General features: G+C 36.2%; 1 protein-coding gene and 1 pseudogene across 1 annotated transcript; one reads left to right on the forward strand and one right to left on the reverse strand.

Annotated features, from left to right (window-relative positions):
• Positions 1-1,058: 1,058 nt before the first annotated feature.
• On the reverse strand, positions 1,059-61,685 carry LOC118350447 (butyrophilin subfamily 1 member A1-like). The gene is made up of 10 exons (XM_049092599.1): positions 61,631-61,685; positions 56,798-56,830; positions 15,620-15,637; positions 12,040-12,060; positions 11,875-11,895; positions 11,712-11,732; positions 3,615-3,641; positions 3,115-3,141; positions 2,540-2,566; positions 1,059-2,364 (listed from the first exon to the last, which is right to left on the reverse strand). The coding sequence occupies exons 1-10, from the start codon at positions 61,683-61,685 to the stop codon at positions 1,841-1,843; spliced, it is 774 nt and encodes a 257-aa protein (XP_048948556.1). The 3' UTR covers positions 1,059-1,840.
• A 6,843-nt stretch (positions 61,686-68,528) lies between these two features.
• On the forward strand, positions 68,529-94,268 carry LOC112641844 (putative high mobility group protein B1-like 1; annotated as a pseudogene).
• Positions 94,269-113,608: the final 19,340 nt, after the last annotated feature.

The following is a 113,608-nucleotide window of genomic DNA, read 5'->3' on the forward strand; positions in this document are numbered from 1 at the left end:
CTATCATTTTATATTTCTTATCACTGATTCTCTTTTCTGCTTCATTTATTATAGCAGTTAGAGCCTCCATTTTTTATTGTAACACAGTAATACCTTTTTTTATTTCTCCAGACTCGATTTTAGTTCTATTATTTCTCCAGAAAGGGATTCTCTTCTATGCTTTTTTCAAGCCTAGCTAGTATCTTTATAATCATTACTCTGAATTCTAGCTCCAACATCTTATTTTTATCCATATTTATTAAGTCTCTGGCAGTTAGTATTGCCTCTTGTTCTCTTTTCTGGGGTGAGTTTTCCTGTCCTCTCATTTTTTCCATAGAAGAATAGATGAATCAGAGAATAAAATACAAAAATATCAACCACGACTCCACAAAACATACACTAGACAAATCAGAAGAGATTATGAAACCAAGAAAGAAAAAAGAGGGAAAAAAGAGAATATAATCAAACAAGTGGCTAGAACAGAGTGATATATTAGGTCCTGGTTGTATTTTTTTCTGTATGTTAGAAGAAACTAGATCCCAAAATTGTAAAGAAAGAAAAACATATGTATATATATATTCTTCTTCTTTTCTTTTTCTTCCTTCTTTCTTCTTCATTCAAAGAGCGAATACAGTCATACACTGAGAATAAGGGGACAGTAGAATTGGAAATTTAAAGAAAATATAATTTTTTTTTAAGTTGGCTCCATGCCATGCATGGAGCCCCACACAGGACTTGAATTCATGACTCTGAGATCAATACCTGAGCTGAGATCAAGAGTCAGACATTTAACTGGCTCAGCCACAAGGGTGCTCCAAAGAAGGTGGGATTATTAATTAAACTGAATGCAAAAGTAAGGAAATGCAAGAGTGTAAGTAGCCAAGTAATCAACCACTGAACTTCACATCTCCTGTTCCACCTAAATATTCAGTTGTGGATGTCATCTGCTGTCATATATATATATATATATATATATATATATATATATATATATATATATATAAATTTTTTTTTTGCTGTCATATTTAAATGGAGAGTGCATCAGTCAGGGATAGATTCAATCACAAATGACAAATATCCAATATATAAATGTCTTAAAGATATAAAAGTTTATTTTACACAGAAAAGAATTCTGAAGTTACATAATGGAGTAGGTCCATAAAGAAGCCCAAAACCCAAGTCTATTCTAATTTCTCTGCCATTCATGTCATATTACATAGTCACAAATGTTCTTTCAGTTCCATTCATCATAACACATTCCAGTTAGAAGAAAATGTAAAGAAGAAAAGAAGAATACAATTTTCTTTTAAGGATACATTCCAGGAATCATACAGAATAATTAGTTTATAACACACCAGCCATCAATTAGTCACATGCAGCAAGTGAAGGTAAAAAAATCTAATGTTCATATGGGGATGTCATAGGTCAAGGTAATTGTATGAAAACATCTATAACTGGAAGAAGGGAGAATTGATATGAGGGGCAATCACAGTCTGTGTCTCAGACAATCATAACAATGGATCAGTAAGATGAAGGAAAATATCAATTAGCATCTCCTTGGGTATAATCATTTGCAATTCAAATTATTTCTAATTCTTTGCCTTTAACAAACTTTAATTTAGCTATTAATTGGTAGGACTTTCCAAAATAGCTTTAAAAATCTATCGTCTTGGATTTTATCATTTACTTCAGAAGGTCAAAGTAGTAAGTTATGAGCTTTAACTAAAATCTTTCTATTTCCAGTAATTTACAATTAAGCATCAATTAGCATCTCCTTGGGAGAGAATTATAATCATCACTGGGGCCAAAAATAATCGTTTCTCATATATTTCTCATATAATTCTCATAAATGAATTAAACATTACCTCCATGGACAGATGGTTAGGGAACCTGAGTCGGGAGACCAAAGCCTGAAAAGTGGTCTTATAGCACGACTGAATGTTATCTGGGTAAAGGAGAAAATGTGGGATCCATCTGTCATATTATAGTAGGATACATCTCCAGCATCATAATCCAGGAATATCCCCACACTGAGGGGCTTTTCTCTTATAGTAAGACAGGTTTCTGGGGAGGTGAGGGCCCAGTACTCTCCCTTATAGAGCCTGATGGCCCAGAAACCATTCTGTGGGGACACTGTGATGCTCCCCTTCCTTGTTACATTATCTATACAAATTCCCAGGTCCCAGGAAAGTGCACCCTCGACCTTAACTTCCCAGTGGGCTCTCCCAGAGCTGATGTGCAGTTGACCCAGCACACAGGGATAGGAGTGGAATCTCTGGGTGGAGCTAGGTAGATCTTGATGTTCTTCTTGCCAGGTTACTTGTCTCCTGTCTTCAGACAGGAGGAGGGAAGGATGGGCAGTGGCTGCATCCAGGGTCACATTTACTGCAGACAAGTGGACTATTATTATTCTGGGAAGGATCTCAGTAGGCCTGAGCCAGAGGTTTCCCCCTCTGTGAGGGTTTCTTTTGCCCTTAGTAGATGTAACTCCCCTCTACCCATCTTTTCCTGAGACTGGCCCATAAGGAGCAGGATCCCTCCTGCATCATCATAGACTTACCAGCCTGGAACAATTCTTTCCTCCAATCTATAAGGAACAAATGTATATGAGATCTCATCCTCTGAAACATAGCTGCTTGTCTCACCAGAATACAATGAGTATAAATGCCCTAGGATTAATTTAGGAATAAGAGCAACCGAAGGAAACCATAACCTTAAATATCTACTTACCTTTTGCTAAATTGTGTTTGACTTGAAGATCTGATACATCTCTATGTTCTCTTTATATAATGTTCCCTCAGGATAAATAGCAATTAAATATTTAGGTTGTTGAAAGGAAATAGGGAATATGGCAAATCTGATCAAATAACTTATTTTTTGTTTTAGTTTTCTCAGATTTTTAGCAGACAATACCACTCTACCTATGCTCAACCTGTGCTCAAAAATAACAAAACTGCTAAAATTTAATATTTTGAACACATTGTTATCTACTAAAACATTGAGTAATCTACTGAGATCATGGATGCATGCTTTGGAGTTGCTTTGATTTTTAGCACATTGCTTTGCACACAGTAGGTATTGATTTAAAATATCTTCGATAGTAGGATTTTCTGTATCAGAGTTCATATCACTTACCAGCATATAATTGTGCCTTCCTCCAGTCTGGGGCGGGGGAGAGAAAGAAGGAAACTTTTTACTTTTTTTCCTTCCCTGTTTTCTCTTATTGTCTTTTCCATTTCTCCCTTTGTCCCATTTCTTCTTCTAAAATCCTTGGGCTTCCTCTTTTAATTCTGTATTATTTTCATATTTCATTTTTTTTCAAATATCATAGTAAAAAAGATCATGTGTAGGCCAAGTAGCAATATAGAAGCAAGACAAGGGAGCAGGAGCAGGAAAGAGAGAGCCTAAAATCAAGATGAAGGATGGAGGAAAGGAGGAAGAAATACTGAATCAATTGAAGTTTGCACTTCTGAGAGAATTTACTAAAACTCTTTAAATTTAGAAAGCTAATGCTACAGATGCTTCTTTGGCAACCATAGACATTTTTGTTGTGTTTCTGCATACTATTTTGCTACTTTCAGGAAGGACCCAAGAGATGGAAGAATAGAGCTTTCCAAGAAATAAGCATTACTCACCGAACTTGTATTGAGCCTTCCTCCTAGCTGAGAGAAAAGACATAAACACACATGTATGTTATAGATGTTAACATCTTAAGGAAGACACAGTTAAATGTTTGTGTCTGCATATTGGCCAAGCAAAATTCATTTCAAAATCAATTAAAGGAATCTCTAAAGTACATTCCATGTAAAAACTTCACTACAATTTGCAAAATACAATCTGTATACTATACAGTGTAGGACATGAAGATTTAAATAATTCTTCTTATGTGATCAGTGTAGGAATATCTTAGAAAATTGCCTTAGACTCTAGTGATATGTCATCAATGAATTTTGAGTGAAAAAAGTGGATGAAGGAAGAGCAATTTATTGAATTAATAATTAAATGAATTCAAGTAAAAATGAAAGAGGAGTAATAACTATGACTGGAAAGGGACAGTAAGCAGGCAAAGCATCCAAAAATACTTACATACCTTGGACCACTTGAAATATGGTCAAGAGAAGGAGACTCTCATGTGTCAAGGTTTCACTTGATGTCAGTAATATGCAAAGTGTGTAAAAGGCCACCAAAAGGAGGAACTTCTCACACTTGGCAACTTTGGAGTCTGAACCCATCCATTAAGAACTGGGGCAATATTATATACAAAATGATGGGAACTTTGTCTCAGAACACATGTTGGGGGACTCAATTTAAAGGGCAGTTTTCTATTAAATGGAGAAAACCACTTCTTCTTAGCCTAATCACCTCATCTCACCAAACTTATAATGAAATTATGACAATCATCTGGAAGATAGAAGCCTAAGAATAAATCAAAGGAACGAAAGGAAGCAAAGAAAAAAAAATATTCTTAGGGAAGACATCAGTAAAAAGAATGCCAGAAGAAAGTTACCAAGCTCCTGCCGAAGTCCTTCTCAAAAAGAAAAAAACTCATGTAAATGTCAGTAAATGTCAAGGAAAACTAACAAAGAAAATGAAAATGAGTTGAAAATTTTCAGTGCACACCATATTGGTAACATAAATGCAATCAGAAACAAACAAACCCAAAACCAAGAAACAGAACATGAAAAAAATAGCAATTAAGTACATTTTTATCTTAGAAAAGTGAGAACAATTTTTCGACAATTAACTGAATAAGAGAAGAATGATGAAGATGTGGAAAGAGGAATTACTAGAATTTCATCTAACATATTTGTCTTCTAGACAGTTTTATGTATATAAATAATTCAAGTTTAGACCAAAATATATATTTAATAACATAATTTCCTAAGAAATGTTAACTTGTTAGTAGCTTATTGAAGTAGATTATTAATTTTGAAAATTCTTTTTTTTGTCAGGCTAAATAAGATGCCTTTAAGTGAAAACATTATTTGTATAATTAGTGGTAAACTATGTATAAATCCTAAAATGTTTTTTTTTTTTTTTAGATTTTATTTATTTATTCAAGAGACAGAGTAACAGAGAGAGGCAGGGGAGAGAGAGCAGGAGAAGCAGGGTCCCCTCATGAGCAGAGACCCTGAAGTGGGGCTCAATCTCAGAACTCTGGGATCATGATCCGAGCTGAAGGCAGACGCTTAACCAACTGAGCCACCCAGGTGCCCCTGAAAAGGTCTTTTTAGAAAATGTCACTGACTGAGACTGGGTATAATCATTTGCAATTCAAATTATTTCTAATTCTTTGCCTTTAACAAACTTTAATTTAGCTGTTAATTGGTAGGACTTTCCAAAATAGCTTTAAAAATCTATCGTCTTGGATTTTATCATTTACTTCAGAAGGTCAAAGTAGTAAGTTATGAGCTTTAACTAAAATCTTTCTATTTCCAGTAATTTACAATTAAGCAGAGAATTTCTCAGCACATAAATCTTTTAAAAACAAACAGAAAATATAATGTATGTTGATTACTGACTCATATATTTGGAAGAAATGAAATTTTTAAGATGAGTTATAGAGGAAAATGAATGCTGATTGTATAAGCAAAATGTTAGAAGAGTGTGTTTTAAGCACTCATTTTATTTTTTCCCTAAAATGTGGCTTTATGCTTTATTGACATCCCTTAGGAAACTTCCGTGGAAATTTCAAAAGATTAGCTCACTTATTAAATTGACATTTTGTAAAAAGCAGTAATTGAAAGGATACAATCATATCCTTATACAATTTATACGATTCCAAGATTTTGTGTATGTAGGACTTTTAATTGTCCTACATTCTCTTTTTTAAGAGTTTATTTAAATTCAAATTAGTTAATATATAGTGTAATATTAGTTTTAGGTGTATGCTTAGTGATTCAGCACTTCCATACAACACCAGCTATTCGTCACAAGTGCACTCCTTAATCCTTGTCATCTAGTTAGCCCATCTCCATGAGTTACCCTCTGGTAACCAAAAATTTGTTATGTATGCTTAATAGTCTGTTTCTTGATCACCTCTCTCTGGCTTTTTTATCCCCCATGTTCATTTGTTCTCTTTCTTAAATTCCACATATGGGAAATCATATTCATCTTTCTCTGAGTGACTTACTTTGCTTAGCATAATACTCTCTAGCTACATCCTCATCATTGCAAATGGCAAGATTTCATTCCTTTTTATAGCTAAGTAATATTTCATTTGATATATATATGTATATATCTCACATCTTCTTTATCCATTCATCAGTTGATGGACACATGGCTATTTCCATAGTTTGACTATTGTAGATAATGTTGTAAAAATTAGGGTGCATGTATCTCTTAGAATTCATACTTTTGTATTATTTGGGTGAATATCTAGTGGTGTAGTTGCTAGATCATAAGATAGCTCTATTTTTAACTTTTTGAGGGACCTCTATGCTGTTTTGTAGAGTGCCTGCATCAGTTTGCATTCCCACTAACGATGCATGTGGGTTCCCCTTTCTCCACATCCCTGCCAGCACCTGTTGTTACTTAGATTTTAGCCACTTGACAGGTGTGAGGTGGGATCCCATTATAGTTTTGATTTGTATTTCCCTTATGATGAGTGATGTTGAGCATCTTTTCATGTGTTTGTTGGCCATCTGTTTGTCTTCTTCATCTATTCATGTCTTCTGACAAATTTTTTAATTGAGTTATTTATTTTTTTGGTGTTGAGTCATATAAATTCTTTATACATTTGGGACACTACTCCTTTATCAGATATGTCATTTGCAAATATCTTCTTCCTTTTCACTTTTTGTTTGTTTGTTTCTTTCAATGTGCAGACGCCTTTCTTTTGATGAAGTCCCAGTATTTTTGCTTTTGTTTCCATTGCCTCAGATACACATTTAGAAAGAAGTTTTGGCTGATGTCAAAGAGGTTGCTGACTTGGTTCCCCTCACCAATTTTAATGGTTTCCTATTTCATATTTCGGTCTTTTGTCCATTTTCAATTTCAATTAATTTTTATGTATGATGTAAGAAAGTGGTCCAGTTTCATTCTTCTTCATGTTGCCATCCAGTTTTTACAACAGAATTTGTTGAAGAGACTGTCTTTTTTCTTTTGGATATTCTTTTTGTTTGTAAAAGATTAATTGACCATATAATTGTGGGATCATTTCTGGGCTTTCTATTCTGTTCCATTGATCTATGTATCTATTTTTGCACCAGCATCATACTGTTTTGTTCAGTTTTGTAATATAACTTGAAGCTCAGAATCATGTTTCCAATTTGCTTTTCTTTTTTCAAGTTTGCTTCGGTATCTGGGGTGTTTTGTCTTATATTCTTTTTTTTTAAAGACTTATTTATTTATCTACTTATTTATTTATTTATTCGTGATAGACATAGAGAGAGAGAGAGGCAGAGACACAGGGAGAGAGAGAAGCAGGCTCCATTCAGGGAGCCCGATGTGGGACTCGATCACACCCTGGGTGGAAGGCGGCGGTAAACCACTGGGCTACTGGGGCTGCCCTTGCCTTATATTCTTGGAGGAAATCTCTTTGGCATGTATATCCACTGTGTAGTCCTTTTTCCATCTTCTTTGTATTTGATAGTCTAAAACATCTATTAATACTCATCTCTGTCTCCCACATTGTAACTTTTCTAAATTTAGATGCCTGTTAGTACAATTTTCTTCACAGAAAAAAGAAAATAATGTCATCTCATACCCATCTTGTGAGAAAAATCTCATCATTTCTAAATTACATAGTAGGAAAGGAAGAGGAAGCAATGAAGAGGGTTCTAAATCAAGTGAATCCTTCTTGGATAAAACTAACACATTAGAACTTTAAAAATATTTCAGCTTTATACACATCTTATTAATGAATTCATTTGTCAGAAAGATGATGCCTCCTTGATTGAAACAAGACAAATGAAAGAGGCAATAATGGAAATATTGATAGGAAGAGACGATGATTTGGAAAGGTAAGATACTGAGACAAATCATAAAATGATGTATACATTTGAATTGAGATAGATGATCATTATGACAAAGGCAAGGGTACAAAAAATATATGAGAAAACGACAAGGTACACAATGGAATACATTACTGGTATTTGTTTTATTTTCATTCTCCTCTAAAATAAAAGGAAGAAAAAACAGTTTATTCCAATGAAAACACAATGTCAGGAAAGGAGGAGATCAAAAATTGGAACTTGTTTCCTAATTTACTCTGTGGTCCAAGTGGACTCGTATTTGTTGAAATTGGAACCTTGAGGTTCCAGACGATATTTCACCAATCAGTGGCAATGTTTTACATCCTTCTACCCCTTCCTTCAAAAGGAACTAAATTAGTAAATAAACTATGAGAGCAGGGAGGACATGTCTTCATCTGGAATTCACAATATCAATCATTCCTCCTTCACTGGAATATCACCTATTTTAGATAAAATGAAAATATGTATATGTATGTATATATATATGAAAGGTACTTAACTGTGATGAAAAAAAAATACAGTAAAGGCACCCATCTGTCCAAACCTGTACATTGTAGGTAGTCACATGACACCTAGAATGTACATTAAAAAGATATTTTCCTAAATCCCATTCCCGAAATATCAACAATATAATTAAAATTGTCATTATAAAGAGAGAATATTAAAATTAGAATGATTATATTAGGCTTTTTTCAGAAACCTCCTAGGTCAATTATTTCTTTTGTCCACATAAAATAATTCATAATTAAGATGTTACTTTGAAATATTCTTAAGACATTTAGTCCTTCTGCCAATATTTATTTATTTATTTTTATTATTTATTTTAATGTTTCAAGTTTTTATTTAAATTCCAACTAATTAACATATAGTCCAATATTAGTTTCAGGAATAGAATTTAGTGATTCGTCACTTACATATAACACTTACTGCTCATCACAACAAATACACTACTTAAAACCCATCACCCATTTAGCCCAATGCCATGTCGACCTCTTCTCAAGCAACCCCCATTTTTCCCTTAAGAGTCCCTTTTATGCTGTGCCTCTCTTCTTTGTTTTCATTTCTTTACGTTCATCTGCTTTCTTTCTTAGATTCCACATATCAGTGAAATCAGGTACATCTTTTATCCATTCATCAATTGATGGATGCTTGGGCTTTTTCCATAATTTGGCTCTTGATGATAATGTGCTATAAAACACTGGGGTACATGTGCCCCTTAAAATCAGTATTTTTTTTTTTTAGTATTTTTGTATCCTTTGGGTAAATAACTACTAGTGTAATTACTAGGTTACAGCATAGTTCTATTTTTAACTTTTTGAGGAACACCCATCTATTTTTTTAAATTTTTATTTATTTATGATAGTCACACAGAGAGAGAAAGAGAGAGGCAGAGACACAGGCAGAGGGAGAAGCAGGCTCCATGCACCGGGAGCCCGACGTGGGATTCCATCCCAGGTCTCCAGGATCGCGCCCTGGGCCAAAGGCAGGCACCAAACCGCTGCACCACCCAGGGATCCCGAGGAACACCCATCTAGACTGTCTGCAACAGTTTTTATTCCCATGAACAGCATAAGAGAGTTCTCTTTTCCCTGCATTCTTGTGAAATTTGATATTTCCTGTATTGTTAATTATAGACATTCTGACAATGTGAGGTGGTATCTCACCATAGTTTTGATTTGTATTTCCCTGATGATAATTAATGTTTAGCATCTTTTCACGTGTCTTTTTGCCATGTGTCACCTGCATGTTGGCAGAGGAATAGTATACATCAAGGAGAGGGGTGGTACTGGAGGGCATACAGATTAAAATGCAGGAAATGTTACAGACACCCAAGAAACCTATCATTTTGAAGGAGATCAAAAGTAATGGAATATCAAAAATTAATATTTTTCCCTGTAGTCATAGTGAAAAAACAAAAGTACAAATGGAAAGATCAATGTAAAAATGGTGGGAGATAACCACAAAGAAAATTTGAATTGGCTGAAAAATTTATTTTAAATTAACCCTATAAGATTTCAGGTGAACACTCAGAGAGGCATACAACAGGGGTGCAGAGATCACTGCTTTCTAGAGATATTCACTGGTAAATAAAGGATAGGAGAATAGAGTTAATTTAATGAATTGACAAAAATTTTAGGAGTTTAGTTCTGGTTGTTTAATTTATAAAAATATTCTTCTTCCTTTTCACAGTGTTTAGGTTCCTATTTATCCAGTTTGTTAGCTTTAGAGTGGCCATTAGCTGCTTTAAATATATTTGTTAAATCTCAGTATTGCAGTAGCTACATCATATAAAGTTCCCACAAATACTGTAAAAGGGGATACTGAAATATTGTTCACATAAATAATGTGAGGTCATGTTTTGGGGTGCCTCTATTCACATTTTTGTCCACTGATTAATTCACAGCCTTATTTTATTTGACTATGTTAACCCATGGCTGAATGAAGATCATCTTAACTAAATAACATGGTTGCAAAATCCAGGAAGCCAAATGAACAGGGTTCTCAGAAAGATTCTGTTTCTCACCAGAGTTATACTATGCCTTCCTCCTATGTGAGAGAAACCATATAGACACATATATATGAGAAAGGTTTTCTAAACATTAGAAATGAGATATGATTAAAGCCCTATATCTGCTAATGATTGTTTTTGCAAAATGGCCAAGTCATGTCCATTCCCTATTTAAGGAATCACATGAAATCCATTCCATTGAATAAATATCATTGAATACCATGTGATATGTAGGGACATGAAGATTTAAATAATTCTTGTGGTGAGATACTGAAATTGGTGTAGAAATATCTTAGAACATAACCTTAGACTTCAGAGATATAGTATCAATGAGATTAATTGGATGAAAAATGCTTGTATGGGGCACATGGGTAGCTCAGTCAATTAAGCATCTAGTTCTTGATTTTGGAGGTCATGATATTAGGGTCCTGGGATTGAGCCCCACATCAGAATCCACGCTCAGTGTGGGGTCTGTTTGAGGATTCTCTCTCTCGCTCTTCCTCTTCCCCTCTCTCCTCTCTCTCTGATAAATAATTTTTAAAAATGTATGTATAAAGATCCCCAAAAACAATTTATTGAATTACTAATTGAACAGATAAAAGTGCAAGTGAAAGAAGAGTAATAAGTATGGTTGAGTGAGAAAATACCCAGTTATAGTCATGTAAAAATATTTATATAGGTCTGATCACTTGATAATATGGTCAAGGGGAGTTCAATAGCAAGTCTCAGGGTTATACATGAATACAGTATGTTCAGAGTGTTTAAAAGGCCAATGGAAGAAAAAAAAACTTAACTCAGAAACTTTGGAATCTGATCCTTTCAGATTTAGGATATTTTCATATTCACAGTACAGGGCACTCCAATTCAAATAACATGTGGGAAAATCAAAGTGAAATGGTGTTTTCTAGAATATATCTTGTATGAAAACAAGCACATTCTTCTTAACCTAGTCCTTTGCATCTCACAAACCTTAAAATGAAATTATAATAAGTATCTGGAAGATAGAAGACGAAGAATATATGGCAAATAAAGGAAAGGAAAGGAAACTGGTGGAGAGAGAGAATGAGTAGGGACATTAATATTGGAGAATTTCAGGAAGCACAAATAAAGTGGAGAATAATTGAAAATTCAAGAAAATGAAGAGCAAAGATGGGGTGGGTAATGAGTTAAAGAATTAGAAAATGCCAAGAAAAAAATCATTTCTATACAATACATTACCAAAGGAATGTGAGTCTGAAAAAATTTACCAATTTTTCCATGAAGTTCCCCTGAAAGAGAAATGGAGAAAACTTTTAAATGTAAAGGCAAATAAACATGGAAAAGTCAGATGATTGGAAAACTGCCAATGCAGTGCAACAATCATTGCAATAAAATGGACCACCAAAGGAATAAGAATCTGAAAATAATTACCAATTTCTTCCAGAAGTGCTCCTGAAAAATAAAATGGAGAAAATTTTGTAAATTTGAAAGAGAATAAATACGGAAAAGTCAGATGATTGGAAAACTTCCAATGCAGTGCAACAATCATTGCAATAAAATGGACCACCAAAGGAATATGAGTCTGAAAATAATTACCAATTTCTTCCAGAAGTGCTCCTGAAAAATAAAATGGAGAAAATTTTGTAAATGTGAAAGGGAATAAATATGGAAAAGTAAGATGAGTTGAAAATTGCCAATGCAACATAAATTTTTAGGATGAACATAATGAGAAAAAAGTAAACGAAAAGCACACAAAAAACCTGAAAAATTTGCAAGAGAGCACATGCTTATCCTCATAAAGGAGGAAAATGAGTGAATTTTCTGAAATAAGTAAGTACTATACAAATGTTGAAGTGTCAGGCCACCTAGAATATTATCCCACACTTATGTCCTTATAGATGTTTTTAGGTTTTTAGGGAATTCAAGGTTTGGACCAAAATATGTATTTAATAAAATAAGATAATTTTATAAAATATTTTACTGGTAGTGGTCTTTTAAAATTAATTTTATAATTTTGTCAATTACTTTGACAAGTATACATAAGCAAGTTGTCATTAAGTGAAAACAAAACTTGTATAAATAGTAATCAACCTATAAATCCTGGAAAAGTCTTTTTTGTGGATATTAAAATCATTGAGAAATGAATGGCTGTAATGTGTGGACACAGATTTTTCTGTAAGTCTTATGGTTTCTAATTCTTTGAGTTTAACAAGTGTGCTATAACTTAATTGTCAATACATAGAACTTTTAAAACAAGCTTTGGTAAACACTGAATTTTTAGTGTTGAACTCAGAAGAAATGGAAAGAATTGAGTGACATTGCTTTGCTCTAACCCATTTTCTCCCCCATTCTAACATATATTGCTAAGCACCAATTGCTTAGCACCTGTATCTCTTATAAACAAAGGAGAAATAAGTGGACTAAAATTGATGCTGAAATTGATTTGAGGGAAATAAAATATGTGTTAATGGTAATATAAGAATTCTATAAATATCCTGAGTGCTATAGAAATACCTTCATGTATTTTTAAGTTGAGCATAGTGTATATAAAATAAAATAAAACAGTGAGTGTTGAGAAAAGCTCTCTCGTGTACAAAATCCTTCAACCTCTACTGTTTTTGGTGTTAATTCCTCTGCCTGACTCTTTTCCCATCTTTCTTGCATTGTTTGGATCCTCACTTCACCTATAAATCCTTATCTCTATCTCCCAGTTTTAGATATTCTTAAATTATATACCTCCTGGTCTAATTTTCCTCATAAGAAAAACAGGGTTGTTATCACCTCTATCCATTGGTGGAAAGAAAATCTAACTATTTCTAAACTAAATAACTTAAAAAGAAGGAAAATAAAGCATTACGTGATGAGAATTCAGTTCAAAACTAATGACCTAACCTTACGTTGGGGTGATATATATCTGACAAACAAAAGTACTATCATTTACACATGCCTTATAAATAAAACTTACCTAGCAGAAGTGATTTGCCTACATAAATCAAAGGGTAAAAACATATGGAAGTAATAATGAGGGAAGTTGAAGTATAAAACAAAACTGCAAACTTTAGCTGGAAAGATAAAATAATGAAGGAAGATCAAGAAAAATATGTGTATCTTGGAGTTGATCAAGATGATGATGGAGAGTTGAAGACAAAGGTACAAGAATTAGATAAAACAAAGACATACACAGAATAATAAGTTAATTAAATTTGCTTTTTACCTACTTATCTAAACACAGAAGATGAACCAATTCATGCAAAAAGAAAGACTAATATTAGGAAGGGAGGAGGGAAAAACTTGAAACACTTCTATGGTTTCCTTCTGGTGCAAACTGACTGACATTTTTGAGAACTGGAAACATTAAGCTCCAAAGGCATTTTCGCCAACAATAGGTAATTTTAGTTTATCATTCTCACTCCTTTAAAAAGTACATTTAGCACTTATTTTAAGAAAATTTGACCCAGGGATCCCTGGGTGGTTTAGCAGTTTAGCGCCTGCCTTCAGCCCAGGGCGTGATCCTGGAGTCCCGGGATCCAGTCCCACATTGGGCTCCCTGTATGGAGCCTGCTTCTCCATCTGCTTCTTTCTCTCTTTGATTTATGTAGGTAAATCACTTCTGTGAGGTAAATTTTTTTAGTAATGCATGTGTGAATGATAGTATTTTTGTTTGGCAGATATATATTACCCCAACGTAAGGTTAGGCCATTAGTTTTGAACTCTCATGAATAAATAAATAAAATCTTAAAAAAAAAAAAAAAGGAAAGAAGACCCAGTGAAATGGTACATAAGACTTTCTCTGGGATAGCCAGTGCCAAATTATTCATTTTGCATTGGCCTTCTACCATTTTGAATATAAAGCACAACATATATATGTGAGATAGGTTTTCCAAAAGTGTTAAGTAAGCATGCAATAATGACACTTAGCCACCAATAATTGTATCTTTAGGATTATTCATAACATCTTTGCTATATAAATTCAGATGATATCTTACATTCTAATCCTTGTGAAAACATAAATAAAATGGGAAAAATATATAGGTAAGAAGAGATATTAAACTTTATGACTATTTTAGGGTCTTATTAGAGAATTTGGTAGGAACATTGGATAGTAGATTCTCATGTCACTCACATTAAAAAAAATCAGATTTAGAAATATCAATGAAATTTCCTTGAGAAACAAAACTCCTGTACAAAGATTCAAAAGGATGGCGCTTGCAGAATTAATCCCTGGGTAAATTAAAATGTAAAGAAAAAGTGTAATTATAATGGCTGGAAAGAAAAAAACCAGGCAAAATTATCTAAAAGTACTATGCTGAGTGAAGTAAGTCAGTCGGAGAAGGACAAACATTATATGTTCTCATTCATTTGGGGAATATAAATAATAGTGAAAGGGAAAATAAGGGAAGGGAGAAGAAATGTGTGGGAAATATCAGAAAGGGAGACAGAACGTAAAGACTGCTAACTCTGGGAAACGAACTAGGGGTGGTAGAAGGGGAGGAGGGCGGGGGGTGGGAGTGAATGGGTGACGGGCACTGGGTGTTATTCTGTATGTTAGTAAATTGAACACCAATAAAAAAAATAAGTAAATAAAAAAAATAAAAAATAAAAGTACTTACACACATGAGAACACTTGACTAATGATTAATGGCAATAAAAGAGTTGACTAATGATTAATGGCAATAAAAGAGTGAGCCTCAGTCTCACACTTGACAGTGAATAACGTCAGAATTTACAGAAGGAAAAGGGATCAACGATTTAACTCAGTAACTTTGGAGTGCTCGTCCATCTCTTAAAGATGGAGGAAGTATCATTTGTATAGTAATGAGCACCCCTCTCTGGAATACATGATAAAGGACTTAAGTAAAGTATTGTCAATAAATGTAATTGAACGAAAACCATGTGGTTGTTGGATAAATTCCTTTATTTCACCAACTTCATAATTTTTACACACTGACAAGGCATAGAATGAAAAAAAGAGAGATATAGGAAAAGATGGAAAAGACAGGAAAACAGAAGCAAAGGAAACCTAATATGGGAAAAGTGCAGAAACCAAACAATGGGGAGGGAAAGCAGACATTCAAGAGAAGGGGAAGCAAAGGGATGGCATGCAAGTGAAAAGGCAAGAAATGCCAGTGATGAGAGGCATCATAGTGCAGGACTAAAGGGTTGTCAGAATATTTACCATTACTTTTCTCAAGTTCTGAAAAACAAAACAAAAAATTAATGTTTTATTAACATAAATATCAAAGTAAACATAAATGAAGAAAATTAAAATTTGTTAAAAATTAAGAATGTAAAGTAAAAACTAACAGGATGCTGCACACAGGCACACACGCACACAGACACACAGTCATCTCCTTGCTAGCAGGAGAACTCATTTTGACTTACATAATGTTCTCCAGAAACTAAAAAAAGGCAGAGGAAAGAGTGATGATTTTAGTGAATTATACAGTTAATGAGGAATGTTATTTCTAGTGGTTACATTTTATGGATATTTTTTTATAATGTTATTATTCTTTCTTACTCTAACATGTTCTTTAACTCTATATATACCTTTCTGTATTTGTAGATAACACATGCACACACATATATATAAACATATGTTCTTTCTCTATATATGTGTATCCATACAAATGTAATCTCACCAATTACATGTCTATTCATATGAACATATGTTGTACATATATACATATATATGTACATATATATACAGCTACATAGTAACAAGTAGTACTCTTTTGTCAACTCTTGGTGTATGATTTTGTAATTCATCGCAAGAAATTAGAAAGAAGGGACACCTGGGTGACTACAGTTGGTTAAGCGTCTGCCTCAGGCTCAGGTCAGGATCCCAGGGTTCTGGGATCAATCCCTGTGTCAGGTGCTCTGCTCAACAGGGACCTTGTTTCTCCTTCTCCTCCCCACTTGGGGGCTGTCTAGCTATTTCTGACTCTCTCTCAAATCAATCAATCTTTAAAAAAATAAGTTAGAAAGTGAATAATTCCAATGAATACATACAAATCTTTTTTCAGCTCTGGTCACTTTCACTTTTTTACTTCAGAAAATATTGTAAGAGTATCCAATTGAATTATCAGTTAATCCTCACAAATAATTATTTGATACAAATAATCACTAAAGAAATTTGAGTATTTAACCAGAAAAAATGTTAAAGGTAAATGGTATTGTCATAATTTTATTCTTCCTTCCTCCCTCACTTCATCCTTCTGTTCTTCCCTTTCTACTTTCTTTTCAATTACTTATTCTCAATTATTTCTGTGTCTCCAAGCTTTACTTTCCCCATGTCATGATGGTGACCATTATCATATTGAAGTAAACTAATGAAAAGAGAAAATAAAATTAAAATAAAATAAAATAAAAAATTTAAAAAAATAAAAAAATAAAAAAATAAAAAGAGAAAATAAGAGAGAAAATTGATAGGAAAGGAATGAGAGTGAAGAAAGAAAAAGAAGGGAGAAAATTAATTGAAGAAGCAGAAATAGGGCAGCCCAGGTGACTCAGAGGTTTAGCACCTGCCTTCAGCCCAGGGTGTGATCCTGGAGACCCGGGAGACCTGGGATCGAGTCCCATGTCAGGTTCCCTGCATGGAGCATGCTTCTCCCTCTGCCTGTGTCTCTGCCTCTCTCTCTCTCTCTCTCTCTCTCTCTCTCGCTGTGTGTGTCTCATGAATAAATAAAGTAAATCTTAAAAAAAAAGCAGAAATATTTGTAAAACAGCTGTGTTATTTTCACTTTGGAAGAAACCATCCACATTATGGAGATTTAAAAAATCTAAGGAGAAATAAACAAGAATGATACAGATGTCAGTGCTCTCTTTCATCAATGGATACATCATCTAGATGTAAAATCAACAAAGAAACATTGGGCTTTAGCTACACTTTATATCAAACAGACTTAAGAGACATATATAGATCATCCCATTCAATAGTACCAAATGCACATCCTTCTCCAGTGCACAAGAGACATTCTTCAGGATAGATCATATGTTAGGTTATAAAACAAGTCTTGACAAATTTATGAAAATTGATAGCATATCAAGTATATTTTTTATCACAATGATATGAAACTACAGATCAATAACTGGAGGAAAGTTAACAAATTCACAAATACAAAGAGATTAGGCAACGTGTCCTGAAAACTCAATTGGTCAAAGAGGACTAAAGAAAACTCACAGAATTTCTTGAGATATTCTCAAAAATGGTGAGAAAAGGGAATCACAGCATATGGAAACATAAGGGAAATAGCAAAAGCCAGTCCTAAGAGGAAAATTTAGTGATCAGTGCCTACATTAAGAAAGAAGAAAGATCTTAAATAAACAACTTAACTTGAAACTTCAAGGAAATGCAATAATAAACTAAACCCGAAGTTAGTAAAGGAAGGAAATAATAAAAAATCATACCAGATATAAATGTAATAAAAGCAAGAAAAACAACAGAAAATATCAATGAAACTAAGAGTTGGTTTTTTTGGAAAGATAAGCAAAATTGACAGATGTTACACTATCTTAAAAAAATGGGAGACTTAAATGAATAAAATTGTAAATGAAAGAGAAGACTTCACAACTGATACAACAGAAATGCAAAAGATCATGAGATCACTATGAAAAACAAATTGGATAACTTAGAAGAAATGAATAAATTCCTACAAACATACATATGAAGACTGAAAAATGAAGAAATAGAAAGTCTGAACTGACCAATAATGAGTAAAGAGATTGCATCACTATTCAAAGCCCTCTCATAAAGAACAGCCCAAGACCTAATAATTTTACAGATGAACTTTACCAAATGTTAAGCTAAAAATTAATGTCAATCCTTCTCAACTCCTCTAAAAAATTGAGGAAGTGAGGACAATTGCAATCTTATTTTTCAAAGCCAGCATTATCTTCATATAAAGGCAGAAAAGGACACTATAAGAAAATTCTAGGTCGATATCCCTAATGAACATAAATACAAAAATCCTCAACAAAACTAGCAAACTGAACTCAACAACATATAATAAAAGTCAGAAACCATGATCAAATGGGTTTTACCCTGGGATGAAGGTAGATCAGCATATGCAACTCAATAAGCATAATATACCACGTTAACAAAAATAAGTATAAAAATTATGTAATCATCTCAATAGATGCAAAGAAAAATACATGACAAAATCCAACACCTCTTCATGATAAAAACTCTCAACAAGTTAGGTACATAAAAATGTACCTCGGTTTTATAAGGGCCATAAATGAGAAACACACAGCTAAACTCATACTCACAGGTGAAAAGCTAAGAGCTTTTCCTATGAGATCAGGAACAACAGAAGGATGCCTTTAGTCACCACTTCTTTTGAATATAATACGGGAAGTCCCAGCTAGGCAAGAAAAAAAAGTCATCAAAACCTGAAAGGAAAAAATAAAATATTCTGTTTGCAGATGGCTTGATATGATATGTAGAAAAACTCAAAGACCAACTAAAAATGTTTAGAACTAGTAAATTCAATAAATTTGCAGGATGTAAAGTAAACATATAAAAATCTGTCGTGTTTCTATACACTAACAGTGAACTATTTAAATAAGAAATTAAGAAAACTAATGTCTTTACAGTAGTATCAAAAAGAATAAAATATCTAAGAGTAAATTTCACTAAGGAAGTTATAGATGTTTTACTGAAAACCATAAGAAATTGTTGAAAAGATTTAAGTAGACACAAATGAGAAAATATCATGTTCATGGATTGGAAAATTTAATATTATTAAAAAGTACATATTACTTAAAGCAATCTATGGATATGATGCAATCCCTATCAAAATTCCAATTTCTTTTCTATTTCTATGAAAAAAATCCTAAAATTCATATGGAACAACAAAAAAACTGATTAGCTAAAGATATGTTGAGCAAAACCAAAAATGAAAACAAAACAAAGAGAAAACCTAACAAGAGGCATCACACAACATGAGTACAAAATATACTGCAAAAGTATAGTAATGAGTGGCCTGCTTTCCCGCCACGGTGGATGCAGTGGCCGCAGCCCAGGAGCAGCTGGCTTCCCGCGCGGTGGCGAGGACGCTGGCGGCGCCTGGGAGAGGAGTTGACGATAACTTTCAAATCATCCTGAAAACCTACGAATTCAGCCTGAGATTTAAAGAGAGACCAGCTGGAATGTTACAGTGAGAAGAGTTCGCGCTTCTATCAAGGAGGGAAGACAGAAAAAAATAAAGAAGTAAAAAAGGGGAGGGGCCCTGCGAGGAGCAGGGCTAAGGCCGGCGGTGAGAGCCTCCAGGACAGGGGAGCCCCGGGAGGGAAAGCCGCTGGGGCTCCCAGGAGGGCGGGGATGCCCTCAGGCTCCCAGGGGCACTAACAGAGCACCTGCGCCCCAGGGAGAGCGCGCCACACCCCACGGCCGAGCTCCCTAAAGGGCTGGAGAGCGCGCCCGGTGGGGCCCCGGGAGCAGCTCAGGCAGCGGCTCAGGCGGCGGCTGCGTGCGGAGCAGGCTGCGCGGCCCCGGGAGCGGGATTCCAGCGGCGCCGGCGCCCGTCGGGGACCGCAGGGCACCGGGGGACACAGCCCAAGATCCAGCGCTGCCCCCGGGACGGGCGGAGGCCGAGAGGACACAAGGCAGCAAGGACGCTCCTGCTGCAGGGGGCCGGAGCTGTGCAGATCACCGCCACCACCCCACCCCGCCCCCGCCCCGGAGCATCCAAGCCCCTGCGGACTGGGAGCTGGTGTAGTTACTAAGGGAGCTGACTCCAGAGTTGGAGAGCTGGCCGCCGACACTGTTGTTCCTCCTGGTGTCACCTTGTACCTGGGACTGAGCAGAGGCCTCATAGGGATAAAGAGCTCCAACTGAGCCGTGCACCTGGCAGGGGGCTGGGAAGCTCCCCCAGGTGCACAACCTGAGAATCTGCACAGCAGGCCCCTCCCCCAGAAGAGCAGCTGGAAGGACAGGGGAAAAGCAAGTTATTGACCAAGCAGCACTAGAAAGTTCCAGGGGAAGTCGAGGGATTTACAGTATATAGAATCAGAGGATACTCCCCCTTGTTTTTGCTTTCTGTTCCCCCCCTCAACCCCCTTTTATTTTCTTTCTCTCTTTTTCTCCTTTTTCCAGTACAACTTATTTTTGGCCACTCTGCCCTGAGCAAAATGACTAGAAGGAAAAACTCACCACAAAAGAAAGAATCAGAAACAGTACTCTCTCCCACAGAGTTACACAGTTTGGATTACAATTCAATGTCAGAAAGCCAATTCAGAAGCACAATTATAAAGCTACTGGTGGCTCTAGAAAAAAGCATAAAGGATTCAAGAGACTTCATGACTGCAGAATTTAGATCTAATAAGGCTGAAATCAAAAATCAATTAAATGAGATGAAATCCAAACTGGAGGTCCTAATGAGGAGAGTTAACGAGGTAGAAGAACCGTGAGTGACAGAAGACAAGTTGATGGCAAGGAAGGAAGCTGAGGAAAAAAGAGAAAAAAGATCATGAGGATAGGTTAAGGGAAAGGGACAGCCTCAGAAGGAAAAATCTACATTTAATTGGGGTTCCAGAGGGTGCCGAAAGAGACAGAGGTCCAGAAACTGTATTTGAACAAATCATAGCTGAGAACTTCCCTAACTTGGGAAGGGAAACAGGGATTCAGATTCAGGAGATAGAGAGATCACCCCTAAAATCAATAAAAACCGATCAACACCTCGACATATATATATTTTTTATTTTTTTATTGGAGTTCAATTTGACAACATATAGCATAACACTCAGTGCTCATCACGCCAAGTGCCCCCCTTAGTGCCCATCACCCAGTAACACCTCGACATTTAATAGTGAAACTTGCAAATTCCAAAGATAAAGAAAAGATCCTTAAAGCGGGAAGAGACAAGAGATCCCTAACCTTTATGGGGAGAAGTATTAGATTAACAGCAGACCTCTCCACAGAGACCTGGCAGGCCAGAAAGGGCTGGCAGGATATATTCAGGATCCTAAATGAGAAGAACCTGCAGCCAATAATACTTTATCCAGCAAGGCTCTCATTCAGAATAGAAGGAGAGATAAACAGCTTCCAAGAAAGGCAGAAACTGAAAGAATATGTGACCACCAAACCAGCTCTGCAAGAAATATTAAGGGGGACTCTGTAAAAAGAGGAAGTCCAAGGAAGCAATCCACAAAAACAGGGACTGAATAGGTATCATGATGACAATAAATTCATATCTTTCAATAGTTACTCTGAACGTGAATGGGCTTAATGACCCCATCAAAAGACGCAGGGTTTCAGACTGGATAAAAAAGCAAGACCCATCTATTTGCTGTCTACAAGAGACGCATTTTAGATGTAAGGACACCTACAGCCTGAAAATAAAAGGTTGGAGAACCATTTGCCATTCAAATGGTCCTCAAAAGAAAGCAGAGGTAGCCATCCTTACTTACATCAGATAAGTTAAAGTTTATCCCAAAGACTGTAGTAAGTGATGAAGAGAGACACTATATCATACTTAAAGGATTTATCCAACAAGAGGACCTAACAATCATGAATATTTATGCCCCGAATATGGGAGCTGCCAAGTATATCAATCAATTACTAACCAAAGTTAAGACATACTTAGATAATAATACACTTATAGTTGCTGACTTAAACACAATACTTTCTACAATCAACAGATATTCTAAGCACAACATCCTCAAGGAAACAAGAGCTTTAAATGATACGTTGGACCAGATGGATTTCACAGATATTTACAGACCTTTACATCGAAACACAACTGAATACACATTCTTCTCAGGTGCACATGGAACTTTCTCCAGAATAGACCACATACTGGGTCATAAATCAGGTCTTAACTGATACCAAAATATTGGGATCATCCCCTGCATATTTTCAGACCATAATGCTTTGAAACTAGAACTAAACCACAAGAAGAAGTTTGGAAGGATTTCAAACACATGGAGGTTAAGGACCATCCTGCTAAAAGATGAAAGGGTCAACCAGGAAATTAAGGAAGAATTAAAAAGATTCATGGAAACTAATGAGAATGAAGATACAACCATTCAAAATTGTTGGGATACAACAAAAGCAGTCCTGAGGGGAAAATACATCGCAATACAAGCATCCATCCAAAAACTGGAAAGAACTCAAATACAAAAGCTAACCTTGCACCTAAAGGAGCTAGAGAAAAAACAGCAAATAGATCCTACACCCAGCAGAAGAAGAGAGTTAATAAAGATTCTAGTAGAACTCAACGAAATCAAGACCAGAAGAACTGTGGAACAAATCAACAAAACCAGGAGTTGGTTCTTTGAAAGAATTAATAAGATAGATAAACCATTAGCCAGCCTAAAAAGAAGAGAGAGAAGACTCAAATTAATAAAATCATGAATGAGAAAGAAGAGATCACCACCAATACCAAGGAAATACAAACGATTTTAAAAGCTTACTATGAGCAGCTATATGCCGATAAATTAGGCAATCTAGAAGAAATGGATGCATTTCTGGAAAATCACAAACTACCAAAACTGGAACAGGAAGAAATAGAAAACCTGAACAGGCTGATAACCAGGGAAGAAATTGAAGCAATCATCAATAACCTCCCAAGACACCGAAGTCCAGGGCCTGATGGCTTCCCAGGGGAATTCTATCAAACGTTTAAAGAAGAAACCAGAATTATTCTACTAAAGCTGTTTGGAAAGATAGAAAGAGATGGAGTACTTCCAAACTCATTTTATGAGGCCAGCATCACCTTAATTCCAAAACCAGACAAAGCCCCCACCAAAAAGGAGAATTATAGACCAATATCCCTGATGAACACAGATGCAAAAATTCTCAACAAGATACTAGCTAATAGAATCCTACAGTACATTAAGAAGATTATTCACCATGACCAAGTGGGATTTATCCCCGGGATACAGGGCTGGTTCAACACTCGTAAAGCCAACAATGTGTTTGATCATATCACCAAGAGAAAAAACAAGAACCATAGGATCCTCTCCATAGATGCAAAGAAAACATTTGACAAAATACAGCATCCATTCCTGAGCAACACTCTTCAGAGTGTAGGGATAGAGGGAACATTCCTCAGCATCTTAAAAGCCATCTACGAAAAGCCCACAGCAAATATCATTCTCAATGGGGGAAGCACTGGGAGCCTTTCCCCTAAGATCAGGAATAAGATACGGATGTCCCCTCTCACCACTGCTATTTTACATAGTACTAGAAGTCCTAGCCTCGGCAATCAGGCAACAAAAAGCAATAAAAGGCATTCATATTGACAAAAGGAAGCTAAACTCTCCCTCTTCGCAGATGACATGATACTGTACATAGAAAACCCTCAAGACTCCACCCCACGATTGCTAGAACTCATAGAGTAATTCGGCAGTGTGGCAGGATACAAAATCAGTGCCCAGAAATCAGTGGAATTTCTATACACTAACAATGATACTGAAGAAAGAGAAATTAAGGAGTCAATCCCATTTACATTTGCACCCCAATGCATAAGATACTTAGGAATAAACCTAACCAAAGAGGTTAAGGATCTATACCCTGAAAACTACAGAACACTTCTGAAAGAAATTGAGGAAGACACAAAGAGATGGAAAAATATTCCATGCTCATGCATTGGAAGAATTAATGTTGTGAAAATGTCAATGTTACCCAGGGCAATTTACACATTTAATGCAATCCCTATCAAAATGCCATGGACTTTCTTCAGAGAGTTGGAACAAATCATCTTAAGATTTGTGTGGAATCAGAAAAGACCCCGAATAGCCAGGGGAATATTGAAAAAGAAAACCATAGCTGGGGGCACCACAATGCCAAATTTCAGGTTGTACTACAAAGCTGTGGTCAAGACATTGTGGTACTGGCACAAAAACCGACACATAGATCAATGGAACAGAATAGAGAATCCAGAAGTGGACCCTCAAGTTTATGGTCAACTAATATTCGACAAAGCAGGAAAGACTATCCACTGGAAAAAGAACAGTCTCTTCAATAAATGATGCTGGGAAAATTGGACAGCCACGTGCAGAAGAATGAAACTGGACCATTCTCTTACACCATACACAAAGATAAACTCAAAATGGATGAACGATCTAAATGTGAGACAAGATTCCATCAAAATCCTAGAGACAACACAGGCAACACCCTTTCTGAACTTGGCCACAGCAATTTCTTGCAAGATACATCCAGAAGTCAAGGGAAACAAAAACAAAAGTGAACTATTGAGACTTCATCAAGATAAAAAGCTTCTGCACAGCAAAGGAAACAGTCCACAAAAGAAAAAAAAAGAGAGAAAAAAAAGAAACAGTCCCCAAAACTAAAAGACAACGTACAGAAAGGGAGAAGATATTTGCAAATGACCTATCAGATCCAAGATCTATAAAGAACTTATGAAACTCAACAGCAAAGAAACAAACAATCCAATCATGAAAAGGGCAAAAAACATGAACAGAAATTTTACAGAGGAAGACATAGACATGGCCAACAAGCACATGATAAAATGCTCTGCATCACTTGCCATCAGGGAAATACAAATCAAAACACAATGAGATACCATCTCACACCAGTGAGAATGGCAAAAATTAACAAGACGGGAAACAACCAATGTTGGAGAGGATGTGGAGAAAGGGGAACCCTCTTGCACTGTTGGTGGGAATGTGAACTGGTGCAGCCACTCTGGAAAACTGTGTGGCGGTTCCTCAAATAGTTAAAAATAGATCTGCCCTACGACCCAGCAGTTGCACTGCTGGGGATTTACCCTAAAGATACAGATGCAGTGAAACGCCGGGACACCTGCACCCCGATGTTTCTAGCAGCAATGTCCACAATAGCCAAACTGTGGTGGGAGCCTTGGTGTCCATCAAAAGATGAATGGATAAAGAAGATGTGGTCTATGTGTACAATGGAATATTACTCAGCCATTAGAAACGACGAATGAATACCCATCATTTGCTTCAACGTGGATGGAACTGGAAGGGTATTATGCTGAGTGAAGTAAGTCAATCGGAGAAGGACAAGCAGTGTATGTTCTCATTCATTTGGGGAATATAAATAATAATGAAAGGGAATATAAGGGAAGGGAGAAGAAATGTGTGGGAAATATCAGAAAGGGAGACAGAACATAAAGACTCCTAACTCTGGGAAACGAACTAGGGGTGGTGGAAGGGGAAGAGGGCGGGGGATGGGGGTGAATGGGTGATGGGCACTGAGGGGGACACTTGACGGGATGAGCACTGGGTGTTATTCTGTATGTTGGTAAATTGAACGCCAATAAAAATTAATTTATTAAAAAAAAAATACGACAAATACCCACCATTTGCTTCGACATGGATTGACCTGGAGGGTATTATGCTGAGTGAAATAAGTCAATCAGAAAAAGACAAACATTATATGGTCTCATTCATTTGGGGAATATAAAAATTAGTGAAAGGAAATAAAGGGAAAAGAGAGAAAATGAGTGAAAATATCAGTGAGGGTGACAAAACATGTGAGACACCAAACATGGGAAATGAACAAGGATAGTAGAAGGGGATGTGGGCGGGGCGTTGGAGTGATTGGGTGATGGGCACTGAGGGGGGCACTTAGCGGGATGAGCACTGGTATTATGCTATATGTTGGCAAATTGAACTCCAATAAAAAAAATTTTTTTTAAGTATAGTAATGAAAACTGCATGGTACTAACATAAAACAGATATAGACCAATGGAACAGAATGGAAAGCCCCAAAATAAATCCACACTTTTACAATAAATTGACTTTGAAGAAAAATGTGTCAAAACATACAATGGGGAAGGATAGTGCCTTTTGTGTTGCAAAAACTCTATATCTTCATGCAGAAAATAAACTTCAACCTTTTCTTGTACCATAGAAACCAACTTGAAGTAGAATAAAGACTTAAACAGAAGACCTGAAACTGTAAAGCTACCATAAGAAAATGTAGGGGAAACTCTTCTTGGCATTGGTATCAGCAACGAGTTTTTGGATATGACCTCCAAAGCACAGACAAAGTAACAAACATAGACAAGTGGCATTGTACCAACTAAAAAGCTTTTTCATAGTAAAGCAAACAATCAATAGACTAAAAATTAACAATTTATCCACATTCTTACCAACAGTTGTTACCTTATGTTGGTGGGATTATAAGCTGGTACAGCCATAAAAAAAAGAGTATAGAAGATCCTCAAAAATTTAAATTAAGAGATAAGGAAGATGACATAGTAGGTGGACCCTGAGCTTACCTCATCCGATGACATACCCAGGTAACATCTACATGTATGCAACTCTGAGAATGACCTGGGAACTGGCTGAACAGATCATGGAGACAAAGCCACATCCAGAAAAGTTAAAAAGGTTGAAAGATCTGGCTAGGAACCAAATCCCCAGCCTGACTAACCGTAAACTAAAGGAACATCAGAAGGCACAGAAAACTGAGATTACACCTCACACTGGGTACCCATGGTCCTGGGGACCCATACTGGGAAGATGAGTCCCTATAACATCTGGGTTTGAAAACCAGCAAGGTTTAACTCTTGGAACTTTAAAAATCAGCAGGCTGAACCTTAGGAGAGCTGGAGTCCAATAGGAAACCAAGTTCCTGCCATCAAAGAGCAAGCATACTAAATAATTAAGCAAGAGACATAGCATAGATACAGCAGTTAGAAGGATATCTGGGATATACCTGAAGGAGATTTATTGACTAAACTTATAATGTGTCCTGCAGGGGCAGGAATCTACAGAAGATTTCTCAGGGAGCAAAAGAACCTGTGGGTATTATTTTTTCTCCTCTTTCCCCAACCTAGACAGTCAGATACTTGTGGTAGCTCCTACTAATACTCTCTCCCTTTTTAGCACCATAAGCCTCACCCTGGCATGCCATGCATGCCTACCACATGTTTTTATAAGCCATGTACCTGCAAGTCTGAAGTATTTTAAGTCCAGGCCATCGCCAGGATCATTCCTAGTGGGCTTAGTGATGCTCCTGTTGGGAAGGAGGGCAGAATACGAGACCTCTTGGGTCACAGGGCAAAAAATGATTCTAATTATTGAGATGCAATTATTGGAGTGGTGGCATGGCCTCTCAGGGGACAAATGGTTGGCAGGTGTCAAGATGCTGCCCTGGTCACTAGTATAAAAACAGAGATCCTGTGTGGGCAGTAAATCTAAGAGTCAGCCGTCTGCTATTCTTTGCTATAGACTCTGAACCACTGTGTACTCACTGGAGTGCTTTTCTGGGGCAAACCAGCACCCACCACAGTGCAGCAAGACCCTCCCCTGGGGGATTAGTGCAGGTCCATGTTGCACCAGGTCCCTAAAATTTGGAGTTTTGAAACCCAGCTGCACTATTGAGATAAAGCATAAGAGTACCGCTACCTGCTAAGTAAACTGGACACAGACAGGGTGAAGGTGGGGATCTGAAGGAACCTAATGACACAAAGAGGGGAGCTGATCTGCCATTTGGTGAGGGATTTCTGAAGAGTGGCAGGTGTGAAGTCCCTGTTTGGGGACAGGAGACTGTGGTAATGCCATTTCCCCCCAGCCCATCAGCACTATCATCAGAACAACTTCAGTGAGCAACATAGCATCCCCAGTGGAGTCTGGAGCTGCTTACACCATGCCTTGCCCCCCTTGCACCCTGCAGGTGCATCTCCCCTAGGGCAAGTCTGCCTGAGATTCAGCACAGCAAGCTCTCCCACAGAAGACCGGCACAAACCCCTCACATGCACCAAGTCTACTGACCTTTGGCTGCTGCAATCTTCAGGAAACAGAATCTAGCCTCTTTTAACAAGCAGACCAAAAATATCCAGTTAAAACCTGCCACACAGAGGAAAATGTCCAAACAACCCCCACAGCAGGCAAGAAGAGACTCTGCAGCAGTCTGAGCTGAGAGAAACAGCAGCCAAAACACAATAGCAGAGTGCACACTCTGAAACACCTCCTGAAGCACCAGGCTCAAAACAGTGTAGGACCTCTCAATATAGCCATTACTCTCAGGAGCAGGAATATAACAGGCTTTTATAAAATCACATAAAAAAGTGACCTAGACAAAATGACAAGATGGAGGAATTCATGCCAAAAGAAAGAATAGGAAGAAATCATAGCCAGGGATTTAATCAAAATTGATATAAGATGCCTGAACCAGAATTTAAAACAACAATCATAAGGATACTATGTGGGTTTGAAAAGTATAGAAGACACTGAAGAATCCCTTACTGCACTGCAGAGATAAAAGAGCTAAAAACTAGTCAAGCCAAAATTAAAAAAAAAAAATTCTTTACCTGAGATGCAAAACTGACTAGATGCAGTAGATAGATGCAATGACAAGGATGGGTGACACAAGGGAACAAATCAGAGATATAGATGATCAAAATATGGAGAATAATGAGGCTGTAAAGAAGAGGGAAAGAAACACTTGAATCATAAATGTATACTAAGGAAACTTAGTGACACCTTAAGGTATAAGAACAGTCATATCTTATGTGTCCCAGAAGAAGAAGAGTGGGAAAGGGGGCCAGTATTTAATTTGAGAAGATTATAACTGAAAACTTCTCTAATCTGGAGAAGGAAATAGACATTAAATCTGAAAGACAGAGAACTCCCATCAAATTCAACAAATACTGGCCTATACCAAGTCATATAGATAAAATTCCACACATACAAGAAAACAATCCTGAAAAAAGCAAGGAGGAAAAAGCTTTTAATCCACAGCGGGAGATAAATCATGTTTGCAGTAGGTCTGTCCACAGAAACTTGGCAGGCCAGAAGAAAGTAGCATAATATATTCAACGTGCAGAATGGGAAAAATAAGCAACAAAGAATTCTTTATCCATCAAGGTTGTCATTCATAATAAAAGGAGAGATAAAGAGTTTCCCAGACAAGCACAAACTAAAGTTCTTGACCATGAAGCAGCCCTGCAAGAGACATTAAAGAAGGCCCTTTGAGTGGGGAAAAAATAAAGAAGACCAAAAGCAAAAAAGACTGGAAAGGAACAGAGAACATCACCAAAAACACCAACTGTATAGCTAATACAGTGGCACTAAATTCATATCTATCAATAATCACTCTGAAGGTAAATGGACTCAATGCTCCAATCAAAAGGCATAGAGCATCTTAATGGATAAACACACACACACACACACACACACACACACACACACACACAAGACTTATCTATATGCTGTCTACAAGAAACTTACATTTTAGACCAAAAGACACCTGCAGATTGAAGGTGAGAGGACAGAAAACCATTGATCATGCTAATGGATGTTAAAAGAAAGTTGGAGTAGTCATACTTATATCAGACAAACTAGATTTTGAAACAAAGACTGTAACAAGATGAAGAAGGGGTCTATCAATCAGGAAGATGTAACAGTTATAAATCTTTATGTCCCCAAATTGGAAGCACCCAAATATAAAAATGGATCAATAAACATAAATAAATACATTGATAATAATACAATAATAGTAGAGGACTTTAACACCCTACTTACAGCAATGGACAGATTATCTCAGCAGAAAATCAACAAGGAAACAATGGCTTTGAGTGACACACTAGACCAGGTGGACTAAAGAGCTATATTCAGAACATTTCATCCTAAAGCAGCAGAATACATATTCTTTTCGAGTGCACATGGAACCTTCTCCAGAACAGATCATATACTGGGTCACAAATCAGATCTTAACTGCTGCAAAAAGATTGAGATCATTCCATGTATATTTTCAGACCACAACACTATACCACAAATATACCACAACACAGTGGTATATTTCAGACCACTGTGATGATAACCACAAGAAAAAATTTGGAATAACCACAAATACATGGAGGTTAAACAACATGTCGGTAAACAGTGAATGAGTCAACAGGAGATCAAGGAATAAATTTAAAAGTATATACAAATAAAACTGAAAAAATGATCATCCAAAAACTTTGGGTTACAACAAAAGGTGTCCCAACAGGGAAGTATGCAATGCAGGCTTACCTCAAGAAGCAAGAAAAGTCTCAAATACATAACCTAACTTCACACCTACAGGAGCTAGAAAAACAATAGCAAGTAAAACCTAAAGCCAGGAGAAGAAGGGAAATAATAATGATTAGAGCAAAAAATAAATGATATAGAAACAAAAAAAATGGTAGAACAGATAAACGAAACTAAGAGCTGATTTTTTGAGAGAATCATAAGCCAATATCCTGATGAACATGGATGCAAAATTCTTGACAAGATGGTAGGAAGTTGAGTCCAACAGTACATTTAAAATGGTTCACCACGACCAAGTGAAATTTATTTCTGGCCTCTATGCAGGATTCAATATTTGCAAATCAATTCATAACATATACCACATTTATAAAGCTGGTGGTGTCATAATACCGGACTTCGATTTATATTACAAAACTGTAGTCATCAAGACAGTATAATACTGTCACAAAAACAGGCACATAGAAATGGAACAGAGTAGGAAACTCAAAAATGAAACCACAACTATATGGTCAACTTATCTTTGACAAAAGCAGAAAAAATATCCAATGGGAAAAAAGTCTCTACAACAAATGATGTTACACAAACTCCGTAGCAGTGTGCAGAATAATGAAACTGAGCCATGTTCTTATACCATACACAAATATAAATTCAAAATAGATGAAAGACCTAAGTATGAGAGAAGAAATCATCAAAATATTAAAGGAGAACACAGACATCAACCACTTTGATTAACATGATTAAATTCTTACAAGACACATCTCTGGAGGCAAGGGAAACAAAAGCAAAAATGAACTATGATAAAATGAACTCAAGATAAAAAGCTTTTGTGCAGTAAAGGAAAATCTTGTTAAGATTACAATAATACCCACTATATTCCACAAAACTAAAAGGCAGCCTATGGAATGGGAGAAGATATTTGCAAATGACATATCTGATAAAGGGTTTGTATGCAAAACATATAAAGAATTTATCATACTCAACAACACACACACACACACACACACACACACACACACACACACACAGACTAATCCAGTTAAGAAATAGGCAGATGACAAGAATAGACATTTTCCCAAAGAAGGCCCTCAAATGGCTAACAGACACATAAAAAATGCTCAACATCACTCATCATCAGGGAAATACAAATCAAAACTACGATGAGATAACACCTCACACCTCTATGAATGGCTAAATTAACAACACAAGAAACAACAGGCATTGGTGAGGATGCAGAAAAAGGGAACCCTCTTGCACTGTTGGTGGGAATGCAAACTGGTATAGCCACTTTGGAGAACAGTATGGAAGTTTCTCAAAAAGTTAAATATAGAGCTACCCTATGACCTGTCAATTGCAGTACCAAGTATTTATCCAAAGGACAAAAGCAGTAATTTGAAGGGGCATATGAACTCCACTGTTTCTATCAGTAATGCCCACAATAGCCAAAATATGGAAAGCACCCAGATGTCCATCAATAGATGATGGATAAAGAAGTGGCATATATATATCCAATGCAATACTACTCAGGCATCAAGAAGAATGAAATCTTACCCTTTGCAATGACATGGATGGAACTAGAGGGTATTATGCTAAGGGAAATAAGTCAGAGAACAATTATGATATGATTTCATTCATATGTGGAATTTAAGAAACAAAGTAGATGAACATAGGAAAGGGAGGGAAAAATAAGATGAAATCAGAGAGGAATACAAACCATAAGAGACTCTAAACTATAGGAAAGAAACTGAGGGTTGCTATAGGGAAGGAGGGTGGGAGTGTGGGGTAACTGGTTGATGAGCATTAGGGAGGGCACGTGATGTAATGAGCACTGGGTGTTATATATGTTCTATGCAACTGATGAATCACTAAACTCTACCTCTGAAACTGTTAGTACATTATAGTTAATAATTGATTTTAAATATAAAAATAATTAAAAATTAAAATAAAAAATTTTTTCATCATTCAGTTTGTAAATGTTCAACTAATATCCCAGTATTTAGTATGGAAACAAGAATCACCTTATGCATCATGATCTCTGTGCCACTTCTGCAGAGAAGACACATCTAATGGACTAAAGGAGGTAAACTGCCTGCTATATGGGCTAGAAAAAGAGATTTAGTATCTAATTGATAATTGTTAACCAATCATACTATTATAAATGCCTCTGCTCTCCCAATAATGATACAAAAGACCGACAAGGCATTCCAAGAAAAGAAAACTACAGACCAATATCCATTATGAATATTGGTGCAAATTCCTCAACAAAGTACTAAAACAAACCAAAATCAGCAACATACTAAAAGGATTATTCTGGATGATACAGTGGGAAGAACTCCCACTGGATTATAAGGATGGTTCAATATACAAAAGTTAGTGTAATACACAATATTAATAGAATGGAAGGGAAGAAAATAAACCCATGAACATCTCAGTTGATGCAGAAAAAGTAATTAAGAAAAAAATTCAAAAAAAATTCAACACGTTTTCACGATACTCAATAATCTAGGAATGAGGGTGACTTCCTTAACACAATTAAAGATATCTGTAAAAAATCTACTACTAACATTATACTCAGTGGTGAAAGACTGCAAGGTTTTTTCTAAATTCCTGAATGAGACAAGGATGGCTGGTTTTGCCATTTATATTCAATATACTGAAAGTTCTAGCCAGAACATTAGATAAGAAAAGGGAATATAAGGCATCCGTATTGGAAAGAAAGAATAAATTATTTATTTTCACAGATGATATGTTCTTATAATAATAAACACTTGCAGGGGGGGAAAAACAAATTCAGCAAAGTTGCAGGATATAAAGTCAACATGCAGAATTAGTTTCACTAATATATTAACAATGAGAAATTTAAAAGGAGATAAAGAAAACAATCCCATTTACAATAGCATCAAAAAGAATAAAATATTTTTTAAAAGATTGTATTTATTTGACAGAAAGAGAGAGAGAAAGAGAAAGCACACAAGCAGTCGGAACAGCAGGCAGAGGGAAAGGGAGAAGCAAGCTCCCGCCTAACAGAGCCCAATGTGGGACTCGATCTCAGGACTCTGGGATCATGACCTGAGCCAAAAACAAGATGCTTAACAGACTGAGCCACTCGGGCACCCCAAGAATAAAATAAATAAAACTTAACAAAAGACCTGTACACTGAAAACTTCAAAATATTGTTGAAAAATCAAAGACATAAATAAATAGACATCCCAAGTTTACCAACTGGAAGGCTTAATATTTGTTAAGATTACAATAATACCCACTATATTCCACAAAGTCAATGCAATCCATACAATATTTAGGTGTTCTGTTTTGTTTTGTTTTGTTTTGTAAAGCAGAAAAGCATCCTAAAATTCATATGGCATCTCAAAATAACCAAAACAAAGAAGATCAAAACAGAAAAATTCATACTTCCTGTTCTCAAAATTTACTACAAAGTTACAGCAATCAAAACAGTGTGATATTGCCAAAAGGACAGATGTATGGACCAAGATATACGACAAATATATGAAACAAGAAAAGGAGTTCAGAAATCAATCAATCTTTATATATATGGTCAATTGATTGTTGACAAGGTAACATGGCCATTCACAGGGAAAAGGACAACCTTCTCAAGAATGATGCTAAGGGGGATCCCTGGGTGGCGCAGCGGTTTGGCGCCTTCTTTTTAGCGCGGGGCGCGATCCTGGAGACCCGGAATCGAATCCCACGTCAGGCTCCCGGTGAATGGAGCCTGCTTCCCCTCTGCCTGTGTCTTTGCCTTTCTCTCTCTCTCTCTCTCTCTCTGACTATCATAAATAAATAAAAATTAAAAAAAATTTAAAAAAAGAATGATGCTAAGAAAACTGGATATTTACATGCAAAAGAGTGAAACTGAACCTTTGTCTTCTACCATACACAAAATTAACTCAAAATAGAGCAAGACATAATAATAAGAGCTAATACCATATAACTTTTAGAAGAAAACATAGAGAAAGTCTTTGCAACATTGTTTTGATAATAAATTATTGGACATGACAACAAAAACACAAACAACAAAATGAAAAAAATAGATGAATTTGACTATATCAAAATTAAAAGCTTTTGTGCATTTAAAGGAAACTATCAAAATTAAGTGAATGCTCTTTTGGGTAAGAATGTTATTATAGGCATAAAATTATTTTTGCAAGTACTTTTTAAAAACTAAAATGACCAAAAAATAATAATATAAATAAATAAATAAATAAATAAATAAATAAATAAATAAAATGACCAGTATAGTCAATGACAACCAGAAACACAAGAAATCAAGACCACATGAAAGAAGTGCAGTCACTTTGGACGTTTGATAGCACCTTAAAACAGTAAACATATAACTACCATTTGATCCAGGAATTCTGTTCCTAGAAATATGCCCCAAATAAATGAAAACATAAGTCCACATAAAAACTTGTGTACAAATATTCATACTAATGTTGTCAGAATATCCAAAAAGTGAAAACAATTGAAATGTTCATAAACTGATGTCATATATCCATACAAGGAATATTATTTACCAATAAAAATAAATGAACATGGATAAAACTTGAAAGCGAAAGAAGCCCATCACAAACAACTGCATATTATATTGTTCCATTTATATGAAATATCCAGAGTAGGCAAATCCATAGAGACAAAGAGTAGATTAATGGTTGCCAAAAACTGGAAGAAGAGGAAAGTGGAAAGTGGCTACTCATAATTATGTTTTTTTCTTTTTGTAATGCTAAAAATATTCTAAAAGTAAATGTGCACCCACAATTAATATGTAACAACTTTAAATCCCCTATGTAAAACCCCTTTGCATGGAAATCTGGAGTTTCTTTTAATATTTCTGAAAGAAAATTGAGATAGACATTTCTTGTAATTCCAAATAACATAAAAGAGCAGTGATTAGATAAATAATACTATGGGCCCACAGTTTCTGACCCAGAAGAAGTAATTGTATTTGAAGGGGCCTCCCTTAATAATAGTGTTTCTTGCATGTTTTCCTTACCCGTTAAAGTGCAGGAAAACTCTTTTGAAGGCAGCTGCATAATTAAATGAGCCACATCATTCTTAGGGCCAAGAACTATCAGATAATTAAAGAATCACAGCAATATTAAAAGTCTTAAAGAAGAGTGGGTAACATTTATTTATATCCAGCTTTGAATTTGATTAGAGAAGAATGAGAGGGTAGAAATCACTTGATCATAATTTGTTTATCATAAAATGTGCATTTCATCCTAATAACTCTGAGAAGAATTAATAACTAAAAGGAGAGGCATCACTCCGGTAGATTTTAAAACAGCTATAATTACAGAAGCAGAAAAGAATGAAGAGTAATACTTCTCTCCATATACCAAATAAATTATAATGATAAGTATAAAAAAGTGAAGCCATGAGAAAAACCTTAAAGTGAATACAGGTGAATATATTTCTAACACTTACGCTTCCTAAAAATAATATCCAATAAACATTATAGCCAAAATTAGCCAAAATTAACATACTTGACCAAACAGGAATATTTTGCAATTCAAAAGCCATCATAAAGAAAATGAAAAAGCAAATGACAAGAATGGACAAAGCATATTTTTAAAAGATTTTAAAAATTATTTATTCATGAAAGACCCACAGAGAGAGGCAGGGACAGATGCAGAGGGAGAAGGAGGGCTCCCCAGTAGGGAGCCTGATGCAGGACTCCAGCCCAGAACCCCAGGATCATGACCTGAGCCAAAGGCAGACACTCTATCACTGAGCCACCCAAGTGCCCCTGGACAAAACATTTTGAAATATAAGAAAAACTAAACTCTAACTTCCTTCCAATGTTAATATTTGATTATGTTTAAGGTATCTAAAAATTAGTCACTGAATCAGATATCTGAGTACAAATTCAGCAAAAATAAATCTACCATTTACTGAATACATACTATATTTTAAATATTAGGCATTGTGGTTTTTTTCTCATAATCATCCTTAATCCTCACAGCAGCCCTGGGATATAGGTGTTATTTATTCCCACTTTATAACTATAATTCAAAGGACTTATGTGACTTTCATTTAATTCATAAATATCTGGATATACTTAGAAATAAGGTTTATAATCTATCACTTAGGTACACTGACTCAGATAAATAATGAGTTAAGAAGTATAAGAGGGTCATAATCACACACAAACATGCAGACAGCAACTGTTTATATTTATGAAAGTACAATAAAGCAGGTTGCACTATGAAATATCATTTGTATGTCTACAATTATATTCATATCTACATCTATACTATATATATACTATATATATTGTATCTTCAGGGAAGATTCAGGGAAACATTTTAGCCACCATTGATGGAACTTTTCAAGACAGAAAAACAGCAAACTCAATATAAACATGTATAGACTTTAACCTAAAAATTCCATATGTATGACTGTATACTAAAAATTATATGGTTTTATGGATAAGCTTTATGCACAAAATTGTTCCTCAGTACATTACTTTCAAATAATAATTTGGTAACAATCTAAATGTAATTTTACATATTACATGTACATGCAAAGACATGTTCATTTATACATAATATACACATAAATATGTAAATAAAAGTACACCAGAAGTATGTCTGTTTATATGTAAATATGTATAGTTATTTTTGTGCCATATTATTTCCTTTTTGTCTATTTTGCATTTTTTAGTCATTAACTTTTTTCTTTTTTTTTTTAAGATTTTATTTATTTATTCATGAGAGACACACACAGAGAGAGAGGCACAGGCAGAGGGAGAAGCAGGCTCCATGCAGGGAGCCCTTGGGTCTCCAGGATCACAGCCTGGGCCAAAAGCGGTGCTAAACCGCTGAGCCACCAGAACTGCCCTCATTTGCTTCTTCTTTAAAACATAAGATAGAATGAACTTTGTGTGAGATTTTTAAATTTCTGAATAATAAAAAGTCCCCAGATTAAGATGTGGTAGAGAGGCAGGGCCACATTATCAAGAATTTATGGAAGAATATTGCCTATTTTCTTAGTCTAGCTAAAGATTTGTCAAATTTATATTTACAAAAAATAGCTTGTAGTTTCATTGATGTTTTCTGTTGTGTCTCTGGTTTCTGTATCAGCCCAACATATTATCTATCCTGGAGAATTTTCCTTGAGACTTGAGCATAATGTGTATTCTACTACTGCTAGATGGACTCCTCTTTATTTGTCTGCTAGGATAATTTATTCTACAGTCTTGTCAAATTTGCTGTCTCCTTATGATTTCCTATGTGGATGATCTATCCATTCAAAAAAGTGGGGCACTGATGTTCCATACAATTATTGTATTGCCATATATTTCTCTCTTTAGTTAATACATGCTTTGTATATTTAGGGGCTTTAACGTTGGAGCATGTATTTTTTTAAAGTGCTATATTTTATTGGTAAATTGACCCTTTTTATCATAATAAATGACCTTCTTTGACAGTTTTGACTTAAAGTCTATTTTGACAGTTTTGACTTAAAGTTGATTTTGTATGGTATTTAGTCAGGCCTGTTCCGTTTTGCTTACAATTCTTATGGAATATATTCTCCCATTCCGTCACATTGAGCCTGTGTATAAAGTGAGTCTCCGCTAACTCTGGGAAACAAACTAGGGGTGGTAGAAGGGGAGGAGGGCGGGGGGTGGGAGTGAATGGGTGACGGGCACTGGGGGTTATTCTGTATGTTAGTAAATTGAACACCAATAAAAAATAAATTAAAAAAAAATAAAGTGAGTCTCCTGTAAGGAGCAGATAATTGAGTCTTACTATTTAAAAACTCCACTAGCCAATTTAATTTAGAGCCTTTTGATGCAAAATTTAATCTATTTACACTTAAAGTAATTATATATAGGTGAGAATTTATTTTTGCCACTTTGTTAATTGTTTTCAATTTCTTTTTTTCTTCTCTTTTTGTTTTCCTTCATAATACTGTGATTTTTTTTGTAGTGGTATGCTTTCATTCCTTTCTCTAATTTTATAGTTTGTGTATCTACTACAAGTTTTTTATTTGTGTTTACATAAATATGAGGCTGGCATAAAGCATCTTATGGATATAACAGTCTATTTTAAACTGTGAGCAACTTTTGATTGCTTTGGACAGCATTACACTTTTCCTCCTCCCCACACTATGTATTATTGATGTCACAGCTTACATCTTTTTATATCGTGTATCCATTAATAAATTATTATAGTTATTATTTCTAAAATACTTTTATCTTTTAAATTTCATACTAGAGTTGAAATTGATTATGTACCACAATACAGTATTAGAATATATTGTATTTAATTATACTTTTACCAGGGAGTTTTATACTTTCATGTGCTTTCATGCTGCTGATTAGTTTCCTTTCATTTCAGCTTGAAGAATTAGACATATAAGGCATCACTAGTGATGAAGAACCCCTTTATATGAGAATGTTTGTCTCTCCTTTATTTTTGAAGTACAGATTTTCTGGGCATAATATTCTTGTTTGGCACTTTTTCAGTGTTTTGAACATATCTTACTCTCTCTAGACCTGTAAGATTTCTGCTGAGAAATCCACTCACACTCTTAATGGGGGCTTCTTTTTTTCATGGATCATTTTTCCTACACTTTAAAAATTCTCTGTTTGTCTTTGACTTTTGATAATTTAATTATAATGCATACATTAAACTTATTTATATTCTTGGGGCTTCATGAACCTGGATGTCTATTTCCTTGTCTTTGTAAATATATCTTTAAATAGACTTTCTGCACTCTGTTTCTTTCTCTTCTTGTGGGAGTCTCATAATGCACATATGGATTCACTTGATTGATTCCCATAGCCCATTAGACTCTCTTCTCTCTTTTTCTCTTTTTGTTCCCGTGAGAGCATAATTTCAAATGACCTTTGTTTTTATTGGTTGTACATTCTGCTCATTCAAGTCTGTTTTCGAAAACCTCTAGTGAATTTTTCAATTTAGTTTTCATACTCTTCAGCTACAGTATTTCTATTTGTTTCTTTAAAAAAATTTCTTACTGTTGAACTTCCATTTTATTCATGTATTCTTTACCTGCTTTTGTTGAGTTGTCCATTTGTGTTCCACTGTAACTCACTGAGCTTCTTTAAGATTATTATTTTCTTTTTTTTTTTAATTTTTATTTATTTATGATAGTCACAGAGAGAGAGAGAGAGAGAGAGAGAGGCAGAGACACAGGCAGAGGGAGAAGCAGGCTCCATGCACCGGGAGCCCGATGTGGGATTCGATCCCGGGTCTCCAGGATCGCGCCCTGGGCCAAAGGCAGGCGCCAAACCGCTGCGCCACCCAGGGATCCCAAGATTATTATTTTCGATTCTTTGTCAGACAATTTACAGATCTCCATTCTTTAGGGTTAGTTACCGGAGATTTGCCTTCTTCCTTTGATTGTGCCATGTTTTCTTGATTCTTCGTGTTCCTCGAATGTTTGCTTTGTTGTCTGCATGTTTGAAAATGAAGCTACCTCTCCCAGTCTTTATGGACTGGTTTTGACTGAGAGATAATTTCACTGGTCTGCAGTGTTTGAGGCTGACCTTTTGGGGAGTGCACTCTACAACTATGGCCAATGACACCCTCCCTTCCTTCCTTTTTTGAAAACAAAATCAAAAAAAAAAAAAAAAAACCCCTCAGTCTTCCTCATCTCAATCAAACCAAACAGTGCCAGCTGTGGAAGAAAACTTTACTTTGTTGCTGCTGTCAGGCACTCAAAATGAGGCCAGATGGAAACCAAGTCCATGTAAAGTGGTCTGTGTTACTGGGGGTAAGTCCTCTTTCACTTCTCTCCTTGATGGAGGAAAAACCCAAGTTCTGCCTTTTTTCCCAATCCTACAAAGCAGTTCTTGCTGTAGGAGCATAGCCTCCCTTTTCCTTTGTTAGTAGTTGTGTGAAGTCACCAGACACTGCAGGTAATTTGGTGCTCCATGAGGCAAGATAGAAATAAACTCCATAGGGGGCACATCTAAATGCTTACTTTCCTATGCTCATATTTTGTTGAGGATTCTTGCTGATATCAGTATTCAAACGTCTTTGTTTTGCTTTGGTATCAGAATAATGGTGTTCTCATAGAATGAGTTAGGAAACATTTGATCTTCAACGTTGAAGATTTTGTGAACTATTGGTTTTAGTTCTTTGTTAAATGTTGGATTGAGCTTGCCATTGAAACTATCTGGTTCCGGGAAGATTCGTGGAGAGATGTTTAATGGTTTTATTTGTGGGGAGATTTTTAATTACCAATGCAATCTCCTCAGTAGTTATGGGTCTGTTTAGATTTTCTGTATCTCCATCATTCAGTCTTAGTATGTTGTGTGTTTCTAGGAATTTTGCATTTCATATAGGTTATCCAATTTGTGTACAATTGCTTATAGTACTTTCTTATGATACTTTAAACCTCTATAAAATAATTATAAGATCACACTTCCTTTCTGATTTTAGTTATTTGTGTCTTCCCCCCTTTTTAAAGTCAATTAAGTGAGAGACTCGTCAATTTTATTAATTATTTTAGAGAATCAGTATTTGGGTTGATTGATTTTCCTTATTCTGTATTTTTTTTAAATCACTCTTGTCTTTATTATTTCCTTTGTTCTGCTAGCTTTGGGTTTAGTTTGTTACTTTACCTAGTTCCTAAGGCATAAAATGAGGTTGTTAATTGGAATTCTTTCTTATTTTTTAGGTTCGGCATTTAAGGCTATAAATATTCCTATTAGCACTGCCTTTGCAGCCTCTGATACATCTTGCATGCCATATTTTCCTTCTCATTTGTCCATAGGTATATTCTAATTTATCTTGGAATTTATTCTTTGACAGATTGGTTGTTTAAGAGCATGTTGTTTAATTCCCACATATTTGGGGATAATCTAATTTTTCCTTCTGCTCTTGATTTCCAGATTCAGTCCATTGTGATAAAAAAAAAACTTTGTATAATTTCAGTCCGTTAAAACTTATTAAGAATTGGAGTTTTTTGTCTAACATATAATCTATCCTGAAGCATGTTTGATACACAATAAAAATGTGTATTCTCCTTTTGTTGAGTGCAATGTTGTGTATATGTTTGTTAGATTCAATTGTATTTCAGTGCTGTTCAAGACTTCTAGTTCTTAGCGATAATCTGTCTAGTTCTATCCATTGTTGGTAGTTGGGTACTGAGATCTCCAACTATTATTGAAGAGCTATTTAATTCCTCTTTAAATGCTGCCAATATTTGCTTCATGTATTTTGAAGTACTGGTGTTGGGTGTATATGTTTATGATTGCTATATGTTCTTGGCGAATTGACTCTTTTGTCATTTCACAACATCATTCTTTATCTCTTGTAATAGTTTTTTATTTAAATTCTACTTTGATATTAGTATAGGCACCCCAGTTCTCTTTTGGTTGTTATTTACATGAAATACATTTTTTATTCTTTCACTTTCAATCTATTTGTGGCAGATGAGCTAGTGAGTCCTTTTTGGACAATGTAAAATTGGATTATTTTTCTCTTATTAATCTCTCAATCTATGATTTAATTGGGGATTTTAACCTACTTATACTTAACGTAATTACTGATAAGCAATGGATACATTAATCACTTGGTAATTTGTTCTCTGTATGTCTGAAGCATTTTTGTCCCTTTTTTCCTCACTAATGCCTGCTTTTGTGTTTTGTAGATTTTTTTGTGATGTAATTTAATTTTCTTCTCATTTCTTTTTGTGCTTTGCATATTGTGTGTGTATATATGCATTATAAAGTATATATTTTATTATATATAAATATTATAAATATATTTTATTATAAGTAAAGCATATGTATTTATTAATCATATTATAGATATATATTTTGGGAGGGATTACATCTTTCAAAAAGATTACATATAATATTCTGAAGTTATAATAATATAATTTTGAATTGATACCAACTTAACTTCAACTGAATCCAAAAATTCTTGGTGTTCAATTTACTAACATACAGAATAACCCCCAGTGCCCGTCACCCATTCACTCCCACCCCCCGCCCTTCTCCCCTTCCACCACCCCTAGTTCGTTTCCCAGAGTTAGCAGTCTTTACGTTCTGTCTCCCTTTCTGATATTTCCCACACATTTCTTCTCCCTTCCCTTATATTCCCTTTCACTATTATTTATATTCCCCAAATGAATGAGAACATATAATGTTTGTCCTTCACCGACTGGCTTACTTCACTCAGCATAATACCCTCCAGTTCCATCCACGTTGAAGCAAATGGTGGGTATTTGTCATTTCTAATGGCTGAGTAATATTCCATTGTATACATAAACCACATCTTCTTTATCCATTCATCTTTCATTGGACACCGAGGCTCCTTCCACAGTTTGGCTATCGTGGCCATTGCTGCTATAAACATCGGGGTGCAGGTGTCCCGGCGTTTCAGTGCATCTGTATCTTTGGGGTAAATCCCCAGCAGTGCAATTGCTGGGTCGTAGGGCAGGTCTATTTTTAACTGTCTGAGGAACCTCCACACAGTTTTCCAGAGTGGCTGCACCAGTTCACATTCCCACCAACAGTGTAAGAGGGTTCCCTTTTCTCCGCATCCTCTCCAACATTTGTTGTTTCCTGCCTTGTTAATTTTCCCCATTCTCACTGGTGTGAGGTGGTATCTTATTGTGGTTTTGATTTGTATTTCCCTGATGGCAAGTGATGCAGAGCATTTTCTCATATGCATGTTGGCCATGTCTATGTCTTCCTCTGTGAGATTTCTGTTCATGTCTTTTGCCCATTTCATGATTGGATTGTTTGTTTCTTTGGTGTTGAGTTTAATAAGTTCTTTATAGATCTTGGAAACTAGCCCTTTATCTGATATGTCATTTGCAAATATCTTCTCCCATTCTGTAGGTTGTCTTTGAGTTTTGTTGACTGTATCCTTTGCTGTGCAAAAGCTTCTTATCTTGATGAAGTCCCAATAGTTCATTTTTGCTTTTGTTTCTTTTGCCTTCGTGGATGTATCTTGCAAGAAGTTACTATGGCCGAGTTCAAAAAGGGTGTTGCCTGTGTTCTTCTCTAGGATTTTGATGGAATCTTGTCTCACATTTAGATCTTTCATCCATTTTGAGTTTATCTTTGTGTATGGTGAAAGAGAGTGGTCTAGTTTCATTCTTCTGCCTGTGGATGTCCAATTTTCCCAGCACCATTTATTGAAGAGACTGTCTTTCTTCCAATGGATAGTCTTTCCTCCTTTATCGAATATTAGTTGACCATAAAGTTCAGGGTCCACTTCTGGATTCTCTATTCTGTTCCACTGATCTATGCGTCTGTTTTTGTGCCAGTACCACACTGTCTTGATGACCACAGCTTTGTAGTACAACCTGAAATCTGGCATTGTGATGCTCCCAGATATGGTTTTCTTTTTTAAAATTCCCCTGGCTATTCGGGGTCTTTTCTGATTCCACACAAATCTTAAAATAATTTGTTCTAACTCTCTGAAGAAAGTCCATGGCATTTTGATAGGGATTGCATTAAACGTGTATATTGCCCTGGGTAACATTGACATTTTCACAATATTAATTCTGCCAATCCATGAGCATGGAATATTTTTCCATCTCTTTGTGTCTTCCTCAATTTCTTTCAGAAGTGTTCTATAGTTTTTAGGGTATAGATCCTTTACCTATTTGGTTAGGTTTATTCCTAGGTATCTTATGCTTTTGGGTGCAATTGTAAATGGGATTGACTCCTTAATTTCTTTCTTCAGTCTCATTGTTAGTGTATACAAATGCCATTGATTACTGGGCATTGATTTTGTATCCTGCCACGCTACCGAATTGCTGTATGAGTTCTAGCAATCTTGGGGTGGAGGCTTTTGGGTTTTCTATGTAGAGTATCATGTCATCGGCGAAGAGGGAGAGTTTGACTTCTTCTTTGCCAATTTGAATGCCTTTAATGTCTTTTTGTTGTCTGATTGCTGAGGCTAGGACTTCCAGTACTATGTTGAACAGCAATGGTGAGAGTGGACATCCCTGTCTTGTTCCTGATCTTAGGGGAAAGGCTCCCAGTGCTTCCCCATTGAGAATGATATTTGCTGTGGGCTTTTCATAGATGGCTTTTAAGATGTCGAGGAATGTTCCCTCTATCCCTACACTCTGAAGAGTTTTGATCAGGAATGGATGCTGTATTTTGTCAAATGCTTTCTCTGCATCTAATGAGAGGACCATATGGTTCTTGGTTTTTCTCTTGCTGATATGATGAATCACATTGATTGTTTTACGGGTGTTGAACCAGCCTTGTGTCCCAGGGATAAATCCTACTTGGTCATGGTGAATAATTTTCTTAATGTACTGTTGGATCCTATTGGCCAGTATCTTGTTGAGAATTTTTGCATCCATGTTCATCAGGGATATTGGTCTGTAATTCTCCTTTTTGGTGGGGTCTTTGTCTGGTTTTGGAATTAAGGTGATGCTGGCCTCATAGAACGAATTTGGAAGTACTCCATCTCTTTCTATCTTTCCAAACAGCTTAGGAGAATAGGTATGGTTTCTTCTTTAAACGTTTGATAAAATTCCCCAGGGAAGCCATCTGGCCCTGGACTCTTGTGTCTTGGGAGGTTTTTGATGACTGCTTCAATTTCCTCCCTGGTTATTGGCCTGTTCAGGTTTTCTATTTCTTCCTGTTCCAGTTTTGGTAGTTTGTGGCTTTCCAGGAATGCATCCATTTCTCCTAGATTGCCTAATTTATTGGCATATAGCTGTTCATAATATGTTTTTAAAATCATTTGTATTTCCTTGGTGTTGGTAGTGATCTCACCTTTCTCATTCATGATTTTATTAATTTGAGTCTTCTCTCTCTTCTTTTTAATAAGGCTGGCTAATGGTTTATCTATCTTATTAATTCTTTCAAAGAACCAACTCCTGGTTCTGTTGATCTGTTCCACCAAAAATTCTTTTATACACCTCCATTGTTCTGTCCCCAGTTTATGTTATTAAAATTGTCACAAATTACCTCTTTATGTATTTTGGACTCATATAGATTTATAATAACTCTTTATGCATTTGTTTTTTTAAATGCTAGAGAAAATAATAAGTGGTATCACAAATCAAAATCACAATAATATTGTTTTTTTATATTTGCCCATTTATTTCCCTTTCTTGGTGATCTTTATAGCATTATATGGCTTTCAGTTCCCATCTAACATTCTTTTATTTCAACCTGAAGGAATACCTTCAGCATTTCTTGTAGGACAGGCCTATTTTTAAGGTATGCTTCAGCTTATTTTCACCTGAGAATGTTAATTTCTCCTTTATTTTGAAGCTCAGTTTTTCTAGGTATAGTATTTTTGGCTGACAAGTTTTTCTCCCCATTATAGCTGCCTTCCCTTTCTGTCCTCCAAGGTCTTTGGAGAGAAATAGGCTAATGATTTTATTGAGCATCCCTTATATTTGAGGAGTCACTTCTCACTTGCTGTTTTCAAGACTCTGTCTTTACGTTTCAAAAGTTTGATTATACCATTTGCTGTGAATCACTTTTCATATATTTTTCTTGGAGGGTTCATTGAGCTTCTTGGATTTGTAGATCCACATATTTTATCAAATTTCAGAAATTTTCAGCCATTATTTATATAATCTCTCTTTCTTTCTCTCTCCTACTGCTTGGGCCTCCATCACACATATATTTGCTCTCTCTTGATAATATCCCACAAACCTCTTAGACTAGACTCACTTTACTCCGTTCTATATTCTTCCAACTCCTCAGACTCAACCTTTTCAACTATCCTATCTTCAATTCACTGATTCTTTCCTCTGCCTACTCACATGTGTTATTGAACATCTCTAATAGTTATTATATTTTTTAGTTCCAGAATTTCTATTTTGTTCTTTTCTATAATTTCTATTTCTGTAGTGATATTTTCATTTTGTTACTATATTGTCTTTCTGATTTCTTCTAGTTATTTGTCTGTGTTTTTATTCAGTTCTCTGTATATATTTAAGACAGTTTTGAATAACTTTGTCTGTAAACCTGATGTCTGTGTTTCCTCTGGTATGATCTGCAAATTTATTTTCTTCATCTGATGGTAATGTTTTCTTGTTATTTGTATGCCTTTATTTTGTTATTATTGTTGTTATTGTTGAAATTTATACATTTGAAAAAGTAGCCCTCCCCCAGTCTTTCCTGAATCTTTCTGTACCAAGGAATTCCTTCACTGATTAGCTGGGCATGATCTGAGCGTAGGGATAATACCAAGATGAAAGCTTAAGGTTTTCTCGGGTCTCTTTTGAGCAGTGTCTTATGTTGGCCTTCATGTGTTTTTCTCAATTCTCTCATGTACCTGGGTACTTTTAAATTCCTTAACTTTCCAGAGTTTCCTCCCATGTCTCTCAGAGTCTGAGATTGTCTATTGTATGTCTCCACCTCTAATGACTTGCCAAAAGGGTTTCTGGGTCTAGGCTCCTTACTACTTTCTTTAACAAATGCATTGCACTTTTTCATGTCTAAGATCCAAATTAGATAAGACAGATATCAGCCCTGAAGGTAGTCCCCAGGCATATTAGACTGTTGTAAATAAGGAACAGAAGTGGGAGGTGTGCTGATATTTCCCCTAACCCTTGTGGTAGAGGAGGGCAAAAGGCAAGTAAATATGCTACAAACTTTCTTATCATTTGAACATGTTTCAGTCTTAATTGGACATTCATTTGGTTACTGTAGATGTTTGACTATTTTCCAGAACACTTAAAAATTTATTCAGCAAAAAAAATAAAAATAAAAATAAATTAAAAAAAAATTTATTCAGCCAATTTCTCTGTTTGGGTTTTCTTGAGGATCAAGAGAGCTTCATACTTGCATTTTGCTGGCATCATTCTTTCACTGTTATTTGTTAAAGTTTCTCAGTCATCTTTTGGTTGGTTAAAGCTTATCCTTTACTAGAATCCTTAGGACTAATATCCTCCTTTCTTAAGTTTCCTGAAAAATTGCTTCAATTTTGTATTGTTTTTGAAAAATATACTACTGATAAAAGTTTTGTGTGTTTTTTTTTTTTTTTTTTTGGTGGTAGTCTTTCTTTTCTTCTGGGGATCCTAAAGATTTTTTAAATTTATCTTTAACCTTTGATATTAATACTAGAATTTGTTTCAGAATTAATTTTTCTGGGTCAATTTTTCTTTTACTTGAAAATTTTTCATGCGTTTTTATTTTATTTAAAAAGATTTTTTTTTTTTCATGAAAAACACAGAGAAAGAAGCAGAGACATAGGCAGAGGGAGAAGCAGGCTCTCCACAGGGAACCCAATGTGGGACTTGATGCCAGGACTCAGGATTATGCCCTGAGCCAAAGGCAGATAGATGCTCAACCACTAAGCCCACCCAGACATCTCATGAATTTTGCTTTTAAATATGATTACTGGTTCACTATTTTGATTTTCTTCTTTTTCAATTTTCTTCATTCTTCTTGATTTTCAAGATTTTGAATCACTAATATGGAATGTTCAATCTTTTTTTCTGGCATTTCTACTACTTGTTTCTGATCCTTTTTACTTAAAAGAGAAACCTTTAAAAATTCTATTTTTTTGTTTTCTTCAATATTCTTTACAAAATTTATTATCTTTATTCTATTATCTTTATTCTTTATTCTTTTAAAATTTCCTTTCTGATTTCGGTGAACCTTTGTGCAATTTCTTTATTATTTTTGCATTTCTGCCTTTGTATTTGCATTTTTGATTCAAGGTGTTCTTTTTTTCCCCCATGTCTTGAAATGCTTGCTTAAACATATTTAATACAGTTTACAATATGATATAACTGACTTCTTCAGTTTTATACTTAATTTAGGGAATATTTTTGTTTGCACAAAGGACTTCGTTTGCATTTTCTGACTTTTACTTAAAGTCATGTATGGAAATTGCTTGGGTATTTCTCTTCATTTATTTAATGGACAGAGTATTTAAAGATGTTTTTATTTATTTATTTATTTATTTAAAGATTTATTTATTCATTCATTCAGAGAGAGCGAAGAGAGAGGCAGAGACACAGGCGGAGGGAGAAGCAGGCTCCATGCAGGGAGCCCAATGTGGGACTCGATTCTGGGTCTCCAGGATCACACCCCAGGCTGCAGGCGGCGCTAAACCGCTGCACCACCGGGGCTGCCCAAAGATGTTTTTATTTATTACTTATGTTCTCATCTTTACAGTTACTTTATTAATGGTTTTGGCAACAGGGGAGACCAATTATCTATCTTTTTTTCCTCTTCCATTCTAAATGAGCCTTCATTCATCTCCCTTAGTTGATTCTTTCCTCCTTTCTTTTCTCTATCAATAAGACATTTTCCCCAGAGGGAATAGTTCTCCTGGGTAGCCACTTTACTTCCCACATAGTTTCAAGTCCCTTTTCCACATTTAGATTTTGATCTACCAGGTCCCAATCTTTGTTTAGTCATTTTTTTTGCTTTTTGATTTAATTTATTTTTACGGGACTAATTTTCTGTTACTAAACTTACTTATTCTTTCTAGAATCCGATTTCTTGTATCCCCTTATGTAGACAATCATATCACCCAGAAATAGAGAATGTCTTATTTATTCTTTTCCAATATGCATAGTTTAATTTCTGTTTCTTGCCTTATTGATCTGGCTAGAATCTCTACCAACTATGATGTTTAATGAGAGTGATGAGAGCAGACATCCATGTCTCATCCAGTTTTGCAGGAAAAGCATTCAGTCTTCATTCATTGTGATGTTAACTGTAGTTTTTTTGTTTGTAGATGCCCTTTATCAGGTTAAAGACTTTCACTTATATTTCTAGTTTGTTGATAGTTTTCAACAAGAATAGAAGTATGGATATTTAATTTTTATTGAATATGTTTTATGTCTTTATTGTAGTGATCACATTATTTTTCTTTTTTAGATCATGCTATGGTAATTTATATTCGTCACTTTTTTTTTTTAATCTTGGACCAGTTTTGCATTCCTGGAATAAACTTGATTTAATCACACTATATTATCTTTTGCATATATTGCTGTATTTACTTGCTAATATATTTTGAGAATTTTTTTCTATGTTCTTGGAAATATTGACCTGTACTTTTCTTTTAGAATTTTTATCTGATTTTTTGTATCATGATAATGTTGATTTTATAAAGCGAGATAATATATTTTTCTATCTCTTTTATATTCTGGAAGTGGTTTGTAAACTGATGTTACTGCTTCAGATGTTCAGTAGAATTCCCATTGAAACCAGCTGGGCTTGGATTTTTATCTGTTGAAAAATTTTAAATTACAAATTCGATTTATTCAGTAGACATAGGACAATTTAGATTATCTATTTATTTTGTAATAATTTTTGCCATTGGCATTTCTCAAGGAAATTGCGTATTTCTTATAATTTGTTGAATGTATAGGCTTGAACTTTGATCACAATATTGTCTATTTTTTAATGTCTCTAAGTCTTTAGTCATTGCCTTCTTTCATCTTAATCTTGGTAATTTTTGCCTTCTCATACATACATGTATATGTTTTACTTGCCAGTCTGGCTAGGGGTTGATCAATTTCATTATTTTATCAAAGTACAAACTTAGCTATTAATTTTTTCTATTTTTCAGCTTTCAATAGAATTCATTTCTGATATTATCTTTATTGTTTATTTCCTTTTAATTGCTTTGAGTTTATTTTGTTCATTTAAAGAATTTTAATGTGGAGTTTTAGATAACTAATTTGAGACTTAAATAAATAAATAAATAAATAAACTAATTTGAGACTTTTTGAATATAAGAATATAATAAATTCTTCTCTAAGTACTGTTTTAACGACACTCATAAATAATGATATGATGCATTTTCATTTTCATTCCAAAATATTTTTTATTTCTTGATTATTTCCTCCTTGATTCATATTCTGTTTAGCAGTGTGTTGTTTAATATCCAAATCCTGGGGGGTAGTGTATAATTTGTTTATATTTCTGTTACTGATATATAATTAATTTATGATCATAGAACACAATTTGTATGATTTCTATTACTTCAAACATGTTAAAATATGTCTGTCACCTGGATTTTGTTTTTAGTTTATGTTCTATGTGCAATTGAAAACAGTTCTACAATCATTTGTAGAGTGTTTTATCAATGTCAAATTGATTGAGATTGTTATTTAGTTATTCTAAATCCTATTGTTTCCTGTCTACTGAAAGAGGAATGTTGATATCTTCAAATATTATTATTATTTTAAAGATTTTATTTATTTTTTCATGAGAGACACAGAGAGAGGCAGAGACGTAGGCAGAGAGAGAAGAAGGCTCCCTGTAGGGAGCCCAGTTTGGGACTCAATCTCAGGACCTGAGATCATGACCTGAGTCAAAGGCCAATGCCCAACTATCCAGGTGCCTTTCTATCAGTTTTCACTTCATGTATTTGACGTTTTGCTACAAAGTTAATATTTTCTGTTAATTTAGGAGTATTAATGATCTCAAAGAATTTACTGAGGTTTTTTGTTTGTTCTTGTTTTTAAAGATTTTATTTATTTATTTGAGAGACACAGAGAGAGAAGAGAGAGAGAGAGTGAGAGAGTGAGTGAGCCGGGGAAGGGGCAGAGGGAAGAGAGAGAAGCAGACTCCTCGCTGAGCAGGAAACCTGACATGAGGCTTGATTCCAAGACCTTAGCATCATAATCTGAGCTAGGCCCCCATTATGATTATTTAATGTCTAATTGTATCCCTTATATTTTGTGTTCTATTTTTCTTATTAATATGTCTTCTCCAGCATATGTTAGTATTGTACATATTTTTCTATCCTATTTATTTATTATTTATATTTTTTATGTATTTTAACCAATATTTGTTTTCAATGTGGGTTTCTAATAGTGTGTAATTGGGCCTTTCAAAAAGTCCAATATGATGATCTCTGGCATTTTGATTGACATATTTAGTTCATTTAGAATTAAGATATCTATCTTAACTGCTGTTAAGATAGATTTGAACCGCTGTATTACATCTGGTTAATGTTTGTCCCTGTACTTTTTTCTCTGTTCCCTCATTCTTGCCTTCTTGTGAGTTATTCTAGCACTTTTTAGTATTCTATTTTAACTTAATTATTGTATTTGTATTTTGGCAATAAATCTTTACATTCTATTTGTTTACATTTGCTCTAGGAATTTAAAAAGTTCATACCTAAACTTTCTTATTCCACTTAGAATGAATATTCCACCACTTCAAGTAAAATGTAGACATCTTAAATTCATACGTGCATTATTACTTTCCTTTTCTTATGTCATAGTTTTCAGGTGTATTATTTCACATATCTGAGAAACACACACTGTTAAAATTATTATATTCAATAGTCATTCATATTTTTAAGTTTAAATATTAAACTTAGAAAATATTATTTCACATTTACCTACACATTTATTATTTTTGTTGCTTCTATTAATTTCTGATGTTCCTAGTTTTCCCTATGCTATTGTTTTCCTTTATCTATTGTTTCCTATTGTGTTCCTTTCAGAACAGCTTTTTTTGTCATATTTTTAGAATAGATTTCTTAGTGATGAAGTCTCCTAGTTTTCCTTTATTTTATCTGTATTCTTAAAAGATTTTTTTCATGGAGTATAAAATTATGAATTGATGTTTTTCATTTCAGTGATTTATTGTTTATATTCTACATGAATTTATTTTTATTTACTTAATTTTAATTATTTATTATCTTATTCTACATGAATTTATTGTTTTTATTCTACATGAAGAGAACATGGTGTTGGCATGAAGACAGACAAATAGATCAGTGGAATAAAATTTTGAAACCAGAAATAAACTCATGATCATTTGATTTTTTCAAAAGATGCCAAGGCAATTCAATGGGGGAAAGGTATAGTCTTTTCAAGAGTCAGTGCTGGCACATCAGATATCCACATGCAAAAAGATGTCTTGGGATCTTTCCCTCACCCTACACAAAATTTGAACTCAAAATGTGTCATAGACCTAAAGGCAAGAGCTAAAACTATAAAACCTTCAGTAAGTAAAAATTGGAGAAAAATATTTGAAACTTTGAATTATGCAAGGACTTCTGAGATAGGAAGCCAAAAGCTTATGATAAAATAAACTGCTATATTGGACTTCATCAAAATTAAAACCGCTATGTTTTAAAATACACTGATAAGAAAGTGAAAGAACAATACACAGACTAGAAGAAAATTTGTTCAAATGATTTATCTGATAAAAGATTTGTATCCAAATATGTAAGATTTCTTAAAAGTAAAAAATAGGATGACAAACATTCCAATTGAAAAATGACAAAATAGAGATGCCTAGATGGCTTAGTTGTTTAAGCATCTGCCTTCAGCTTAGGTCATGTTCCCAGCATCCTGGGATAGAGCCCCATGGGGAAATCCTTGCTCAGTGGGGAGTCTGATTCTCCTTCTCCCTCTGACCCTACCTCCACATGTGCACTCTCTCTCTAGCTTGCTGTTTTTCTCAAATAAAATCTTTTTTTAAATAAAAAAATTTTAAAGGCAAAATAATAGATATTTCATCAAGGAAGGAATACAAAATGGTTATAAACCACATGATAAAATATTCAACATAATAAGGATTATAGATAATAACAAATGGTGTCATGCATTGCTGCCCAAATGTAAAATGGTATTTTGGTAAACAGTTTGATGATTTTATTAAATGTTAAACATAAATTTATCTTATGATTTAGAATTCCCATTCCTAAGTGTATAACCAAGAGAAATAAAATACATTTTCACTCAAAGATGTGTATGTGAATATTCCTAGTAGAATTGCTCATAAGGCTTCAAAAGCGGAAACTGGTGCAGTCACTCTGGAAAACAGTATGGAATTTCTTCAAAAAGTTAAAAATAGAACTACCCTATGATCCAGCAATTGCCTGCCGGGTATTTACCCAAAGTATAGAAAAATATTGGTTCAGAGGGGCACATGCATCCTGATGTTTATAGCAGCATTATTTACAATAGCCAAATTATGGAAAGAGCCCATATACCCATTGATTGTTGAATGGATTAAGAAATTGTGGTGTGCATCAGGCTCCCTGAAAGTGGCCTGCTTCTCCCTGTCTGTGTCTCTGCGCCTCTCTCTCTCTCTGTGTCTCTCATGAATAAATAAAATCTTTTAAAAAAAGAAATTGTGGTGTGCATTTTATATATATATAATATATAATATAATATATGTAATGGAATATATATGTATGATATATAAATATATATAATGGAATATTATTTAGCCATAAGAATGTTGCCATTTTGCAACAACATGGATGGAGCTAGAGTGTTCTATGCTAAGCGAAATAAGTCAGTCAGAGAAAGATAAATACCATATGATTTCACTCATATATGGAATTTAAAAGAATGAAATAGGTGAAAAAAGAGAGAGACAAACCATAAAATAGACTCTTAAATAAACAGAACAGGGATCCCTGGGTGGCGCAGCGGTTTGGCGCTTCTCTCTCTGCCTCTCTCTCTCTCTCTCTCTCTCTCTCTGTGACTATCATAAATAAATAAAAAATTAAAAAAAATAAAATAAACAGAACAAACATGTCAAATAGTAAAGCAGTAAAATAGTTTTAAATTTAATTAAATTTCTTGTGACTGAACCCTTCAAAATAATTTCCTAAAGTCTTCTTTAGGCATGATATCATTGTCATAATCATCACCATTGCCATTACCATCATTATCATAATCATTATCATTGTCATTGTCACCACCATCCCCAGCATTCCCACTGACATTCATTAAGCGCTTTCTCTGCACTAAGCACTGTGATACATGCTTCATAAGCAGCATCACATTTGGTTACCAGAAGTACTTCGGAAGTTATGATGCTTAGGCAGAAGAATAAACTGAGATTAGAGCAAGGCTACATTACTTGCTGAGTTTCCCACAGTCCTTATTTCAGAGTGGAATTTTATTCAAAGTGAGTATTCTATTACTAGAAAAATATATTTTCAGTAAAAGAGAAAAAAAAAGCATTAGGGTAAAGCAACAGTCTCCATGTAACTATGTAGTGCTATGCAATACTATGAAATACACAGCAATATTATGTGAAGAGTTTGGAAGACCTTCAAAAAATTAAAGAATAGTATAAGACATACCTTTTTTTTTCTTATTTCAGCCACTTTATTTAACAATCTAATTAGCAATTTAACATTATGCTTCATTTTTCCTATTAGGATAGGACATTTAGAGTGCTTTGAAAATGGTCAGCCAAAAAAAAATAAATAAAAAATAAAAAGAAAAAAAAAAAAGAAAAGAAAATGGTCAACCAAAACCTCCAACTATTAAATTATATACACAGGCCTGTCTTATTCATTATTTTATGTTCTTCTGTATATATAGTATTTACTTAAAATGGATCAAAGACCAAAATTCGAGAGCATAAAACAATAAAAATCTTTTTAAAAAAATAGAGGTACAGTGGAGAACCTGGGTGGCTCAGTCAGTTAAGCATCTGACTCTTGATTTCGGCTCAGGTCATGACCTCAAGACTGTGGGAACTAGCCCCTAATCAGGCTCCCCACGCAGTGGAGAATCTGCATGAGGAACCTCTATTTCTGCTCCTCCCCCACTCATGTGCACACATGCACGTGTGCACGCATACACACAAATTCTCTCTCTCAAACAAAATAAATCTTAAAAAAATAATAAATAAACCTGAATTCATAAAAGTCAAAATTATGGATCAAAACAGAAGCAGTGAAGAGATAATGTGCATAATGAGAGAAAATATTTGCAAATTATGTTTTGAGGGCCTAATATCAAGAATATATAAAGAAGCTTTACAACTTCATGACAAAAAGAAAAACAATCCTTTTAGAAAATGGATAAAGAAGAGGTGGTATACGTATACAATGGAATATTATTCAGCCATTAGAAACGACAAATACCCACCATTTGCTTCGACGTGGATGGAACTGGAGGGTATTATGCTGAGTGAAATAAGTCAGTCGGAGAAGGACAAACATTATATGGTCTCATTCATTTGGGGAATATAAAAATTCGTGAAAGGGAATAAAGGGAAAGGAGAGAAAATGAGTGAAAATATCAGTGAGGGTAACAAAACATGAGAGACATCCTAACTTGGGAAATGAACAAGGGGTAGTGGAAGGGGAGGTGGTCGGGTGGTTGGGGTGACTGGGTGATGGGCACTGAGGGGGCACTAGGTGGGATGAGCACTGGGTGTTATGCTATATGTTGGCAAATTGAACTCCAAATAAAAAAATAAAAATAAAATAAAAAGAAAATGAGCAGAAGACCTGAATAGACATTTATTCATGGATATACAAATGGTCAAGAAAGACATGAAAATATGCTCAACTTCTTTTGTCATTAGGGAGGTGCACATCAAGATTACAATGATATACCACTTTATAGGTACCAGTAAGACCATAATTTAAAAATTGGAAAATAACAAGTATTGGTGAGTAGAGGAGAAATTGGAACTCTAATACATTGCTGTTTGTAATGTAAAATAGTACTACCAGAGTGGAAAATAATTTGGCATACTGTGTAAAAGTTTTTTTTTTTTTTTTTTTTTTTTTTTTAAATTTTTTTTTTATTTATTTATGATAGTCACAGAGAGAGAGAGAGGCAGAGACACAGGCAGAGGGAGAAGCAGGCTCCATGCACCGGGAGCCCGACGTGGGATTCGATCCCGGGTCTCCAGGATCATGCCCTGGGCCAAAGGCAGGCGCCAAACCGCTGCGCCACCCAGGGATCCCTGTGTAAAAGTTAAACATAGTATATTGTATGATCCAGTAATTCCATTCATGGGTCTATAGCCCCCAGATTGAAAACAGGTATTTGAACAAATACCTGTGCAAAGATATTCATAGCAGCACTACTCACAAAAGTCAAAAGCTAGATAAATCCCAAAGGTCAATGGATAAACAAAATGTGTTACACCCATACAATGAAGTCTTTCTTATTCAATCATAAAAAGGAATAAAGTACTGATATGTACTACAATATGAATACAAGCCTCAAAAATTTTATGTAAGTGAAAGAAGGCAGACACAAAATGTCACATATTTGTTAATCCCATGGATATGAGATCCTACCAGAAAAGGGAAATTCACAGAAATAGAAAGCAGATAGTGATTGCCAGAGACTAGGAGTGGTAGGAGAATGAGAAGTGACTTCTTAAAGAGTATGGATTTTACCTGGGGTGATGAAATTCTTTTTGGAACTAGATGGAAGTAATAATTATAAAATATTTTAAATGTACTAAATGCCACTGAACTGTCAAAATGGTTAATTTAATTTAATGTTATTTAATGTTTGAATTTTATCTCAATAAAAGTAAGAAATCAAATCAATAGAAGTGACCTGCAAATGAAATAACAGAAGGTCACCAATTCATTTACTAATAGACAAAGTCCTTGGTTCAACACAACGCCAAGATGCCCAGTGCTACTCTCATCAGTCAAGAGCTGACATTGCTTAAACTGCATGATTTGTACTTATGTGAAGATGAAATGCCTACCTGTCTTTTGCTTAGTTTCTTCCCTCCTTGTTCCTGAAAAAGAAAATAGACAAAAATTTGGAGAGTTTAGAAAAAACAAAACAGGAAAAATCTGTTACATATTAAATTGAAACAAATTGCAAGTGTAGCAATAGAGTTGGTAATAGATTGGTATACTGGGAGGAAAATTTTATTTGCTATAATGTGAAGCTACTGAACCCCGTTTCTTTTTATTGTCTTATTCTTTTTATTTTCTTTTTATTGAGTTTGCTGCAATGATACACTTTCTAAGTGATTTAAGATTTGAAACTCACCATTTTTTATTTTCTCTGTAAATCATATGAAAAATATTGATAAAATAAGTGAAGTGATTCATAAAGATATATAGATGATCAAATATTAGTTCTTTTAGGAGCAAATTCTGCTTTTACAAAATTCTAAAGTACCAAGAGCAATGCTTTTATCCAAGGACAGGTTTTCCTTCAATAATATATTTTCTATTTTGGTGGAGATAAATTTCCCTTTGACTTCCTCCCTTTTCTCTAAATAAATGCATTAAATAATTAATTTTTTAAAATAACTGATACAACATAAAAATAAATTAAAAGAAGGTAAGACTTATCAGGTCATTAATTAATTAAATCTTCTGTTTATGGATGAAGAGAAAACTCCTTATTTCACATTTTCAAAACAAAATAGAAGAAATTTTTAATTTTCAGGATTCACAATCTCTTTATCTTATTTCTATTCATATGTTTTTCCCTTCTCATTTGTTCCTTCTGTTATTTCCTGTATGCTTGTAGAAGTTTCTTTAGCATTTCTTATGGGACAAATGTGGTAACTAGTTTCTTCTTTTCTTGACTTTTCTTTCTTCCATGCATTAAAGTTTTTATTTTGTCTTTTTTGCTGAAGTCTATTTTCACTGAATATATAGACTACTAGGTTGACAGTCTTTTCTTTCAGTATTTTAATGATTTCACTTTATTGTATTCTTGTTCCTATGATTTCTGGTGTGAAATAACCTGGTTTTGAAAATTTCTCCTTTGTTGTTTTACGTTAGATACCTCCAAGAGTTATTTATCTTCAGTTTTCAAAAATTATGATTGTAATATTTCTAGGCTTGTTGCTGGTGTTGTTAATTTTAGTTACTTGATGGGTGTGAGGTGATATCTCATTGTAATTTTGACTTGCATTTCCCTGATAATGAGTGATATTGAGCATCTTTTCATGCATCTTCTGGCCATCTGTATATCTTCTTTGGGGAAATGTCCATTTATGTCTTCTCATCTTTTAATCAGGTTGTTTATTGGGTGTTTCTCTTACACTATCTAGCTCCATCCATGTTGTTGCAAATGGCAAGATTTCATTCTTTTTTATGGCTGAATAATATTCTATTTTGTATATATTCTATTTCTTCTTTATCCATTAATCTATCGATAGAGACTTGGGATGCTTCCATAATTTGGCTATTGTAGATAAGGCTGGAAGAGATGTGGGGATGGCTTATATCCTTTGTATAGAGAACTTTATATATTTTGGACACTAACCCTTTATCAGATATGTCATTTGCAAATATCATCTCCTATCTGCCACATCTCTTAGGTTGTCTTTTAGTTTTGTTGACTGTTTCCTGTGCTAGAACTTTTCATATTATCTCACATCTCCAAGGCTTTTGTTCATTATGTCTATGTTTTCTTATCTGTTCTTCAGCTAGGAAAATTCTGTGGATTTATGTTCCATCTTCTGGTCTTTTTGCTTATCATCTGCATTTTCCTATTGTGCTAATGCAGTAATATTTAAATTTCAGATGTTATATTTTTCAATTCTAAAATTTTGATTTAACTATTTTTTCTAGTTTCTTTTTTTTTAAGATTTTATTTATTTATTCATGAGAAAGAGAGAGAGGCACAGACACAGGCAGAGGGAGAAGCAGGCTTCATGCAGGGAGCCTGTGTGGGACTTGATCCCGGGTCTCCAGGATCACGCCCTGGACTGAAGGCGGCGCTAAACCGCTGAGCCACTGGGCTGCCCTTATTTTTTCCAGTTTCTATTTATCTGCTGTGAATTTTCATTCTTTTCTTTTCTAATCTCTTTTATTTTACTTGATGTAGCCCAGCAACCATAGTCTCCCTCCCTTCTTTAAACATTTTTATATAAAGCTCTGTATATTCTTTACTCAGATCCCCCTAATGATAGAAAATATCTTGTATAACTGTAGTAAGATATCAAAGCCAAGAAATTGACATGGGTATAATACTGTTAACTATGCAACATACCTCATTTGAGTTTCATCATTTTTGCATGTGTGTGATATGCATGTGTGTGTTTATGCAATTTCTCCCATCTGTGTATATCCAGGTTTCCCTGGAGGAACAGCCTTAGAGTTCTGGTATTTTATGGGGCCAACTGAGTATACTTCTCAGATATTAAATGCTTAGCATTTAGAAGTCAAGCTACAGGGATGCCTGGGTGGCTCAGTGGTTGAGCATCTGCCTTTCGCTCAGGTCCTGATCCTGGGGTCCTGGGATTGAGTTCCGCATCATGTTCTCCACAGGGAGCCTGCTTCTCCCTCTGCCTATGTCTCTCTTTCTTTGTGTCTCTCATGAATAAATAAATAAAATCTTTAAAAAAAATTCTTTAATTCAAATAATTGATTTCCTTGCATGCTTTAATATATTTATAATAATTTAATTAAAAAATCTTTGCCTAATAAGTCCAACATTTAACACCCCAAGTTCCCCAGGCACAGTGTCTGCCTTTTTTTCATGTATGGGCCATACTTTCCTGTGTATTTGTGTGTCTCCAAATTTTTGGATAAAAACTAGTACTGTGTCAACTCTAGAAATCCAATTCCTCTCCTTCCTCCAAGGCATGTTATTGTTGTTGCTGCTCTTTATGTGGTTAGTGATTTGCCTGACTCTTGACTTCCCTGTAGTGTGTAGCCACTGTAGTCTCTGATTACTTAGCTTATTGGTCAGCTAATGATTAATCAGAGATTTTGTTATTGCCTTGAGGTAAAACATTTCCAACTTTTGCTAAGGGGTTCTCTGTATGTGTTGGGATATGCCTGTCTGCTTAGAAAGTTTACAACTTTGCTTTAGTCTCCATTTTCTGCTTCCAGCTTCAATCAGCTAGAGGTGAGAGATTGGAATGCTCTTAGGCTCCCCTGGGCATTCAACATAGCCCTGCACGTGCGAGCAGTTTTCTAGATTTCCAAGTCAGGATTTCTCAAAGTCCCCTTTGTACATCTCATTGCCCAGATCTTCCTTTAAAAGTTTTGTTCCGATTCTTATTTGCCTGACTGATATCATATTTCTAGGTAGATGTAAAAATGTGCAGTTGATTATTTTTGACAAATTCCCTGAGGATAGAGTTTTTCCCATTAAGGAAGTTCTAAGCCTGATCAAATAATGGCAACATCTTGTGAATGGTGCTTTTCCAGGGAGCTGTGAGACAGGTCAATATGGCAATACTTTGCTTGTTTCACAGCTACCATTGTTGCCAGGCTGCTGTTTTAAAGGCTATCACAGGGCAGTCCCGGTGACCTAGTGGCTTAGCGCCACCTTCCGCCAGGGGTGTGATCCTGGAGACCCAAGATCAAGTCTCACATCTGCCTCTCTCTCTCTCTGTCATGAATAAATAAATAAAATCTTTAAAAAAAAAAAAAAGGCTATCACAGAGTTGGAGAGAGAGGGACAGGAGTAGGCCATGTTACAATGCACAAACTTGTACTGTTCTTATGTAGTTTAGCAGTTCTTCCCAAAGAAATAAGCTGTGAATTGTTGCACAACATTGTTTAATTTCTAGAGTTGATTGATTTTGACAATAAGCCCAGTATTTTCCTTGCCTTTTTTTTTTTTTTTTGTATATTTTTTATTTATTTTTTTGGAGAAGTGTATTTACGCAGATTCTTACTCTGCCAATCAGGAAGTTCTACCTTAAAGGTAAATTTGTACAATGTTATTTTGATGTTTCTCTGACATTTCCAGTAACTGGTATATGCTATATAAGAAACTGAAAGTAGCTTCAGTATTTGTTTATAACTCAAAATGTTTTTTTAATGTACTGTAAAGTTGGATTTTTGATTACACAGTAAATTAACTCAAAAATGGTCTTCTTCGGGGATCCCTGGGTGGCTCAGTGGTTTAGTGCCTGCTTTCGACCCAGGGCATGATCCTGGAGTCCCGGGATCGAATCCCATGTCAGGCTCCCTGCATGAAGGCTCCTTCTTCCTCTGCCTGTGTCTCTGCCTCTCTTTCTGTGTCTCTCATGAATAAATAAATAAAATCTTTTAAAAAAATGACCTTCTTCATTAATACTAGTTCATCCAAAGCTTTGTATAAACATGTTATTTTATAAATTGAATGTGACAACCTTTAACTAATATTTGCAAGCCTGTGAATCTTTCTGTGCATTGTTTTAGTGGTTTTTCAAAACCCAAACTCTAAACCGTTTGAAGAATTCTTTCACATATGAATCATTACAATGTCCATTTGTACACTTTTATTTTAAAATTATTTACTGGCAAGGTATACTGACTAATCTCTGGCAGTTCCTCTCCCAATACTTGGAACAGAGAGTTAATATTTGTGCACATGCCTTAGGAATAGGGGTTGGGGGCAGATGGACAAGTTGGCTTCCCATGGCAGGCCCTTTCCCTGCACACATGAAAACCTCCTCTTCTCCACAACTTTAGCCACTAATGCCACTTCTGCTGCTGCTGCCAATGTCACTGTCACATATCTGGGCCCAGTTCAAAGCCCAGTCACTTCCCTGGCCCCATGGTGTTCTGTTCTGCCACAGGTATTTGGGAATGCACTGGGCCAATCACTGTTGGTGCACCGATAGTGTTACCTGGAAGCCTGAGCCCACTGTGTGTGGACTGCTGCTGGAACACAAATGCTTGCATGTACTGTGAATCAATTCACTGCTTTCTCTGTTCATATGCATGGTCTATTGTCTTACTGGACTTCATTTATAAAACAGATATTCAAAGATAAACTTACAAAAAATTCAATATAATGAAAGAACATTATACCAAGGATATTCTCAGCACTGAGCCCTGAACAGCTGCATAAATTGCATATCTATGAAGCCAGTCCTGCACACATCCTTTTCATGAAAAATGTCATTGCAGGATTTTAGTGGTTACATATGCAGTATATGTGTAGCACTATGAGGACTAACATAAGAATACATGGATATAACTAGCTTTGTGGGCCCACATCTGGGGCTGACCATGCAGAATCTTTGCAATTCCGTAGGTCTGAATATTCCCATTAGAGTTATAATGACTTATTGGGGCAAGAGTCACACAAATAAAAACCAGTCTATCTCTTTTATCACCTATGAGATTAAAACAGCAGCTTTCCTATTGTCAGTTCTAATAATAGTCTCCGGTAAAATATTTGCAATTAGTCCTTATACAGATTTTGTATCTGAAATTCTTAAATTAGATTGCATGACTATATATTTTGTACCAGATTCTAATAGTATAGTGAGTGTTTCAATGTATGATTAGGAATGTTAAAATATATTTGTTCAAACTTTGCTTCTGTTTTGTACCAATATCCATTTTTATTGTTGTGTTGACAATGTTATATTCATTTAAATTTTTTTATTTTGTCTTGCTTTTATTTAATAGTATTTTTAATTCAGTGTTTTTGTTTTCAGAATAAAATATATTTTGTAGGATTTCATTCAATAATAATAATTTATTCCTATTGCCTTCTATGAATAGTGACAAAATCCCACTTTATTTATTTGGTTGTTTCTACATGTTCAGGATTTTTGAATTTGTAGGTACAGTATAATATGTTATTCTAATGAGGTTTTTTTTTTTTTTGCAGAAAACAATGTTAAAAATTGTGAAAAAATGTAGTAAAAATTCCTTAACATTTCCCCATAACTTTTGCTTGAAAATTAAGAATTTCTTATACTTTCACGTTGTTTATGATAAAATATATTCTATTTTAATCCTCCATCTAACTTAGTATCCATTCTCTAATATAAGAACCTATTCTCTAATTAGAAAAATAACTCCTTCATGTGACCATTAAGATTTTGATTAAATGCTATCAGTGGATTGAACTCATGACTTTTTTGGAAAAATACTTAATAAAAAGAAAGATCTCATTATTAAAATTCTTTTTTATATAGAGTCAAATATGGTACTTTACAACTTCAACCATTTATTTCTAATCCTAACAGTTGAAATAATGGAAGAGAGAGAAAATCTTCTTTTAATGACAAGTTATCAAAATAATCAAATATTTTACATGTAACTCAAATACTGTGGATTTCTCTGTTAAATATTATTTATACTGTTAATTTTAGAGACATGTTTTCAGAACCTTTATAATTCTGGGAATAATATACTTGATGAATTGTAGTTTGTCAAAATCTCTCTTAAATATGTTGCTTAGAAGTAAATATAAAAAGTGAAAAGTGGTCTGCCCTGGTGGCCCAGTGGTTTAGCAGGACCTTCAGCCCGGGGTGTGATCCTGGAGACCCAGGATCGAGTCCCACATCAGGTTCCCTGCATGGAAGCTTGCTTCTTCCTCTGACTGTGTCTCTGCCTCTCTTTTTTTCTCTCTCTCTCTGTCTGTCATGAATAAATAAATAAAATCTTTTTTTAAAAAGTGAAAAGTAAACAAAAGAGACTATTACATTTCTAACCTCCAATTCTGTTTTTATAATGAAGTTAGAGCCTGCTTATCTCTGTTATAATCATCATTCAGAAACCATGTCAAAATTAGAGTAGTAAACACTTAAGATATCATGATTTTACATATTTACTAACTTACCACTATCACGATATTCCTTTATGAACAGAGAAATAATAATGATGAAGGTCTCTAGGAGTAAGAGGCAATTGAAGTTTGTATCTACTCCAGGGTGGAACTCTGAAAAATCAATGCCAAAGAATTTTCTTATTAACATCCAGACCATCTTATTGCTGTTTCTTTTTTTTTTTTTTTAATTTATGATAGTCACACACACAGAGAGAGAGAGGCAGAGACACAGGCAGAGAGAGAAGCAGGCTCCATGCACCGGGAGCCCGATGTAGGATTCGATCCCGGGTCTCCAGAATCGCGCCCTGGGCAAAAGGCAGGCGCTAAACCGCTGCTCCACCCAGGATTCCCTTATTGCTGTTTCTACCATACAAGTTTTATTCTATACTTCCAGTAACCTATAGGTCTATGACCAAGTTTCAATTTTCAGAGATAAAGCTAAGCAATTTTCAGAGATAAAGCTAAGGAGATGACAGCAGCCACTCAGAAGACAGCATGGGATTGAATATCTCAGGGTGGGCCAAAGGTTAGGGAGATGCTCATTCCATGAGTTTTGAAAAATTCTTGAGTGTGAACACTTCACAGTAAATGAGGGAATATCTGTCAAGTTTCAGGGCTCTTCTCATCACTTTACTATACTCTATGGAGCCAAAAATGATATAGCCAGACTTTGGTCCAGAAACCAAATCAAGTCTAATATATATTTTTGGAAGATTTGTGATTTCAGGATAGATTTCAGTTTTTAAAATCAGACATGTGAAAAAAATGCTCCACATCACTTGTCATCAGGGAAATACAAATCAAAACCACGATGTGATACCACCTTACACCAGTCAGAATGGCTAAAATTAACAAGACAGGAAACAATAAGTGTTGGCAAGGATGTGGAGAAAGGGGAACCCTCTTACACTGTTGGTGGAAATGCAGCTGGTACAGCCCACTCTGGAAAACTGTATAGAGTTTCCTCAAGAAGTTAAAAATAGAGATACCCTTCAAGTAATCAATTTCACTACTGAGTATTTACCTCAAAGATACAGATGTAGTGAAATGAAGGAGTACCTACACCCCAATGTTTGTAGTAGCAATGTCCACAATAGCCAAACTGTGGAAGGAACTGAGATGTCCTTCAACAGATCAATGGATAAAGAAGATGTGGTATATTTATATAAAGGAATAATACTTGGCCAGCAGAAAGGATGAATACCTACCATTTATATCGACATGAATGGAAATGGAGGGTATTATGCTAAGTGAAATAAGCCAATAACAGAAAGACAATTATCATATGGTGTCACTCATATGTGAAATACAAGAAATAATGCAAGGTACCACAAAGAAAGGAGGGGAAAGTGAAGGGGAAAAATCATAGAGGAAGCCAAACCATGAGAGACTTTTAACTCTGGGAAGCAAACTGAGAGTTACTGAAGGGGTGGGTTGTTGAAGGGTGGATAGGGTAACTGGGTGACAAGCATTAAGGAGGGCACATGACATGATTACTAAGTGTTATATGCAAATGATGAATTATTGAAAATTACCTCTGAAACTAAGGATGTACTATATGTTGGCAAGTTGAATTTAAAGAAAAAATAAAGAAAAAACAAGGTAAAGTCATTGAAAAAAAGAAAAAAGTGATGCAAAAATAATATGAAATTCAAATGTCAGTGTCCACAGAACTCAACTATGTTCAATCATGGTGTATGGCTTATAACTGCTTTTCACTACAATAACAAAGATGAGGAGTTGTAATCAAGACAGTTTGTAGTGCAGTGATGGAGTTATAACATCATTTGAGTCACTTGACTATAACAATACAACTACATTTTGTCTTTGTTTTATTACCAGGGAATACCAGTCATGCCAAAACAAGAAAAGAAGGGAAGGCCAAAGTAGACTTTGAAAAAAACATCTTAAGTTATATTGGAGTGGATTATTTTCTTATTGAATTACATGTATTCATTATGCAATGACACTATAGCAAGAAAACAACAGAGTGAGAAAATGGTGGCAGACTAGCAGGACCCCAGGATTGCTTCCACCTATGAATGCAACTGGTAACTATCAAATAATCTTAAATACCCCAGAAACTGGCCTGAAGACAAGAAAAAATTCCACAACTAAAGGTAGATAAGATACCACATTGAAGAATTTAGGAAGTGCATAGACATAATTTAAGGAAGAAATGATTCCTGGCTTCTATACAGGGGAGGAAGCTCTGTTTATGAAGAAGGATAAGAGAGTGACAGAGAGAGAAAGAGAGAGAGTGAGTGAGAGAGAGAGAGAGAGAGAGAGAGAGAGAACACACAGAGGAATGAACCAGGAGAAAATTTCCCATAGTCATTGGCTTGGAAAGTGAAAGTGGTTAAATTTCATGAATTCTTGCCATCAAAGGGGACTAACCTGAAGTATTAAATGTCAGGGAGCTTGGCTCCAGTAGGTCTTGAAGGCACTGGGGCTGCTCTTGGAAAGAAGGCAAACAATTCATAGAGATGCAGCATGGAAACAGTGATCTGAAGAGTACCTGGGGTGCACAGTGGGGAAATTATTTCCTCCCCTCAGAGTGTGTCCCTGAGAGGGAGAGTTCACAGAGACACCTCTCCAAAAACAAAGGAACTAGCTGGCATCATTTCCCTTTCCTGTCCCTTATCAGAAGCCCATGGCCACCTGTGGGAACTAGCACAATACCAATACTGACTGCCTAACTGGCATACACCAAGCCTCACACCCTGCACTCTAGTAGAACTTCCTTTCTCAGCCAAGCTGGCCTCAGTCCCAGCATGACATGTCATTCCCCCAGAAGACAGCAGAAACCCTTGCCCACATGATTTCTCCCAACCAGAGAAGTATGCAGGGCCTCCTCTGGTGGAGGAAGTAACAGGTTTTATTTCACCAATAGACCACAATACACCTAGTTAAACTCACTATATTCAGACCAGGGACCAAACACTTGCCACAGGCAAGGAGAGCCTCTGAAGACCACTGCTTGAAGAATAGAGCAGTCAGAGCAAAACTGTACAGCACATGCAGCACAAAGTGGAGACACTTCCTAAAGCACCAGGCCCTGGAAATTACATGCCCTCTTCTTCATAAGCCATTATTTTCAGGAGCAGGAGACATAACTGGGTTTTCTAACAGAGAGAAGGTGGCAGAGATTTAGGCAAAATAAGAAGACAAGAATTTCTCCCAAATGAAAGAACAAGATAAGACCAAGGCCAGAGATCTAAATAAAACAGATATAAGTAACATGCATGATGGAGAATTTAAAACAATGATTATAAGGATACTCACTGGACTTGAAAAAATAATAGAAGACATTAAGAGGGAAAATGGCAGCAGAATAGGACCATAGGCTCATCTCATCCCATGGACATAACTAGATAACTATCAAATCATCCTAAATACCAAAGAAACCACCATGAAGAGTGACAGAACTAATTCCACAATTAAAGGGAGAGAAGAGGACACCCTAAAAAAGTAGCAGGTGCAGAGATACGGTTTATGGGAGAAATGAATAGCAGGTGCTGTGGAAATCAGAGAGAGCTGTGGTCAAGAGAAAGGCAAGGAAGAAAGGAACACACAGTGGAATGCACAAGGAGAATGTTTCTCCAAATCCATCAGCTTGGGAAATGAAAGAGGCTAAATTTCATGAGTTCTTACAATCAGTGGAACTGGAGTTTTAAAGTTCAGCAGGCTTGGGTGGGATAGAGACCTGAAGGCACTGCCCTGCTTCTGGAAAGAAGACAGGCAAATAACCTGGGGGACAGAGAGTGTGTAAAAAGAGATCTGAAAAACACCTGGGGCACACAGTGGGGAGATTATTCACTCTTTTTTGAAGCATATCTCTGAGAGGCAGCATTCACAGAGACAATCTCTGGGAACAAAGAAACTGTCTGTCACCATGTCTCTGCCCTGCCCCTCAGCATAAACACAAATCCACCTTGGGAAGCAGCACAATGCTGACACATCTACTTAACTTGCTCATTAAAGCCTATCTCCTCGCACTCTGGCAGGACTGCCTTTCTCAGTCAAGCTTGCCTCAGTCTCAGTGTAGTGGCCCCTGCCCTAGAAGACCAGAACAAACTACTACCTACATCACATTTCCCAACCAGAGAGTTTTGTAGGCCTCCATTCTGGTGGAAGTGATGTCAATTATCCCATCACAAGCAGACCAGAGCACACTTACTTAAAACTTGCCACATTCAGGCCAGAGACAAAGCACTGCCCACAGAAGGCAAGCAGAGCCTCTGTAGATGGCAGGCCTGAAGGATAGTCAGCCAAAACACAATAACAGAGCACACAAAGCACATATAAGAGACATTTCCTAAGCTCCAGGCCCTGGACACTACGTGATCTCTTCTTCATTAAGCCAAAATTTTCAGGAGCAGGAGACATAATTTCTAACACAGAGAAGGGAGAGGCTTAGACAAAATTCAAAGATGGAAAAACTTATGCCAAATGAAAGGACAAGATAAGGTCACAGCCAGAAATCCAGAGCAAAACAGATATAATAACATACCTGATGGAGAATTTAAAGTGGTACAAGTATACTCACTGGGGTTAAGAAAAGAATAGAAGACAAGACAAAAAGGAGATTCTTACCACAGATATAAGAGGTTAAAAAAAGTTGATCAGAGATGAAGAGTGCAATCAATTATATTGGATACAGACTCGATTCAATGAACACAGGCTGGAAGAAGCAAAGGGACAAATTAGTGACTAGAAGACAAAATAATGGAAAATAATGAAGGTGAACAAAAGAGAGAAAAGAATTATGCAAAGTGAGAATAGACTTAAGGAATTCAGTTACTCCATCAAACATAATAACATTCATATTATAGGAGTCTCAAAACAAGAAGAGGGAGAAAAGGGAGAACATTTATTTGAAGAGCTAATAGCTCATACCTTCCCTATTCTGGGGAAGGAAACAGACATCCAGACCCAAGAGGCACAATTGGGTCTTGATGGCAGAACTGCCATCAAACACGACAGGAGTTAGACCAACAGTAACACATATTGTCACTAAACTGGCAAAACATAGTGATAAAGAAAAAAATTTTAAAGCAGCAAGACAAAAGAAGAAGTAACATAGAAAGGAAAACCCATAAGACTAGCAGGAGATTTTTCAGCTGAAGCTTTCCAAGCCAGAAGGCAGTGCCATGATATATTCAAAGTGCTAAGTGAGAAAAATCTGTAGCCAAGTATACTCTATCCAGCAAGGGTATCTTCAGAATAGAAGGAGAGAGAAAGTTTCCCAGGCAAACAAAAACTAAAGGAGTTCATGGCCACTAAACCACTCCTGCAAGAGGTATTAAAGGGGACTGTGATTGGAAAAGAGAGACCAAAAGTGACAGTAAAAAAGTAGAAAACACAAAATAGTAAAAATGCATATATCTATAAAAAATAAGTAAAAACTCACAAAAAGGATATAAAATATAATAACATACTTAAAACATGGAGAGGACAAGAGAAAAGAATGTCTTCAAACTAAAATGACCATAAACTGGGCGGGGCAAGATGGCAGAAGAGTAGGAGGGTCCCCAAGTCACCTGTCCCCACCAACTTACCTAGATAACTTTCAAATCATCCTGAAAAACCTATGAATTTGGCCTGAGTTTTAAAGAGAGAACAGCTAGAATGCTACAGAAAGAAGGGTTTTTGCTTCTAACAAGGTAGGAAGATTGAAAAAAAAAAAAAAAAAAAAGAATCAAGTGGGGGAGGGGCCCCCACTAGGAGCTAGGCTAACGCTGGGTGGCGAAAGCCTCTGGGACAGGAAAGCCCAGAAGTGGGAACTTTAAAAATTCACACCAGATTCTTTCCCTAGAAAGAAGAACTCACCACAAAAGAAAGAATCAAAAACAGTACTCTCTGCCACAGAGTTACAGAATTTGGATTACAATCTGATGTCAGAAAGCCAATTCAGAAGCAATTATAAAGCTACCGGTGGCTCTGGAAAAAAGCATAAAGGATTCAAGAGACTTCATGACTGCAGAATTTAGATCTAATCATGCCAAAATTAAAAAATCATTTAAATGAGATGCAATCCAAACTGGAAGTCCTAACAAGGAGGATTAATGACATAGAGGAAGGAGTGAGTGACATAGAAGACAAGTTGATGGCAAGGAAGGAGGCTGAGGAAAAAAGAGAAAAACAATTAAAAGACCATGAGGAAAGGTTAAGGGACATAAATGACAGCTTCAGAAGGAAAAATCTACATTTAATTGGGGTTCCAGAGGGCGCTGAAAGAGACAGAGGACCAGAAAGTGTATTTGAACAAATCATAGCTGAGAACTTCCCTAACATGGGAAGGGAAACAGGCATTCAGATCCAGGAGATAGAGAGGTCCCCCCCTAAAATCAATAAAAACCGTTCAACACCTTGACATTTAATAGTGAAACTTGCAAATTCCAAAGATAAAGAAAAGATCCTTAAAACATCAAGAGACAAGAGATCCCTAACAATTATGGGGAGAAGTATTAGGTTAACAGCAGACTTCTCCACAGAGACCTGGCAGGCCAGAAAGGGCTGGCAGGATATATTCAGGATCCTAAATGAGAAGAACCTGCAGCCAAGAATACTTTATCAGCAAGGCTCTCATTCAGAATAGAAGGAGAGATAAACAGCTTCCAAGATAGGCAGAAACTGACAGAATATGTGACCTCCAAACCAGCTCTGCAAGAAATATTAAGAGGGACTCTGTAAAAGAAAGAGGATACCCAAAGAAATAAGCCACAAAACAGGGACTGAATAGATATTATGATGACAATAAATTCATATCTTTCAATAGTAACTCTGAACGTGAATGGGCTTAATGATCCCATCAAAAGCCGCAGGGTTTCAGATTGGATAAAAAAGCAAGACCCATCTATTTGCTGTCTACAAGAGACTCATTTGAGACCTAAGGACACCTCCAGCCTGAAAATGAAAGTTGGAGAACAATTTACCACTCAAATGGTCCTCAAAAGAAAGCAGGGGTAGCCATCCTCATATCAGATAAATTAAAGTTTATCCCGAAGAGTATAATAAGAGATGAAGAGGAACACTCTATCATACTTAAAGAATCTATCCAACAAGAGGACCTAACAATCATGAATATTTATGCCCCTAATATCGGAGCTGTCAAGCATATCAATCAATTAATAACCAAAGTTAAGACATTCTTAGATAATAATGCACTTATACTAGGAGACTTTAACATGGCCTCAGTGTCCATCAAAAGATGAATGGTTAAAGAAAATGTGGTCTATGTATACAATGGAATATTCCTCAGCCATTAGAAATGCACATACCCACCATTTGCTTCAACGTGGATGGAACTGGAGGGTATTATGCTAAGTGAAGTAAGTCAATCAGAGAAGGGCAATCATATGGTTTCACTCATACGGAGAAAATAAAAAGTAGTGAAAGGGATTATAGGGGAAAGGAGAGAAAATGAATGGGAAAAATCAGAGAGGATGACAAAACAGGAGAGACTCCTAACTCTGGGAAACGAACAAGGGGTAGTGGAAGGGGAGGTGGGCAAGGCGTTGGGGGTGACTGGGTGATGGGCACTGAGGCGGGCACTTGAGGGTTGAGTACTGGGTATTATACTATATGCTGGCAAATCAAACTCCAATAAAAAATTATACATAGTAAAAAAAACACCCTCCCAATAAAATCCAGTTAAAAAGTGTGCAGAAGACACGAACAGACATCTATGTATATATACATATACATACATTTCTCCAAATACACACACATACATACATTCACACAAGGGAATATTATTCAGCCATAAAAAGGAATGAATCTTGTCATTTGCAACAATGTGAATAGATCTAGAGAGTATAATGCTAAACAAAATAAATCAGTCAGAGAAAGACAATACCATATGATTCCACTCATATGTGGAATTTAAGAAACAAAACAAACAAACAAAAAGGAAGACAAATCAAAAAACAAACTATTAACTATAGAGAACAGAGGGTGACCAAAGGGGAGATTGGTGGGAGGATAAGTGAAATAGATGATGGGGGTTAAGAATACACTTATCATCATGAGCATTGGGTAAAGTATACAATTGTTGAATCACTACCTTGTACGCCTGAAACTAATATAACACTATATTAACGATGTTGGAGTTAGAATTAAAAACTTAGTAAATATTTTTTAAAAACAAAAAGGCAACCTACTGAGGGGGAGGAGACATTGCAAATAATATATATGATAAGTGACTAATATCCAACATATATAAAGAACTTATACGCAACTGATAAATTACTGAACTCTACATCTGAAACTAATACTATATGTTAACTAATTGATTTTAAATAAAAATAAATTAAAAAAAGAACTTCTACAACTCATCACCCCCCTTCCCCAAAAAATTCACTTAAAAATATTCAGAGGACCTAAACAGACATTTTTCCAAAGAAGACATAAATGGCCAAGAGACACATATAAAGATGCTCAAAATCACTAATTATCGTGAAAATGCAAAACAAAACCACAATGGGCTATCACCTACACCTGTCAGAATAGTTAAAATCAAAATGATAAGATATAGCAAGTGTTGACAAGAATGTGGAAAAAGAATCCTTGTAAACTATTGATGGGAACTAAATTGCTGCAGCCACTGTGTAAAACCATATGGATTTTCCTCAAAAGATTAAAAATAGGGACACTTGGGTGGCTCAGCATCTGCACCATCTGTCTTTGGCTCAGGGCATGATCCTGCAGTCCTGGGATCGAATCACACATCGGGCTCCCTGCATGAAGCCTGCTTCTCCCTCTGCCTACATCTCTGCCTTTCTCTGTCTCTGATGAATAAATAAATAAAATCTTTTAAAAAAGCATTAAAAACAGAACTACCCTATGATCCAGTAATTATACTATTGGATATTTACCCAAGGAAAATGAAAATAGTAATAGAAAAGATATATGAAAACACCCCTACGTTTATTGCAGCATTATTTACAATAGCCAAGATATGGAAGTAACCCAAGTGTCCATGGATAGATGAATGGATAAAAACGTGATATCTGTCTATCTTGGAATATTGCTCACCTATAAAAAGGTCAAGATCTTGTCATTTGCAACAACATGGGTGGACCTACAGGGTATAATGCTTAGTGAAATAAACCAGTCAGAGAAATATGAACAAGTTATGATTTCACTCATATGTGGAATTTAAGAAACAAAACAAATGAATAAATAATGAAAAAAGATAGATAAACAGACTCTTAAATATAGGGAACACAGTAGTGGTTGCTGCAGGGGTGATTTATGGGGGAAAGGGTGAAATAGATAAAGGGGTTATGAGCACATTTTTTTTAATGTTTCAACTTTTTATTTAAATTCTAACTAGTTAACATATAGTGTAATATAATTTCAGAAGAATTCAGTGATTCATCATTTACAATACCCAGTGAAAAGCACACTTATCTTGAGTACTGAGAAATGTATCAAATTGTTGAATCTTTATATTGTATATCTGAAACTAACTTTATGTCTTTACTATTTTTCAATTAAAAAAAGAAAAAGAAATGATTACCTACCAAAAAGGTTTTGCAGAAAATACTGCTGAAGATCATCATGTAGTCCTATATGTCATTCAGATGATTTAAAATTTTTTAAGGACAAGTGACTTAAATAAATGAGATAAATACAAGGATTTAAATAGCTGAGATATAGTTATTCTTACTCAATTGATCTGGCTATTATAATACAACTCTGTTATATCCTCATTTATTTTTGTTTTATATTTTCATCTTTCTTCTTGCTAGAGATAAATCTTTGTTTTTTTCTCAGCCAAATGCCTGATAAGGAGGCTTGGATTTATGTACATAATCACCATTGGTACTATTTGAGCAGAAGGCTTTTGTCCGGCTGTCCTCCTAAGTACTTTGGCCATCTTTGGATTGTTACTTTTGATGTTGCATCTCATCTTCTTCCTCTAAAATAGGAAGACCAGACTACTTGCTTTTGTTTTAGCTGTCATGTATAGTAACACTAATTCTCCATTTGTTGTACATGCCCTCATAGAGATCAATAATAGTGACTTATTGCTAACTCAGCTGCTCATTTTTCAATGTCCTTAAATATTCTACAGCAGGTATGTCTACCACTCCATTCTTTTTTGAAATGTAACTTGATTTGTATTTCTATAAAACATTGTTTCTTATCTCCCCACCCCCAAACTCTCATTCTCTCTCTCTCTCTCTCTTTTTTTTTATTGGAGTTCAATTGGCCAACATATATAGCATATCACCCAGTGCTCATCCCATCAAGTGCCCATCACCCAGTTATTTATTTTTGTCCTCATATTTTTCCACTACTGAATATTACTTTGACATTAAGCAAAGGATTATATATGACATACATAAAATCATAATTAAGACAATGAGAAAAATTGTCTTAAATTTCAAAAGTGATATGGAATTATTACTGAGAAAGAGAATATGACAAACTATATTTCCTATTCTGTTATATTTGCCTAAAATTCTAAATAGGTTAGTCAATAGTAGCAAAAATGCCTCTGTGTAAGACATGGTCTTGTATATAAAACAAGAAAACATAGGAGAAATTGTACACAACTATGTTTCACACAGCTTATTGTGGAAAGGGGAAACACTTTTTTTAAATATTATAAAGCAAATAAAAATGGAAAGTAAACATCAAAGTAGTCCAATGCCATATTCTTGCAAGAAGCATTTTTAGAGTATAATATAAATCTTATGCAAGTAATAACTTGAATGATACTCCACTGGTGAACAATTTCCATTTTGCATCTGGACAGTCCTTGATTATTTTCCCAACCATAAAAAGTTACTCACGTATTGACAGTCTTAGTAAATATCAATTTTTAAAGTACTTACTATGAATCAGAATTATAATCAGTATAGGTTGGATCCTACTCTAGTCCTAAGACCCCTAGTTGGTGCACCTTAAAATTCATTCACTATGAATATTAATAGCCTTTTAGAATTCTACAGCAATATGTTTCTTTAAAAAAGCTTTTATTTCATTATTACACAGAGTGGCCAGTATGAGAGTATCAGTTTTTAATCCTATTGTGTCATCTTTTTCAACTTTTAGAATGTAAATATCACATATATTAAATGCTAATTCTTGGACATATTTTTGAAATAAATGACATTCTAATGACATATAGAAAAGGATGGATTGAAGTGAGCTAGGAGTTGGAATTGTGAGGTTAGAGAGTACAGCAAAATTTAAACTACATAGAAAACATCTCACCTGGGAGCATTACTGATAGAAGAGAAAAATATAGGGACACAGAGATTCTCCAAAATTAGAGTGCATGGGTGAAAATGAAAAAGGAGAATCTTTCTTCTTATTGGAAAGAAATATCTAATGAGAGAGGTTATCAAACTGAGAACTTTGGGACCATTTATAATTATGGAGTGAGAAGAAAAGAGATGTCAGGTTGACCAGACCTGACAGAATAATAGATTCAACTCTTAGCTATTGCACCCTGGTGTCTGCTCTATCTTTGTGGCTCAAATACTTTTCTTAGGAACATTAGACATGTGGACTTATACACACACACACACACACACACACAAATAATAATAGCAGTAAACAAGTAAAACTTACTATTTTGTGTCTCATTATTCATACATAAATTTGTATCTTGACCTATTTGCTGAGTCACCATTTCAGGAAGGAGTTCTTTTCAGGTCGTTCAATTGTAATCTAAAGGAAATTCCCAACTCTATTCTGAGCTGTGTTGGCAGGATTCTGAAATGTCTTTGTGTTCCTTATACAAGCACAGAAATGAGTGATTTTACCACCCAGGGCAAAATCCTGGATTAGACAGAAGCTCAGTCACATGCACCAGTAGCATGAAGGTATCTTAACACTGCTCTCTGTAGCTAGGTGGAATATGGACTTATTCCAGAAGCAAGGGTACTCTGGACTTTGGACTTTATAGACTCATAAAACATTTTAGTTGCAATTGTTCATTTAGTCATTTGAATACATGCAGTTTGTTTGTTTGTTTGTTTGTTTTTGGTCTCTGTCTAGATCTCCAGTGAATAGAAGTGGTAAGTGTGGATATCCGTTTTGTTCCTGAACTTAGAGGAAAGATTAGATATTTTCATTATTTATTATGATATTATTTTCATAAATGGCCTTCATTAGTTGAAAACATTCCCTTCTAGTGTGTTAAGTGTTTTGTTTTTTAATTAGGAAAAGACATTGGATTTTGTCATTTTTTTTCTTCCTTTGAGGTGATAATGTGTTTTTTCTCATCATTCTCTTAATATCGTGTATTATATTGATTGGTTTTTGTATGTATGTAAAACCTTTTTTAAGGTTTTTCTTAAAGTTTTGAAAAGCTATTAGCCAGAATCATGGTGTAATAAGATACAATATTTTTCCTTTTTTAAAAAAGTGAATACATGTGTAGAGTTAAGAAGCTATTGCACATTTATGATTTAATAAAATAATTCTAAAGGAAAAAAAATAAGGTTTTTATCTGCCAAGTACAATATCTGGACTTCCTCAGGAACAATTGCTATTTATTTTTTCCCCTATGTATTAACAATGCTTTCTGCTTCATTGCTTGCTTCATGACTCTTTTGTTGAAAACTAGACATTTCTAGTGAAGGGGACCATAAGAGAATGGGGAAACTAAGTGCAAAAAATTAGAGAGGAAGACAAACCATGAGAGACTCCTAACTCTTGGAAACAAAGGGTTGCAAAAAGGGAGGTGGGTGGGGGGATGGGGTAACTAGGTGATGGGCATTAGGGAAGGCACATGATGAGATGAGCACTGGGTGTTATATGCTGGTAAATTGAATTTCAACAAATTTTTTAAAAAAGAAAGAAAACTAGATATTTGAAATATTGTGATGTTTCAACTCTAGAAATGTTGTTGCTGCTTGTATGTTTATTTAAAGACTTTTTTTAAAGCCTAATTCCTCAAATTTACATTTTTGTTTGTTTGCTGTAGCCATTGAAATCTCATTCAGCTTGCTTGGTCATTAGCTAATGATTGAACAGAGAACATTTTTGGCACCAAAAAGAAATCCCAGTCTTTGACAAGGAGCTGTATGTGTATATTGAGGCTGTACATGTACATTAAGTGCTCAGGCAGGCAGTTTACAGCACGCCTTGTTTTCACTTTCTGCTTGCATCAGGGTCAGCAATAAGTGAAAGATCAAGATTGTTTTCAGGTCTTTTCTGAGCATACACACAACTATACAGAGTCTCTAGCTGAGCCTACAACATAGCTGTGCAGATTCTCAGAGCCATATGGGAGCTTTTGAAAGACTATATAGGGGCAGCCCGGGGGGCTCAGTGGTTTAGCACCGCCTTCAGCCCAGCGCCTGATCCTGGGGACCTGGGATGGAGTCCCAGGTCGGGCTCCCTGCATGGAGCCTGCCTCTCCCCTCTGCCTGTGTCTCTGCCTCTCTCTCTGTGTGTCTCTCATGAATAAATAAATACAATCTAAAAAAAAAAACAAGACTATATACATCCCATTCCTCAAACTTTATACATTGCCTTCTCCAGGTCTAGAATTAGTACTTCTCTAAGAAAGTTTGATTTGTGTTAATAAGAAGTAATAGTAAATGACCAAAATTGTACACTTTCCATTTTAATCCCATATGTAAATAATTGTAAATTATCACTACAAGAAAAGTTGAACAACCAATTACTTTTCTTCTAGTCATCAAAGAATTGAGGTTGCAGAGCAACCATACTCTCTTCGCCCCCTCATGTCCAGAAAGACATGGCTCTACAATTTTCTCAGGACTCCTATAACAAAGTACCACAAAGTACCACAAAGTCACATGAGTGACTTTACTCATTTTTTAAAAGATTTTATTTATTCATTCATGAGAGACACAGAGAGAGGCAGACACATAGGCAGAGGGAAAACAGGTTCTCTTCGGGGAGCCTAATGCAAGAGTAAATCCCAGGACCCTGAGCTGCAACCTGAGCCAAAGGCAGACGCTCAACCACTGACCCACCCAGGTGACCCATATCTTTACTTTTCAATGGCATTTTACCTCACAGTATTATACTATATTTAGCCCTATAGGCACAATAAAATTTTAAATTATTAGCCTGACTAGGCTGTTTTCCTACTTAAAGATAATCAAATATGAAGAAATATTCCTCAAATTTATAGATTCTTGTGATTCAAAATTCAACCAATATTCATAGCATAGTATTCAAAATCTTAACTATCTCTAAATTGGGGAACAAGGCATGGAAACATATTTCCAACACAAACACGCCCTGCACAGCCATACTTTTCCTTTTTAAGAAAAGTTTTTATCTTTATTAATTTTGTAGTAACTCTGCATTGTTATATTTCCCCAAAACATATTTTTTAAAAATTTTATTTATTCATGAGAGAGAGAGAGAGGCAGAGGCAGAGGCAGAGGGAGAAGCGGGCTCCATGCAGGGAGCCCGAAGTGGGACTCGATACTGGGACCTTGAGATCACACCCTGAGCTGAAAGTAGATGCTCAACCACCAAGCCACCCAGGCATCCCCCAAAACATATTTAATTAAAAGATTGTAAATCTGGCAAAGATCAAGAATTTTGCAGTAAATATCTATATACTCACAATCTAATTTCTATCGTTAACATTTAACTCCATTTGTTTATTAACTCTGCATCCTTCTATCCATTCATTTATCAATCCATTCAGTTTGACATCACTAATAAAAAACTTCAGTACTCATATAATTAACTATAATTATTGATTTGTTTTCAATTTTTTCTTTTTTTTAATAAATTTATTTTTTATTTGGTGTTCAATTTGCCAACATATAGAATAACACCCAGTGCTCATCCCATCAAGTGCCCCCGTCAGTGCCGGTCACCCAGTCACCCCCACCACCGGCCCACCTCCCCTTCCACCACCCCTAGTTCGTTTCCCAGAGTTAGGTGTCTCTCATGTTCTGTCTCCCTCCCTCATATTTCCCACTCATTTTTTCTCCTTTCCCCTTTATTCCCTTTCACTATTTTTTATATTCCCCAAATGAATGAGACCATATAATGTTTGTCCTTCTCCGATTGACTGATTTCATTCAGCATAATACCCTCCAGTTCCATCCACGTCGAAGCACATGGTGGGTATTTGTCTTTTCTAATGGCTGAGGAATATTCCATTGTATACAATTTTTTTCTTATGATGTTAAATTTACATTTGATGACTTCGTGAGAAAAATCAGGTCTGCTCTGTAGTATCTACTGATTTCTGTGACACAAATACTTTCACCATGGTCAGCTTCAAGCTACCAATTGTGTTATCTCTGAAAGCACATAAATGATGCACATAATCAACTCTCATGTCATTTTGTAGATTTAAAAAAAAATTACTTTGAGAATAACCGAGGAATGGAATTGCTGGGTTAGACTTCAGGTTTATGGATATAATTTAAAAGAAACTCCTATATCTTATTCCAAAGAACCAGTTTTTCCAAAGTTCCATTTCACACTCCCTACAAAATATATAAGATCTCGTTAGACTTTTTTTATTTTTGCCAATTTTATTCTTCCTGGTGATTGTATTCTGCTTTGAATTAACATTTCTTAGATGACTAATAAAGTTGAACATGACTTTTTGTACATGTTGGCAATTTGGATATCTTATTTTTTGAAATATCTTTTTAAAACTCAGCCGATTTTTATCAAGTCATCTGTTTTTAAATTGTGTATGCTGTAGAAATCTTTATCTTTGGATATAAGTATTTTATCAGTTATATATTTTGAAACTCTTTTCTCTCAATCTGTGGTTTGCATACTTATTTTATTTTGTGTCTTTTGATGTGCAAGAAGTTTAAATTTTTATTAAGTTTAATTTATCATTTTATCTTCTGTGATTTTATATCTGGAAATTGTTAGAATGTGTTTGCCTATTTTAAGTTATAAAGAAAGATATGTACTTATATATACTCTAAAAATGTTATGTCTTAAGCGTTTATGCTTGGATTTCTAATTGCTTTTATTCTTATGACTCTGATTTTTAAAAGTATTGTTGACTATAATATGAAGCAGAGATGAGGACTCTTATTTTTTAAAATACAGATATCTACCCAAATTTGGGGGGAACATTTTATTGAAAAGATGTTTTTTTTCCTCTGGAATGCTTTGGCTTCTTTGTCAAAATTCAAATAATTATATATGTGAGTGACAATTTCAATTAAATATATATGTTTGCTGATTCTTACATTAGTGCCACAATTTCTAGATTACTATAGCTTTATTATAAGTAATTAATTTGGATGTCTTTGGGTTTTTAAATTTATTTTAGATATTCTAGATGCTTTGCATTCCCCAAAATTTCACAGTTGGAGTATTGTAAATTTTTGTACTATACATGAAATTGCAATAAAAACTATATATCATTGGGGGGCTAGATTGACATTTAAAATATCTTGATACTGGGATACCTGGGTGGACTCAGCGGTTGAGTGTCTGCCTTTGGCTCAGGGCATGATTCTGGGATCCGGGATAGAGTTCCACATCAGGCTCCCCGCTGGGAGCCTGCTTCTCCCTCTGCCTATGTCTCTGCTTCTGTGTGTGTGTGTGTGTGTGTGTCTCCCATGAATAAATAAATAAAATCTTTTTTTAAAAAAATCTTGAATCTTGCAAATCATGATCTTAATATATTTATCCATGCATTTAGGTCTTCTTAATATCTCTCACCTTATTTTTGAGTTTTAAAAAAGGATTATATCAAGAGTTATAAATGGTTATATTACATACCAAAGTAAAGCATTTGTAACTTTATTATTTTTTTTAATTTTTATTTATTTATGATAGTCACACAGAGAGAGAGAGAGAGGCAGAGACACAGGCAGAGGGAGAAGCAGGCTCCATGCAACGGGAGCCCGATGTGGGATTCGATCCTGGGTCTCCGGGATCGCGCCCTGGGCCAAAGGCAGGCGCCAAACCGCTGCGCCACCCAGGGATCCCCATTTGTAACTTTATTAAGTAAATGGAACAAATTAATCATTAAGGCAAAGGCATTCTGAAAAATAAGTAGACACAAGACATATTAAGAATTTTTTTGTGTGTGTATTTTTTATTGGAGTTTGACTTGCCAACATATAGCATAACACCCAGTGCTCATCCTGTCAAGTGCCCCTGCTCAGTGCCTGTCATCCAGTCACCCCAGTCCCCCCGCTCACCTCCCTTCCACCACCCCTTGTTCATTTCCCAGAGTTAGGAGTCTCTCATGTTCTGTCACCCCCATTGATATTTCCCACTCATTTTCTCTCCTTTCCCCTTTATTCCCTTTCACTATTTTTTATATTCTCCAAAAGAATGAGACCATATAATGTTTGTCCTTCTCTGATTGACTTACTTCACTCAGCATAATACCCTCCAGGTCCATCCATTTTGAAGCAAGAGGTGGGTATGTGATGTTTCTAATGGCTGAGTAATATTCCATTGTATACATAGACCACATCTTCTTTATCCATTCATCTGTCGATGGACACTGAAGCTCCTTCCACAGTTTGGCTAGACATTGCTGCTATAAACATCGGGGTGCAGGTGTCCCAGCATTTCACTGCAGCTGTATCTTTGGGATAAATCCCCAGCTGTGCAACTGCTGGGTCGTAGGGCAGGTCTGTTTTTAACTCTTTGAGGAACCTCCACACAGTTTTCCTGAGTGGCTATAGCAGTTCACATTCCCACCAACAGTGCAAGAGGATTCCCTTCTCCACATCCTCTTCAACATTTGTGGTTTCCCGTCTTGTTAATTTTCCCCATTCTCACTGGTGTGAGGTGGTATCTCAATGTGGTTTTGATTTGTATTTCCCTGATGGCAAGGGATGCGGAGCATTTTCTCATGTGCTTGTTGGCCATGTCTATGTTTTCCTCTGTGAGATTTCTGTTCATGTCTTTTGCCCATTTCATGATTGGATTGTTTGTTTCTTTGCTGTTGAGTTTCATAAGTTCTTTTTAGATCTTGGATACTAGCCCTTTATCTGATAGGTCATTTGCAAATATCTTCTCCCATTCTGTAGGTTGTCTTTTAGTTCTGTGGACTGTTTCTTTTGCTGTGCAGAGGCTTTTTACCTTGATTAAGTTCCAATAGTTCATTTTTGCTTTTGTTTCCCTTGCCTTCTTAGATGTATCTAGGAAGTTGTTGTACACAAGCTAACCTTGCACCTAAAGGAACTGGAGAAAGAACAGCAAATAAAACCTACACCCAGCAGAAGAAGAGAGTTAATAAAGATTCGAGTAGAACTCAATGAAATAGAGACCAGAAGAACTGTAGAACAGATCAACAAAACCAGGAGTTGGTTCTTTGAAAGAATTAATAAGATAGATTAAACCACTAGCCAGCCTTATTAAAAACAAAAGAGAAAAACGTTAATTAATAAAATCATGAATGAAGAAGGGAGATCACAACCAGTACCAAGTAAATACAAATGGTTTTAAAAATGTATTATGAATACCTATATGCCAATAAATTAGGCAATCTAGAAGAAATGAATGTATTTCTGGAAAACCACAAACTACCCAAACCGGAACAGGAAGAAATAGAAAACCTGAACAGGCTGATAACCAGGGAGGAAATTGAAGCAGTTATCAAAAACCTCCCAAGACACAAGACTCCAGGGCCAGATGGCTTCCCAGAGGAATTCTAGCAAATGTTTAAAGAAGAAACAATACCTATTCTACTAAAGCTGTTCTGAAAGTTAGAAAGGGACAGAGTACATCCAAACTCATTCTATGAGGCCAGCATCACCTTAATTCCAAAGCCAGACAAAGACCCCACCAAAAAGGAGAATTATAGACCAATATCCCTGATGAACATGGATGCAAAAATTCTCAACAAGATCCTAGCCAATGGGATCCAACAATACACTAGGAAGATTATTTACCATGACCAAGTGGGATTTATCCCTGGGATGCAAGTTTGGTTCAACACTCATAAAACAATCCATGTGATTGATCACATCAACAAGAGAAAAACAAAACCATATGACCCTATCAATAAATGCAGAGAAAGCATTTGTCAAAATACAGCATCCATTCCTGATCAACACTCTTCAGAGTGTAGGGATAGAGGGAACATTCCTCAGCATCTTAAAAGGCATCTACGAAAAGAAAAGCCCACAGCAAATACCATTCTCAATGGGGAAACACTGGAGCCTTTCCCCTAAGATCAGGAACACGACAGGGATGTCCGCTCTCACCACTGCTATTCAATATGGTGCTAGAAGTCCTAGCCTCAGCAATCAGGCAACAAAAGAAATAAAAGGCATTCAAATTGGCAAAGAAGAAGTCAAACTCTCCCTCTTTGCAGACGACATGATACTGTACCTAGAAAACACAAAACACTCCATCCCAAGATTGCTAGAACTCATACAGCAATTTGTCCGTGTGGCAGGATACAAAATCAATGCCCAGAAATCAGAGGCATTTCTATACACTAACAATGAAACTGAAGAAAGAGAAGTTAAGGAGTCAATCCCATTTACAATTGCATCCAGAAGCATAAGATACCTAGGAATAAACTGAACCAAAGAGGTAAAGGTTCTATATCCTAAAAACTATAGAACACTTCTAAAAGAAATTGAGGAAGACACAAAGAGATGGAAAAATATTCCATGCTCATGGATTGGAAGAATTAATATAGTAAAAATGTCTATGCTAACCAGGGCAATGTACACGTTCAATGAATCCCTATGAAAATACCATAGATTTTCTTCAAAGAGTTGGAACAAATCATCTTAAGATTTGTGTGGAATCAGAAAAGAGCCCGAATAGCCAGGGGAATATTGAAAAAGAAAACCAGGGCCGGACGCATCACAATGCCGGATTTCAGGTTGTACTACAAAACTGTGGTCATCAAGACAGTGTGGTACTAGCACAAAAACAGACCCATACATCAATGGGACAAAATAGAGAACCCAGAAATGGGCCCTCAACTCTATGGTCAGTCATTATTCCACAAAGCAGGGAAGACTATCCACTGGAAAAAGGACAATCTCTTCAATAAATGGTGCTGGGAAAATTGGACATCCACATGCAGAAGAATGAAACTGGACCATTCTCTTACACCATACACAAGGATAAACTCAAAATGGGTGAAATACCTAAATATGAGACAAGAATCCACCAAAATCCTTAGAGGAGAACACAGGCAACACCCTTTGGGAACTTGGCCATATTAAGAATTCAATTCACTAGGAATGAACACAGTTCTGAACTTCTATGTGTCAAATATTAAAATTAACATATATGACTACAGTTGAAAGAATGCAAAATTTATAAAACCAGGATCACTGTAATGGGTTTTATTAAAATTTACTCTATATTTATAAATTTAGTAGATATTATTTAATTGAAGATGTAGGAAGATTCCAATAAAAAATATAACAAGTTAGATATTGTAATTTCATTGATTTAGGTTACATCTAAAATAACATTCTTAGATTTTTGAGTTTTGGCCGATATATACAACTCTGTTTCTACAAACCCAAAAAGGAAGAGAATTTTTATCATTCCAGATAGCTTCCTTATGCCCCTTTCCAGTCCACTCCTCTACCCTGAAGCAAATATTGTTTTGATTTCATTCACCATAACTGTTTAATTTTAAATCTACCAGAAAATTGTTTTTTTTTATTGGTATTATTTCATTATGTTAATATATGACAAATGTTTATCCATTTACCTAATGACATTTATGTTATTTCTAGTGTTTGACCTTTATGAGTAATTCTGCCCTAACACTGTTGTACAGCTCTTTTGTGGGTATTTGTTTATATTTTGCTTGGGTAAATATCATGAGTGAAATTACTACCTCATAGCAGAGAAAAAAGCTTAAATTTGTAAGACATTGGCAAATTGACTTCCAACTGGTTGCACCATTTTATATCCCCACCATTGGTGTTTGAATTTATCATAGTACAATGTAAAAACCAGGGAATTACCATGGATACCACCCCTCACATCTTATTCAGATTTCACCAGTTTCACCTGCACTTGTATTCGTGTGTGTAGTTCCATGCAATTTTATCACGTGTGTGAATTCATATAACCAACAGCTCAATCACAACACAGAGCTTTTGCATCACTACAATGGTTTCCCTCATGGTACCCCTTTAAAGCCATACTATATTTTCATGTTCATTCTTTTCCCAGCTCCTAACTCCTGGCAATAGGTAAACTGTTCTCCATCTTTATGATATAACCGTTTTGAGAATAAGTTTTTCTGAGCATGCATATTGAGAAAGGTGAAGAATTTGGACCATTAGTGAAATTACCATACAACTCAGGAATACAGCACATTAGAAAGTGACAACTACTGAGGGAAAAGAAAATATTAGCAATAGGTGGGGACTATTGACAGCTGCAAGAGAGAATGGGGTTCAATTTGAGTGGGTCAAACAGGGCTTTGAGAGAAGATAATACCTGAGTAAGAATAGGAGAGGTCAGGGAGTTATCTAAGTGGATTTCTGGAAGAAGAAATTTCCAGTCAGAGGAAACAACTACAACAAAGTCTGTAAGATAGGAACATGCCTGCTGTTTTTAAGGAATGGAAAGAGGCTGATTTGACTGGTGTAAAGGAGCCAGGAGTATAATAATTGAAGAAAAGGTCAGAAAAGTAACAAATCATATAACATGCACATAATATTATACCAACATTATTAGATATAAGAATATATTTAAGAACCAATGCATTTAAGAACCAAAATATACAGAACATACAATTTAAAAAGGTATGTAATTCACATTATCATCAGCATCATAAAATACTTAGGAATAGTATTCTTATATATTTTGGTAAACTCATTAAAAAATAAAATAATAAACTCATTAAAAATAATTAATAAACTCATTAATGCCAATAATTTGTGGAATTTTTTGTAGTTGCTAAATATACAATTATTTCACTTGAATAAATACTAAGAAAAAGGCTCAAAACTTCAGTATGTTTAAGTTCAAAATTTATGTTTAAAATACCTATTATTAAAAGAGATATAAATGGCCACAAAATTGTTCTATGAGTTCAGTGAAATCTCAAACAAAACTTAAACATAAAATTTCTGCTTTGGATCAAGAAAGAGTAACAGGGGTTTCAAACAACAACAAAACGGAATAAAATATATGAAACAATGATTATTGAGACATTGGGCATCAGACATCAAAGGACAATGATAACTGAGAGATGGAAAACAAGTGAGGAAGGCCCTACAATTGTCCCAGCTGACTTCCTAGAGAGTTTCCAGGAACCCCAGAAGAATCTACCTTTCTTTCTGACTTGTAGATCAATTTAGGAATTCAGGGAAACCAAAGTGGCTAGGGTTTGCAAAGTGCCAGAGAAGAAATAACTGTACAAGCAGAGGGAAAGAATATCACAGAGATCTATAGAGTGCTCCCCTTAAGTCTCCATGTGAGCACTGAACAGTGTATATAGATGAAACTACCCAAGGTTGGAGAAGGAATCACCTGGGAAGAATTGGGGGAACAGTCAATGGAATCCACACAAGGTCCAGAATAGTCCTAGTTTCCAACAGTTAAAGTGAAAAACCTCACAACTCAAGACATCAGGTAGAGTACTGAGGACAATTTTACTTTAGTAGTGGGGAGAATTTAGCTCTACACTAAAAATAGTTTCAGATTCTGCCTAACAATCCTAAAACAATACCCAAAAGGATCAAATCATACCAAGAAACTGTGTTTTAGAACAAACCTCAAAACTACTTATGGAATGCAAAAATATCTATCATCTAATAAGGGAAATTCCCAGTGTTTGACATCCAATTGAAAATTACCAGCCATGCAAAGAAACAAGAAAATATGACCCAGAAATAGGAGAAAATTCAATCAGTAGACAAGTATAACCAGAAATGACATAGATGAGAGAGTTAGTAGATACATTAAAAATAAATATAACTATATTTCATATGTTCAACAAGCTAGAGGAAAGATTGACCATGTTAAGTAGAAACATGGAAAGTATATGTTAAAAGACTCAAATCAAAATTCTAGACAGGATAACTAAAATGTTTGGCATGAAAACTATACTAGATAGGATTAGCTGCAGGTTAGGCATTGCAGAAGAAAAGATTAGTGAGTTCAAAGACAGAATCAATCCAAAATGAGATACTGAGAAGATAGGAAGTTGGGGAAAAAAATAAAGAATGCATCAGTGAGCTGTGATATAATTCAAATGGTCCAGAATGTCTGATTTGAAGAAATAATGTCCCAAATTTTTCTCATATTTGATGCAAAACAAATCCAAAGATTTGTATCTCTACCAATACTAAAAACAAAGAAAACTAAACCAAATCACATCAAAAGCAAATTTCTCAAAACCAATGACAAAAAAAAAAAAAAAAAAAAAAAAATCTTAGAGGCCAGAGAAAAAAGTAACATTATATAAAGTGGAATGAATATAAAAATGGAAGCAGATTTCTTACTTAAAATAGTGTAAACCAGGTATGAGAGGAATAATATTTTTAAAGTATGAAAAGAAAAAAAATCATTGCCATCTTAAGGTTTATGTGATTTCAAGAAATACCAAGTAACTAAAACAATCTTGAAAAAAAATAACAGGGGAGGAGCAAGACGGCGGAAGAGTAGGGTCCCCAAATCACCTGTCTCCACCAAATTACCTAGAAAACCTTCCAATCATCCTGAAAATCTATGAATTCGGCCTGAGAATTAAAGAGAGAACACCTGGAATGCAACAGTGAGAAGAGTTCGCGCTTCTATCAAGGTAGGAAGACGCGGAAAAAGAAATAAAGAAACAAAGGCCTCCAAGGGGGAGGGGCCCGCGAGGAGCCGGGCTGAGGCCGGGGCGAGTGTCCCCAGGACAGGAGAGCCCCGTCCCGGAGGAGCAGGAGCTGCACCGACCTTCCCGGGCGGAAAGGGGCTCGTGGGGAGTTGGAGCAGGACCCAGGAGGGCGGGGATGCCCTCGGGTTCCCCGGGACAGAAACAGAGCAACTGCGCGCCCAGGAGAGTGCGCCGAGCTCCCTAAGGGCTGCAGCGCGCACCGCGGGACCCGGCGGGACCCGGAGCAGCTCGGAGGGGTTCGGGCGGCGGCTCCGCGGAGGGGGCTGCGGGGCGGGAGCAGCTCGGAGGGGCTCGGGCAGAGGAAGAGGCTCCGTGCGGAGGGGGCTGCGCGGCCCCGGGAGCAGCTCGGAGGGGCTCGGGCAGAGGAAGAGGCTCCGTGCGGAGGGGGCTGCGCGGTTCCAGGAGCACCTCGGTGGGGCTCGGGTGGCAGCTCCGCGGAGGGGGCTGCGGGGCGGGAGCGCGAATCCACCAGCGCAGGCTCCGGAGCACAGGGCGCCGGGACACAGCCCAGGATCCGGCCTCCCCCGGGACAGGTAGAGGCCGGGAGGGCCCAGGACCCCAAGGACGCTCCTGCCCCGAGCTGAGCAGATCAGCGTCCCAGCCCCGGAGCCTCCAGGCCCTGCAGACGGAGTTCCTGCCGGAGCTGAATCCAGGTTTCCAGAGCTGCCCCGCCACTGGGGCTGTTCCTCCTGCGGCCTCACGGGGTAAACAACCCCCACTGAGCCCTGCACCAGGCAGGGGCACAGCAGCTCCCCCAACTGCTAACACCTGAAAATCAGCACAACAGGCCCCTCCCCCAGAACACCAGCTAGACTGACAACTTCCAGGAGAAGCCAAGGGACTTAAAGTACACAGAATCAGAAGATACTCCCCGGTGGTTCTTTTGTTTTGTTTTGTTTTGTTTGTTTTTTTTGTTTTGTTTTGTTTTGTTTTGTTTTGCTTTTTGATTTGTTTCCTTCCCCACCCCCTTTTTTTTCTCCTTTCTTTTTCTTTCTCTTTTTCTTCTCTCTTTTATTTTTTCGTTTTTTTTTCTTCCCTTTTTTTTCTCTTTCTCTTTTCTTTCCTTCTTTCTCTCCTCTCTTTTTCTCTTTTTCCCAATACAACTTGCTTTTGGCCACTCTGCACTGAGCAAAATGACTAGAAGGAAAACCTCACCTCAAAAGAAACAATCAGAAACAGTCCTCTCTCCCACAGAGTTACAAAATCTGGATTACAATTCAATGTCAGAAAGCCAATTCAGAAGCACTATTATACAGCTACTGGTGGCTCTAGAAAAAAGTATAAAGGACTCAAGAGACTTCATGACTGCAGAATTTAGAGCTAATCAGGCAGAAATTAAAAATCAATTGAATGAGATGCAATCCAAACTAGAAGTCCTAACGACGAGGGTTAACGAGGTGGAAGAACGAGTGAGTGACCTAGAAGACAAGTTGATAGCAAAGAGGGAAACTGAGGAAAAAAGAGACAAACAATTAAAAGACCATGAGGATAGATTAAGGGAAATAAACAACTGCCTGAGAAAGAAAAACCTACGTTTAATTGGGGTTCCCGAGGGCGCCGAAAGGGACAGAGGGCCAGAATATGTATTTGAACAAATTCTAGCTGAAAACTTTCCTAATCTGGGAAGGGAAACAGGCATTCAGATCCAGGAAATAGAGAGATCCCCCCCCCTAAAATCAATAAAAACCGTTCAACACCTCGACATTTAATAGTGAAGCTTGCAAATTCCAAAGATAAAGAGAAGATCCTTAAAGCAGCAAGAGACAAGAAATCCTGACTTTTATGGGGAGGAATATCAGGGTAACAGCAGACCTCTCCACAGAGACCTGGCAGGCCAGAAAGGGCTGGCAGGATATATTCAGGGTCCTAAATGAGAAGAACATGCAACCAAGAATACTTTATCCAGCAAGGCTCTCATTCAAAATGGAAGCAGAGATAAACAACTTCCAAGACAGGAAGGAACTGAAAGAATATGTGACCTCCAAACCAGCTCTGCAAGAAATTTTAAGGGGGACTCTTAATATTCCCCTTTAAGAAGAAGTTCAGTGGAACAGTCACCAAAAACAAGGACTGAATAGATATCATGATGACACTAAACTCATATCTCTCAATAGTAACTCTGAATGTGAACGGGCTTAATGACCCCATCAAAAGGCGCAGGGTTTCAGACTGGATAAAAAAGCAGGACCCATCTATTTGCTGTCTACAAGAGACTCATTTTAGACAGAAGGACACCTACAGCCTGAAAATAAAAGGTTGGAGAACCATTTACCATTCGAATGGTCCTCAAAAGAAAGCAGGGGTAGCCATCCTTATATCAGATAAACTAAAATTTACCCCAAAGACTGTAGTGAGAGATGAAGAGGGACACTATATCATACTTAAAGGATCTATTCAACAAGAGGACTTAACAATCCTCAATATATATGCCCCGAATGTGGGAGCTGGCAAATATATCAATCAATTATTAACCAAAGTGAAGAAATACTTAGATAATAATACACTTATACTTGGTGACTTCAATCTAGCTCTTTCTATACTCGATAGGTCTTCTAAGCACAACATCTCCAAAGAAACGAGAGCTTTGAATGATACACTGGACCAGATGGATTTCACAGATATCTACAGAACTTTACATCCAAACTCAACTGAATACACATTCTTCTCAAGCGCACATGGAACTTTCTCCAGAATAGACCACATATTGGGTCACAAATCGGGTCTGAACCGATACCAAAAGATTGGGATTGTCCCCTGCATATTCTCAGACCATAATGCCTTGAAATTAGAACTAAATCACAACAAGAAGTTTGGAAGGACCTCAAACACGTGGAGGTGAAGGACCATCCTGCTAAAAGATAAAAGGGTCAACCAGGAAATTAAGGAAGAATTAAAAAGATTCATGGAAACTAATGAGAATGAAGATACAACCATTCAAAATCTTTGGGATGCAGCAAAAGCAGTCCTAAGGGGGAAATACATCGCAATACAAGCATCCATTCAAAAACTGGAAAGAACTAAAATACAAAAGCTAACCTTACACATAAAGGAGCTACAGAAAAAACAGCAAATAGATCCTACACCCAAGAGAAGAAGGGAGTTAATAAAGATTCGAGCAGAACTCAACGAAATCGAGACCAGAAGAACTGTGGAACAGATCAACAAAACCAGGAATTGGTTCTTTGAAAGAATTAACAAGATAGATAAACCATTAGCCAGCCTTATTAAAAAGAAGAGAGAGAAGACTCAAATTAATAAAATCATGAATGAGAAAGTAGAGATCACTACCAACACCAAGGAAATACAAACGATTATAAAAACATATTATGAACAGCTATACGCCAATAAATTAGGTAATCTAGAAGAAATGGACACATTCCTGAAAAGCCACAAACTACCAAAACTGGAACAGGAAGAAATAGAAAACCTGAACAGGCCAATAACCAGGGAGGAAATTGAAGCAGTCATCAAAAACCTCCCAAGACACAAGAGTCCAGGGCCAGATGGCTTCCCAGGGGAATTGTATCAAACGTTTAAAGAAGAAACCATACCTATTCTCCTAAAGCTGTTTGGAAAGATAGAAAGAGATGGAGTACTTCCAAATTCGTTCTATGAGGCCAGCATCACCTTACTTCCAAAACCAGACAAAGACCCCACCAAAAAGGAGAATTACAGACCAATATCCCTGATGAACATGGATGCAAAAATTCTCAACAAGATACTGGCCAATAGGATCCAACAGTACATTAAAAAAATTATTCACCATGATCAAGTAGGATTTATCCCTGGGACACAAGGCTGGTTCAACACCCGTAAAACAATCAATGTGATTCATCATATCAGCAAGAGAAAAATCAAGAACCATATGATCCTCTCATTGGATGCAGAGAAAGCATTTGACAAAATACAGCATCCATTCCTGATCAAAACTCTTCAGAGTGTAGGGATAGAGGGAACATTCCTCGACATCTTAAAAGCCATCTATGAAAAGCCCACAGCAAATATCATTCTCAATGGGGAAGCACTGGGAGCCTTTCCCCTAAGATCAGAAACAAGACAGGGATGTCCACTCTCACCACTGCTGTTCAACATAGTACTGGAAGTCCTAGCCTCAGCAATCAGACAACAAAAAGACATTAAAGGCATTCAAATTGGCAAAGAAGAAGTCAAACTCTCCCTCTTCGCCGATGACATGATACTCTACATAGAAAACCCAAAAGTCTCCATCCCAAGATTGCTAGAACTCATACAGCAATTCGGTAGCGTGGCAGGATACAAAATCAATGCCCAGAAGTCAGTGGCATTTCTATACACTAACAATGAGACTGAAGAAAGAGAAATTAAGGAGTCAATCCCATTTACAATTGCACCCAAAAGCATAAGATACCTAGGAATAAACCTAACCAAAGAGGGAAAGGATCTATACCCTCAAAACTATAGAACACTTCTGAAAGAAATTGAGGAAGACACAAAGAGATGGAAAAATATTCCATGCTCATGGATTGGCAGCATTAATATTGTGAAAATGTCAATGTTACCCAGGGCAATATACACGTTTAATGCAATCCCTATCAAAATACCATGGACTTTCTTCAGAGAGTTAGAACAAATTATTTTAAGATTTGTGTGGAATCAGAAAAGACCCCGAATAGCCAGGGGAATTTTAAAAAAGAAAACCATATGTGGGGGCATCACAATGCCAGATTTCAGGTTGTACTTCAAAGCTGTGGTCATCAAGACAGTGTGGTACTGGCACAAAAACAGACACATAGATCAATGGAACAGAATAGAGAATCCAGAAGTGGACCCTGAACTTTATGGTCAACTAATATTCGATAAAGGAGGAAAGACTATCCATTGGAAGTAAGACAGTCTCTTCAATAAATGGTGCTGGGAAAATTGGACATCCACATGCAGAAGAATGAAACTAGACCACTCTTTGCACCAGACACAAAGATAAACTCATAATGGGTGAAAGATCTAAATGTGAGACAAGATTCCATCAAAATCCTAGAGAAGAACACAGGCAACACCCTTTTTGAATCGGCCATAGTAACTTCTTGCAAGATACATCCACGAAGGCAAAAGAAACAAAAGCAAAAATGAACTATTGGGACTTCATCAAGATAAGAAGCTTTTGCACAGCAAAGGATACAGTCAACAAAACTCAAAGACAACCTACAGAATGGGAGAAGATATTTGCAAATGACATATCAGATAAAGGGCTAGTTTCCAAGATCTATAAAGAACTTATTAAACTCAACAGCAAAGAAACAAACAATCCAATCATGAAATGGGCAAAAGACATGAACAGAAATCTCACAGAGGAAGACATAGACATGGCCAACATGCACATGAGAAAATGCTCTGCATCACTTGCCATCAGGGAAATACAAATCAAAACCGCAATGAGATACCACCTCACACCAGTGAGAATGGGGAAAATTAACAAGGCAGGAAACAACAAATGTTGGAGAGGATGTGGAGAATAGGGAACCCTCATACACTGTTGGTGGGAATGTGAACTGGTGCAGCCACTCTGGAAGACTGTGTGGAGGTTCCTCAAACAATTAAAAATATACCTGCCCTACGACCCAGCAATTGCACTGCTGGGGATTTACCCCAAAGATACAGATGCAGTGAAACGCCGGGACACCTGCACCCCGATGTTTATAGCAGCAATGGCCACGATAGCCAAACTGTGGAAGGAGCCTCGGTGTCCAACGAAAGATGAATGGATAAAGAAGATGTGGTTTATGTATACAATGGAATATTACTCAGCTATTAGAAATGACAAATACCCACCATTTGCTTCAACGTGGATGGAACTGGAGGGTATTATGCTGAGTGAAGTAAGTCAGTCGGTGAAGGACAAACATTATATGTTCTCATTCATTTGGGGAGTATAAATAATAGCGAAAGGGAATATAAGGGAAGGGAGAAGAAATGTGTGGGAAATATCAGAAAGGGAGACAGAACGTAAAGACTGCTAACTCTGGGAAACGAACTAGGGGTGTTGGAAGGGGAGGAGGGCGGGGGGTGGGAGTGAATGGGTGACGGGCACTGGGGGTTATTCTGTATGTTAGTAAATTGAACACCAATAAAAAATAAATAAATAAATAAATAAATAAATAAATAAATAAATAAATAAATAAAAAGAAAAAAAATAACAAAGATACTGTGTCTGGCTCCCACTCTCACAGACATTGCAGTGCAATGAGCTCCAGAGAGACAGTTCCAGGGCAAGTGAGAGCCAGATGGCACTGGGCAGTTCTATTCCTCACTGAGACAATAATTAAACACGTGCAGAGGAGATCCTAAGAAGCTGAGAGGATAATGTCATCATACACATTCTTTGTCCAAACTTGCCAGGAGGAGCACAAGAAGCACCTAGATACTTCAGTCAACTTCTCAGAGTTTTTAAAGAAGTGCTCAGAGAAGTGGAAGATCATGTCTGCTAAAGAGAAAGGAAAATTTGAAGACATGGCAAAGGCAGATAAGCCCCATTATGAAAGAGAAATTAAAACTTATATCTCCTCTAAAGGAGAAACAAAAAGGAAGTTCAAGGATCCCAATTCAGTCAAGAGGCCTCCCTCAGCCTTTTTCCTGTTCCTGTTTTTTTTTCTGAGTATCACTCAAATATCAAAGGACATCCTGATCTATTCATTGGTAATGATGCAAAGAAACTGTGAGAGATGTGGAATAGCACTGCTGCAGATGACAAGCAGTCTTATAAAAGGAACTGCTAAGCTGTTAATTGCTAACTGCTAAGGAAAAATACTAAAAGGATATTGTTGCATAGCAAGCTAAAGGAAAGCCTGATGCAGCAAAAAAGGAAGTCATCAAGGCTGTATAAAGCAAGAAAAAGAAGGAAGAGGATACAGAGTGGCATTCAGTTAACAGAACAATTATTTAATATAAGTTGCATCAGAGACAACTGATGATGGAAACGACTATCTCATATATAATTAATTTGTGCTGTGTACCAACAAGAACCTGGCTTGAATTTCCATGCCAATTTACAACCCCCATACTGTACCAGACAAGGTTAGTGACTACTAAAATATCACAGGACAGAGCTCTCTAAAGACACATTTGGTAGTGTGTTAACGGCAAAAAGACACTGTACAGTTTAAAAACATATCTTACACTGCCTTAAATTTCTAAATAAATACAATTTTTAATATAAAAAAACTCACAAAGATGGTGGATTCACACTTCATAATTTAAAATCTCACCACAGAGCCATAGTAATCAAAACAGAGTGGTATTGGCATAAGGATAAACATATAGAGTAATAAACAAGAACAGAGTCCAGGAGTAACCTCTTACATATATGGCAAAATAATTTTCAATAAGGTTGCCCAGACCATTCAATGTAAAAAGAATAGTCTTTTTAACAAAGGGTGTTGTGAATATTCGACATCCATTAGCAAAAGAATGAAGTTGGACCTCTACCATACACCATTAAAAAATTAAATCAAAGTGTACCAAAAACCTAAATTTAAGAGTTAAAACCATGAAACTATTGAAAGAAAAGAAGATAAAATCTTCATGAACTTGGATTTGGCAGTGGTTTCTTCAATATCATATCAACAGCACAGGGAACAACCCTCGTCTTCCTTGAGAACAATTACATAAATTAGACTATTTTAATACATCAAAAGACACAATCAAGAGAATGAAAAGACAACCCACAGAATGGGTTGCACAGATGAAAAATCTAATTAAAATAGTAGTATGTCAAAGCCAATAATAAATAAAAACTGTAATACATAAAGAAAAATTACAGTTTAATTCACTATATTAACAGAATAAAGCAAAAACAAAATTGAAAACAAAATAATACACAAGTAACAAAAATTATATGATCCTAGATCATGTTGTTTTTTTGACAATAAATGACAAGGAATGAAAATAAAATTATAAAATAAATGAAATGTGTCCACAATAGACTTTAAAGTGCATGTTTTTGGCAACTTTATTCATAATAGCCCAAACCTAGAAACATCCCAAATGCCCATCAGCAGGAAAATAAGTGGGAAAATTGTAGCATATTCATGCAATAGAACTCAACTGAAAAATATAAAAGGAATAAACTATTGACATATACAATAGTTTATACCATATACATGGTCTCAACAACATTATGTTGAGTGACAGAAATTAAATACAATAGTGTATTATTACAGTTTATAAGTTCTTGAAAAGGCAAAACTAAAACGTTGGTGATAGAAATTAGATCTGAAAAAAAAAAAAGAAATTAGATCCGATTGCCTGGGGGAAAATTGATATTCTATATCTTGATTGGAATATGGATTATTTGGGTGTGTACATTTGTCAACATATGTCAAAGTTTATACTTGAAAGCTGGGCTTATAAAAATATATGTCTGCAAATTATACCTCAATCATTACAAAAAGAGGTATTTCAACAATTTTTAGTATGAGGGAAGTAACCCCAGACAATCCTACTAGACGTTTAAGACTATTGAATTGTAAGGAAGATACATTTATCATTTTATGACATTAATGTATGAGTTGGAAGAGAGAGAAGAAAATTATTTTTCATCCTTTCATTGTAACCATGCCTTCATATATCCACAATGTCTTCAGTATCATATCTTTGAATATTTTGCTCACAAATATGGAACAAAAGCCCTAAAATTCTCTCCTAGGAATATCATGTTTTCAAAAGAAGAAAATCCTATTTTACTACAATATTCCTATAGCAGTAGGAAATATGGAAAATATGATGGTCCCTCTATTTTATGTGAGATAGAAATATAGAAACAGGGAGAAAAAGGTTGATTTAAGAGAAAAAAAAAAAGCAAAGCACTGTCAGTACTGGGGGAGCAAATAATGAAAATGTTTTGCTTTCTAGGAGGATATGATAACCAGTCTCCACAAGGATCCCCAATGTCTCTCAACCTCCAGTAATTAACTCTTGTACAGTCCTCTCCCACATTTTATCAGAATTGGCCTAGACATCACTATGATCAACTGAAACAGCAGAAGTGATGGTATATCAATCCCAGGAACAGGCTATGGAAGACATTGCAGCTCCCATCCCTTTCTTTCTCTCATCACTTGTTCAGCTGCATGATGAGGAACTGAGTTCTCCAGTCAACAGCCATATGAATGAATTTTCTTGCAAGTAGATCCACCAGCCCCAGTCAAGCCTTCAGATGACTGCAGCTTTAGCCAAACCTTGACTGCAACATTATGCAGACTAAGCCAAACTACTCAGCTAAACTGCTCCCCACTTTCTGACCTAAGAAATAATATACATTTATTGCTTTAAGCCACTGAATTTTGGGGTAATTTTTTATACAGTACTAAATAGCTAATTCACTGGGACTCTATCAGAAAATGTGGATTACAGTTACTCACTTACTACCATGGCCTCAGAAATGCATGCTGATTTCCAGAATTCATCCAGTTTTTCTTTAAATGTAGCAGTTTTTCACTTTATATGTCGTGTCTTTAAGGTTGGTTACATTACATATTTGAAGATGCAGAATAGCCTGCCTTGACCCTCAAAATTAGTCCCTGTCTCCTCTAAGAATCTGGCTGCTATTTTCAAAATGCTGCTCAGCATGGTATTATCCTAGCTCGAAGTTTAATTGATAATTCATAGACATTTACTCTATTATAGAGAACTAGTAATTTCCATGTGAGATTTTGCATCCACAAATGCCAGTTACCCTTGTTCTACCTGACTGTCCAAAAGCATAAGTCAATAATGGGAATAAAGTGAGAAGGAGAAACTGAAGACACCAACTTCTTATAGAACTATTATGTATTTCTGCTCTGAACCTTCTTCTATCCTGGGTCTAGATGCCTTGGGTCTAGGCACAGGGTAATTTTGAATAGCATAATCATGTACTTTACCCCATGTAAACTGGCAATCAAAAGTATGGGAGAGGTTTTAAGTCTCTTGACAATACCTGAAAGAAAAAGGGAATTTTACCCTTTTCCTTTTAAGGTCTCTATTTAGCCCATTGATGGGGAGAGAAAACTTGCCCAGGGGAAATGTCCTTACCAGTGTTATTTTCCAAAAATGTTCACCCAAAGCCTAAAGCAGAACTTATCTATGCTACTTGCCTCAATCTTAGGTAGTAACAACTGGAGCCTTAACTTCTTCGAACTTTCTCACCTGTCCAGATTTATGAAAAGAAGCTTTATTTTCTCCTCTTTTCCCCAGTCTCATGGAAAGACCAGGAATAATCCTAATACAGGAAGTCCCTATTCTATCCTATTATTCTTGAATTAGAGTAATTCATAGCATCTCTTAACTGCCTCGGGTGGAATGAGAAAGCAGGCAGAGGAAATAGGGTTAGGAAAAGAACTGCAGACTTCTTTTGTATCACAACCACCAAAAGTATAAAATTAAGGATGCCTGGGTGGCTTAGCAGATGAGTGTCTACCTTCAGCTCAGGGTGTGATCCCAGAGACCCAGGATTGAGTCCCAGATCAGGCTCCCTGCATGGAGCCGGCTTCTCCATCTGCCTATGTCTCTGCCCGTCTCTCTCTCTCTCTCTCTAATGAATAAATAAATAAAGTCTTTTTTAAAAAATATAAAAGCAATCCCAAATTCTGCTTAGTAAAAATACAAAAAATCTAAAACTTTTTGGTTAGCCAGCAAACCACGTACAGATTCTCATTGTCCTTGGTTATGTGGCACAGCACAATAAAGACTGGCATGAAAATCCATTTGGCTACTCAACTGGTTTGAAATATTAACCCTACTTCTTGATCAGTAATACTCAATTCCAACTTCCTGCTAGGTTTACCTGAAGAGCTTCACAAAAAGTATCATTACTAGGATTCCACTTCAGACTAATCAAATAGAAATTTCTTGGTAGTGGAGGAGAAGAACAGAAGGTAGAGTTATCAATCAGTAATTTAAATGATATTCTCAAGTGATTATACAAGTGCACCCAGGATTAAGACCCACAAGCCTATGCTGACATCTCCATGTCTCCTATTTCTTATCTAGTAGCTCATGCTGAGTCTTCAAGGCAGAGTGAGGTGGAAGGGAGTACATTGTTCAAGGACTCTCTAATCACACCCACCACAATGGGCAAAGACAGGAAATACTTGAACTCTGTTATTCTCATTAAGAGTTTCACCCACAATGCATTGAGTGTTCTTTATCAATATCACTATCTTCATGAGTGTAAAGATACTGAGGTGCCTCATAAAACTTGAATGTCACTAAAAATCATACAGGAAATTACAGTATAACTGGCCTTGGAGTAAAGCTATGGTAGAATCCTTTGGTTCTATCTTGAAAGTGTTATTTCATTTTCTTTATCTTCTAAATACTCTGATTTCAAAGAATATATTAGGCAAGGGTGATCTTTGAAATGAAATTATAAGAGTAAGAGCTTGCTTATGAAGAAATTGAAGGTCATTACTCTGTAATTACAACAAATAAAATTTCTAGCCATCTTATAAATGTAGAGAAGCCAGAGCACATTTCCTTATGATGTGGAAAACAAAGGCAAAAGAAATACAGAAAAAATTAAACTGCATTGTAACTTAGAGCCAGCCCATTGACAAGCACTTAGGACAGGCCAGGTGATCTTCCTCCAGGAGCCCAACTGCCTTCATGTTAATACAATGCCAGAGACAAAAGAAAACCTTAGCTTGACATTAGCCGGACCTCCAGGATCCTGTAAAATTCTCTTTGGAAACTTCCTTTATCTCTACTCTACCAAGATATATGTTAGCTACCATCCCCTAAACATATGGCCCACTGATATGCATCTGAAGGGTCGCATGACTAAGGTTTTACTAGACAGTAGTAGATGACCCTCAAGGTCCTGGAAACTTTGCTTCCAAATTCCTTAGAGACTTAACACTATACCCTAATCCCCTCCCAACTTGAAAGTGTATAATCAACCACTCCTCACAATCCCAGTGCAGCTCTTTCTGCCCATGGGTCCCATTCCTCATGCTTTAATAAAACCACTTTTTTTTTTTGCACCAAAAACATGTCAAGATTTCTTTCTTGACTGTTCACTCCTGAATCCCAAATTTTACATCATTTATATCTGTTATATTAACTAGTCTATTTAATTTTTTTTTCTGAATTGCTTGTAGATAAATTAGAGAATCGTGAGCTCTACCTCTCATTCTGGCATGTAAATTTATAAATTCATTTGGATAATCTGATCAGAACTCTCATTGATTCTGACTTTAAATATTCTGTAAAGCTCAGTATTTTGGAGTATCTAGGTTTCCATTTCAACTTGTAATCTTTAGAAAAATCTTCTCAACATCTCAGATCTATGATAACCATTTAAATTTCATCTCTACATCCAAATTGTGGGATTTTAAAAGTTGTGATCTGAAATATAGGTTGCTGAACATTTTAGACATCCTTTTTGTGTCTGTCTGTGAGCTCACAGAAGCATTTCTAGAAGAAGGAGGAGGAGAAGAAAGAATGAAGAGGAGGAGAAGGAGGAATTCTAACTCCAGCACCTAGGCTACTTGTGTCTTAGGTACCATTTTAAAATCTCCAAAACAAATGGCTTGATTTTATCCTTAGTGGGTTTTCCAAAATTATGAATGCAGCCTCTGTTATTATTTAATAAGAGGTAACTTCTGGTGTTTTTTATTTTGTTTTTAATAGTCCACAATGAATGCTTGAGTATGGGAGGGGCAGTGCATAGATGGTCATAGATACCCTCAATAAAGAAGACTGCAATATAGGGGATGTACATGGCAATGGCCAAAAAAAAAATATTTGTCTGCACTGCATCCTGACATTTGGGATTACTAGTGTCAGGACAGTTTCATATCCTGTGTTTCAAACATTCTCTCTGTAGTGGGTAGTGAACACTGGAGCTGAACTAGTTAGAGTTTGAAGTCTAGATTTACCATTTTCCAGTTTATACATTTTAAGTCTTGCTTTCTTCACCTTTAAAATGAACATGATATCAACTTCACAAGGTATTGTTGTTGTGCCCAAGATTGCGAATCCGAGAAACCACTAAGGAGCCGACACCGATGCAAGTGCATGAGGATTTATTAGCAAGCTCCAGCTTGGGTCCAAGTATACCTGACACAGCGGAGCAGGGACATGGACCCCCAGGTGGGTTCCAGCTGGGTTTTTATGGGCTGGTCTAGGGGATTTCCAGAAGGAGTGGAGGAATTTCTTAAGCTCTGTTTTCATTCTGATATGGGGCTTTCAAGGGCGTTCTGTGGTTTTTCCTGTAACTGAAGTAGGGTAAAGTTCAGCTCTTATTCACAGGGGCCTGAGATGGCTGTACTTGTGCTAATGCTGAACTTGAGGCGGAATGGCCTTAATTTGCTCGGCCTCCACAATTGTAAGATCTAATAAGATGTTGTACATGAAATTTAGTATAATGTTAACTGGGCACTATGAAAACACTCAATATAGTTTGGGTTTTGATTATTAATTGTCAGAGGATACTGGTGTTAACCAGAAAGCCAGGCCCAAGATGGAGTCACTTGCCCCCAGGAGAGCAAACCAAGACTTAATTGCAGTTTCAACTTGCCAGGAGTAGAATTTTAACCCAATCCATCTAGAATTTTCTGGTCAGCACCAATGAGGTGATTTGTCACAAGGGCCCTCCATCTCCCAAAGGAAGATGAGGCAATCCACCTAGTAAGACCCCTTTCCTTACCTGTCAGGGAACATGATCACGCCTGAAACAGTTCCTTCTTTTCTCTTGCTACTAGCCTCTTCAGCATATTGCTTCCCTTGATGTTTAACTATCACAAACTACTAAGACATTTTTGTAAGCAGTTGTTGGAAAATGCATATAAATGCCATTTGTATAATCTGACACCAAGAAAGCCCTAGGATTAATTTATGGACAAATTATGTTGCTCTTATCTTTGGTTCCTCCCTAACTTTATTATTAATGCAAAGGTTTTCAATTTTATAGCTATGTATCCTTGGTTCATCTGTGTAGCTCTTTTAGAGTAAATGAATTAATGATTAACTTTATAAATCAACCAAGACATTCTCACCAAAAAAAATTATTGCACAGTTCATCTTTTTTTTTCTTTTAAACCAGCCAAAATCTTGTTCAAAACAGTACATATTACATGATTCTAGACAGATATCCAACAACACAAACAATATTTCAGGAATGAATGTAATTTTTACAAATAAATCTAGATGTTGAGATTATAGTTTTGATATACAAAATCAAGAGGACAGTGGAATATTTTATACCTGAAACTAACATAACACTGTATATTGACTTTATTGGAATTAAAATAAAAAAAAATAGAAAGGACAGCGGGATGCCCTTGCATATAGGATATGAAATATAAAATTGACTTCAGAGTGTAGATTTATATATCACTGGCAGCATTTGCCATAAACAATGGCATAGGTTGCCTAAAAAAAGCAGAAGGAAAAAAAAAATCCTTGTTGTCACCAAAGATTATTTTCCATGTATTAAGTATTCAACAATAATAAATAATAGCAATATATATGTTAGAGATTTGTATTTTTAAAATGATGATAAATCTAATTTATGAAAAAAATGAATTCAGTATCTTCTCTGACAGAAAAGAAATGCCTTCCAGAAATGGCATAATAACAGGGCCACACCTCCATCTCTTGGCTCTGCCATGCTTCAAATTAACTTCAAATTGAGGTAGGATCCATCTTTACAGTTATCCACAGTATTGCCAAGCTCATATCTTAAAAGATTTAAGCCAAATAAAAGATACAGGAATCCCTGGGTGGCGCAGCGGTTTAGTGCCTGCCTTTGGCCCAGGGCGCGATCCTGGAGACCCGGGATCGAGTCCCATGTCGGGCTCCCGGTGCATGGAGCCTGCTTCTCCCTCTGCCTGTGTCTCTGCCTCTCTCTCTCTCTCTGTGACTATCATAAATAAAAAAAAAAAAAAAAAAAAAAAAAATCAAATAAAAGATACAGAGCTTTCCCTCTTGGTAGGTTTTGTAAGTCCAGAGATTCCCTCTAAATGGATCAACTTGGGTAGCATACTTCTTCCCAAAACAATTATTGTGGCTGAAGAGATTTGATATGTGAACCGGCTCAGCCTTAATCACCTATTTAACCCATAGTCCAGGATTTGGAGCCTCACTCAAAAGTCATTTACGGAAAAATAGGAAGACATCGTTTCTCAAAAGAATTTTGGGGTTCTCAGGCAAAAAAATTGGGAGAGGATGGTTGGTGTGCAAATATAACACATATTTATTTTAAGATATAGGAGTAGAAAATACCAATTATGGAATGTTAGAAAAATCTCACCCTACTTTCTTCCACATTGGCCATGGTGTATATATAAACTTTATTTTTTTAGTCAAAACATTACTCTTTGAACCCTGTTGAATCCTTTTCTTTCTTACATGTTCTCACTGGGGACTTTGTTTATCCTTTGGGGATAGGAAAACAGACGGGACTCCATGAAAAAAAGACTTTTTACCTGCACCCCCATCTTATACATGCCTTATGGTTCAGATAATATACGTCCTCATTACAAAGATCAAGGAGTTAATGATATTTTTGGAGTCTTTCAGTACAATAGATAACATCTAAGGAGTGACTGGGTGGAATGTCATTTACGTTTTCCAGACCACTCACCGTGACTCCTGGTTCCCAGACATAAGCAGCTTATTGAGGACACCTAAACCCTAATCTTTGTTTTAAGCAGCTTCTGGATGCCTGAGAAGACAGGTTACACCAGACCATAACCCTTAATAAAAACACTGGGGCCCCAAGCAAAGATGAGACTTCTTCTGCTTTCTAAGTCTCTCAAACATTCTGCATCTGCTCTATCTCTCTATGTCTTCAATAAACTTGGCTCCCACTTTCTTTCAGTTCACATTTGATTTCAATCCTGTGCAAAGCCAAGGATTCTTTTAGTTGGTTCTGCAGGAACCCCCTCTGGGTCCTTGTAATGTACTTTTGGGATATAGGTGGGGTCTGGAGCCAACAGCCAAGAAGGAATTCTTGAGATGTCTTTGGTGCAAAAAGATGATTTTACTAAAGCACAGGGACAAGACAGTGGGCAGATAGAGCTGCACTGGGGTTGTGATGAGCAACTGATTATATACTATGAGGTTGGGGAAGTAAGAAAAAAAGGAAGTGTCCAAAAAGACTTTCATATGCTAAAGCAGATCTTAAGGTACTAGAGGCCTTGCAACTATCAAGTTAAGTACATTTTTTCCCTCTAGCAAAGCATTAACATCAAGATAGTTGGAAGTTTCCTGGAGGAATGTCACATATATCCCACCCAGTGTGGGGGAAGTGGAGGAGGTTGCAGGGTGTCAGCTCATGCTTTGTCTTCAACTAGCCTTCTGCTCTCTCATCATTTGGAGCCAGCCAGTTTGTATCACTTTTGTCACAGATGGTTGTATCACCTCTTTTCTCTCTTCCTTTTTCCTAGGCAAATAAAGCATCTTCCAGCACTCTGTTTTCAAATGCCTAATTTAAGAGTTGTTATTAACAGCACCAAACTTAGGATACCTGGGTGGCTCAGTCAGTTCAATATCTGGCTTGATTTTGGCTCAGGTCATCTCAGGGTCATGAGATCAAGCCATGAACTGCACTCTGCTCTGAGTGTGGAGTCTGCTTGAGATTTTCTCCCTCCTTCCATCTCTGCCTTTCCCCCTAATTTCTCTTTTCTCAAATAAATAAATAAATCTTAAAAAAAAAAAGTACCAAATTTTTCCAGCATCAGTTTTCTTCCATTATTTCAGGAATGTATACTGATTACTGTTGTGTATGTCTTGCACATACATAGAGAATTTACTACTAACAGAAGTCCTGCTTTATACTGTTAAATATAACAGTAAATAAATATATTGTTAAATATAAATAACAAGATTCAACAAGGTAAATTTGAAGACCTAAATAGCTCTATTAAACAATTCATGAATCAAGCAGCTCCGTCTAGCAAGAGATACTTCAAGGAGTTATATAAAATGTCACGTTTTATAGGAGAGTATGAGCAAGAAAGTTATTAGTAAAGAAAAGGATTGTTCCAGGAGAGGCCACTTTTTAGGGGCAAAAGCAAGGGGTCTTATTGTGTGGATTATTATTATGGTGTAGGCTCCAGGCAGCCTTTTCAAGTGTCAGCAGTTGCTATGTAATTCTACCAAGTGCATAAGGCATAGATGATACTTGTCATTGTAAAAGGATACGGCTGAATGTATTCAACTTAAGTTGTGTATTCAACTTCAATTTAAAGAAGTTAAAGAATTATCATATTTAATATATGAATCACCTAGGCTCTGTAGTTTTATGAGATTCCAATATTTTTCACACTTAAAAAACAATGCTTCAACATGTGGCTGTGAGATTGGATAACTTTAATTCTTGTTTCCATTATGGGGATATTTCTTGCCCACCAATGATTTATGCCCTTACCAAGGGAGAATTCTCAATTCTTGCAAAAGAGGTAGCCCTTATTCTTCACCCTTAGTCTTCTCTTTCTTGTCATTTCCCCAGACAGAAAACTATTAGCTCTTTCTATGAAGCATTTCCTTCCCATGCACTCCAGTTTCATGATTTTCTCTTCTCCACTCTTTATAGAAGCATTTTTCCTTCTTCATGGTAACACATATTTTATTTATAAATTTTAAATGACACATGTATTTTAAATTATTGTAGGGGCATCTGGGTGGCTCAGTCAGTTGATTGACTCTTGATTTTGTCTCATGTTATGATCCCAGGGTCATGAGATCAAGCCTGACAGCAAGCTCCAAGCTGAGCATGGAGCCTTCTTAAGATTCTCTTTCTCTGGGATACCTGGGTGGCTCAGCAGTTGAGCAGCTGCCTTTGGTTCAAGGGCATGATCCTGGAGTGCCGGGGTTGAGTCCCACAGAAGCCTGCTTCTCCCTCTGCCTGTGTCTCTGCCTCTGTGTGTCTCTCATGAATAAATAAATAAAATCTTAAAAAAAAAAAAGATTCTCTCTCTCCCGCCCCTCCCCCCTACTTATGTGCTCTTTCTCTTTTAAATAAATAAATAAATAAATAATTGCATACTATATATCCTTACATGACTATAGTAGTTGGCTTTTTACTAGTATTGCTCAAAAGGTTAAAAGACACTAGAAATGACTCTCTTATTGCTTCTTGATTTGTTTTCAGAAGCTTTTTTTTATATACTCAGCCTGGTCTTAGACTTACTTGCAGTATACTCCACAAACATGAGAGGGCAGCATCTACAGAAATTGTATTAGCTTTAAAAAGCATTGCTGGAAATTATATATATATATATATATATATATTTAAGATTTATATATATATTTAAGATTGAACTGAGCACAGAGCCCAACGCAGGGATCCATTTCAGATGATGACCCGAGCTGAAATCAAGAGTTGAGCTCTCTCTCTTTTTTTTTTTTAATTTATTTATGATAGAGTGAGAGAGAGAGAGAGGCAGAGACATAGGCAGAGGGAGAAGCAGGCTCCACGCACCGGGAGCCCGACGTGGGATTTGATCCCGGGTCTCCAGGATCGCGCCCTGGGCCAAAGGCAGGCGCCAAACCGCTGCGCCACCCCGGAATCCCCAAGAGTTGAGCTCTTAGTGGCCTGAGACACTCTGGTGCACTGGGAATTATACATTTTATCAGACTATTCACTCTTTCTCACTTTTCTCCACATATTCTCCCTACCACCCACTCAAATGTATTTGTCCAGTCCTTTTTTAAAAAATTAATTTATCTTTTAATAATCTCTACACCCAACTTGGGGCACAAACTCATGGCCCCAAGATCGAGTCCCATGTTCTTTTTTGTTTGTTTGTTTATGATAGACATAGAGAGAGAGAGAGGCAGAGTCACAGGCAGAGGGGGAGGCAGGCTCCATGCCAGGAGCCCGACGCGGGACTCGATCCCAAGACTCCAGGAACGCGACCTGGGCCAAAGGCAGGTGCTAAACCGCTGAGCCACCCAGGGACCCCCGAGTCCCATGTTCTACTGACTGAACCAACCAGGTGCCCTGTATTTGTCCAATCTTAACTCAGTTATACCAGTTACACTTTAGCTTCTATATTGTTAAGGGTATTAATATTGATATTTGTACACACAAGTCTTTTCCCTTTTGCTCATTGGTTATCTCCAATCTGAGTACCAACAGAAAACATTTACTTTATGATTCTATAAAAGTTGCTTTTTTTCCAAGTTCAATATCATAACTTCTAGGTCACCAGAAGGAGACTATTCCTGGTATCATACTAAATGATGTATCTGTTCTTACACTTCAGCAATTGCTTAAGATCATACCTTATACTTCTTTAAAATACCTCAACTTTTCTCAAGTTACCGTTTCTGCCAACCTTCCACTTCTCTCTATATTTTTTTTGCAGGATAATTTACTCTCTGAATGCTCTGCACTTAAATCTTTGGAGCATCAGTTGTCTTTTGTGGTTTTCCACCCTCTTTGAACATTCTCCTTGCTTGCTATAATTTTCCCACATTAGAGGCTTTCCTCTCAAGTGGAACGTAGACACTGGTGATACAGGTGTTTTCTCTAAACAGCTCCCATGATGGCTAGGAGTTTTATTACTGCTCATGTTCATGAGAATCTAGCTTTATAATTACCAAGTAGTTTGTGTGCTATCCTTTAATACAACCCTTTTCAGCTAACATTTCCCAGAAGTAAATTCTTTCCTTTCCAGTTTATTGTGGAGGCCGAGAAAAATTAAGGCCATCCCACCTAAAGTTTAGCATTAGCACAAGTACAGCCATCTTAGGCCCCTGTGAATAACAGCTGAACTTTACAGGAAAAACTGCAGAATGTCCTCAATGTTCTTGGCAGGGAATCCCATGTCAGAAAGACAACAGAGCCCAGCCAGTGGTAGAAAGTCCCATATTAGAATGAGAACAGAGCTCAATGCCCTTAAGCCCCATATCAGAATGTAAACAGAACTTGAGAAATTCCTCCACCCCTTCTGAAAATCCCCTAGACCAGCCTATAAAAAACCCAGCTGGAACCCACTTCGGGGTCCAAGTGCCTGCTCCGCTGTGTCAGGTGTACTTGGACCCAAGCTCCAGCTTGCTAATAAACCCTCGTGCGCTTGCATCGGTGTCACCTCCTTGGTGGTTTCTCAGATTCGCAATCTTGGGCACATTTATGTTGATGGGATCAGTTTCCCTAACCTTGAAATATTTTCCTCTGAATCTCTTGCTCTTTGTTACTTTTCACTATTCAACTGGATTGGATCCACTTTCTTGGTTTAGGCCTCATTTCTCTGGAGTATCATCTTCAAGGTCTTCCTCGGAGCACATGTAGTAGGTAAAATTTCTGAGACCACACATCACTGAAAATATTTTCCCCAAAATACGATTTATACTTTAGCTAACCATTAAAATCTTGATCCCGGGATCCCTGGGTGGCGCAACGGTTTGGCGCCTGCCTTTGGCCCAGGGCGTGATCCTGGAGACCTGGGATCGAATCCCACGTCGGGCTCCCGGTGCATGGAGCCTGCTTCTTCCTCCGCCTGTGTCTCTGCCTCTCTCTCTCTCTCTCTCTCTGTGTGACTATCATAAATAAATAAAAATTAAAAAAAAAATCTTGATCCCTTCAGAAATTAGAAGGCATTGTTTCACTGGATACTATTATATAATGCTGCTGATGGGAAACAAGATGTCAGTTTGAATCATGTCCTTTTATAGATAATCTTTTCATAGAGATTTACTTGGTGAAGATTTCTCCTTGTCTCAGTGTATATATATTGTTATGTATATATAACATTGCATATATATTTCTTTTCACTGTTCCCATTTTTAATCAATTCTTTCTTAATTTATAAGTAGGTTAATGAATTTCAAAAATTGTGGATTCCACTATGTGTGTATTTATATTAATTTTTACAATGACTTTTTACTGAAGTATAGTTGACATAACATATTTGTTTTAGGTGTACAACATAGTGATTTGACAATTCTACACATTATGCCATGCTCACCACAATAAGGTAGTTGCTGTCATCATATATTATTACAATATTATTAACCATATTCCCTGTGCTATACTTCTCATCCCTGTGATGATTCTATTTTATAACTGGAAGTTTGTACCTCTTAATCCTCTTCACCTATTTTGTCCATTCCCCCACCCAATTTTACAATGGTTTTAGATTTATAGAAGAGCCCAGAGTTAGTGCAGGTGTTGCCGTGTACTCCATCCTGGTTTACCCTATTAGCATTTTAAACATTTGTATAAAATGATATATGTTTTATATATATTTATATATTATACATTTTTACATAGTGCTATACTCACACTAATAAACCAATGTTGGTGCATTATTATTAACTGAAGTTCATGCCTTATTCAGATTTCCTTAGTTTTTACCTAATTCTCTTTTTCTGTTCTAGTATTTTATCCAGATACCATATTACATTAATTTGTCATGTCAACCTAGGCCACTCTTGGCTATGATGATTTCTCATAATTTATTTTTAATTACTTTGATGGTTTGAAGAGTTCTGACAAAGTATTTTATAGAATGTCCTTCAATTTGGGTTTGTCTTCATTTTTCTTAAATGGTTAGACAAGAGTTATGTGTTTTGGGGATGAAGCCCACACTCTATTGAGTGTAGACAGTCACATCATGTCAAGGGTACATGTGGTCAACATGACAACACTTTTGACGTTAATCTTGATCACCTGGTCTTAATCTGGAGTTATCAATTAGTGATAGCAGAGAATGATAGGCAGAATAATGGCCCCTTAAAGATATCTACATCCTTATTCCCAGAATCTGTAAGATTATGTTATATTACATAGTAAATAGGGATTATCTTAATAGCAGAAAAAAATAAGGTTGTCAATCAGCTGACTGTAGGATAGGAAGATTATCCAAGATTATCTGAATGGGCCTATTATAATAAAGATCTTTAAAAGTGAAAAAAGGAGATCAAACAAAGGTCAGAGTGATGCAGTAGGAGATGAATTCAACCTGCCATTTCTGGTTTGAAGATGAAGGATAGAGGCCATGAGCCAGAGAATATGAGCAGCCTTTAGAAACTGGAAAGGGAGGGAAACAGATTCTACCATAGAGCTTCCAGAAGGAAATAATGGAATCCTCCCAACACCTTGGTTTTAGCCCAGTGAGATCTGCCAGACTTCAGAACTTTAATATGATAATTTGTGTAGTTTTAAGACACTAAATTTGCGGTAATTTGTTAGAACAGCAATAGGAGACTATTATAAGGATGTTTAAAATTCAAATTGTAATAGTCGATTTATCTATTTCTCCATTTCAGTTCTATTAGTTTTTGCTTCATGTACTCTGATATTCTGATGTAGGTACATATACGTTTAGGATTGTTGTTGTTTTTCCAGAAGTTTTTAATTAGATTCTGTTGTGCCCAAGATTGCGAATCTGAGAAACCACCGAGGAACCGACACCGATGCAAGCACACGAGGGTTTATTAGCAAGCTGGAGCTTGGGTCCAAGTATACCCGACACAACGGAGCACCGACTTGGACCTCGAAATGGGTTCCAGCTGGGTTTTTTATAGGCTGGTGTAGGGGATTTTCAGAAGGGGTGGAAGAATTTCTCCAAGTTCTGTTTACATTCTGATGTGGGGCTTTCAAGGGCATTGAGCTCTGTTTTCATTCTAATATGAGACTTTCTACCATGGGCGTGGGCTCTGTTGTCTTTCTGATATGGGATTACCTGCTGAGGACATTGAGGACATTCTGCAGTTTTTCCCATAAAGTTCAGCTCTTATTCACAGGGGCCTAAGATGGCTGTACTTGTGCTAATGCTAAACTTTAGGTGGGATGGCCTTAATTTTTCTCGGCCTCCACAATTCTAGTTAGTTAATATACAATGTAATATTAATTTCAGGTGTAGAATTTAGCAACTCAACACTTATATACAAGGATTGTTATGTCTTCTTAGGGAATTAACTCCTTTATATGTATTACACTTCAACTGAAATTAATATAAATACTTCGGCTTTCTTACAGTTACTGTTAGTATGATATATCTTTCTCTATCCCTTTACTTCTAAGTATCTGAGTCTTTATAATTTAGAGTGAGTTTCTTATTGACAATTTAGAGCTGGGTCTTGTCTTTTTTATCTATGCTGACAATCACAGTCATTTAATCGGTGTATTTAAACCATTCATGATTAAGATGATTTTTTTTTATGGAGTCAAATTAATATCTACTACCTTTGTAACTGTTTTCTATTCGTTGTATTTTTTCTTTTTTATCTCCCTTCTCCCTTTTCTACCTTTTCTGTTTTCTTATTTTTGGTTTTCTTTTTTTCAGTGCAAAATAGTGGTTTTATTAAACCATGGGGACAGGACCTGGGGGTAGAAAGAGCTGCTGCATGCTGCTGCCCACTGTTCCCTGCTGATGCCCACTGCTCCCTGCTCACCTTTTCTAGTCTTTTTTCTTTTTTTTTTTTTAAGATTTTATTTATTTATTCATGAGAGACAGAGAGAGAGAGAGAGAGAGAGAGGCAGAGACACAGGGAGAAGCAGGCTCCACACAGGGAGCTCGACGTGGGACTCAATCCCAGGTCTCCAGGATCATGCCCCGGGCCAAAGGCAGGCGCTAACCCAGGGATCCCTCACCTTTTCTAGTCTTGACAGATCTTTTTATGTGATTCTATGTTACCATCTCCTTTAGCATATCGGTTGTACTTCTGTTAAAAACCTTTCAGTGATTTACCTGAAGTTTGCAATATATACTTTTAAATAACCTAAGCTCACCTCAAATAACCCTATACCACTTCATACATAATGTGAATATTTTGTAATAGAGTATTCCCAAATAATTTTTCTTATACCTTTTCTTATACCTTATACCTGTCATTCATTTGTCCATATGCTATAAACACCCAAAATACTGCTGTTATTATTGCTTCGAATGGTTAACCTTTATATCTATTAATAATAAGAAAAAAGAAAGTTTAATTTTATTTTCGCTTTTTTTCTCTGACCTTCTTTCCTTTTCTTATGCAGACCTATTTTTCTGATCTATGTCATTTTTCTTCTGCCTTTTCACATTTCTTGCAGGCCAGGTACACCAACAACGAATTCCTTTGGTTTTTGTACATAAATCTTTATTTCTCCTTCACCTTATTTTTTATTGAGGTGGAATCCACGTCACATAAAGCATATGATTCAGTGGTATTTATTACATTCACAGTGCTGTGCAACGATCACTTCTATCTAATTGTAAAACATTTTTATCACTCCTGAAGGAGACTTCCCACCTATGAAGCTGTCACTTTTCATTACTTCCTTTCCTCAACCCTCAGAAACCACTTATCTGTTTCTTGTCTGTATGGCTTGACCTATTCCAGATATTTTATATAAATTTCATTGTACCACATGTGACCTCTTGTGTCTGCCTTTTTTTGCTCAGCACACTGTTTTTGCTGGGCATATAATTCATTCCACTCCCCTGATGGATTCCAATTCACTCTCTACCTTTTCTTGCTTACATGGTTTCTGACAAGAAGTTGACTGCAATTCTAATCTTCATCCCTCCATGGGCAATATGTTTTTCTCCTGTAACTTCCTTTGAGATTTTCCATTTGTCTTTGGTTTCATGCAGTTTGAATATAATGTGCTTAGGTGTAATACTTTTAGTGTTTATCCTTTTTTGGTATTCTCTGAGCTTCTGGGATCTGTGCTTCCATATCTGTCAAATAGTTTAGGATGTTCTCAGCCATTATCATTTCAAATATTTCTTCTGCTTTCTCTCTTCTTCTGGTATTCCAATTGCACAGATGTTACATCTTTAGATAGTGTCCCATAGTTTTTGAATGTTTATAGTTTGTTCTCTTTTTGTCATTCTTTCTTTTTTTTTTAACATTTTAGTTTGGGAAATTTCTGTTCATCTCTTTTCAGGGTCACTAACTCTCTCTTGACCATTTTGAGTTCACAGACAAAAAAAAATGCTGTCAAATTTCTGTGTCTGCTTATGTGGCTTATCTGGTCTTGCATGTTTCCTTTTTTATTTCTAGTGGAGACCTTTTCATATCATTCATAATCATTTTAAATTTCCTGCCTGATAACTACAACTTCTGTGTCATATCTGAGTTTCATTCTGATGCTGAATTTGCTTCTTCAATTGTTTTCTGTCTGTGTGTGTTGTTTTGTTTTTGCCTTTGGCATGCCTTGTAATTTTTTGCTGAAAGTCATACATGTTGGATGAGGTAATAGAAACTAAAGCAATTAGGCCTTTAATAGAAGGATTTATGTAGATCCAATTAAGAGTTGGGCTGTATTTAATGTTTTCCACAGCATAGGCACTAAAGGCTTTAACTTCCTCTACTGTCTTTGTTTTTGTCCTCCACTTGGCATTGGGGTTTCACTATGTACTGTTTTTTAAAGTTTAATTCTAATTTCCTTTTTTATTGCTTGTTTGACCCAAGGTTTATAGAAGCATGTTCTTTAGTTTCCATATATGTGGGGATTTTTGCTGTTATCTTCCTGGGTTGCTTTCTAACTTTTTTTTTTTTTTAAAGAGAGGCAGAGGGAGAAGCAGGCTCCATGCACCGGGAGCCCGACGTGGGATTCGATCCCGGGTCTCCAGGATCGCGCCCTGGGCCAAAGGCAGGTGCCCAAACCGCTGCACCACCCAGGGATCCCTGCTTTCTAACTTAAGTTTACTGTGAACAGAGAAGATACTTCTTATAATGTATCTTATAATGAATCTTTTTTAATTTATTGAGATATAGTTTGTGGCTCAGAAGATGGTCGCTCTTTGTAAATATTCTGCATGAACTTGAATAGAATGTGCTTTCTTAAGGGGAAAGGAGAGAAAATGAGTGGGAAATATCAGTGAGGGTGACAGAACATGAGAGACTCCTAACTCTGGGAAATGAACAAGGGGTAGTGGAAAGGGAGGTGGGCGGGGGGTTGGGGTGACTGGGTGATGGGCACTGAGGGTGGCACTTGATGGACTGAGCACTGGGTGTTATGCTATATACTGGCAAATCGAACTCCAATAAAAAAAATATACGAAAAAAAAAGAACGTGCTTTCTTTTGCTCAATGGTATGTCCTATATATGTGACTTTGTTTCACCTAATTTTATCATATTTTTATTTATGAATTCTGAAGGTCTGTTAGATAATATTAAGCATTTATCATTTATGTTTATTGTAAATGATTATTGTTATATAAACATTTAGTATTATAACGTTCTTATGATGAATGATCCCTTTATTGTTATAGAATGACCTTCTCTATCCTGGATAATATTCTTTCTTTGTTCTATAATCTACTGTGATTGCTAATAGAGCCATTTCAGCTATC

The sequence above is a fragment of the Canis lupus genome, chromosome 12 (assembly GCF_003254725.2).
Source record: "Canis lupus dingo isolate Sandy chromosome 12, ASM325472v2, whole genome shotgun sequence".
Lineage (NCBI taxonomy): Eukaryota > Metazoa > Chordata > Mammalia > Carnivora > Canidae > Canis > Canis lupus.

What these genes read in the sequence shown, in the direction of transcription:
- LOC118350447 (XM_049092599.1), bottom strand. Translation starts at nt 61,685, where the DNA reads ATGCAAGCATTTGTGTTCCAGCAGCAGTCCACACACAGTGGGCTCAGG. An exon ending in CAGTGGGCTCAGGCTTCCAG is followed by an intron (nt 56,831 to 61,630) that starts GTAACACTATCG and finishes TTTCTTTTTCAG; the next exon opens with GAACAAGGAGGGAAGAAACT. An exon ending in GAAGGCACAATTATATGCTG is followed by an intron (nt 2,567 to 3,114) that starts GTAAGTGATATG and finishes TGTTCCTTATAG; the next exon opens with ATTGGAGGAAAGAATTGTTC.